The 144,179-nt window shown below is 44.3% G+C and overlaps 7 protein-coding genes and 3 pseudogenes across 9 annotated transcripts; 7 read left to right on the forward strand and 3 right to left on the reverse strand.

Annotated features, from left to right (window-relative positions):
• Positions 1-4,359: 4,359 nt before the first annotated feature.
• On the forward strand, positions 4,360-6,357 carry LOC123403342 (fatty-acid-binding protein 3, chloroplastic). Its single transcript, XM_045097287.1, has 5 exons — positions 4,360-4,583; positions 4,810-4,908; positions 5,009-5,152; positions 5,269-5,483; positions 5,972-6,357. Exons 1-5 carry the CDS (start codon positions 4,415-4,417, stop codon positions 6,131-6,133), a joined length of 789 nt encoding a protein of 262 aa, XP_044953222.1. The 5' UTR covers positions 4,360-4,414; the 3' UTR covers positions 6,134-6,357.
• Positions 6,358-16,488: 10,131 nt separating this feature from the next.
• Positions 16,489-17,684, reverse strand: LOC123453028 (annotated as a pseudogene).
• A 31,042-nt stretch (positions 17,685-48,726) lies between these two features.
• Positions 48,727-49,576, forward strand: LOC123403352 (annotated as a pseudogene).
• Positions 49,577-53,520: 3,944 nt separating this feature from the next.
• On the forward strand, positions 53,521-58,601 carry LOC123403364 (putative wall-associated receptor kinase-like 16). The gene is made up of 3 exons (XM_045097306.1): positions 53,521-54,451; positions 54,628-54,771; positions 57,257-58,601. Exons 1-3 carry the CDS (start codon positions 53,545-53,547, stop codon positions 58,459-58,461), a joined length of 2,256 nt encoding a protein of 751 aa, XP_044953241.1. The 5' UTR covers positions 53,521-53,544; the 3' UTR covers positions 58,462-58,601.
• Positions 58,602-78,608: 20,007 nt separating this feature from the next.
• Positions 78,609-80,452, forward strand: LOC123439871 (probable leucine-rich repeat receptor-like protein kinase At1g35710). The gene has a single exon (XM_045116788.1). The coding sequence runs from the start codon at positions 78,649-78,651 to the stop codon at positions 80,287-80,289; it is 1,641 nt and encodes a 546-aa protein (XP_044972723.1). The 5' UTR covers positions 78,609-78,648; the 3' UTR covers positions 80,290-80,452.
• Positions 80,412-82,130, forward strand: LOC123453037 (annotated as a pseudogene).
• Positions 82,131-89,061: 6,931 nt separating this feature from the next.
• LOC123440918 (MDIS1-interacting receptor like kinase 2-like) lies at positions 89,062-95,928 on the forward strand. The gene is made up of 2 exons (XM_045117763.1): positions 89,062-94,255; positions 94,348-95,928. The coding sequence occupies exons 1-2, from the start codon at positions 91,375-91,377 to the stop codon at positions 94,719-94,721; spliced, it is 3,255 nt and encodes a 1,084-aa protein (XP_044973698.1). The 5' UTR covers positions 89,062-91,374; the 3' UTR covers positions 94,722-95,928.
• LOC123441976 (vacuolar protein sorting-associated protein 60.1-like) lies at positions 95,881-99,092 on the reverse strand. The gene is made up of 7 exons (XM_045118333.1): positions 98,791-99,092; positions 98,526-98,677; positions 97,523-97,616; positions 97,367-97,438; positions 97,143-97,254; positions 96,710-96,858; positions 95,881-96,207 (listed from the first exon to the last, which is right to left on the reverse strand). The coding sequence occupies exons 1-7, from the start codon at positions 98,857-98,859 to the stop codon at positions 96,157-96,159; spliced, it is 699 nt and encodes a 232-aa protein (XP_044974268.1). The 5' UTR covers positions 98,860-99,092; the 3' UTR covers positions 95,881-96,156.
• A 7,779-nt stretch (positions 99,093-106,871) lies between these two features.
• LOC123442905 (protein MEI2-like 3) lies at positions 106,872-114,717 on the forward strand. 3 transcript variants are annotated; one of them, XM_045119464.1, is made up of 15 exons: positions 106,872-107,090; positions 108,718-108,873; positions 109,030-109,075; positions 109,802-110,053; positions 110,148-110,542; positions 110,642-110,797; positions 111,270-111,386; positions 111,463-111,614; positions 111,696-111,775; positions 111,864-112,253; positions 112,644-113,244; positions 113,331-113,415; positions 113,498-113,566; positions 113,802-113,969; positions 114,217-114,717. In XM_045119464.1, the coding sequence occupies exons 2-15, from the start codon at positions 108,766-108,768 to the stop codon at positions 114,355-114,357; spliced, it is 2,760 nt and encodes a 919-aa protein (XP_044975399.1). In that variant the 5' UTR covers positions 106,872-107,090; positions 108,718-108,765; the 3' UTR covers positions 114,358-114,717. The 3 variants fall into 3 exon arrangements, with proteins under 3 accessions (XP_044975399.1, XP_044976115.1, XP_044976814.1); XM_045120180.1 differs by lacking the exon at positions 106,872-107,090 and adding an exon at positions 107,428-107,601; XM_045120879.1 differs by lacking the exon at positions 106,872-107,090 and adding an exon at positions 108,228-108,367.
• Positions 114,718-123,773: 9,056 nt separating this feature from the next.
• Positions 123,774-129,770, reverse strand: LOC123444806 (E3 ubiquitin-protein ligase ORTHRUS 2-like). Its single transcript, XM_045122042.1, has 9 exons — positions 129,217-129,770; positions 126,311-126,843; positions 126,074-126,199; positions 125,769-125,868; positions 125,607-125,671; positions 125,407-125,509; positions 125,179-125,317; positions 124,850-125,064; positions 123,774-124,758 (listed from the first exon to the last, which is right to left on the reverse strand). Exons 1-9 carry the CDS (start codon positions 129,655-129,657, stop codon positions 124,120-124,122), a joined length of 2,361 nt encoding a protein of 786 aa, XP_044977977.1. The 5' UTR covers positions 129,658-129,770; the 3' UTR covers positions 123,774-124,119.
• Positions 129,771-144,179: the final 14,409 nt, after the last annotated feature.

The raw sequence follows: 144,179 nt of genomic DNA on the forward strand, positions 1-144,179 counted from the left end.
CTCTGGATATGGGTATCGGATGAATATTTCATGCAAAGTGATTGCACATCCCTTCTGTACTCCATCATTAGATGGATGACATAGAATCAATCATTATCACTTCTTGCTGGTCGTTGGACGCAACATATATAAGTCAGTCTTATGGCTGAAACACAGCCCAGCCTTATTTGTTTTTTGACTTGGATGTAGCCACCCCGCATGCTGAAGCCCAGGAGAGTTTTGTCCAGAACATACTTTATGTGTGTGTAATCTTTCTTCTCTATGTTTTTCGACGGGTCCAAATATAGAGTGCGGGAGAAACGCGGGTAAATAACAATGAGAACCGATGATAAGATAGAAACGCAAATTTACACTAACAAGTTAGCCTCCATGCGTGCAAAGTAATTATTAAAATGCACGAAAGGATGTATGTGTTATAGTGGCTATCCGTGGATGACTTACTCGGGATGATAAGGTAGGAGAATCATTTGTTTGTCCTTATTGATGACCAATAATTCTTCGATGTACTCCCTCTCATATGGATGGTTGGGTTCGTGGATTGACAAGAAGTCCTCATGCATATAGTATGGGTCCGCGACCGCAAGACCAGTGATTTGCTCTCTCTTGACGAACGTAAATTCGAGTGTCATCATTTGAAAAATCTGGAAGATGTAATCAAATTCCAGGAATAAGAGGTCCATGGCGCATGTGTGGACGTACATGCCGCTGCTCGGCAATCGTATAAAGTGGGTATCGTGGATCATCCGAGGTGAGGAGGCTTCTCTCTATCGACATCACATGGTCATGGAGTCTCCTAAGATCCCTTGTTATGGAAGCTAGCGCATTCGTCAGTACCATTGGCTTTCCAGCGACATGGATTAATGGCGCATGTTTCATAAGTACATTGTCAACCCTTGACTGCTCAGGCGGCTGGCTCCTAGAAGCAACATTGGCAGTTTTATTGCATTTTCTCGACAGTCTCTTCCTCTCCTTCTTCATGGTGGGCTCAGGTGCTAGTGGGTCTGTCAGACCCTCCCTGAACACCGTCCCTAGTAGCTAGATGACTTCTTCTCTCTCTTTGATCTTCAATACCATGTTTTTCATGATCTTCATGGAAATCTATCCGATGTAATACTCTTTTGCGGTGTGTTTCTCGAGATCCAATGAATTGTGAGTTTATGTTCATATTATCTATGAATATTATTTGAATCTCTTCTGAATTCTTATATGCATGATTTCATATCTTAGCAAGTCAGTTATTGGTTTGGTTTGGCCAACTAGATTGGTTATTTTTGCAATGGGAGAAGTGCTTAGTTTTGGATTCAATATTGCGGTGTCCTCACCTAGTGACATAGTAGGGGTAGCGAGGCACGTATTGTATTGTTGCCATCGAGGAAAAAAATATGGGGTTTTCATTATATTGCTTGAGTTTACCCCTCTAGATCATGTCATCTTACTTAATGTGTTACTCTGTTCTTCATGAACTTAATACTCTAGATGCAGGCAGGAGTCGGTCGACATGTGGAGTAATAGTAGTAGATGCAAAATCGTTTCGGTCTACTTGACATGGAGGTGATGCCTATATGCATAATCATTGCCTTAGATATCTTCATAATTATTTGCTTTTCTATCAATTGTTCGACGGTAATTTGTTCCCCCACCGTATTATTTTCCTTTATGAGAGAAGCCTATAGTGAAACCTATAGCCCCGGGGACTATTTTCCATATTATACATTCAGATCTATAAACCAAAAACACCAAAAATATCTTGCTTCAATTTATTTACTTTTGTTTCCGCAATCTTTTATATCTATCTCTATCAGATCTCATCCTTGCAAATAACTCTGAATGGATTGACAACCCATTTTTAGCGTTGGGTGCAAGAGTTTGATTATTTGTGTAGGTACTACGATTGGGGCCTTGCTTGTTCCTCCTACTGGATTGATACCTTGGTTCTTAATAAACCGAGGTAAATACTTATCTACTTTGCTGCATCACCCTTTTTTCTTTAAGGAAAAACCAACACAAGGTCAAGAGGTAGCAGCGCGTTGGCAAGACGAGGTGTTATAAATCTGGCATTAACAGTAGCGCTGGGTGGACGACCGGCGCTGGTAATATCTCTTGATCTGGCGGTGTGGTGTCGTACAGTTACGAGTAGCGTGTCCTATAAAAACAAATGCTACTGCTAAGTGATACCAGTAGCATGTTTTAAACACAACACTACTAGTACTTACAAGTTGTGTGGGGACCCAAACAGACGCTATTGGTAAAGTTCTACGTGTAAGAATTTTCTTAGTAGTTAACACAAGTATTGTATCTATGATACTCTCCACGCTATCCTCCCCCCTTACAATCCTGAGCAGTCCATCAGTTACCTGTGTACCACATAGCTTCCAATGCCTCTGGTAAAAATTAGCCGGAAAGTCGTCCGGACCAGGTGGTTTAGTCGGGTACATTTGAAACGGTACGATCTTGACCTCCTCACTGGAATACAGGGCGCACAACATATCGTTCATCTCCGGCGTCACCTTCCTCGGTACACACTCCAGGACATCATCCATATTGCTAACACCTTTGGTGGTATATAGGGTCTTGTAGAAGTCTTGTACCTATGCCCGCAGCTCCCCACGATCTGCAGTTAACACCCCCAGCGAGCTTTGCAACGCCTTGATCATGTTTTTCTTCCGATGAATACTAGCTCTCAGGTGAAAAAAAATTAGTGTTCTTGTCCCCCGAGGTGAGACACTCCACCCTGGACCTCTGCTGCCACATGATCTCTTCCTGGTGTAGGAGTTCCACCATCTTCTCTTTTATCTTTAGTTCAACATGTGTGGGTGTAGAACGGCTGGAATCAGCCCGTAGTTTTTCCAATTCTAGGTTTAGGGTTTTATCTCTTTGCGAACACTGTCAAAGGTGTCAGTATTCCATCGTCATAAATCATGAGCTACTACCCGAAGCTTTTCATGCAGTTCCTCCACCCTATTTGAAGATCCTCGGGATGACCATGTATCTGTTTCGGTGTTATTCCATGTTGAATGCCCTTCCCACATAACCTCGTACTTGAAAGAACGAGGCCATAAGAGCAACTCTAGCAGACCCCGCAAAACGCCCGGCCCGCAAAAAATCTGGCGAGTATGCGGGTTTGGGCTGTTTTTCCTGCCAGAGCAGATACTGCAAACGCAGCCCGACCCGCAAAACTTTTTGCGGTGGCCCGTAAACGCGAGCGCTGGACCGGTATATCTGCGGGTTCGACCGCTGGATGCGGGTCGAAACCCTATCCCTCCGCCGCCGCGAAAAGTCCCCCCAACTCACCGCCGACGCCTCCAATCCGCCGCCGCGCGCCTCCATTCCGCGCGTAGCCGCTCCATTCCACCGCCTGTAATGACCAACTCCGGTAGCCGTACGAACGACGACCCTGAGAGGGCTCTTTGCGTCAGATCTGACGCCGCCCGTAAGCGCGCCGCCCGCTGGTACACGCAGTGGGGCCAGACGCCGCCGCCGTCGCTCCTCCGTCGCGAGACAGAGGAGTAAGAACGCGCGCGCGGCCGCCTCTTCTCCGGCAACTCCTTCGAGGCGTCGAGCTCGCGCTCGTGCTCCTCTCTCCCCCCGGTGAATAGGGAGCTCGAAGAGCTCCCGTCGGTGAAGATGGAGCCGGGGGCCGAGGCGGTGCCGGAGCGACGTCCCGGGGCCACCGTCGGACTGGAGTATTTCCTCCCTCCGGCGGAGGCGGATAGCCTTTTGCCCGTGCTGCTGGCGCGGAGTGCACGAGAGGCGGAAGAGGACCAGCAGCGCCGTCGGAGGGAGGAGTAGATCGACACCATGCTCTACGAGCAGGGTGTCGCATCGGCCCTCGCCTTCGGCCACAAGGTGGAGGAGTGGCGCCGCGAAGCGAGTGCGCAGGAGCCCATCTACATCGAGCTCTCCTCCTCCGACGACGACGACTGAGCGCACTGCGCATCTACTACCGCACGAGCTCGACTCCGGTGAGCTCAATTTTGCGTAGTGCGGTAGGATAGCTAGTAGCTCTGGTGAGCTCCGATGAGCTCCGGTAAGTGTGCTCCCCCCCTCTAGTAAGTGATGCAGGCTGTGAATGTAGTTTGTATGATCATGTTCTATGTAGACTGTGGTTCCAATTTCGCCCGCGAGTGTTTTATTTTAAATTATGCAGTTTGATTATACGGGTTCCGTTCTGCAGCGCAACATTTCGTCCCGCAAAACCCCGCTTCGTCGAACTGTAAAACGCGTTTGCAGGTCACAATTATACAGGGTCTGCTAGAGTTGCTCTAAGGATTGGTCTCAACCCATCTGGGCAGAGCAGAGGGTCTCAACCCATCTGGGCCAGGCTCTTTGGGGCCGAGCCCCCCGAGGGCCAATTTACGGATAAGATGGATTGGATAAGGGACTCGCGCGTTCACCCAACCAGCGCTGCTCCGCCATGATCGTCGCTTCCGTCGTGCCCTCTCCGCTGGCCGGCCCTGCACCCGCCAGGCCGCTCCGCCGCACGCGTCTCCTTCCACCCTGCGACCTGCCGGCCGGCCGATGCCGCGGCGGCGCACGGCGCCCGCAGCACATGCACATCTCGTTCGCGGCCGGAGGAGGCCCAGGTGAGGCACCCCAACATCGCCACACCATACATATTAGCTGCATCCAGAACCCGTAACTCCGATCTATTAATTCCGGTGTCAAACTTCAGAGAACGTGAAATTCTCCAGAGTTGTGTGAAATTTACTTCCATGCTTTCCCTTTTGAGCAACTTCCGTGCTATTATCGTTCAAAGATTAGCCTTCTAAACCCGTATTATTGTACTTTTGCACTTGCTTTCGCCGGTAGCGGGTGACGCTTATGTCGTAGAAGGCGCGACGAACGTGAAGTTCTCCAGGGAGCTGACTGTTCCGGGCCACGCAGAGCCTCTCATCATCCTCGGCACAGGTACGTACATTACATAGGATCTCCTTCTTTCGAGATAGTTGACATGCATAAATGCGTAGCGTTTTTTACAGTTTGCGACTTGAATTTTAGCTCACTCTAGGTTACAGAGACAAGTTCTTCGTCAAGGTATACGCCGCGGCATTCTACGTCGACATCTCCATCGGGCTAGACACCGAGCAATGGAGGAGAAAGGTTGGCCTCGACACTTTCGATGCGTCCTCGGGTTTCGACTCCATTTTTAAAGGTAAGGACGAGCCAGGCTCGATCCAAGTAGCAAATAGCCCGAGGAGTGGGTTCGTGGATCTGTGATTAATAATACATGCTGATCAAACTGCGTACTGTGCATGCAATGCATTGCAGCACCGGTTGTGAAATCTCTGAGCATAACTCTGGTTAGAGACGTTGATGGCAAGACCTTTGTCAAGGCTTTGGATGCCGTTATTGCTCGCCGGATCCAGAAACCGACCGCTGAGGAAGAATCTTCACTGTCGACCTTCCGGAATAGCTTTCTGGGGCGCAATCTCAAACAGGGGACACGCATCTATTTAACTTGGTTGGAACCCTCAAGAATGCTGGTGAGTTCTTTAACAACCAGCCCCTCTGTATTCAAAATTTTAATCAAATTCGTCTAGAGTTGTTGGTAGGAAACAATACTCTTGTGCGGCCACAGCAAGAAAGCACAAGGCATATCTTGTTGTGAAATTAAGATGCTGCTTTTTTTGTCCAGGCTTAGTAGTAGATTGAATTAATTCACTGCAACGACATCGCATTTTTCCTATTGACTGAAAGATTGAAAGGGAATTTAATCATAGCATCTCCTTTGCGAATAACTCTGAATAATCTGAATGCCGGTCTTCTCAAGCTGTGTCTCACCTCTGAAGTCTTTGATTCCCAAAATCAGCTTGTTAATTAGGATTTGTTATTTCCTCGGTAAATTAGTAATGCCGATTCAGGTAAATTACTTTCTTGTATTTCCAAACCAGGGAGACAGATTGTTTGTTGAATTTGATCGCCAACGGTGCTGCATACATCATATTTCATCCTCTAACTCGTGCTTCTGTAGGTCTCGGTTTCGACGGACCAATGTCCATCCCAAATCGACGCTGAGGTCAAATCAGCCACTGTCAGTTATGCTCTGTATGATGGCTTCTTCGGTAGCTCTCCCGTATCCCCCACTTTGAGATCTTCCACTGCTCAGCTGCTAGAAGCTATCCTTACAGAGTGACGTGCAGAGCAGGATCATGTATGGTCCCTCAAGATTGCAGAGTGGTGAATAAATACTATAGCGGTTTTCTTGGATAATTGCATCTCATATATTCGGAAGTGGTGGTGCATATCTGTGTTACACTTCGGGGATTTGTTTTTTTTTTTTTACTAGGGGGATGTCTCATGTAACTCAAATTAATACATTTGAAATATGAGTATCCGTACCATGTCATGTGTTTCTAACTGTCTGATCACCAACAAATTTTATCGTTAAGGTTACTGCCATGTCTAGAGGTGAATTTAGTTTTTCCAAAATAAAAGGGAATGTTAATATTGGTATCTACCTTGTGTAACTTCCCTCTGTATATTTCCATCACTGATTACTATAAATGAAAATGACATAGCAGAGTTCTTCCCTACTGTTTTTGGTCAAGAAAAGATGTATCTACCTTGCGGTGAATCATAGCCTAGAGTGCACCATGATGCAATTTCTCGTCTAGATGGTCGAAATGGACATATGCATTCCCATATTTAGAGCCCATGTGAGAAAGTTATGACAATAGGAGTAGGAGGTGTCCATGAAAATGTGTCCCGAAGCAGTTCGAATCAAGAATCAGAGTTTGCCGCCGGTTTAGGGTTCCGGTCTATTAAAGAAAGACCAATCTTTTTACCAGGGGTTTTCCCACTTGACACTGCTTCTATTTGCAACCATATACAGTTACAGTTCTTACTGTGTTTTGCCACGTTCTAGCTTCACCACATACCGTAGATGTGGTACTATATATATATAGCTTAACTGAATTACCTCTCGGTGATGGATTCTTTCCACCAATATAGCATTTTTTGACACCTCGAACAATTATTGAAAAAAGTGAAAACTTTTTAAAAAATTCTTGATATTGTGAACAAATTTTGAAATTTCAAACATATTTTGATAAAACACCAAATGATTTGAAAACATGAAGAATTTAAAAAAGTTGAACATTTATTTCAAATTTTGAAATTAGAAAAAAATAAAAAAGAAGAAAAGGTAAAAAAAGTAAGGAAAACAATTAATAAGCAAGCAGAAACGTGACGTAGGTTTCGACGACGATACCGGTTCAGCCATCTCTGATACCTCCTTTGGTGTCTTTCCTGACGGCGATGATGGGCCTCTTCGTCCAGAAAGGCGACGCCAGCGTTAGGAATCCGACATCATTCCAGAACGCTTGGACTATTTCCACCTCGGTCTTCTTCCTCCTCCAGCGAACCACCGAACTCCATTCTCCGCCTCCGACTTCCTCCCTCGGCACTTCTAGGGCTAGCTAGACGCCCACCGCCGGTGCTTCCTCCGTCCGAAGACCTGACATCTGACCCCAGGCAGGAATACCTGGATCCAGTGGAGCCCCGCATTGCCGGCGAGGTCGCGTGGTGTTAAGCCTATAGTATGTTGCCTCACTGCTATTTTTTTTACTAGTACACCTCATATACCAACGTTCCAGCCATTCTAAATACCTAACCAACAACCTAAACTAATATCCAAAAAGAGCAAGGGTACATATTATGTGCTCCGAAGCTAAACTTATTCACAACCTTAATCATCCCACAGCAATTCCCTGTGCTCAAGCATTTTACCCCTCTCCCCTTCATCAGAACTTACCTACAGAAACAAAAGTGCTCATAGATCCACAGATTACCCACATTCCAATTATTAATCCTCAAGACCGGCAGCTATGGAGCACGCGAGGAATGGTGGCAGCATGGACCGGACGGGAGGGGACAAGACGGCCTCGCTGCGGTATGTAGTGGGTGGGCGGCATTTCGTTGAACTGGTAGTGTGCGGGGACTAATCTTTATTGCCCTACTCCAAATTCTCTTGGTGTGACTAAAATCAATGCTCAAACAACCAAAACCAATTAATAAGAAAGCAACCATGGGCAGAGAAGATCCTAAAATTTGCGAAGAGAGCTGTCAATTAATAAGAAAGCGGCACGGGCAGAGAAGATCCTAAAATTCATGAAGAGAGTAGTTGATTAATAAGAAAGCAGCCATGGGCTGAGAAGATTTTAAAATTCGTGAAGAGAAGATCCTAAAATTCATGAAGAGAGTAGTCGATTAATAAGAAAGCAGCCATGGGCAGAGAAGATCCTAAAATTCGTGAAGAGAGCAGTCGATTAATAAGAAAGCAGCCATGGGCTGAGAAGATCCTAAAATTCGTGAAGAGAGCAGCCGATTAATAAGAAAGAAGCCATGGGCATAGAAGATGTACCCTCCCTTTTTACGATACTTGACACCTGAAGCTTCATGTATCTCATGCTAGGCAACTAACCAAATATGTACAGGAAAGGCTCATGTTTACCTATAGTTATTAGGCCTTTAGTCTTTTCCCTCGCTGCTAATTTATTTTAGTTAGTACATCTTATAAACGAACATTCCAGCCGTGCTAAGTACGTAACCAACAAATTAAAGCCTCTCTTGTTGTCATATCACAATATCATCCTGAAATTGCAAACAACAGGAATGTAATATTCTCCAGTTGAGCTATTTAAGCTTCCAGATCAATTAAAAACATGTTATATGAGCCAGAGAAAACTAGATCCCGGTAAATTATAGCCAAACAGAGGAAGGATGCACCTTATGTGCTCCGAAGGTAAACTTATTCCCATCCTTAATCGTCCCACTTATTTAGGAACAAAGGGAGTAACACTTACTAGACAGAAATACAAACCGACTCAAATCATAACAGCCACACACGATACGAGCGACTAGAGTAGTGCTTATTACCGGAAAGAACAAACGGTTCTCATATATGCTACATAGTTGGAATGGATACGGACAATTTGGTTGTTTCCATTATTTCCAATAACAAACAAGTGCATCATCATGGTTCAGCGAGTCGCATAATTAACGCTCACCACGCGATGAAAAATGGCATCCGTGTTGGGCGGCCGTGCTAGAGACTTGCGCATCAGAGTGGGCTGGTCGGTCGCGCGAGCTTACATCGTGGAATCTTCTGCGGAAGATACACGATGACCGTTGCGTTGGACTGCGGTGGTTGAGATTTTTGCATCGTGTCCTCCTCCATGGCCGTTGCGTTGGGCTGCGGTGCTTGAGATTTCTGCACCGCGGCTTCCTCCATGGCCGTTGCGTTGGGCTGCGGTGCTTGAGATTTCTGCACCGCGGCTTCCTCCATGGCCGTTGTGTTGGGCTGCGGTGCTTGAGATTTCTGCACCGCGGCTTCCTCCATGACCGTTGTGTTGGGCTGCGGTGCTTGAGATTTCTGCACCGCGGCTTCCTCCATGGCCGTTGTGTTGGGCTGCGGTGCTTGAGGTTTCTGCACCGCGGCTTCCTCCATGACCGTTGCGTTGGGCTGCGGTGTTTGAGATTTTTGCATCGTGTCCTCCTCCATGGCCGTTGCGTTGGGCTGCGGTGCTTGAGATTTCTGCACCGTGTCTTCCTCCATGACCGTTGCGTTGGGCTGCGGTGCTTGAGATTTCTGCACCGCGGCTTTCTCCATGGCCGTTGTGTTGGGCTGCGGTGCTTGAGATTTCTGCACCGCGGCTTCCTCCATGACCGTTGTGTTGGGCTGCGGTGCTTGAGATTTTTGCACCGTGTCTTCCTTCATGACCGTTGCGTTGGGCTGCGGTGCTTGAGATTTCTGCACCGCGGCTTCCTCCATGGCCGTTGTGTTGGGCTGCGGTGCTTGAGATTTCTGCACCGCGGCTTCCTCCATGACCGTTGCGTTGGGTTGCGGTGCTTGAGATTTTTGCACCGTGTCTTCCTCCATGACCGTTGCGTTGGGCTGCGGTGCTTGAGATTTCTGCACCGCGGCTTCCTCCATGGCCGTTGTGTTGGGCTGCGGTGCTTGAGATTTCTGCACCGCGGCTTCCTCCATGACCGTTGCGTTGGGTTGCGGTGCTTGAGATTTCTGCACCGTGTCTTCCTCCATGGCCGTTGCGTTGGGCTGCGGTGCTTGAGATTTCTGCACCGCGGCTTCCTCCATGACCGTTGTGTTGGGCTGCGGTGCTTGAGATTTCTGCACCGCGGCTTCCTCCATGACCGTTGCGTTGGGCTGCGGTGCTTGAGATTTCTGCACCGCGGCTTCCTCCATGACCGTTGCGTTGGGCTGCGGTGTTTGAGATTTTTGCATCATGTCCTCCTCCATGGCCGTTGCGTTGGGCTGCGGTGATTGAGATTTCTACACCGCGGCTTCCTCCATGGCCGTCGCGTTGGGCTGCGGTGCTTGAAATTTCTGCACCGCGGCTTCCTCCATGGCCGTCGCGTTGGGCTGCGGTGCTTGAGATTCCTGCACCGCGGCTTCCTCCATGACCGTCGCGTTGGGCTGCGGTGCTTGAGATTCTTGCACCGCGGCTTCCTCCATAACCGTTACGTTGGGCGGCGGTGCTTGAGATTTCTACTCTGCGGCTTCCTCCTTGGGGTGCGCAGGTGAGCTGCGATGAGCTTTTGGCGTGGGCCATTTGTTTATCGACGACTAGCGTGTCCTCTCGACGTCCTCGAGTACGTCAAATATACACTGCTCCGGGACGCTGAGGGGGCGCGGTAGTCGTTGCTTGTCTAGCTTATAAGCAGTACACCACATGTGTATGTATAAATGAAGGAAAAAAGGTTTAAGCGGCCTACGTTTATACCTTGTATACCACATGCATAAATGGAGGAAAAGTCTGTCCAAGTGGATCGGAGTGAGAATACAAGACTTGTAGAAGGATACCAACTGTGCATGCCTGCCTACCTAATGTTGACCCGGCGGTGTACAAAAAAATATCAAATGCATGTCGGCATGGAGGCATAGCTAGAAAATATCTAGCTATGTGCAGACTGACGTAGCTTGCTAGTTAAGCTAGCAAGCCCGTAGAAAACACTCCCTGCCACACAAAGTATTATTCTAGTGGAATCTCTACTAATAAAAGCACGAGAGGGCAGATCCAACTCTTAATTTAAACCGTTTAATTACCTTATCAAGGGTCTACAAACGTTGTTAACAAAATTGACAGTTTTCGTTAGCCCTAATTGCCACCCCACGTCCTCCTGCCTCGCTCGGCCCGCCCGCACTCTCCGCCGCTGCCAACCTTCGCTATGATGCCCCCAACCTCCGCCCCTGACGGCGGCTACACCCGACGCCGCCACCCTCCGCCCCCGATGGCGGCCGCCCCTGACGCCGCCATCCTCCACCCCCGACGGCGGCCGCGCCCGACGCCTTCAACCTCCCCCCTCGACGGCGGCCGCCCCTGACGCCGCCATCCTCCACCCCCGATGACAGCCGCCCCGACGCCGCCACCCTCCGCCCCCGACGCAGTCATAGACGTCCCCAACATCCAATTTCTTTGTCTATGTAATGGTTGGTCTGCCCCCTCCATTCTTGATTGACAGTGGCGGGCGGCGGAGGAGGAGTGCGCGGGGCCTCTTCTCTGCTCACTTTTCAATAGCATGTAGAAGAGAGACCCTTATAAAGGGGTCCAATTTCTTCTCCACTAACGGTGTGAGACTAAACTTCCGACCACAACCTTGTCATGCCACCATCTACATGAAACCTTAAAGATTTTTGAAATTCTTTTATGGGCCTAAAACCCACTACTAATGTCAACAGAAACGAAGGCATGCGCTTCGTTGGGCCGTCAGCGAGCCCTTTACACGGCTTGGCCAAAATAGTTCCTCCTCCATCACAAATTTTTTTTCCATCCAGTCCCGGACTTCTGCCCTCATAAAACTACAAAAAAAACCCAGTCCCGGACTCCAGATGCGGGGAGCAGATAGCAGCGGTTTGGTTCCATCCCGGACTCTCGACGCCAGGCGGCCGGTGTAACCTCGATTGGATCCGTGCGGGATCGAGGCAGGTCGATGCGTGCGCTGGGAAGCTGGGATCGACCGGAGGAGCGGGATCGACGCAGTCCAGTCCAGCGCGCGAGGGGATGAGCTGAAGAACGGCGGGGGCGAGGGCGATAACGGCAGGCAGACGCCCCGTCTGCTTGAAACTTCCTCGGCTGCGGCCGGTGGGAGAGGCGCCAGGCGGAGGCGGAGCATCAGCAGACTGTTTGTTCGGCGATGAAGGCGAGGCAATCAATCACCGGTTTCCGGAGTCATTCATCGTGGATCAGTTCGTCATGTGTGAAGGAACGCTAAACAGGGGTATGTGTTTCTTCCTGCATCAAATCTATCTACCACGTGCGCCTCCATATACACTTATTCTCCTCCTGCATGCTCTCCTATCACCCTTCTTCCTCTCGCAGTGGTCATGTTTCTTATGGCAACAGCCTAACATGTTGGTCAATTATAAAAATAAGAAACACTATTTGCAAAAAAAAAAAAAAAAAAAAATAAGAAACACTGCAGTGTTTCTGGTCCCTATTTTATGTAGTATTTAACACTGCAGGGTTTGACAAGGTGCTAGGTAGATCGTGTTGTGTGCTGATTAACCTGATGGCCTTTTAGACTTTTAAGCTTTTACCGTGACTCAAGGTTATCTTTCAACTTTCTGCTTTCACATGAATTTAAGCCTTTGCTTAAGGCTACTCCCATCGATGAATTAATGGGAATACTGGTTTATCTGGCATTCCGAAAATGTCCTAAAATTGTACCATGTTTTGTAAATTTTATCTTTCGAGCGGGCAATTGCTATGTCGATATACATACATTCTTTTTAACTAATGAATTCATTTTTGTCCATTCCCACACTCTGTACAATTATGTAAGTTTTTCTGTATTCCCAAAAATATTTTAATTTTCTCTACAATTTATTTACTTGTATGATTGAACTGTTCATGACTGTTAGGCTATATCCATAGTATCATAGCTAGTAACATAGTCTTGGGACTAGCAAACATGATGATGTGGCAAGTAATTAAAGAAGAGAGAGATGATTAGAGTAACATAGGTAGATACCGTAACATGTTAAATGCTATGCTACTATGTGTCATGCATGTTAATAAATGAGATCACCTATGATACTAGTTTATGTTACTATGCACTATGAAGATAGTATCATACAATAGTAACATATGCATGATACTACTATATGTTACTCTCCACTATGAGCAGCCTGATGCTACTATGGATGGAAGCAATGTTATTACTCAAAACTACAACTAACCACTTTCACATATCCTTGGTCAAATTATAACAGAGTATCCTACCAGTATCTCCAATAATAAGGGTGAACACTAGCAATAACGACAAAGAGGGCGAGGACAAGGAAATCACTAGAGAAAGTGATAATAGTAGAATGCATATCTCTCCTACGGTTGCAGCACAATTTTCACTCTTACCTTTTTAATATCAAAGTATATTTCTTACACTATGCATCCCTTATGATCGACAGTGACGGCCCTTGTGTATGACCGGCGAGGCGACGGCCTAGGACCCACGCCAGGAGGGGGCCCATGATGTAGGATACATATATAGTATAGCCAAAAAAATTATTTTGAAAAAAATTATACATGAGAAAAGAAATGAGATGAGCCTGCCCTGAGATAGCTAGCTAGCTAGCAATGCGAAGCCTCACCTCTGGCCAGACGCAAGGCATGGCGCTCGTTCCGCTTCTGAAACAGATCAATGAAAGATCTCGTCTTGTGTCTTTGTTACTGACTCGGTGTCTGTTCGTCTTTGTAACATCGGCAACTGATCGACCGTCGACGTTTCACTCGATGCCTCGACCACCGCTGCTGCGTGCGCCGTGGGGCCATTCGACATCCGGCAAGGTGGCAATACGTATATGTATGTGAGCCGTGAGTGCACCGCGGTATGTATCCATGATTCCATCGATGTACTTTTTGAATCCTGGTCCATCTCCGATTCCCCCAAAGCCCGGTTTGAGTAGCTTTTTATTCTGTAGCTTGTATCCTAATGTTTTGTCATTCTATGTACTACACATTTAGGATTCCAATCATCCGATGTATAGAAATCATCCTATGTATAGATTTCTAATTCTTTGTATCCTCTTCTCTTCTTAATTTTAGGATATTAAACCTAAAAGCAAATCATTTTAAGTGATTTGAAAATTTAACCATTGAAGGTTTTTTTTTGACATACATATATACATAGTCTTAGGATATAGGGGCACATGTCGTCAAGTTCTCCTTGGGCCTCCCGAAACACAGGGCCGGCCCTGATGATCGATGTTGATGGGAAGAATGAAAGACCACCAAGGATCATCAGAGATAGGTGTTAAAGGGTCCTGAGAAAGCTGTACTAGTTTATCTTCTTTTCATCGTATTCGAAGAGTCTCAACATTTAAATGTTCTTCCAAAAAATAAATTAACCACTAACCAATATGCAAGTTAAATTTAATATTCCTATAATTACATAAATTCATACCATTCTAGATTAAAACAGATGGATGCAATAACACGTGTCATCGATGATCTGGTCTTAAATAAGAGTGGATGCCATCGACACTGTCATTCTTACTCGAATTAGAATCAGAATGATCATCACTGCCAACCTCCTTCATGTTTTCCCCATGGCCTTTAATTTTGAAGCCATAACCTCAATATTAACTTGAAGTTTCGGGTTCTTGCCATTGGCTTCAGGTTTTCGCCCCAGAACTCCAATGACCTCTTTCGTTTAGGAACAACCAAAAAATCTTCACTAGCTACTGGCTCCATACACCCGAGACATGAATCTTTCCTGTCGGGTATCGCCAAAATATCTTCACTAGATGTTGCCTCCATATGCTTGAGACGCAATATAGCATGATTTTTCAGTTTCGGAAATAGGCTTTCGCCGCACTATATAGATAAAGCAACGGGACATACAAACCACACACATTCACTCTCATAAAAGCTTGGGCACCGACACATTCTCGCCCAATTAAAATAAAAGAAATAAGAAAAAAAGCCACCTGGTGGCGGGGGCACATCATCCCTCCTGGGAAGCCAGCCAACGTGTCGTAGCCTGCACCGCATCCAGCATGCCATCCAGACAATCCCGGTCTCGCTGCCTAGAAAGTGGATGTCTGTACTGCGGGAACGCAAGGAGTTTAAAGAAAGAGTCAGGCGTCTGCCTCAAGAAGATCCTCTCAATCACCATCTTATTGTGAGTGGTCCAAAGGGTCCACGACATAGCAGCAAAAATCAGCCAAAATAAGATGTGTCGTTGTCCAGATTGGCTGGCCCTGGCTTGGAGGAACTCTGCGAGGTCTTGGGCTTCCCAATCATGCCGAAGAGCTCGCGTATGAACTCCCAAATGTCCCTTGCCGCTGTACATGTGAAGACGATGTGGGCTGCGGTCTCCAAGACCGAGCATAAGGGGCACATGCCGTCCCTAGGGCCGTGCTATTTACGTACTTCTGTCCCTGAAGGTAGCCGATTACGAAGTAATTGCCATACAAAAGATTTTGATCTTATGGGGTAGGGGTGCCTTCCATAGCCGTCCGAGCCAAGGGATGATGGGGAAGCGACATAGAGCCATATATACCAAGCTCACCGAGAATTCCCTAGACGGGAAAGGCTCTAGGCCATTGTGTTCAGATGGTCCGGAAGAGCCTAAGGCAAGGTATCAAGCAGGCGGTTTCACTCCACCGTTTCTACCTGGCCGAAAGCACCCCTGAACCTAATGTCCCATTGTCCTAGGCAGACAACCATAGAGACGAGAAGGGAAGGGTCGGCGCAGATGGAGAACAAGGCGGGAATCCCACCATGAGCGATACATCTCCATCCCATGAATCCAACCAGAACTGGGTCCCGTCCCCATTACCTGTAGAGAAGGAAATTCCTAGTCGAATTTCCTCCTTGACCTTTTGGATCGCCCGTCAGAATTGAGATCTATCGACGCAAGAACAAGCTAGGAGCGGTTCACCTCTCAGGTATTTCGCTTGAAGGAGTATTAACCACAATCCACTGTCACTACGAAGGATCCGCCATACACACCGAAGCACGAGAGGGTCGTATTCATAATACGGGAGACCGTGATCCCCAACCCCCTCAGTCCTTGGGCAGGCAAACATCTGCCCACTTGACCATGTGGTATATTTGGCGGCCATTCGAAGCCTGCCAGAAGAACCTGGCGAGTTCTTTCTCGAATGAGCTATGAACGCTCTTCGAAAGCATGTACATCCCCATCATATACATGGGAGACTCGTCAGATTCACACTAATGAGCACCGTTTTACTCCCTTTGGAGGTAAACAACCCTCGCCGCGGCTCGGCACGAGACACAACCCGACCCACTAGGGGATCAAATCAGCTCGCCAGGATCTTCGACTCGGCCAACGGCATCCCCAGATAAATTCTGGGGAACGCCGACAACTTGCAGTTTAGGCTATCTGCAATCCGGTGTTGATCCTTAGGGGGGTATCCGAGGATGAAAACCTCGCTTTTACCAAAATTTATTTTCAGGCCATGATTTTTCAGTTCAGGAGCTGCCAAAATAAAATTGGTGAACCTCATATTGTCCGAGATGAATGGAGATCATCTGCAATGGCTTTCGCAAACTCGAGGTCAGACATGCGAGACTCCCAGGAAAGCGGTGGGCAAATATATGACGCAAGGACAATGAAAGACTTTCCAAATTAACTTCTGTGATGTACTTCTGTGATGTACAAGTGGCCAGCGGTGCTTATGAACTCCATGTCAATCATTCGTGGCGAGACATTGAATCCATAAGCTCTTATCTTCTTCCAGCTCCTGGCTTAGTGGGAGATTGCATTCGTCAGTCAGGTTGTCCCTTTCTTCAGGTATGAATTCATTTAGGACATAATTTAGTCCCCACATCAACTCATGAACAATAGGTGCATGGAAAAAACAACCGACCTTGAGTTTCTTCTCGACCATCCGTGCATGTGTATGTGTAGTGATGGATCATAGAGTGAATTTTGCCAGGACCTTGCCATCAGCATCCCAGGCAAGAGATTTGTTATCAAGCTTGATGAAACCGAGGGTAGAGACTGCGGCGCGTGCAATCGCTGAGATGAGCAAACCACGGCCACATCTCATAGGGGTACTAAAGAAACCGCGCGTCGACACTGAACATGGTGAAACTCGACGGAGTTTCGAGAAGCATCGTCCTAACCGACCGACGCCTACCATGCGTGTCCGTGCCTCCTCCTTCTTTTTCATGAAGCGTCACATTCTCACCTGAGTCGGCAGCAGATTGGCTCGGGTGACAGAGAAAACATCCATTGTGGTGGTGGACAAACATCCTACTCCTGTCTGGGTCTAGAAACTTAAGTGTGCAGTTTGATTTGACAAAGATGGGTCGAGCAGCGTGCAGCACACGATCATAGAGAGTCACATGGAGATATATCTGTGATGAGAGAGATGATATTCTACGAAGGAGATAGAAAACTCTTCTTCTTGTTTTTCCGTTAGCATTGTCCATCAAGACCTTGTAGATTTCATGGGTGCCGGTCCTTCTTCCCCTTTTTCTATTGGAAGGCGGGGCGGCTGGTTGCCGAGCCGGGATGTCGAGGCTGTCGACGATCCCCGCAGTCGGCCCGCGCTGTGTGCCGACGACGCACCCAAGGACCATCGAAGCGTCTATCGGCTTGGAGAAGCGTACGGCCTGGTACTTGGCGCGATTCTGGTGGCGGAAGAAGTTGATGAAGAAATCAGGATGGAGGCTGAAGGTGGAGGAGGCCATGGCTGCGTCAGGCGCCGGCATCGCCATGATGCTGATGAGCAGGTGAGGTCGGATTGAGTTTTCTTTCCTTTTTCTAATAGTTAATTCAAAAGGTTTTATATCTATCTTTCATAAAATTGAAAAAGGAAAAGAAATGTGCTGGCTAAGAGCATCTATGGTGGGACACCCTAAACCGGCCTCAAACACCCGGACGAATCAATCCACACGAGCGCCTCAAACACCTGGGCTGATCGACACCCCTCATATTCAGTTTAAATATGGGGTGGATATTGGGCATCTGCGAACGTCCGCCACGTCAGACTCATCGGACTGACAATCAGGTCACATGCGGAATCGCCTGAAAGCCCGACGGTCCGATGGGCGTCTCCTCTGGTGTGTCTAGGGGGAGGGGGGGTGAACCACGCGTGATGAAGCTTCGACTCTCCACCCGAGGTCAAATCCGGTTATTTAAGCCACTCGACGTCCCCCAACCCTAGCCCATCCACCTCCTTCTATGCACCATCAGCCCAAGCGCATCCACCTCCCTCTATGCACCATCAGCCCAAGCGCATCCACCTCCTCTCTCTTCACTCCGCCGCTCTTTCCACGTTCTCCGGCTACGTCATGCTCCGATAGAAGATAACCACATATGCCATGCTCATGCCAAAGCATCGGTAACAGATCGAGCAGGAGATTCGGGCGAGGCGCGTCGTTCGCATCGCTACCGGGCTTCCTCCGGACTCGTTGGAGCTGGAGGAGGAGAAGGAGCAGGCAGAGCAGGAGGAGGGAGAGGAGCAACATCCGACTTCGATGGAGATGGCGGATCTGGAGGAGGACAAGGCCGAGAAGCCGGAGGATGAGCTGGCACCGGCTCCGTGCTTCAACATGGATGATGCGGAGGCCGACTTCGGCGTAGGCAATCTAGGAGGAGGCCTATGTAGAGGCCAACCGATGCTTCATCCGGCACGAGCGGCCGGGGACCGTCACTCTTTTCGCAGAACTCGACGCAGAGATGGATGCGGAGGCCGACATGGAGAAGTTGCAGGAGCCACAAGAGTCGGAGCTGCAGCTACCGTCCATATACCGGAGCCAGGCAGGACGCCCATGACCCGGAGCAGGACATGGAGATAGTGGACATCTCCGACAAGGATTAGGATAGTTAATCTATGTAGTATGTGATTTTTTCTTTGCATACTTTTATATAGATTTAAGATTTTAATATACATCTTGATGTATATGAAGAAATTGGAGGATTGAGTGCCTGGATTTTTCTAGTGCCGCTGTAGATGCTCTAAAGAAACAACTCCCCTCTTCCCCTGCAGGCGCAGCGTCCACCCGTGATTGCAGGACAAAGGGCAGAGGCAGCCTCTCGACCGCCTCCAGCTCTACATCATGCCAGAGCAGGCTGGCCGGCGACGGAGGCGAGGTACTGCCATGATTCTCTCCTGGTTCACACGCATTGTCGCATGCAACTTCCATTCCATCCATGAATAACCAGCCGCCACCCTACGCGCATCACCTTTTGTTAAAATTCCTCCAGAGAGGATTGGAACTACCCATCTCCGTTTCCTTTTCACTCTTGTTATTTGGATGCACATCACTCGTCTGTTGGATACAGGAATTGGCAGTTGGAGGCTTAGCTTAGCTTATGTGCCAGTGTGCATCCATCTTACTCAAACCACAACTAACTAATTCAATCAACCTTTGCCTTTCATATACTCCATCGTGAGCAATGCTACGTCATTGACAACGCCGCTCATGATCACCAAGTGCAGAACCTAGCTGTATGTAGAAAAAAAAATCGATCATGATTTCAGAAGCTATTAGTACACATGATTTTTTGATACAACAAAAAGGATAGGAAAGTTCAGTATATATATTTTCCAGCCAGATTCCTAGATTCGATGCACATACATTAGTTAGTTTAACTACTGGCATACTTAGGCAGACTAGTAGTTCATACGTTCGAGGTGTTAGAGTTATAATACAACTCATGTACCCTTTTGTATTTATCCCAATATATAAGGGGTTTTCCTGCATATAGTCCATAACCTGTACATGTATATATATTGGCCTATGGCCTCATGAGAATACTAAGTTGCTTATTCCTAACATGGTATTAGAGCCTTAGGTTATTTTTTCGCACGCGCAACTCATGCTGATCCAATCCCACGCCGCCGCTCAGATCGAGCTCCTCCCTCCTGCTCGGTTCATCCTGCCCTCTGCAGGCTCCGCTCGATCTCCAGCCTGCCCCCCTCGCTGCGTCGGCTTCTCCCCATCGTTCTTCCTCACCTCAGCCGCGCAGGTCGTGCCGCCTCGTCTCCCGTCGTTGGTCAGGGTGCGCCCCGTCGTTCTTCCTCCCCTCAGCCGCGCAGGTCACGCCGCCTTGTCTCCCGTCGCTGGTCAGGGCGCCCCGGCCCGCCCCGATCCCAGCGGCTCCAGGCGACGTCCCGACTCGAGGCCGCCGCCCCCTCCTGACGCGACCCGCCACGATCCCGTTGCGGTGCTGGATCTTGCCGCCTCGGCCTGTCCCGATCCCAGCGGTTCCAGGCTGTTAGAGGCACAGGCGGCTTCCACCAGCAGAGACGGCCGCGTCCCATCTCCTCAGATTGCGCCGCCCCTGGCCCTCGACTCCATCCGCGCCAGATCGCGTCCTGTTGTCTGACGCGTTTCGTTGACCAAAAAAAAAAAGTCTGCTGCATCCGGCTACGTTGTTGTTCCTCGTTGTCCAGTGATTTTTGATGGCACTAACTACACCGAGTTCACTGGCTTCATGCGCATTCACATGCGTGGCATCCGCCTATGGGCCTTTCTTTCCGGCGAGGTCTCTTGTCCGCCATGTCCGGTTCCTCCCATGGCTCCCACCCCGCCGATCCCACCGGCTCTTCCTGCGGATGCTTCTCAGGCCGCAAAGGATACGACTCAGCTTGCTGATGAGGCCGCTGTGAGTGCTTATGATGAGAAGGTCTTGGCTTATGAGGAGGCTCTTCAGGTGTATCGTGATGCTCTGTCCGGTTACACCCAGTGGCTTGATGATGATGCTCGTGCTGCCGCTGTTCTCACTGCTAGTGTTCTGCCTCAGTTTGCTTCTGAGTTTCTGGGCCTTCCTACTGTCTTTGAGATGTGGACCCGCCTTCGTCAGCGCTATGAGCCCTCTGGTGATGCCTTATACCTCTCCGTGGTCCGTCAGGAGCATGCTCTTCATCAGGGTGACTCTACTGTGGATGACTTCTATGCACAGAGTTCTGCTATCTGGCGCCAGCTTGATTCTCTCCGCAGTGTTGGTTGTCGTACTTGCCCCTGTTGCCAGGCTGTACAGGCCGACTTGGAGTTTCATCGCGTCTACGAGTTCCTGTCTCGGCTCCGTAAGGAGTTTGAGCCCCGGCGTGCTCAGTTGTTTGCTCGTGGCCGTATTTCTCTCATGGAGGCGCTTTCTGAGATTCGTGCTGAGGAGACTCACTTACGTGGTGCTGGTTTGCTGGAGGTTCCCTCGGTGCTCGCTGTTCGGACTTTTTCTACACCACCTGCTGCACCGACCCCTTCTCGCTCGACTGCTCCGCCGCTCTTGCCTACTCCTTCTGGCGGCTCAGGTCGCCCCCGTCCACATTGTAACTACTGCAACAATGATGGTCATATTGAGCTGAACTGCTACACGAAGAAGAAACACTTGCGCAAGGCGCGATCACCATCTCCAGCGACTTCGTCATCTACCTCGACAGCTTCAGCCATCGCTTTGACTTAGCAGGATATTCTGAGACTTAAGCGTCTGCTCGCTGCTTCAGGTTCTTCCTCAACGGGTACTGCTGGTTCTGTGGCTGAGGCTTCCCGCACTGAGCAACCACCTTCTACACAGTCAAGTACATCCCCATGGGTTCTGGACTCTGGAGCTTCCTTTCATATGACTTCTAATTCTTCCACTCTGTCCTCTCTTCGTTCGCTTGATTCTCCTGTTCATGTCCTCACCGCTGATGGTACTCCCCTTCCTGTCGTTAGTAGAGGCACTCTTATGACTCCTTCTTATTCTGTTCCTGATGTTGCTCATGTTCCTCGACTTACCATGAATTTGTTTTCCGCTGCTCAACTTGCTGATTCTGGTTGTCGTGTCATCCTTGATCTTGACTCTTGTTCTATCCAGGACCGTCGCACGCACACTCTGGTTGGGGCTGGCCCTCGCCGCCGTGATTCTGAGGGCCTTTGGGAGGTGGACTGGCTTCATGTTCCTTCCTCCGCCCATTCTCTCGCCAGTTCTTCCGCTTTGGTCGCCTCGGCTACTGGCTCTTTCCAGCAGTGGCATCATCGCCTTGGTCATCTGTGTGGTTCTCGTTTGTCGTCGTTAGTTCGTCGAGGTCTTCTGGGGTCTGTCTCAGGAGATGCCTCCTTAGAGTGTCAGGGTTGTCGTCTTGGCAAGCAGATTCAGTTACCATATCCACATAGTGAGTCAGTGTCTAAGCGTCCTTTTGATTTAGTCCATTCCGATGTATGGGGTCCGGCTCCCTTCGATTCGAAAGGGGGTCATAAATACTATATTATTTTTATAGATGACTTCTCTCGTTACACATGGCTTTATTTCATGACTTCTCGTAGTGAGGTGTTGTCCATTTATAAGCGTTTTGCTGCCATGATTCATACTCAGTTCTCTTCTCCCATTCGTGTGTTTCGTGCTGACTCTGCTGGCGAGTATATCTCTAAGATGTTGCGTGGTGTTCTTGCTGAGCAAGGGACTCTCTCTCAATTCTCTTGTCCTGGTGCTCATGCTCAGAATGGCGTGGCTGAGCGCAAGCATCATCATCTTCTTGAGACGGCTCGTGCATTGATGATTGCTGCCTCTCTCCCGCCGCATTTTTGGGCTGAGGCCGTCTCCACCTCCACCTATCTCATCAATTTCCAGCCTTCCGCTGCTCTACAGGGTGGTGTTCCTTTCGAGTGTCTTTTTGATCGGTCCCTCGATTATTCGACGCTTCGCTTGTTTGGTTGTGTTTGCTATGTTCTTCTTGCCCCCCCGCGAACGCACCAAACTGACCGCTCAGTCTGTTGAGTGTGTCTTCTTAGGCTATAGTGATGAGCATAAGGGCTATCGTTGTTGGGATCCTATCGGTCGTCGGATACGTATCTCTCGGGATGTGACTTTTGATGAGTCTCGTCCCTTCTACCCACGCTCATCTTCCTCGACTTTTTCAGTCGAGGATATCTCTTTTCTCACTTTTCCTGACACGCGTATCACACTCGTCGAGCCTTTGCCTACTCATTCTGCTCCCTCTGCTTCTCCACCTTCAGTCGATTTGTCGCCACCATCTTCCACGGTCTCCTCGTCTAGCATGTCACCGGATTCTACACCTTCATCTCCGGTGACTTCTTCGTCGCCACTCTCTGATTCTACTTTAGCGATTCCTCCTTCCATTGTTCCATCTTTTCCTCAGTGTTACACTCGTCGTTCACGTTCTGTGGATGCTTCTCTGGATGTGCCGTCATCCTCGTCTCAGCCTACTTATGGCTTGCGTTCTCGTCCTCGTCCGCCTGTTGATCGCTTAGGCTTTTCCACAGCTGGAGCTGCTGTTCTTGAGCCGACTACTTATCATCAGGCTGTTGCTCATCCTGAATGGCAGTTTGCGATGGCTGAGGAGATTGCTGCTCTTGAACGCACAGGTACGTGGGATCTTGTTTCCCTGCCTCCTGGAGTCCGTCCCATCACTTGTAAGTGGGTCTACAAGGTAAAGACTCGCTCCGATGGTTCTCTTGAGCGTCACAAAGCTCGTCTTGTGGCTCGTGGTTTTCAGCAGGAGCATGGTCGTGATTATGACGAGACTTTTGCTCCTGTGGCTCATATGACCACTGTTCGTACACTTCTTGCCGTGGCCTCTACACGCCATTGGTCTATCTCTCAGCTTGATGTTAAGAACGCTTTTCTTAATGGTGAGCTGCGTGACGAGGTGTACATGCAACCTCCACCTGGGTATTCTGTTCCTGATGGCATGGTATGCCGTCTTCGTCGCTCTCTCTATGGCCTTAAGAAAGCCCCCCGAGCCTGGTTTGAGCGTTTTGCCTCTGTGGTGACTGCCGCTGGTTTTTCACCCAGTGTTCATGATCCAGCATTATTTATTCACCTTTCTCCTCGTGGTCGGACTCTTCTTCTTCTTTATGTTGATGACATGGTCATCACTGGGGATGACCCTGAGTATATTGCCTTTGTCAAGGCTTGTCTTAGTGAGCAGTTCCTTATGTCTGATCTTGGACCTCTTCGCTATTTTCTTGGGATTGAAGTCTCTTCTACCTCTGATGGCTTTTTTATATCCCAGGAAAAGTATATCCAGGATCTTCTTGCTCGTGCTGCTCTTACTGATGAGCGCATTGTTGAGACTCCTATGGAGCTCAATGTTCACCTCTCTGCTACTGATGGTGATCCCCTGCCTGACCCGACGCGCTATCGTCATCTTGTTGGCAGTCTTGTTTATCTAGCTGTCACTCGTCCGGATATTTCTTATCCGGTTCATATTCTGAGTCAGTTTGTCTCTACTCCCACATCGGTTCACTATAGTCATCTCCTCCGTGTTCTCCGATATCTTCGGGGCACGATCTCTCATCGTTTATTCTTTCCTCGCTCCAGTTCTTTACAGCTTCAGGCCTATTCGGATGCTACGTGGGCTAGTGATCCTTCCGATCGCCGTTCACTTTCTGCTTACTGTGTTTTTCTTGGTGGTTCTCTCATTGCCTGGAAGACGAAGAAACAGATTGCAGTTTCCCGTTCGAGTGCAGAGGCTGAGTTGCGAGCGATGGCTCTTTTGACGGCAGAGGTGACTTGGTTACGGTGGTTACTTCAGGATTTTGGTGTTTCTGTCACTACACCGACTCTGCTTTTATCTGACAGTACAGGTGCTATTAGCATTGCGCGCGATCCTGTGAAGCATGGGCTCACCAAGCATATTGGTGTTGATGCTTTCTATGTGCGTGCTGCTGTGCAGGATCAGGTTGTTGCTCTTCAGTATGTGCCTTCCGAGTTACAATTGGCGGATTTCCTGACGAAGGCCCAGACTAGAGCACAACATGGCTTTTATCTCTCCAAACTCAGTGCTGTTCATCCACCATGAGTTTGAGGGGGGTGTTAGAGTTATAATACAACTCATGTACCCTTTTGTATTTATCCCAATATATAAGAGGTTTTCCTGCATATAGTCCATAACCTGTACATGTATATATATTGGCCTATGGCCTCATGGGAATACTAAGTTGCTTATTCCTAACACGAGGAATCCCACCTTTCCACTTTCGATTAACGTGCTTGCATGTGCTTTCACCCGTCGGTGAAGGCAAGCCATGCATGTTTCCTTGCAAATCACACATCTTTATGTAAACATAGTATTACTCATCTGTTGGCTTGTCAAGTAGTGAATCAAGCTAGCTAGTTGACCAATTGTGTTGCTGTATCACTGAGCATCCGTCGACCCCAATGTTATGTCACTTTATGTGATTCGTTCAACGGTTCGATGCATCCGGCTGCTCCCATGTTCGGGTAACGTGAGGGAGGGGCTCCATTCATCAACCAGATTATTAACGAGTATCATAGGACTTAGCTCCGTCCAAGTACTTTTATGAGTCTGATCGACTAGGCCAGCATGTTTAGGGTCCCCCCTATGATTTAAAGGAGTCTAAAGAGAATTTTGGAACTCTTTCTTCTTAACTGGGTTGTTTGAGAAGATTATGAATCTTAGAATTCTCTTTTGGACTCATCTGTACTAGATTCCATAGAAATATTTGACATTCACTTCAAACTAAACAGCAGGGCCATCAAATCCTTTTTGCCCAAGGTACAAAAACTTCTGATAAAAGAGGAAGGATAAACTATCAGGACCATGGGGCCGCCGTAGTAGCATAATGAGTGATGCTACCCAAATTTCCTCTTCAGTGAAATCCTCTCCAAGAAAGCATTTCTGGATCATTATAACCATGTAAGCATGTATAAAAAAGTAAAAACTGGCCATATGTTAAACGAAAAACAAGAAGGATTTATATATGAGAATGAAAACTGATGAGAGTACTCATTATTTTCTCAAATGAGTATGTTTCACGCTGGATCAATGTGCTTGCATGTGCTCCATCCAATGGCTGAGTCAAGTCAACTTGGATCGATGGAGGTCCCAAGATGTTCATGCACAACTTGGTGCTGATTCCTCGGACCATCACGTTAACTGAACGTGGAGCTGATTCCTCGGACCAACCGGGGGAGTAGCTAGATAATTAAGTCTTGTCACAACCAAGCTGCTGGATACTGTACCAGCTAGACTTGTTTGCTTAGTATATATTTGAATCTCATGTAGATATAGACTAGAGGCATCTTTGAATCTCACTCGTACATGTTCATCTTGTAGCGCGATGAAATGGAGGCTCCTGGATAGATATTAGAAATCGTAAAACTGAAGTAGAGGGAAGGAGGTAGGTTTTTATTTTGTCAAAACTGTTTTATACTCCCACGCAGTTCGGAAATATAGTGGATATAGTTTTTTTTCCTATGCCTAACTTTGTAAAGTTTGACCAAGTTATAGAGAAAAATATCAGTATCTGCAATATCAAATAAATATCATTTGATACATGCATCATGAAACATATTTTGACGTTGTATTTATTTGGTATTATAGGTGTTGATATTTTCGTCTATAAACTTGTTCAATCAAACTTTTTAAACAAGGGACAGCTAAATATGCATGCATATTTTTGGAACAGATAGAGTATAATTGATGGAAACTCAAGATTAGAACAATAATTAATTAGGTAATCAGCATAAGCAACAATGCACATAGATAATTAAACCACTGGGAAAATTAAGTGCAGATAAGTTCATTCATTCGAGGAATCTCTTTGTTCGATGTTTGATCAACGTGCTTGCATGTGTTTTTTCTGTTGCCTGTCGGTTAAGTCAAGCCATATGTTTGCTTGCAAATCACAGATCTCTAGGTGCCATATACTATATACATACCCCAGTAAACGCTCATTTGTTACCTTGTCAAGTACTCCATCCGTCCCAAAATAAATGTTTTAAGCTTAGTATGACTTTGTACTAGGCCTAGTACAAAGTTGAGACAGTTATTTTGTGGAGGGAGTAGTAAATCTAGCTAGCTACTTGACCAATTGAGTTGTTGTATCACGGATGTGGATCTCCATGAGACAGCTGGGGCATTGATTCGTTCAAACAGTTTGATGCATCCTGCTGCCCTATGTTGGGGTAACGTGAGCGACAGGCCTCCAGTGATCGGCAGATTACTAATGAGTACCATAGGACCTTCGTCTGAGTCTTCTCATTAGCCTGACAGCCTAGACATGTTTAGAGTCTCATTGATTTAAAGGATTAAAACAATTGAACACAAGTTGCTGATGCCTAGACGCCATCAGATTAACCGAACGTGCCGCTGATTCCTAGGTTAGCCAGTTCATTAAGACCTATATCCAAGTCTTGTCACAGCCGAGCTGGATACTGTACTAGACTTGTTTGTTTAGCAATAGATCTGCTGCCTCAAGCCAGTTTTCGAAATACTATTTGATTATCATAAAAAATGTTATTTATTTTTAAGAGATACTAGCAGGAAAATCATCTTTGTGTAAACATTTAGTAACGATGAGACAAGTAACTCTGGATCAATTCAAAGAGAGCTAAGTGGGAACTTGATTTGTGGTGGACATGCACATCTTCTAGGGGATGACCAGAGGCAGCTTGGTAGACGTTTGAAACGGTAACTTTGAAGTGGTGGAAAAAATATATAGATTAGCTATTATTTTGCCAGACTCCCACTATTGGAAAAATATAGTGGATATAGATTTTGTCCGAACTCAAACTTTATAGTATAGCTTAACCAAGTTATAGAGAAAGATGGATGTAAATATTCACAGTACAAATCAATACCATTTTATACATCATGAAACATATATTTATTTGGTGTTATATGTGTTGATTATTTTTCTATAAGCTTGGTCAAACTGTACAAAGTTGGACTGAAAAAATTTGTATGCACTATATTTTGAAATAGACACAGTACTCCCTCCATTTACTTGTACAAAGACACAAACCCAGATTACCGGTATCAAGATAAAATTTAATGTCTTGCTTTGTAAATGAATTTTCTTTTCGTTTACTGGGATCATTAAGACATCACATGCATGCAACGAAGGAATAGAAAACTAATTGGTCTATCATTATGTTTGCATGCGTTATCACTCTATTTTGAAATAGACACAGTATAATTGTTGGAAACATTTGGTTCAGAGTTACCAAACATACTTTCATGTGGTTGAAATGTCTAAATTGAGTACATTTTTCGAAGGAAAACAAATAATGTAATCACCGATTATTTTTCAACTAATTTATGTAGCAAATAACTCTCGAGTTGTGCTTCCATACAAGGAGATTTCGAACTTATTTCGAATACAAGTGTTTTAGCAGCTAATGGCACTCTGAGTGCCTGCTAATTTATAATTTCTGAGTAAAATAATATTGAGCCAGTTGTAGTATGATATTGATACTACGGGTCTTGACGGGGCGAGTCAGCTGGCTCACTAAAATAATTCTAGGCAGGCAATTAATGCACGTACTGGCGTACATATAGTAATATTTCAGTATTTGTTTGAGCTCTACCAATTGATAGCTAGATCTCTCCTTAATAAACCCCCTCCAGAAGCTGGTGAACGCACAATGCAAATCTCAGATCCAGCGCATATCACTTGCGCGGCTACCTAACTTGCAAGCTTCTGCTACACCACACCAGAAACCATGGCGGAGCTTGCGCTTGGTCTGACCAAGACGGCGGTGCAAGGGACGCTGAGTAGGGTGCAGTTGGCCATCGAGGAGGAGGGGCAGCTGAGGGTGCGCGTGCAGGAAGACCTGGTGTTCATCTCCGGCGAGTTCCAGGTCATGCAGTCCTTCCTAAAAGAGAAAGCTTCCAATGCGAGAGGACCTGCATCCCAGGACGAGGTGATGCAGACGTGGGTGAGGCAGCTCCGTGACCTCGCCTTCGATGTGGAAGACTGTGTCGAGTTTGTGATCCACCTCGACAAGCCATCGCCTTGGGACTGGGTGCGGCGTCTCACCTCGCCCCTCATCATCTGCATGGGAGGGCGGCCGCTGCCCCTGGATGAAGCGGTGTCGGACATAAAGCAGCTCAAGGATAAGGTGGAGAACCTAAGCCAGAGGAACACACGCTACAACATCTTTAGTAGCAACGGTAGCGGCGACGGCTCCTCCTCCTCAAATCAGCAGCAACTGATGCACCCTGCGGGTCGTGCTACTAGTAGTAGTACAACGGCAACAACGGAGGTATTCCACCTCCTAAGGGAGGTGTGGGAGTCCGTGGGGAAGCTGATCAACACCAACGGCCAGCTCAAAAGGTTGATCGACTGTGAAGGTAGTCAGCTCAAAGTGATCTCGCTATGGCGAAGTCAACAGGCTGATGTTGTTGGTGAAATTGGGTGGGTGACTATTGCCAAGAAGGCATATGATGACCCAGAAATCTGCCAAGAATTCAAGAAGCGCGCCTGGGTAAAGCTGAGTACACATCATCCTTTTAACCCGCTAGAATTTCTCAACAATTTACTGAGTCATTTCACTGCATCCCACCGCCACACCCATCACCACCGCCATGACGATATATCCGAGCTCATGCTGCAAGTCAGCCGACACAGGTATCTCATTGTCCTAGAGACAGAGTTATCTAGTGTCGCAGAGTGGGATGCCATCAAAATGTGCCTTCTGGACGGCAAAAATGGCAGCCGAATCGTCATCTGCACCAAGCATTTGGGAGTTGCCCTTGCCTGCACGGGGGACCCGTACCAAGTATCGGAGCTTAAACGCTTCTCTTATGATCGATCACTTTGCGCTATTATACCCAAGGTAAGAATGCAGTTAGTTAGATAATTAGTTCTTTTTTGTTAAGGAGTATTAATATTCGGTTAGTTGTCCATATTATTTGGATTTCCGTTCTTATATTCCAAGTTCCTTGTACTATATATACCAGATGATGCCCCGTATGTTGTGGGATTGTTTTGCAATATATTTCGGTGAGATTTTGGTTATATAGAACATGAATATTTGAAATAATAATATATACTAGATGATGCCCCTCATGTTGTTGCGGCAATGTTTTGCAACATATTTCAGTGACATTTTGGCTACATTGAACATGAATATTCGAAATAATAATTTTGACAAATATAGGAATCAAATATAAATAGCATAATAGAATGGATATTCATATGCATGAATGTTTGCGTATTGAGGTGGATTTTTATTATGCTCAGTTGCATGTTAAGGTGAGCCTTTTTCCATGCATGTTAAATGATGAGGTGATAGCATGCTTGCATGTTGAGAGAAATATGTAAGTGAAGGCTAGCTATTTAGATATAGAAGATGCCCCATGACCTGTGCAATAGGATTAGTTGCTCCTTCAACAGTTTGTACTATGATTTTCACTTATAATATAATTACAGATTTAGTGAAAGGGTGTGTGACATAAAAGTGTAAATGCCCAATCAGTATACTTCTATACATATTTGTGGTAAAAGTTTTGAAATGTTGAATGCATGTACATCTATGCACCTTATATGTTGGAATAGGGAGAATATCTAACTATCCGTCGTATATGTACAAATAATATTGACTCGACTAGTAGTAATAAAATATATAAGGGGGCTATTTTTTTTGGTTAACACAAGTGTAACTTAACCAACTATACATATGTATCAATGTATGGCTAACACACCTTCATTCAATGGAAGACCCGAGTAGTATATTAGCTTTTATTTATTATACTTGTTATTTTATCTTTCTATGTAGTGGGCATATGCTACTTAATATTACCACTGATTTAAAAGGTTTGGAGATGATTCTTGCATGCAGTAAGTAAAATAGAAAGAACTAAGGTACACAAAAAGCATTCAGCTAGCTAGTCCTACTTAATTAAGGTGCATGCACCATGATTTCCCAAAAAGTAATCACCCGGCCTCTGAATGATTGATGTTCCCAGCCATCTTTTGGCGATGGTGTTCGTATATTATGGCTAGCTTTAGTTAAACAGGTACCGCGGCTTTTGGCTCCACTTGGCAGCAAGTAGGTTTGTTTAGTTTCTCATTCATATATTTTAGTACTATGTATATGGTGAAATCAATTTAGTCCGAAGATTAATTTCATGATCAGTTTACTTAATTGCTGCAGGGTTACGGGCATCGCATCGGCATGGGTGAATTATTTTGGCAATTAAGACGACAGTGTGGTGTTATCTCCTTGTTGGGGCGGACCTATCGAGACATATCATCATTAATAGTTGAACTGTACTCCTACCGTATCCGCAGGTATGGGGTATTTGACGGAGTGAAATTTGAATTCCTTTACCGCTTCGATGTTACTAAAGATGGGCCGTTCAAACCGATTGACTTGGCTCTGTACATACTTGTGCAACCATATCACGAGGATGAACAAGAAAAGGAATGTAAAAAGCTCACGGAGAAATTTTCTGATCGGTCTATCTTTGAAATGTGCCGTAAGCTTCTGACTGAACACGATTGCCTCCTCTTAATCACGAACCTGGAGTCCAGCACAGACTGGAACTTGATTAAACACAGTCTCTTAGGTGAGCATACTAGAAGTTACATCGTTGTTATTACATGTAAACAAAGTGTGGCCACACACTGTGTAGATCACAAACAACATCTGGTGCTCGACATGGAAGAACTGATGAAGGTATGTGTGTAAGTTAAATTGCAAAAGATAAAGTAAATTAACATGTGACTTTCAGTTATAATATTTACCTCCAGAATTGGCAAAAGGACATGTGACAGAAAAGTTTACATGCTCAATCTGTATACTTTTGTATATAAATTCGTGGTAAAACTTTTTGAAATGCCAATCGCACTTTTTTAAGTAGTATTACTATCAGTCTAGGTCTCTTTGCGTAGTGTTTTAGTCTAGATTTCCTTCATTGTTTCCCATGTATATTCTACTATATATATGCCCCATGCGTTATGCAATACAATTAAGTTGCACCCATAACATGGTACCATGAGCTGGTTTATGATTTCCGCTTGTTGCAACTCACGCTTCGATTGGATTTTTTCTTTCTTTCAGTCTCGACCTCTCTGTACATGTTGACTCGTGCTCTCTTTGATCGATATCGGTCTCTTTCCTCCTCTCGCTTGTGAAGGTCCTAAACCAACTATGCTTCAATTTGAGAATCGTGATTACAACCACCCATGATTGCAGCATCGATCGACCTTGTGACCGCAAGACGCCCCCGTCAAGCTTGATCTTCTTCACCCGTCCCCCACCCCGGCGTGGATACCAATTGGGATTTGATCGATCTGCCTCATGCACGCTCTGGTCAACCTTGTCATGTTATTCCCACATGTCCTGCACTCCATCACCACTGACCTACTGGGACGCTGCTCAAGCCAACTCCTTGCCTCCCCAGCGTTGCCGCTTTGCTTATCGCCTGCAGCCCCAGCACACCACACCTCACATGGTTTGCGTCCGCTCACATCAGATTGATCAATTGCACGATTTCACCGGTCTCGGCAGTTTCTACATCCATCGTCCTATGTGGCCAACCCATGCAACTCCAAGTGGCTGCTCACCTGCTACGGCTGGCTCTTCTCCGTGTTGTTTGCCCGGATGCTCCCTACAGCTAAGCTGTTGTGGATACCCCCACCTGTTCAGTTGATTTAGAAAGTATTGAAAATGATTCTTTCCCATGCTAAGTAAAAAAGAAAGAAATAAGGTAAACATATAGCATTATAGCAAGCTAGCTAGTAATAATTAATTAAGGTGCATGCTCTAGACTGTTTTAAAAAAGGACTCATTCGGCCTCTACATCTATTGATGCACCCAACATCCTTTTGACTATGTTATTTGTATATTATTATTCCTACTATTGTATGTTTATATAGTTTACAAGTTTGGTAATATATACAACTAGCTTTATTTTAAACATGTAGCTAGTTTGTATGTTTAATTTATGATTGATCTCTTTTAGTATTGTGTATTTAGTGGAAGCAATTTAATTGGGTGATTAAATTTTTGATCAGTTTACTTAATTGTTGTAGGGTTGTGGACATCAAATCGGCATGAGTGAGTTATTTTGGAATTTAAAACAACATGATGATGTTGTATCCTTGTTCTGTAAGACTGATAAAGAGAGATCGCAATTAATGGATACACTATACTCATGCAAGTATAGGGTATTCGACGGAGTGAAACATGGATTGTTCAACCTGGTTGAGTTGGCTCTGTTCATACTTGTGCAATCACACCCAGAAGAAAAACAAGAAACAGAATGTCAAAAGCTCAGGGAGATGAATAATGGCATGGATATAATTCGAATGGGTCATGAGTTTCTGACGAACCACGATTGCCTCCTCTTTATCACAAACCTGGACTCCACCAGTGATTGGGACTCAATTAAAAAAGGCCTCTTATATGGTCATACTAGAGGTTATATTGTTGTTATTACAAGTGAACAAAGTGTGGCCACACAATGTGTCAATCAAAAACATGATCGTGTGATCGATGTAGAAGACCTAATGAAGGTATGTGCGTAATTTTAATATAAAAATAAAGTAAATTAACATATAGTTTTCACTTATAATATATAGCTATCGATTTATTAGAAGGACATGTGACATAAAAGTATACGCCCAATTAGTACTTTTGTATATATTTTTTGTAAAAATTTGAAAATGCTGGCTGCACCTTATTATTTGTAATATGGATAGTATCACCTAGACCCGTTGGAGAATATACTAGGCCTATTTTGTGATGGGATCAATTCTTATTTAAGAACCTATAAATATATTCAGCTAATTTGTACTCTATACAACTACTTCACAATTATAAGTAAGCATCTTAATCCTAATTTAGAAAGTGGCTAATACACCTTCATTTGATGGAAGGCAAGAGTAGTATATTAGTTTTGTTATTACTTGATTTTTCAATATTTCTATGTTTGCTACTTAATATTACAAGTAATAAGGTGCACTAGATCAATTAAAAAGAGCTAGAAAGTGGATTAGAAGAAATAAGGTACACACATTGCATTGAACGGTAATTAATTGATTAAGGTGGATGTTTGGAATTGTTTACAAAAGGAAGTCACCATGCCTCTACAACAACTAATGCATCCAACAATCTTTTGACAATTAATGCATCCAACCCTCTAAAATGTCGTATTACCCTGGTATTCAGATACCTATGGATGTTATAATTCACGTAGTAGGGGTATATATGCAGCCATATTTAACTTTATATGTGTTGACAGGATACCTACAATAGTTTCTACCCTTTTTCATATAGCTGGGTATATACGTGTGCGGACACATTGGGTATACTGCTTTACTCTGAAGTACATTGGGTATATACTAGGAAATTTATGCGATTATTTCTTATAAAGTATGTGGTTATATTAGGAGTTCATTGGGTATATTTTATATTGTCGGGCTTATATGTAGCCATATTTTACGTAGAATGATATATAGGGTAACTATATTTACCCTTAGACGGGTGGTAGAAACTAGGGTTCTACCGGCCCTCTGCCTTAGGTTATAAGGGTAGGAGGGAGCGGTTGGAGTAGACGAGGACGCCGCGGCCGGCGCGACGGCGCCGTCTCGGTGCAGGGAGGAGGCGGCGGCGAGCAGTGGAGGCGGTGGCTAGGGTTAGGGTTCCGACTCCTCTGGGAGCCGGGCAATAGAATTATCTTATTGTTTAATTCCAAAAGGTGTCTTGCAATTGTTTATATAAGCTCTAAGGTAATAGAAATAAGGAAACTCGGCCTAAGCCCCTAACTTAACTAAGATAACTTGGGCTAAGCCCTTAACTAAACAGGCCCACTGGACCTCCTTCGGCTATAAGTCACGCCGGTCATAACAACGGGTACACGCGTAGCCATATTTTACAAATAAAATTCACATCAAGGTGCGCACTATTTGTTTGTGCGGATTTGAGTATATTCACTTCAAAATATATTAGACTACGTTTGTAGGTATCTGAAGTGTAGAATAAATTATTGGATATATATGTACCTAAGGTGAAGTTACATGAAAAAATTGTCGTTTTTAGTCTGTACATATAATATATCTAAGATACTCCAAAGTCAGTTACATGAAAAATTGCAAGCAGGCACATAGTTTTCTTAGATTTGTAAAATACATATATGTTTTTATATATAAAAGAATGTGCTTGAAACATGGCACATACTATTTAAAAATTAGTATATATATTATCTAAACTTTGTTATATGGTACATACTACGCGTACATTAACTCTGACATAATACATATTACCTAAAATACAGGAAACACAACTAGGAGTAAGTACACCCGGTAGTAGAAAAAATGTGGCATGTGTATATAATCGTTTATTCTATAGGAACTTGTAGAATAACTACTCTGTAAGCACTTCTGAACCTTCAGTAGAGAGCAAACTGCAAGCAATTTTTTGGTGCTATTTTCTAGATAATATTAAAACAGTTTGTTGGAAGGACGCGTATGACACTATGTTGCAAGCTATGTATTGAGAGCAATTTTTTTATATATATCACTTTCTAGACTCATTACAGTAAAGATCAGGTTCGAATATGTTGCAACACCCATCAAGTTGCATATATCTTATTGTCGCTAAAAGTTCCACACAACTTTTTGTAATGACGCAAATCATACACCGTTTAAAACATCTCAATGAGTTGAGACAATTTAATATGGAATACTCTTCCTAATTCCTTATGGTCTAAGATCAATTTAAAAAAAAGTTAATACTGTGTTGCAATTTTTGCTCTTTTTGTCAGACCCCATTTGACCCTCATCTGCTAAGCAACCAAACTGCGGGTGTCTAGTTCACTGATTCCTAAATAGAAAAAAAAACAGCATGGGAAGTAAAAGTGAACTGCATCAGTAGTATGCATTTCACATAGGAGGGAAGTGAACTTTGACATGAAATCGAAGTGAATTACATGGCTTTTTTGTATTTTTTAAATAAATAAAATATCATGTGGGGACTTCCGAGACAAAATTAGTGAATTGCACGCCTTTAAGGTCTTTTTTAAAGCTACGCATAATAAGAGTGTGGAATGTGTGTACAAGAATAGTGAAATGCATTTTTTTTCTAGAGCGAGGGAGTAACATTTTGGACTACAAAAGTAATACCATTTGTTAGTTTTCCTCCTCAGCAACAAACTTGTTTTTCTTTTTCGAATGCGGACTGCCCTTGCTCGTGAAGTGAACATCTTTTAATTGTAAGTAATATAATTTCCTTACAACAGGACCCCCTCGAATTAGCAATGAAAAACTTGATTCAAAAAAATAAATAGCAATCTGACCCCTAGGTGTTGATGCGAGTAGAGCCATGCAGTAGCATGCGCAAGTGAATAGCATAACACATGACGTTGTCATCGTCCTCCTCGCGTCATGTCACATGTCATTGTCGTGTCGCCAGAGCAGTGGATCAAGAAGCATGTCTCCTTGGATCCTGCCAAATGTGAAGCAGGGCAGAAGTCATAGCATCAGGCGGGGCAGGTGAGTAGTGGCCCTCGCTCAGAATAAGTGCATGTGTTGGGGGCGAGCAGTGCACATCGCAAGCGAACGTGTAGGTGGTACTCACACGTCGGTTGTCCTTGCCGACAAGGAGAAGATGTGCACACGTTTTTCTTGATTCTGTCCAAGCTGAGGGTGAAAGGAGGAGGTTGGATTTGGGCAGGCAGCTACTCTCCTTCGGGGAAGCTAGAGAGAAGGGAGATACATGCGCTTGGAAGCCAACTGATGTGGCTGGTGGCATCGAGGAAAGAAAGAGAGCTAGAATTTGGACGACAAAGTGCCGGTGGGCACATCTGTGGTGCCAGTGGAGTAGCGCTTATGGGCAACGTGGATCGGTGGCAGACTTCGCCAGAAGGGAAGGCAATGGTGCGGGTTGGGGAGCTGTTGGCCAGAAGGGAAGGTGGGGTCGGATCTGGCATCGGGTGGATGGAGGAAAGACAAGGTTGCGCCGGCCTCGAGGACGAAACTGGCACATGATAAACTCAATTGATGGATCACCTGATCCCACAAATGAGGTGTCCATCATATCCGATGGGGGTCGATGGAAATTTCTCAAGCTTTGTGATCATGTAATCCTAGATTAGGGTGTCCACAAGAAGGGATGACAGCGACAATGGTTGAGGGGTTAGTGATGACATGGGGACATGGAGTGGCGCATGCCACTTATGGGAACAACAACACACAGGGATGAAGGTGGTGACGCGAAGCAGGGCCACCTAGGTGCGATTGGGGCATTGTCGGCGTGATGGATGGTGTAGATGGCTCGTTGGGGAAGAAGGTGACTCGTGGGCGATGATGCCCTAGGCGGAGAGGTGGCACGCATGTGAAGGGTCGGGGAAGGTAGGCGGTGCATGACAATGCGGTACTGGTGGGAATGTTGGAGGAGATTCGGGGTGGCCGTGGGATTTCGGGTAGGTGGGTCGTTGGCCGCATAACTTTTTCTTACCTGCAGTTAGATTTTGGTACACGGGTTTGGTTTGGTGATTTTTTACATTCAAAAATGCCTCCAGAAGAAACCTAGTTCTTGCATTATTAAGTTAAGCAGTCAAAGGTGGTTTATGTGGCCAAATTTATAACCATGAGTTTGTATTTGAAAGATGTTTTCAGTGGTATAGTTTTTGAGTCACATAACATATTTATTTATGTGTCTAATTTGTTCTCAAATTTGAATTTTAAAATACATGAGCATCCTATTCATTGGAATGGAGTAGATAGCTTTACCTACAGCGTGTGCTGCTGTTTTGGGCTCCACTTGGTAGCAAGTAGGTTCGTTCAATTTATCATTGACAACTTCTAGTACTACATATGTAGTGGAACCAATTTAGTTGGTGGCTTAACTTCTTCATCACTTTACTCAATTGTTGCAGGGTTGTGGGCATCGCATCATTATGAGTAAATTATTTTGGCAATTGAGAGGAGAACCCGGTGTTATCTCCTTGTTCTGCCAGACCGATAAAGAGAGATCACAATTAAGGGATGAGTTGATCTCCTATCAGAAACACAAGTACAGGATATTTGACGGGAAGAAAATTGAGCAGTGTTTCAACCTCATTGATACTGAAGATGGGCAGTTCAAATTGGTTGACTTGGCTCGATTCATGCTTGTGCAAGTGTACCCCAAAAGACATGAAGAGTTTGGTGGGGAGACTAGTGAACTGGATATAATTGAAAAGACTCGTCAGTATCTGAATGAACACAATTGCCTCCTCTTGATCGCAAACCTGAAGTCCGCAGATTGGGACTTGATTAAGCAACACCTCTTATCCGAGTCCACTAGGTGTTACATTGTTGTTATTACAAAAAACTTAAGTCTGGCCAATCATTGTGTAGATTACAACCAAGATCAGGTGCTCGATGTTGAAGTTCTGAAGAAGGTATGTGCATAATTCTAATACGAAAAATTAAGTAAATTAACATGCGATATTCACTTATAATATGTACCTATAGATTTATTATAAGGACATGTGACATACATGTATACATGCCCACTTGGTACTTCTGTATATATTTTTTGTAAAAATTTAAAATGTTGACCGCACATATATTTATGCACCTTACATGTTGAAATAGGGAGAGTATCTAACTGTGCATCATATATATATGTAACTACCTTGACCCGTAGGTAAATATATACGCCCTATTTTTCTTGGCACAGTTCAAATATAAGTCTTTCTAGTGATTTTTATATGGACTATATACGGATGTATATAGATATATTTTAGAGTGTAGATTCATTCATTTTGTTTCATCTGTAGTCTGTAGTAGAATCTATAGAAAGACTTATATTTAAGAATGGAGGGAGTGGTTTTCTTTCCTTACTTGTCGTTTTTTTCCTGTGTATGGTACATAATGGAACTATTAATTTGGACCCCCCCCCCCCCACCCCCGATTAAAAAAAGCTAGAAAGTAAAATACAAAGACTTAAGGTACACACATAACATAGAACTAGCTAATCATAATTAATTGATTAAGGTGCATGTCTTGAAATTTTGGCAAAAAGGGATCACCCTATGTATGTGTGTGTGTGTGTGTCTAGAAATATATGTGGCCAAACAAGTTTTTTATTTTCACCCTTTAGTAAAAATCCAAGAAAAATATATTAATGCAGTTAAATTGGTCATCGGGCTTCAGTGTCCCATGCTCCCCTCCGACTAATCAGTGTTTTTCTTTTGTCCCTAGTAATAACAACCATATTGATCGAATTAAAATGTCTACCTGTTTGCATTCGGGTCCACTACCAACCTCTATAAATGCACGCACACCCAATCCTTATGAGCACATTCGAAAGACTGAACTGGCACATTATCTTGAGATTGACTACCGCCACATGTGCCTTGGTAGTCAACGGAAACGACTTCTTCCACTGAAGATACATCATCGAAATGCCTGAATTAAATCAAAGAAAACACGAGCACCAATGTCAAGTCTGAAACTTAAGCTCTAAAACAGGAGATACCACTGTCCTTCTAACTGTTCAAATATAATTTGTGAACGACTTCAATTGTACTCTGTTAAAGAAAGTTCCACCACCCAACCCAATCAGACCTAGTAAACGAATTTGGACACGACCAAAATGATAACTGTGTTACGGGGTTGAAACTAGCTAATTACAACCAGCTGCTACGTGGTAATTGTATTATCGTATGGTCCCAGTTGCTTAAGTTGTAAATGGAAAAGGCCAACTACTATTGGATTACCGCTAATTAGTTACTACTTCCTCCGTCCTAAAATTCTTGTCATAGATTTGTTTAGATGTGAATGTATCTAGTCAAGTTTTAGTATTTAGATACATCCATTTCTAGAAAAAGCTAAGACAAGAATTTTGAAACGGAGGGAGTAGTTTACTCCTAAATATAAGTCTTTTAATAGATTTTACTAGGGGTCTACATACGAAGCAAAATGAGTGAATCTATATTTTAAAATATGTTTATATACATCTGTATGTAGTTCATTAGTGAAATTTGTAGAAAGACTCAGCGTACCAGAACAACAACCATCGTCAATGAAGAGAAACATAGTTTAGAAGGATCCAATCTTTTGACACACGAATTCAAATGTACTAAGACCGGATCCAAACAGATCTACTAAAGACAAGCGCCGACCAAATGCCTTTGAGATTCGCGAGACATAAATATCCACGCGCCTTCTGACGAGCCTGGCCAGGAGAACCATACTCCATTTTTAGAGAGTCGACACCGCCTCACCTCTCTGAGCAGGACACAAACCCTACCAAAACTAAAAAAATCCAAAAACAGAGCACTCTACCGGCCGGCAAGGGTTGAGGTCTGCCGAGCTGAGGTCCACCGCACCTCCATGGCCCTACGGCTATTGGAGGCGATACAGACCAGCGGCGGGCCAGGGGGAGACAGAGGAAACCCTAATTGTCTATGTTCTCATGAGCTTTGAATAGGTAAGTGGGCATGGGCTTGCGTAGCTGTGCCAACATATGTCATTCCTTTCATCGTTCTATGATCTGTTGGGAGGATCTATCTTCCTGAGCTCGTCAAATGTAGTAACAATCTACCCAAATGATAAATGCCACATGTCAGGTCCGTGACACCCTCGTCCTGACATATTTCGATGGCAATTTCAGTCACATACGAAGGGCAAATTCTAGTGACAAAAGCAAGTTTCTATCAAAAATAAACTGAAGCACGAAAGTTGCCATTCTTGCCAAATAAAATTGCCATCCTCATATAACTAAATGTGCCGTCAAAAACGTTCGGAGTCGCAGATGTGACACATATCCGGGTCCATAATCTGTAGGTAGTTACATGGCTGATGCACATGATAAGAAATTGATGGTAAACCTAATGAATACAGTAGTAAACTACAAGTAGGATCTTTTACTAACAATTGTGTATGCACGTTAGTCAGTACACAACAACAACAACAACAACAACAACAACAAAGCCTTTAGTCCCAAACAAGTTCTGGTAGGCTAGAGGTGAAACCCATAAGATCTTGCGGCCAACTCATGGTTCTAGCACATGGATAGCAAGCTTCCACGCATCCCTGTCCATGGCTAGTTCTTTGGTGATGCTCCAATCCTTTAAATCTCTCTTTACAGACTCTTCCCATGTCAAGCTCGGTCTACCCCGAACTCTCTTGACATTATCAGCATGATTTAGCCGTCCGCTATGCACTGGGGCTTCTGGAGGCCTATGTTGAATATGCCCAAACCATCTCAGACGATGTTGGACAAGCTTCTCTTCAATTGGCGCTACCCCAACTCTATCTCGTATATCATCATTCCGAATTCGATCCTTCCTTGTGTGGCCACACATCCATCTCAGCATGCGCATCTCCGCCACACCTAGCTGTTGCACATGTCGCCTTTTAGTCGGCCAACACTCAGTGTCATACAACATAGCGGGTGGAACTGCCGTCCTATAGAACTTGTCTTTTAGCTTTTGTGGCACCCTCTTGTCATAGAGAATGTCAGAAGCTTGGCGCCACTTCATCCATCTGGCTTTAATTCGATGGTTAACATCTTCATCGATATCCCCATCCTTCTGCAACATTGTCCCCAAATAACGAAAGGTGTCCTTCTGAGGTAACACCTGCCCATCAAGGCTAACATCCCCCTTCTCCTCGTGCTTAGTAGTGCTGAAAGCACACCTCATGTACTCGGTCTTAGTCCTACTAAGTCTAAAACCTTTCGATTCCAAGGTTTGCCTCCATAACTCCAACTTTCTGTTGACCCCCGTCCGACTATCATCGACTAGAACCACATCGTCTGCAAAGAGCATACACCATGCACGTTAGTGAGTAATGGTGTAAATTTTAATTAGCTCCCTTAGTATTAAAATATAATATATTTTGACATTATGATAGTATCAAAATGTCTTATATTTTAACCGGGGGAGTAATAGTGAGACTTTCCATAGTAAGTAATATTACCATAAAATGTGGAAATCTTATATTAATTATGCATAGCCCTTTACGGTTTCTAGTTGATATATTTGTAGTAATATTTTAGGAAAAAATCGATGAGAATTTTTTTTGGCAATTCTAATAGCTCTGTACTAGCATATTGGTTTCTAGTTGGTATATTTGTAGTAGTCGTATACATGGCATAGAATGGTAGCAAAAAATTAGAGTATATTTTTTTTCTATTTACCGTGACCCTTTTACTATATAGACATAACTATTTACTATCAACCTACCATATTGGTTTCTAGTTGATTTTTTTCTTGGGTGCAGAATAAAGTATTAAGGGATGCTTGTAGAAAGACACTCTATCTATATATAATTCCTCTGTTTCAATGAATAAAGCACACACACACACACACATTTCAAATTTTAACTAGAACCATCAATTTAACCAATCAAAGGTGGGTTATGTGGCTGAATTTATACTGTTGAATTCATATTAGAAAGAGGTTTCTTTAACATATATATTATTGTTTTATTTTATAATAAGAATGGAATTTTAAAATACATGAGCGCCCTATTCGTCGGAATAGAGTAGCTGGCCTTAGTTGAAACACGTACTGGTGTTTTGGGTTCCACTTGGGAGCCCATAGCAGGTTTTGTTCAATTTATGACTGACAGATTTTAGTACTACATATATAGTGGATTCAATTTGGCTGGGGGCTTAATTCTTGATCTGTTTACTTAATTATTGCTGCAGGGTTCTGGGCATCGCATCGGCATGGGTGAATTATTTTGGCAACTCAGAGGACATCACGGTGTTATCTCCTTGTTCGGGCGGACTGATGAAGAGATATCACAATTAGTGGATAATAAACTGTTATCTTATGAGGTCTGCAAGTGTGGGATATATGACAGAGCCAAATTTGAACAGTGTTACCGCTACTATGTTCCTGTAGATGAGCCATTCAAAGTGGCTGACTTTGCTCTGTCCATAATTTTAAAATGGGCGGCAACAGATGAACAAGGAAATTCATATCAAAAGAAAAAAGATGAACTGGACAATGAATATAGAATGCTCATGGAGATGGATAATAGTGACCACGACACAACAATAATTGAATTGGGTCGTAAGTTTCTGACTGAACACCATTGCCTCTTCCTTATCATAAACCTGAAGTCCACCACGGACTGGAACTCTATTAAACAACACCTCTTATGTGATTCTACTAGAGGTTACATTGTTGTTGTTACAAGTAATCAAAGTGTGGCCACACACTGTGTAGATGGCAGACAAGATCGGATGCTCAGTGTTGAAGATCTGATGAAGGTAGACGTGTAATTTTAATAGGAATTTAAATTAACTACTCCCTCCGTCCCAAAATAACTGTCTTAAGCTTAATACAATTTTGTATTAGAGCTAGTACAAAGTCAAGACAGTTATTTTGGGACGGAGAGAGTACAAGTTAATCAGTTACGTATATAAATTCTCTATTTATTCTCATGCATATATGTACTTTGATGAATCTGATCAGCAGGACCAGAGCGGACTTGCAGATGGAAAAGGAAACATAAAGGAAGAGGGGGAATCTGAACCTTATACCATTTCTGGGGATGTAGATAGAGATAGGGTCTTTTATGACCTCCATGCTGGTAAGAAGTTGTCTGTGTGGGGAATTGCTGGTCTTGGGAAATCATCTCTTGTCAAACACCATTACAATAAGATAAAATCTATGCAATTGTATGCCATGTATGGCTGGGTGGAGGTCCCCCAGCCGTTCAATTTGATGGACTTGTGTCAGAGATTGCTTTTGGATCTTTTATCTGATGATGTTCATGACAAGGAAGCTGTAGCAATTGGTTTGTTCGGAGGTCAAGACCCGATTGAAGTGTGTATCAAAATTCTACTTGAACACAAATGCATCGTTGTTTTTGATGGTCTAGGGTCCACGGATGACTGGGACGTGATAAACAAAACCTTGTTTTCCCAGCCTATCAGTGGGGGAACTATCGTCATTACGCGTCAAGAAAAAGTTGCCAGACATTGTTCTCAAGACAACGTTTACAACACCTATGGTCTAGAACCTGATGTAGCCCTTGATCTCTTCACAACGGTATGCCAACTTGTGTGCATGCATGCATGCATACTCTCTCTCTCCCTCCCGTGTAGTAGTGATGATATTTCTGATTCAATTAGTTTATTTCTGAATTGTGTAGATAATATTGAACGGCAAGCGACTGTTCCCCGATGCAGAGGAGGCTTCGAGACTTATGCTCTCCAAGTGTGGTGGGCTTCCAGAAGTAATAATTGCTATTGGAAAACAAATCCACCCAAAGGCACAACAGAAAGATTCTTTGTTGCGGATCCTGAATGAAATAAATGTTGACTTCATAGGATACTTACAGTTGCACCTTCCTAGTTTAAGGGGTTTATTTTGTTGGATGAAATCCTACTTTGATACTTGCTCAGATGATCACAAACCATGCATCTTCTATATGTCAATATTCCCTGCAGATGAACGAATTAGATGGAGGCGGTTGCTCAGGCGGTGGATCGCCGAAGGTTACTCATGTAATGAGGAGACGGCAGGAGACCTCGCAATGGAGCTCAATAACTCGAGCATAATGTACTATGGGGACGGGAATGAGATATCAATCAGGGTTAAGTTCAAGCTCAATGGTTTCTTCCTTGAATACGTCAAGTCACAACCAATGGAACATAACCGTGTGTTTGCACTAGACGGGAGTTGCAGCCCTAGCTCGCGACTCACTGGACAACACCTAACCATAACAAGCAGTTGGGACAGAGATAAGATTGTATTTCAGAGCCTGGACATGTCAAAGCTACGGTCTTTCACAGTGTTTGGGGAGTGGAAGTCATTCCTCATCTGTAAGAAGATGAAGCTTCTGCGGGTGCTTGATCTGGAGGGAACTACTACATCAGATAGTACTTCTAGTGTAAGTGATGATGATCTGGAGAAGATCGCGGAGCTGTTTCCGCGCCTCAAGGTCATTTCCATACGAGGATGCAAGGGCATCACTCGCCTACCAGATTCAATGGGTGACATGAAACAACTGAATACTCTGGATGCCAAGAACACCTCTATTGTCGAGCTGCCACCTGCTATCATCACCAAGCTACACAAGCTGCAGTACATTCGTGTTGGCAGTGGCACTTCTGACTCAGAAGAGTCAGAACCAGAGGTATTAGCTGGAACATTATTTCCACATGCACCACCACAAGAAGATGGTCCTTCTGGCACGAGTCCTTTCCTCCGAGCCAAAAAAGCTTTGTCAGGAGTGGTCCAAGGGGCGTCAACAGGAGCGCGGAAGATGGCACACCAATCCTGCAGTAAACTTCGGATCTTCAAGAATGATGTCATACGCCAGCATGTTACTGAGAATGGTGGCGGTGTTGAGGTTATTCCTGCTGCTGCAGAGCGGATTGGGGAGCTGACGGAATTGCGTACACTTGGTGTCGTGAATGTTGCATATGTGCCAGGTGCCCTCCGTTTCTTCAAGGAGCTCAAGAAGCTTACCCAATTGCGCAAGCTCGCCTTGTCTGGCATCACCCGTGAAAACTGGAAAATGTTGTGCTGTGCCATCTCAGGTCACCGCCATCTCGAGATCCTGTGGCTGCAGCTTCTGCTGCTGAAGGAGGACAACGCCAGCTATGACTTTGCCCGTTTCGATGACATCTCGAAGCCTCCCATGACCATACAGCGCCTTAAGGTATTGTACACTAGCAAAGCAGTTGCAGGCGCAGGTTATGCGTGGATAACGCCAACCTGGATTAAGCAGCTCGGGAAGATAAGGTTTGGCCATGAGTTGACGGTATCTAGTCAAGAGGACATTGACCTCCTATATGAATCTCCAGGTCAACTGCCAGGAAGTTATGACCGTCTTCATATCAAGCCAACTGAGGACCTCATTTTTCATAAAGGGCTCTCTTACAACGCCCTCAGCATTACTTGCAATGGCAGAATGTCAACAGTCGCTTTTAGAGGTACGGATACCTCGGAGACCTCGGAAAACTCAGATTTCAAAGCCAAAGAGCTCAAGATTCACAGCTGCCGCTCTTGTGGGTTGAGGTGTTTGCGGATTTCTGGGCTAAAGCATTTTAAAAATCTGGACAATATCCGTGTAACGGGTCAATGCAGCAACGAGTACGAGCAAGACTTGCGTAGGCAATTTGAGGAGCACACAGAAAACCATAAGCTGACGCGGCTATAACTTGTGATCAGTAGTAGATCGTGTATGCTTGTTTGTTATTGTTTCTTGTAAAATTTACTTTTGTAACTTGTGATCTGATCATTCATGCAACCGTTTGCAAATTTCAACGTTTTAGTGAGTTCCGCTCCAACATTGTTAAGCAGTGTGCTAGTGATCTTGTATTCTTGTTGCAATGTTTCAGTTGGCCAGCATATGAAATTATGAATTATTGGACCTATGTTGCAGCCTGAGTAACTTATCAGACTTCTACAGCAGCCCTTCTGGCAAAAGTTATCCAAGCCGCGGCAAGTGTCTCATCGAGTGACAAGATAAGCAACGAGTGACTAGATCGCTGCCCCATTAATTTCAAGGACCACCTCCAGCACCTCTCGAGGTACCAATACTCATCTTTATTAATTCCTCCATTTCTAATTATAAGATGTTTTAGATATTGCAATATGGACTGCATGCCGATTAAAATGAGTGAATATTGATACAGAAAAGGCTACAAGGCACGACTCCAAGACGGGCAGCTAGTTTCTGTGAAGAGGCTTCATCAGACTGAAGAAGAGTTGGATGACGAAAGAAGATTTCACAGTGAAATGGAAATCTTATCACAGATCCGACAGCGAAGCATCGTCAAAATGTATGGATTCTTCTCCCATCCAGCATATAAATTTCTCATCTATGACTACATTCAGCAGGGAAGCCTCCACGAGACGTTGGAGAATGAGGAACTAGCTAAGAAATCGGATTGGTTGAAGAGAATTGTCGTTGCAAATGATGTCGCTCAAGCAATATCTTATTTCACCATGAATGCAGTCCACCTATAATCCATCGAGATACCACGAGCAAGAACATTTTACTTGACATATCTTTCAAGGATTTTGTCTCAGATTTCGGCAAAACAAGGAATCTTAAGCCCGATTCATCAAAGTGGAATGCACTAGCAGGAATGTATGGCTACATAGCCCCTGGTATATGCTAGTATAACTTTTTTTCACACGTCGAAAGCATTTATATTTGTCCATTTTTTACTATTATAACTAGCAGGTTGACCCGTGCATTTGGGCGGCTACATGTAAAATATACTGTCATATTCATTATTGTTTTCCTACAGAATTTGGCCCGAAAGTCAATTATAATTCAAAATATAGCGAAAAAGGACAATGTTGTGTAAACACTATGGCATTTACTATGGCCATGATCACACACGAATTGAACGGATATTAGAACATGAGAATGTTGGGATTAAGGTCTTATATACCAATGCAAAGAAGAAGAAAAACGTGTGTCCACACTTCATGTTTCATTTCCTCCAAAACTTCTCTGAAATGTCGCATTACATTGAAAGTTTAGGAAGATCTAAGATGGCTATTTCTCTGCTCCCAATGGCCCTGGAATTTCTCCTAGGCAAAACTTCTCATGTGTACCCTACATTTCAATGTTCCAAAAGATTGATTGACAAATGATTAATTGTATTTTTGCATGTGGCTTGACATGGAAACCATTAATTTTATGGTGTACTCTCCCTTGTCCTCTCCAGTTTCTCCCCATCCATCGTTTTCTATCTTCCTGCCAATCATTTTCTGAGATTTTTTTACGAATATCGATAATGTATAATTATGTTAACCCAGGGCTCAACCAAGTGACCTCTTAGTCCTCACATTGTAGTACATTCGAGGGTTGTATACGTTTGATAATGTCATGTCTTCATATGCTTTTGTGCCAACCAATCTTAGTCTTATTGTCTATGTTTTCTGAATAGCGCCTCATCAAATGCAATTGTCAGATTATGCAACTGAATATTGCTAAAACGTTATTTTTCACTCACAATCATCAAAGATGGTAGACTGTTCATTCCATCGCAAATTACTTATCCTCTATGGGTATCTTAGATGATATTGAATAGGTGAATAATAAAATTACTCATGTAATTTTGTTTTTAATCCACATGGTTATTTAAGGCTCAACTTCGTATATAAATAAATTTGATGCATTTATATAAAAAATACTAACTAGTTTGCATATATGCTCTGGTTTTTCATATTACTATTACATAGAGCATCTCCAGCCGCTCGGCCCCGAGGGGCGTGAAATAGCGCCGCATGGGGACGCGTCGGCGAAAATATCATCCTTGGGGGCTCGGGTTCCCAGTGCCCCCCCCCCCAAAGGTCGCCCGAAATGTTTTTAAAAGAAAATAAAGTCGGCCAAAATTCGGCCAAGACCGAGTCAAATTCAAACTAAATTCATAGTTTGCCTTAAAATTTGTACAAAAAAGTAAAATAAAAACATAATTAAACATTAAACTAAACTAAAACTAGAGTACTCCGCCGTCGCCCGCCGCTGCCGCCTTCTATATGCCGAGGAGCTTCTAGAAGTTGGTGTAGTCGCCATCGTAGTTGTTGTCGCCCACTCCACCCCCATCCTTGTTGCACCCCTGCCATGGGTCGTCCTGGCGAACGGGGTTCGAAGTCCCCGGCGCCTCCTCGTCGCTCTCATCAAGGATGACGACGTGCCCTCCTTGCGGTCGCGGCGACGGGCGGTGATCCCCTCCAGGGCGCGGCGCTGGCGCTCCATTTCCTCCCGGACGTAGTCATCCCGCGCCCATTTCAGGGTGTCCTCGTCGTCAGCGGCCATGGCGAGGTGCTCCTGCTTGATGAGGAGGTGCCCCGGCTTCGTCTTCGTCTTGACGAGGCAGGAGGATGTGCCGGGCTCGTTGATGACGATGTCGGCGCTGCACGTGCGCCACCCCAGCGGCGTCTCGTGCATCTCCGGACCAGATCGAGCAGCGTCGCGGCCCTGTCTTTAGGGACCGGACCAGCAATGGCCGAGCTCGTGCTGGACCGAGAGGACCGTGAGGACCGGCCAAAACATGGACAGAGCGTGCTCTAGAGCTCCGGCGACGGCTCATCGAAGTCCAGGATGGATGAAGCTCCAGAAGTTTGAGTTTGAGAGCAAAAGAGGAATATATGATTGTGTTACAAGTGATGTGGTCTATGACTCCTCGTATGATGCTCACGGCATGGATATATACGATTTCTGTTGTGAGAGTTTGAAGGATTTACGGCTGGTGCATATTAAAACTTGGCCAGAAGTAGGACTCTGTGTTCTCCTAGGGAATTGTAAAGCATTGGAGAAGCTTTGCCTTGAGTATGTTTGTGCCCTAAATGACAATGACAATGACATGATTGCATTATCTCGGAGCTGCAGCAACCTTAAAAGCATCTCACTTTGGCTCAACCCGCAGCGCTACTCTAGTGATGTCGGCTATTGTGAAACCAGGACGTCATTTACTTACGCTCTAGCCCTCAACTGTCGTATGCTTCAGATGGTAGACCTCAGCTTTACAGGATGTGCTGCTGACTGGCCATCAGAAATAGGATTCACCCAAGAGGGTTTTCTGGTGCTCATTCAGTCCTGCCCAATCCGTGTTCTCGTGCTCAACAACGCCAACTTCTTTGATGACGAGGGGATGAAGGCCCTCTCATCCTCACCTCATCTGGAGACACTCGAGTTTATATCGTGTCATGCGGTAACTGATGCTGGGATGTGCTTCATTGCGCACACCCCATGTTTGAGTAATCTCACACTTCGGATGTGTCATAACGTTACTGATGTCGGAATGGCTGAACTGGGACGTGCACATAAGGTCTTTGGTTGTCTTGTATTGTGGTAAGGTCTCTCAGCAAGCTGCGCAAGGTGTTGCCAAGTCAGTTCACTACTCCAGCAACCATTCAAATGCCCTTAAAAAGAAAATTGGTCTTGGCGCCTATTGATGAAGTGGTCTCCAAAATTTTCAGTGTGAATTTGCTGCTGAAGCCATTAAGCTATTCAGTGTGCATCATTGGACAAGGTTGTGCATCATCCGACCCAGATTCACCTCTCTGAACTTTTTGTTGCCTTCTACCTTTACTGCAATGATTTTCCTTTATTACAGTCTAGTGACGATCTTTGGGCAGCATCTGGTGAATGAAATTTAATACGTAGTAGGCACCACTTGTGTATTACTATCAATCGTACGTAATTCTGGTTGCCTAATTAATTTCCACTGTCTGTAGCTGTTTCGAAACCGGCATAAGTAGGTCCCAAGATTCCCTGTTTTGCGATGGAGGCACTATATGACCGTTTGGTGTTATTTGTATTATTTAAAAAAATGTCATGAACCCTTGTTTTATTGTGCAAGTGTTTTTGAATACATATATATATATATATGTCTGCTATGTTTCCGTGTCAATTTTGGTATGGATAGTTGTAGTTATAATATTATGTCCAAGTTTCGATGGACATGTACAAAGGCGGCATGCTTGTTTTGTTGATATCAACTCTACTGGAAGATGTCTTTGATTGCTTCTCAAAAGTATAGTGCTAGTTACTAGTAGTATAATTGTATTCCATCTGTTCCTAAATATAAGTCTTTTTAAAGATTTCACTACGGACTACATATGAAGCAAAATGACTGAATCTACATTTTAAAGTATGTCTATATACATCCATATATAGTCCGTAGTGAAATATCTAGAAAGACGTATACTCCCTCTGTACCTAAATAATTGTAGTTGGGAAGAACTAGACTAGTTATTCTCAATTATAATTATTTAGGTACAGAGGGAGTATTTAGGAACGGAGGAAGTAGATGTTTAGAATCTAAAATTGCCTGAAGTTGAGGAACAAGTGAAATCACTGAAGACCTATAACATAGCTGTGTCCTAATTACAGGTAGGTAGTCGCATCATGTCTTTGCTCTGGACGTCCAGCATTCAATGAAAGATTTTGAGGGGTTCTGATTTTTTTAATCCTTTTATTTTAGTAACAAGACAGCTCTACGAAGTTTTTCTGAGAGCGTCGATTCATAAAATGTTTACAGTATATACTCCATCTGTCCCAAATTACTTGTCGCAGAAATGGATGTATCTAGATGTATTTTAGTTCATCTAGATACATCAATTTCTATTCATTTTCATGACAAGTAATTCCGAACGGAAGGAGTACTTGCTAAATTTTCCGAGATTTTAGTGGAGCTGAATGCATATGCTTAGTAAGTTTCCAGAGATTTTTAGTGGAACTGAATGCATATGCTTAGTTTGTAGTGTGTGCACTTCCTGTAAAGCACAAGCTGAGCAATCTTCCTTCAGCCAAACCACCAGCCTTGTGAATTCAGTGCTTGCTTTCTCTAGTCTGTCATGTGTATAAGAGAAGTTGATACCAATTCAACCTAAGAATTTCATCAAAGTTCAACTCAGCTTGTGCCTTCACAGACATGCTAACAACAGTGTGTCCAGCGAACGGCTCCATCGTTCGGCGAATCGTAGTGGTATATGAGGAAAGACACAACGAATCTGTCCATGCAGAAAACGAAGGTGCTGAACATTTATACCGACATCGAACCAACGCGGTAGTACTTAAATTTGAATCCATGTCTGTGCTACTGTGCTGTACATAGTCCCAGTTCTCCCTCATGTCCTGCACAAGCAGAAAAAATCAAGCACCAGGTCAAACAAGCATGATGCATCTGAGATGCTGAGCATGCACAGGTTTCAAACCTCAAGATGATGTCTGTCCATCCATCATATAACAAGATGATAGGCAACAGATGCTCAACAAAAGGCAGTTGTTTCCAAAGCTCACGACCTGATCCATCACATATCATGGCATTGAGCCTCAAATACACAATTTATCAGTTCAGATATACATTCATAATGATCTCATGTATCTCACTACAGGAAAAAACTTATAAGCCGAGTGCCCGAAACTTATAAGCCTATCAACTAGATCATACAACATTTTTCGGCTATGAGCTACCAAATTATGTATGCAAGCGACAGTAAGAATTTAACACTTTTGATTACAAAGGGCATACCTGGGAATATTAATTGGTGTGTTGAATGTTATACGGCAATCAACACGTACAAAAGTGGTAGTGGAAGTTTACCAAGTCAACCACTTGAGCTTGGAACTTTTCTTCAGTCAGTGTCGTCATGAGGCTGCTTGGTTGTATAGGCTTTAAATAAAAATTCCAGAAGTAGCAGCCACTGCCTCATTTTACAAAAGACTTCCAGCAAAACCTCTCTGCCCTGCCCAGGGTTGCTCAAACGCCCAAGGAAGCCCTCCCAGTGAAGGTTGAAAAGGGCCTGGCAATGCCGACGCCGTCCGGGCTATGCGCTCTGGAGGCGGCGGAGACAGGAGATCGAGGGGGGGGGGGGGTTCGCCCCCTCCGCCCCGACTCGCGGGAGCAGGTCGGGCGAGAAGCCAGAAAAGTTATAATGATTCATTCACATCAACCAACGTCGCCAAGTAAAAAATACAGTTTACTGCAACGCATGTGCACCAATGGCTGAAGAAGCAAAGTCAGCTGCTGTCCTGAAAATCCATGGTATATTACACTACAAGTTGATGGAGCGAGAGTCAACTCTGTTTGTTTTGGCCTTGGAAAGACAAAGCCTTCCATGCCACCATGTCCCTAGATAAGATACAAAATGTGTGTAGTAGGTATGCTCGACCGCTCGAACAGCATATATATGTATGTAAGCGCCGCATTGGCTCTTCTTCACAACACACAACTAGACACTGAAGCAATCTTTTAGAGAAGACCTAAAAACAATTTGTCTGTTAGAAGGAGAACTGAAGCCCTTCCCATCTTCTTTTCAGGTGAGCTATGTTAACATGCATGTGTTACCAGCTGGCCTGGATATGCCTTTTATTGTCATCTTTCAGTTTATCCTTCTGTTCTATTACACGACGGCTAATTCGAAAAACTAGGTGAATTTGACCCCTCTCAAAGAATCTCTTCGAGTAATTTTTCCGAGGCCGGGAGAGGGCCGTGGCCCCTGCTGGAATCAACATAGCTCCTCTCCCAAGACTCTGAATTCCTGAGGCTAACTAACAGTAAGCAGGAATGGTTTTGTTCACAGAACAAGTTGTTCACTGTGAATAAAAGTTGTTCACATAACAACCTTTAATTAACTAGGAATGGTTGATATAGTTTCAATTGTCTCTCTCGACCCTACCTTTCTTTGTCCAATTGTGAACTTATGTCGTAAAGTATATGCTATAGATAGGGAAATAAATTTTGTAAAATGTATAGCTGATGTTGAAGGAGCAAAATATTTGCATACAATTACAAATAAATCTCATAATTTGCCACTTGGAAACATAAACATTTGGTTATTGGAATGGATGTACAACACAACCAATGCACGTGGATTCAAATCATCATCACGGACATGAATTTAGGTCTGAAAAAAAAACAATTTCCCTTTCTAGTCCTTTGAAACCAAAGTATTAGTTATCTTTGTAAGGTTGACAAATCATGTATCATAATTAATGGATGTCTTGCACGCTCAAGGTTAAGTAACTCCTTTGAGCACACCAGCCACTGCTATAAGTTCACCAACTTTCATAACCTCCCGACGCTAAGGTGGGGATGCTTTTCCCCGTCCCCTATTAATCATGAAAAGAACAAAGTTGAGTTTGTGGGAATCTTATGAACTTCTTCTGCAGTGGCTAAATTCTAGAGATTTTAAAGGATTTTAATGTAAATCTGGACCTCACCAAAAGTTTCCTTTTTCGACTTATTCACAAAAACAAAACTTCCATGCCTTGGTCGAAGCACTCTTTACGAGTCATGGACAGTAATATGAGTATTGTCTCCATATTTGTTTTATGCTACCGATTGCCTTTTTAAACAAAGGTGTCAATTTAGTTTTGACCATGTCATGTTTACTTATATATTCTCCAGCCAAAGAATATGCAACCATTATTGCGCCTTGGCCTCGGTCTCGCACTGCTTGCAGTTGCAGCACAATACGCCACTGGAACTGTGGCTCCAGGTTCAGAGTGCCGAAGGTGGTGTGGCGATGTTGAGATACCATACCCATTTGGTATTGATCCAGGGTGCTCGTTGGGAGAAGACTTTGACATCAGTTGCAAGGTCCAAGATGGCATTAGGAAGCCATTCAAGTACACCTTGGAGGTGCTCAGCATCTCCTTGACTAACAGCACAGCCCGGGTGTTAAATAACATCATGGGGTACTGCTACAACAACTCCACCACGAGCATGGAGGAATTCGGCAATTCCATGGATGTCGGCGAAATCAGTCCTTCTCCTTCTTTTCCCTACCGTCTCTCTGATGTCCACAACAAGTTCACCGTCATTGGGTGCAATGCCCTCGCCTTCATGAGCGACACTGATGACACGGGAACAGGCTACCAAGCCTATGGCGTCGCATCGTGCCGTGGTCTGACAGACTTAGTGGACGGATCCTGCTCCGGTATCGGCTGCTCCCAGACTACGATACCGAAGAAGATGCGCAACTACTATACAGATTTCTTGAAGTCAGTCAACACAAGTAAAATTTGGGAGTTCAACCCGTGCAGCTATGCGGTGCTGATGGAGACAACAAGATTCAACTTTAGCACTTCGTACATAAGCAATACCGTGTTCAATGACACATACCTTGGTCGGGTGCCTATGGTGGTTGATTGGGCTATAAGAAATGTGAGTTCATGTGAAGCTGCCCAACGAAATAACACGAGTACTTATGCATGTCTGAGCAGCAGCAGCAAGTGTGTGAATTCCACCAACGATCTAGGGTACACATGCAGTTGTATCCCTGGGTATGACGGCAACCCTTATCTTCTAGATGGATGCACAGGTATGCTACTAATTAAGTTTCTATGGATGCCATTAAATTGTGTCCTTAAATTTTATACAAACCAAATTCTATCTGTACCTAAATAATTGTTGTTGAGAAGAACTAGTTTAGTTCTCCCCAACAACAATTATTTAGGTACGGAGGGAGTAATATTAATTTTTGCTAATTTAATGTAGATGTCAACGAATGCAAGGATCATCCATGTCCTTCGGATGGTTTTTGCCACAATACTGATGGAGGGTACTGGTGTTCTTGCGGACAAGGGAAAGTTTTTGCGTACAAAAGCAATACATGCAACCCTGACACCAGATTTATAATAGGTAACACCCAAATACACGAGATCACCATCTAAACTATTTAACTTTGTATGCATTTAGTTCAGAGTAAAAATCTTTTGATACAAAGCAATTGTTGCCTGATAGTGTACTTTGCACCTCCAATCTAAAAATTGTTTAGTTGGTACCCTCAAGTGAATAATGTTAAAACAGCTGGCATACTTACGTGAGAAAGTGCAGAACCAAGCCTAGATTTATCATATAAACACACATTGACATATTGATTCAATACCCACTATATTTTGTATGCATTTAGTTCAGAGTAAAAATCTTTTGATACAAAGAAATTGTTGCCTGATAGTGTACTTTGCACCTCCAATCTAAAAATTGTTTAGTTGGTACCCTCAAGTGAATAATGTTAAAACAGCTGGCATACTTACGTGAGAAAGTGCAGAACCAAGCCTAGATTTATCATATAAACACACATTGACATATTGATTCAATACGCACTATATTTTGTATGCATTTAGTTCAGAGTAAAAATCTTTTGATACAAAGAAATTGTTGCCTGATAGTGTACTTTGCACCTCCAATCCAAAAATTGTTTAGTTGGTACCCTCAAGTGAATAATGTTAAAACAGCTGGCATACTTACGTGAGAAAGTGCAGAACCAAGCCTAGATTTATCATATAAACACACATTGACATATTGATTTAATACGCACTATATTTGGGTCAGTTGTGAAAAACCACTCCAACAAGGTCTCTACCCAAGCTCCTATTGCAGAGTGGGCCAAACCCCTATTGTAGTGAGGTCGAAGGCCCCTAGAGACCCTATCGTAGCCCCACAACTAAGGCCTTTTCCCCCGAGCTCCTACTGACATGAACAAGAGGCGGGAAGGTGCGGGAAGCCCTTAATGGCAACGCTTGGATTCTCAACATCAAACCCTCCATCGTTATCTCCATCAAGCACATCTGTCAGTTCTTCACCCTTTGGACTATGCTCAGCGACGTCCATCTGGATGACCTTGCCTAAGATATCATTGTTTGGAAACACACAAACGGAGGGGGGGGGGGACTGCTCTACAGCCTTGGCCTACAAAGCCCAATTCCTTGGCTTGGTCTTCTCCCCCATGGAGAAGATGATATGGAGGGTTCGCGCGGCCACCAAAAGCCAAGTTCTTTGCGTGGCTGGCTATCCAGGATCATATTTGGACCGCGGACAGACTGGAGAAAAGAGGTTGGCCAAACTGTGGCATCTGCCCCCTTTGCAAGCGTGAGCAAGAAAGTGGACCTCACATAATCTTCAAATATCGCTACACGCTCACGCTTTGGAACTTGGTCAGGGAGAAATTTGGCCTCCATCATCTTGATACCTTGAGTTGGCACCTCGAGGATTCCGTGCTGAACTGGTGGGTTCGCAAGACTGACTCGGGGGGTCCCCAATTGGAAGGCAATCTCTTCCCTCGCCATGCTTATCTCATGGACGGTGTGGAAGGAGAGAAATACTCGGGTCTTCCGGCACAAGAGTGCCCCACCTCTCATCCTTTTAAACAACATGGATCAAGAGGCAAACCTCTCGATCACCAGAGGGGCAAAGAAATTGGGTATCCTTGTCACACACGAGTAGTCCCGCGTGCCATGCACGGATGATCCGCTTGTAAATCTTTTGCCTCTGTTCAAAAAAAAAAGAGGCGGGAAGGAATTTTCCTTCGTCATCCACTGCTCCTCTCATGCATCAAAAAAAATTGGGAGAAGACTTTGTAAATTCAAACTTCCATGTTTCAAAAAAATCTGAAAAAAATATGGAAGTATACAAGGATGAAATGTATTTGTGTGCAAAAATTCAGGATGAAATACTTTAAGATGCGACCTGTGCAAAAAGAATAAATTCATGACTTTTGAGATGAATAGTATCATGTGTTAATAAGCCAAAGATTTGTCTTTCTTACACAGCCCTCGTTTCAATGTATTTCATCCTGAAAATTTACACACACGTGTGTTATGCCTCCATCTATATCTGTAACTTTTTTTCAGAACTTTTTGAAATGTAAAAATATGATTTTTGATGAATTTTGGATTTTTTTTAAAAACCGACCTCCAGGCCGAGCTCCGAACAGCATTTTCGTGAAAAATGGCTATTTCCGAAGTTGGAGGCTTTTTTGGTGCTGAAAACGTATGGGCCATTGCTAGTTGGCCTTTGCCGGCTGTTTTTGGGGCTATTGCAGGAGTTGCTCGAGAGGGAATCCCATGCATTGACTTTTACTTTTGCGACATAAGCATGCCACTTGTGGGCCCATGGTTGACCAAACCAAACCTTACCCAAAGGGGTTCAGTGATATGGTATTTGGGCTTGAAGGCACGAACTAGACGATTTTCAATGAGGGTGTGCAAAGTAGACTCAAGCAAATAACACAAGAAATAGAGTTATCAAAAAATAAAACAAATAGACCAACATATATCACGTATGTTTTACTATTTCTCCATCTTCGTCTAACAAAAATGCTATCTCATATGATATTATTGTGCAGGAGTTACAATAGGATTATTTGGCCTGATGGTTATTATCATGGCAACTATCTTCTGGGGACAAATGATATGTCAAAAGAGGAAATTGAGTAAAGTCAAGCAGGAGTATTTTCGCCAGCATGGAGGTGTGCTTCTGTTTGATAAGATGAAATCAGAGAAAGGTCTTGCCTTCACGGTATTTTCAGAAGACGAGCTTATACATGCCACTAACAACTTTGACAATAGCAGAATACTTGGAAGAGGAGGGCATGGAACAGTTTATAAAGGGATAATGAAGGACAAGATGCCGGTTGCAATTAAAAGATGTGGATTAGTTGACGAAAGGCAAAAGAAAGAATTTGGACAAGAGATCATTATTTTGTCCCAAATCAATCACAAGAACATAGTGAAACTCTTGGGTTGTTGCCTTGAGGTTGAAGTTCCAATTCTAGTATATGAGTTTGTCCTAAACGGTACACTATTCGAGCTTATCCATGGAGAGAACCGCCTGCTGAAAATCTCCTTCAGCACTCTCTTAAGAATTGCTCATGAAGCAGCCGAAGGACTCAGCTTCCTGCATTCGTACGCGTCTCCTCCAATAATTCATGGTGATGTGAAAAGTTCCAACATCCTGCTTGACAATAACTATATGGCCAAAGTGTCAGACTTTGGAACCTCCATACTAGCCCCATCTGACAAAGAGCAGTTTGTCACAATAGTTCAAGGTACTTGTGGTTACCTTGATCCTGAATACATGCAAACATGTCAGCTAACAGACAGAAGTGATGTGTACAGTTTCGGAGTTATCCTTTTAGAGATCCTGACAGGCCAGTTGCCACTAAAGCTCGAGGGGTCTGAGACGCAAAGAAGCTTGTCATCAGTTTTCTTGTCTGCTATGAAGAAGAATAATCTAGATGATGTGTTGGCCAGCCATGTGAAAGGCCAAGAGAGCATGGAATTGCTGACCGGACTTGCAGACCTGGCAAAGAAATGCCTAGATATGCATGGCATCAATAGACCCTCCATGAAAGAGGTTGCCGATGAGCTCAACAAACTGAGGAAGCTTTCACTGCATCCTTGGTTACAGCTTGACATGGAGACGGATGCAGAAAGCCTTCTTGGTGGAGAGTCAACAAGTGGTCATGAAATAGAATTAAGTGGGTATACTATTATAGGAGAAAACGAGAACCAACCTATAAACACAAAAGGTTCTTGTTATGCTAAGTGATTAACACCTGCGAAATATCCATTAAAGGATGTGCAAAGTTCTTCACAAACATTCCTTTCTAAACATTTTTCTCCTAGCATTTGCAACAGGATCTTGTTAAAGTTTGCACTTTATTTTCTAGTTAGTACTGTTGCATCAGTGTGTATTTAATTCGATCCATGTAGTTCTCACGAACTGCTATCTATAAAAATATTTAAAATATATCCAGGGAAGGAGCCAGGATTTATCCATAGGGGGCAAAGACATTGACACAAAATATATTTTTTCCTTAGGTTAACCCGCTTTTCACTAACTTTTTAATAGAATTAACCTGCATGGTACTGTGATAAGAGGAAAGAGAGATAACAAATCTGAGCACTGATAGAAAGACAACGACACAAGACATGTAGATTAATGAAATTTTATTTTTGCCATATATAATTTATTGATTAGGAGCTTGCATGTCAACTAAAATAATTATGGTCAGGCTATTACCTTGGCTCTTGGAATAATTATTATCAGATATCATGTATTAAGAAATTTTAAATGTCTGAAATTAAATAATCTCGCTTACCTCATGGCATCAATGGAAGTCTTTAGCCTTAGTTAGGATTAGGCTTGTTCGCTTCATCAGATTGCACGGTAGTGTCATTTTAGAGAACTTGAACCAACTGGTTTGAAAAAATAATGAATCGATCCATCTCTCTTCATCTCTACACAAGCACAAATAAATAACTAAGAATGTTATAATTGTTCATTAATGCCTATAGTTTGTATGATTATACTTCTATATATAGTTTTTAAAGGCACAAAGTAATCTGATGTGAAAACAAATTACCTTGTTTTCCTTTGTGTTGTTGTCGCTCAACCGTTGTGGTCCAGGCTGCCGACAACTTTTTCCCTGGTAGTGGTAAGGTACCGCTTGATCCCATGTGCTTCGCAAAATTCCGTGAATTCACGAGACTTGGACTCAACCCCCCCCCCCCCCACCCCCACCCCCCCATCGGTGCGGAGGGCCTTCAGCTTGGCTTCGGATTCTACCTCGGCCGCCATCTTTACTTTCCTGAAATCTTGCAAAGCTTGATCCTTCGTCTTCAACAACACAATCCACATGTATTTGCTGAAGACGTTGACGATGAGCAAGAAGTATTTGTTCCCAACTGGGGTAGCCGGTGTAATGGGTCCACACAAGTCTCCATGGACCAACTCAAGAGATTTACTTGCTCTAAAGTTTCCCTCTCTCGGGAACGAGGCCCGCCTTTGTTTCCCAACAAGGCAACCGTCGCACACTTGCTCAACATGATCAATGCACGGTAGGCCACGTACCATCTCCTTCTATCCAAGTTGCCGAAGAGCCTGGAAATTTAGATGACCGTAGCGCTCGTGCCACTTCCATGCCGAATCCTCCATGCTTGACAAGAGACATACTCGATCCACACGATCCAAGTTGAGGATGTAGTCGATCCACACGATCCAAGTTGAGGATGTAGAGTCTGTTTGGCGACCTCTGCACCTTCATGATCAGCATCCTCTGACGGTCATACCCCCATAGATAGCCATCTTCAAGCACAATCTTGCAACAACGCTCCTCGAGCTGGCCAAGACTAATGCCGTTGCTCTTTAACTTGGGAATATATTACACATCTGTGAGAACCTTGTCACCGACGTCATCAGCTCAAATAGGACAATGCCTCGCCCTATTATGTCAACGGTCCGCCCGTCATCGAACCGAACCGTGCCTCCAACCGAGAGATTTAGCTCAAAAATTGGTCCTTGTCGCCGGTCATGTGTTGCTTGCTCCCGTGTCGAGGTACCACACGTGCCTTGCCGTGTTCATCCTCTTCTTGTCATGAAGGTAAACCTTCTCTTCGTCGAGCGTGACAACCTCGGTAGTCGGCGCCTCCGGAGCTGGACCATCCTCGTCCATAAGTTCACATACTTCGACCATGAGCATCATATCGCTATCATCGCCTCCCTTGGCCATGAGAGCTCTTTCCTTCGGTGGATTCTTGCAATCAGACTTGAAGTGATCGAGGATTCCACAATTGTGACACCTTACTTTTTTATGTCAAAATTTCTCCTTGGTTTTCTAGCCTTATCTTCCTGTCCAACGAGGTCCGTTTTTGCTGGGTTTTGCTTCTCCTTTGCTTTACTCTTGCTCGTGGATCCACCTTGCTTTCCTTTCGATAGGGCCATCCATTGCGCCATTGTAAGCATGAGATGCTCACTCTCTTTCGAATTGCCAAAGCTGAGACGAATTCTCTCGTCGTGGGCCTTGAACCTTCCGACGAGATCCTCGTCCGTGAGAGTGTTCAGGTCGAGACATTGCTCGATCGACGTGACAATCTGGATGTAGCGTGCCGGTGCGGCATGCAAAAATCATCGGACGATCGCAACTTCTTCTAGGGTTAAGCCATAGGCGTGTATGCCGTTGACGAGGGTCTTGAGATAGGCGGCAAACTGATCAACCGTCTCGCTTTCCTCCATCTTCAGGAACTCGTAGCTTCTCATCAGGGACTGAAGGTGTGCTTCCTTGACACAGTCATGACCCTGGTGCAGGATCTTGATGGTCTCTCATGCCTCCTTCGCCGTTTTCTTTCCGACGAGGTGCTGCAGCACATCCTTCGGCATGGCGGAGTAGATCGCCGTTAACGCCTGACGATCTGTCCGGTACTTCGTCGCGCCCTTCGCGTACTCGGCGCCGCCGAGATCGACAGCTTCACAGAACTCCGCTCCCTCCATCGCGACCTCCATGTTCATCGCCCATAGTGCGTAGTCCTCTTGATCCAGACGGGGGAACTGTGACCCCCAACCATCGGCATCGGTGCTTTAGCTCCCACCACAACGATATCCTTGCTCAGGTTCGACATGATCCTTCGATTACTTTCCGAAGAACACGTCAATAAACCAAGCTCTAGATACCAATTGTTGGATACAGGCCCAACTCGACGAGTACTTTCCGTCGAGACGATCTGGTACGATGCAGCCACAAGGAGCAAGCAAGCACACTGCACACTAGCTGGATACTCACGTAATTGTTGGATACTCACGTAACGCTAGCTAGCTAGCTTAATCGATCTAGACTTGCATAACTCGACTAAACACAAAAGATTTGATGGCTAAACCAAGTACGTGTCGCACCTGTTTGTGTATTGCTTTGATCAGCATGTATGCGTACGCATATCAATAGCCAATGCACACACATGTGCATGTTTCCAGCCAAGTATGCCCGCATAGACATATCAGCAGGCAGTGTATGGGCACATGCATATCCAAAGATTGTAATATTCCTGAAGATTAAAGTCCAAGACAAAATCATGACGAAGAAGAAAATCAAAAAAGAAGACAATGCCACCTCTATTGGCAGCCAAGACACGGTGTGCAAACCTCTCCAACATGCACTCAATACCCTAGAAAGAAGGGCTATAATGGCTACAAAGCCTATAAAGCCTAAAAGGCCTAAAAACTAGGTGCATGATGGACAAGAAGAAAGAAGCAAGAAATAATAGAGGAGCCTTCTCCCGGAAGCCATCCAAAAGGTGCTCTCTTGCCTATAAAAGGAGGAGCCTTGCTGCGAAGACAGACACGAGACGGAGAAGAACCAGCCACAGATAGAGCACAGAGTTGCAACTCAGCTAGCAAGCTCTTTGCTCAGTAGTAGTAGTAGTAGTAGTAGTAGTACTTCCTCATCGTATAATAAAGAGCTACAATATTTAAAGCATTTGTAAGCTCGCGAAGGTAGTTAGAAGGTAATTTCTTTACCCTTGTGTAAACCCTTCGGGGGTTCCCGAAAGGGAAAACCATATGTAAATTATGTTGTGGAAATGATGTAGTTTCGTGTTTTCACTTGGTATTTTATTTTTGAATTTATGGAACGAGTTCTTATGCTAGGGATCCTATAGGAGAAAACTCTGCCGGTAGTTCTCTGTGTAGCCTTTTATGGCATATGAATGAGAACCTTATGGCCGTAGAGAAGTGTTCCCTTTGGGTGGAACTGCCTGGGAAGACGATAGGAATTTACTCCATCAATTTGCAACTAAAACATCAAGTGAACGAACTTAGCTACATCTGAAACAACATAATGATAAATATGGTGAGTACTGAGTAGGATATTACACCACTGCGTACACCTCAGTCGTCTTGTTGGCCTCGACAGCCCCTCAAAGATCATGTAATATAAGCGAAATAATTTAAAAACACTTCGTATTAAAAATAATATAAAATAAATAAATAAGTTTGTATTTACTCGTATACGTAATCACATATATCAACATTAAAACTTGAATTTATAACTTTATATTGTTTTTAATACGAAGTGTTTTTAAATTATTTCGCTTATATTTCATGATCTTTGAGGGCTGTCGAGGCCAACAAGACGACTGAGGTGTACGCAGTGGTGTAATATCCTACTCAGTACTCACCATATTTATCATTATATTGTTTCAGATGTAGCTAAGTTCGTTCACTTGATGTTTTAGTTGCAAATTTATGGAGTAAATTCCTATCGTCTTCCCAGGCAGTTCCACCCAAAGGGAACACTTCTCTACGGTCATAAGGTTCTCATTCAAATGCCATAAAAGGCTACACAGAGAACTACCGGCAGAGTTTTCTCCTATAGGATCCCTAGCATAAGAACTCGTTCCATAAATTTAAAAATAAAATACCAAGTGAAAACACGAAACTACATCATTTCCACAACATAATTTACATATGGTTTTCCCTTTCGGGAATCCCCGAAGGGTTTACACAAGGGTAAAGAAATTACCTTCTAACTACCTTCGCGAGCTTACAAATGCTCTAAATATTGTAGCTCTTTATTACACGATGAGGAAGTACTACTACTACTACTACTACTACTACTACTACTACTACTGCTGAGCAAAGAGCTTGCTAGCTGAGTTGCAACTTTGTGCTCTATCTGTGGCTGGTTCTTTTCTGTCTGGTGTCTCTCTTCGCAGCAAGGCTCCTCATTTTATAGGCAAGAGAGCACCTCTTGGATGGCTTCCGGGAGAAGGATCCTCTATTATTTCTTCCTTCTTTCTCCTTGTCCATCATGCACCTAGTTTTTAGGCCTTCTAGGCTTTATAGGCTTTGTAGCCATTATAGCCCTTCTTTCTAGGGTATTGAGTGCATGTTGGAGAGGTTTGCACACCGTGTCTTGGCTGCCAATGGAGGTGGCATTGTCTTCTTTTTTGATTTTCTTCTTCGTCATGATTTTGTCTTGGACTTTAATCTTCAGGAATATTACAATCTTTGGATATGCATGTGCCCGTACACTGCCTGCTGATATGTCTATGCGGGCATACTTGGCTGAAAACAAGCACATGTATGTGCATTGGCTATTGATATGCGTACGCATACATGCTGCATTTTTTTTAATCTTAGTGTATATTGATATGAAATATCAATTATATGGGCAGGGAAGACCCCCCTCAAAAAAAATGAAGCATGTATGCGTACGCATATCAATAGCCAATGCACACACATGTGAATGTTTCCAGCCAAGTATGCCCGCATAGACATATCAGCAGGCAGTGTACGGGCACATGCATAACCAAAGATTGTAATATTCCTGAAGATTAAAGTCCAAGGCAAAATCATGACGAAGAAGAAAATCAAAAAATAAGACAATGCCACCTCCATTGGCAGCCAAGACACAGTGTGCAAACCTCTCCAACATGCACTCAATACCCTAGAAAGAAGGGCTATAATGGCTACAAAGCCTATAAAGCCTAGAAGGCCTAAAAACTAGGTGCGTGATGGACAAGGAGAAAGAAGGAGGAAATAATAGAGGAGCCTTCTCCCAGAAGCCATCCAAGAGGTGCTCTCTTGCCTATAAAAGGAGGAGCCTTGCTGCGAAGAGAGACACCAGACGGAGAAGAACCAGCCACAGATAGAGCACAGAGTTGCAACTCAGCTAGCAAGCTCTTTGCTCAGTAGTAGTAGTAGTAGTAGTAGTAGTAGTAGTAGTAGTAGTAGTAGTAGTAGTAGTAGTAGTACTTCCTCATCGTGTAATAAGAGCTACAATATTTAGAGCATTTGTAAGCTCGCGAAGGTAGTTAGAAGGTAATTTCTTTACCCTTGTGTAAACCCTTCGGGGGTTCCCGAAAGGGAAAACCATATGTAAATTATGTTGTGGAAATGATGTAGTTTCGTGTTTTCACTTGGTATTTTATTTTTGAATTTATGGAACGAGTTCTTATGCTAGGGATCCTATAGGAGAAAACTCTGCCGGTATTTCTTTGTGTAGCCTTTTATGGCATTTGAATGAGAACCTTATGGCCGTAGAGAAGTGTTCCCTTTGGATGGAACTGCCTGGGAAGACAATAGGAATTTACTCCATAAATTTGCAACTAAAACATCAAGTGAACGAACTTAGCTACATCTGAAACAACATAATGATAAATATGGTGAGTACTGAGTAGGATATTACACCACTGCGTACACCTCAGTCGTCTTGTTGGCCTCGACAGCCCCTCAAAGATCCTGTAATATAAGCGAAATAATTTAAATACGAATCAGATGTAAGCGAAGTGTTTTTAAATTATTTCGCTTATATTACAGGATCTTTGAGGGGCTGTCGAGGCCAACAAGACGACTGAGGTGTACGCAGTGGTGTAATATCCTACTCAGTACTCACCATATTTATCATTATGTTGTTTCAGATGTAGCTAAGTTCGTTCACTTGATGTTTTCGTTGCAAATTTATGGAGTAAATTCCTATCGTCTTCCCACGCAGTTCCACCCAAAGGGAACACTTCTCTACGGCCATAAGGTTCTCATTCAAATGCCATAAAAGGCTACACAGAGAACTACCGGCAGAGTTTTCTCCTATAGGATCCGTAGCATAAGAACTCGTTCCATAAATTCAAAAATAAAATACCAAGTGAAAACACGAAACTACATCCTTTCCACAACATAATTTACATATGGTTTTCCCTTTCGGGAACCCCCGAAGGGTTTACACAAGGGTAAATAAATTACCTTCTAACTACCTTCGCGAGCTTAGAAATGCTCTAAATATTGTAGCTCTTTATTACACGATGAGGAAGTACTACTACTACTACTACTACTACTACTGAGCAAAGAGCTTGCTAGCTGAGTTGCAACTCTGTACTCTATCTATGGCTGGTTCTTCTCCGTCTGGTGTCTCTCTTCGCAGCAAGGCTCCTCCTTTTATAGGCAAGAGAGCACCTCTTGGATGGCTTCCGGGAGAAGGCTCCTCTATTATTTCTTCCTTCTTTCTCCTTGTCCATCATGCACCTAGTTTTTAGGCCTTCTAGGCTTTATAGGCTTTGTAGCCATTATAGCCCTTCTTTCTAGTGTATTGAGTGCATGTTGGAGAGGTTTGCACACCGTGTCTTGGCTGCCAATGGAGGTGGCATTGTCTTCTTTTTTGATTTTCTTCTTCGTCATGATTTTGTCTTGGACTTTAATCTTCAGGAATATTACAATCTTTGGATATGCATGTGCCCGTACACTGCCTGCTCATATGTCTATGCGGGCATACTTGGCTAGAAACATGCACATGTGTGTGCATTGGCTATTGATATGCGTACGCATACATGCTGCATTTTTTGAGGGGGGTCTTCCCTGCCCATATAATTGATATTTCATATCAATATACACTAAGATTCTAGATTACTATCAGCATTCAGTCGGAGTATATGTCCTCCGCGCCCGAATAATTGATAGTAATATCAATTCAAATTCAGTGACATTTGAAGTTGGGTTTTATTCAGGTGGCTGCCCATGCCCTGCGATATCCATATGATCGTCATCTAAGAGATGGAAATCATACTCCGTATCACATTCTTTCTTTATATCTTCAAATCTTATTTTCATTTCAACCCTTATTTCTTCTAATATCTCTTTCTTTAATTCTTTCTTCATTATTTTTGACAATTCTTCAAATCTTTTGTCCATTTCTTGATCTATATATTCACTATCCAAAGGGTCTAGGCCCTTCAGAAGGCATTCTTTATATGTATAATTTTTTGGAGAACCTTCTTCCTTTATATTCTTTCCTGATGATTCTCCCTTGGTAATTTTAAATATTGGCATATTAGATGCGTTGTTATCTGCATTCTTTCTCTTATGGATATAATCTTTAGCCTTGGGGTCAATATAATAGTTTTCCCCTATCATTTTTCTTGCCCAAAACAAGGCCTCATCAATACTTTCATATTTTTTGAATGTTAGGTCTTGTCCCATTCGTTTTGCATCTAGTTTCTCTATCATGATGTCTTCCCATGTCAAATATATTCCGGGTTTATTTCCGTCAAACAAAACATATAATATTTCTCCTTTTTGTATTTCAGCCCTTTCTAGTTTTGTCGCCTTCATATTCATTTGGTTAAAATATTCTGCCAAGCTATTTAGAAATAGCATATATCCTTTTTCATCTCTCTTATTGGTATATTGGAACCAGAAATTATCCAGTATGCACCTCTGAATTTCATCAAGCTTGATATGGGCCTTTGGCTTGAAATTGAAGGTATTTGGCTGAAATATCTTCAGCCTGTTCTCCTCCCCAAAGAAGAAGAATTCGTCCCTGGTGGGGAATAATCCTTTCTTCATTTCTGCAAATTTGATGCACGAGAAAATATGTCAGGTAAAGTATTATCTTTTCCCTTAATATGCTCAAAAATAACTTTATAACCATTCCCAGCTATGGTGTCTTCAAATAAGACCCATCTTCTGGTTGAACTTTTCTTACTATTAATTTTATTATAATATCGACATATGGCTTCACAATCAGTTCGCACTGTAAATTCTTTGAATCCTAGATATAACCTAAAAGCATTTATTGCATTTACAACTGCAAGGATTTCTCTATCAATATTATTTACCGTTTTTAACTTGTAACTTCCTGAAGCATATCTACATATTTTTTTCATCTGCTTTTGGGGAATATTTATTAGGTTTTTGTTTTAATATAGCACCCCATCCTACTTTAGATGCATCTGTTTCAATAATAAAATAATTATCTTCTAGAGGCAATTCTAGGGGCTTTAAATTCTTGACTTTTTTTTTGATGGCCTTTACTAATTTTATATCTTCAGAATTAAAATATCTCTGACCATTCTTTCTTAATTTAGCATATAAAGGTCCGGCTAGCTTTGCTAGGTTATCTATGTAATTTCTTGCATAGTTTACAATTCCTAAGAATTGTTGTAGAACTTTTTTATCACTCATATTATCAGGAAACTCTAAAATTTTCTTTGCAATGTGTTCTTGCAAATATATTTTTCCTTCTCCTATTTCATGACCAAGGAAATTTATTCTTTCTTTACAAATTTCCATCTTCTTTTTTGATAATATGAGCCCATTTTGTTCTACCTTGCGAAAGAACACTTCGAGATGGGCTATATGCTCTTTATATGATTTTGAGAATACTAACAAATCATCTACGTATACTAATATAAAGGCCTGGTTCTCATTAAATATATTTTGCATTTTCCTTTGAAATAGTGCAGGTGCATTCTTTAGACCCAATGGCATTATTAGCCATTCATAATGGCCTTGTGGACAAGTAAAGGCAGTCCATGGAATGGATTCTTCGGCCATTTTCACTTGCCAAAACCCTGCTTTTAAGTCAAATTTAGAGAAAAATTTGCTTCCTTGTATTCTATTGATCCATTCCTGTTTATTAGGTATGTTGTATGCATCATCTACCGTATTATCATTAAGCTTTTTAAAGTTAATTACCATTCTGGATTTACCTCTCACCTCTTCAGCATGATTTCTCACTATAAAAGCAGCAGACCTATGAGGACTTCTACTTTCTCTAATTGCTTTTAATTTTAATAATTCCTCAATATGCATTTTGAACTCTTCAATATCTTTAGGAGTAGCTTCTATTGGCCCTGACTTAATGATATAGTCTGGATTTATAATATTTATTTTTCAAACTACAGAGTTCCTTTCCCAATGTTTCATCGGTATTTCCCCTATAATTTGTATGTTTTCTAATCTTTGCACTATCTTATCTATATCTTTTTTGGATTTTATGTCTCTGTACCAATTTGGTGAAAATGATTGTAATGCTATGCATTCTGTACTTGTATTTTCTATATGATATTCTTCTATGGTCTCACTAAGTTCTTCATCTTTACAGAATTCAAGGGCTACCTCTGGACTTGTACTATATTCTCCATCCAAATTAGATATCTCTACATTTTGCAAAGCTTTTCTTTGCTTTCTTACTTCAGATATGTATGGGAGATTATCTTGATAAGGGATAAATGTAACCCCTTCTTCATGTATAATTGTAGTTTGTAAAGACTGTTGTAAAAACCTTAACCCTATTATCATGTCATCGTTTATTACTGATAAATCTCTTATTGTAATTTCATCTACTATATATTTCGTGCCATTTATGTATGCTTCAATATTATATGCTAACTGGTTGTGGATTTTCTTTATTCCTGACATATCGGTAGATACTTCAGCTTTATTATTATCTATAGTTTCAACTATTTCTGGACATCTCATGAAATATTTATCATGTATGATGTTCTTTGTGCAACCCGTATCTAGTAGCGCTAACACTTTATAAGAAATGTTTGGCTTTAGAACTATTCTAACTGGGATTCTTATCCCTAACACTTCTTTGAATGGTAATCGAACAATATATTTGTTTCCAAAACTAGTTATTGCATCTTTTAATTGTATTAATTTATCTCCTTTTTTATCCCTTATTGTTATCATTTGTTCTTTCATCTCTGTGATTTTTGCAACCTTATTATCTTGCTCTTTATTATCTTCTAATTCATCCTTTAGCTTTTCTAATTCTACTTCTAGCTTATTTATTCTATTTTCTAAGTTTCTAACCCTGCTGGATAATATTCTTTCTTCTGGTTCCCATTCTATTTCCTGTCTCCATTTTTGATTACTGACTTTTAGACAGGAGGTACATGCTTGCTTTAAGCATAAACTACATGTGAATCTATTATCTTGGCTAGGATAATATATACAGAAAGCACATTTTATGTTATAATCCCCTTTTCCTTTAATCCAGTCATGTTCACAATCTACTTGATTCATCATTTCGATCATTAAACCGGCTAATTCATCAATTAGGTCTATTTCATCATCGCTTGATTCATATTCTGGAGTCTCATTTTCTACTTCATCTGTCTCTATGATTGAATATATTGACTCGTCGTCTTTTATTTCATCATCACATACCAATATATTCTCATTAACACTATCTACTATTAATACTCTCTCTTGCTCCTCATATTTGCTAGAGTACCTTTTCTGGTCTTTATTAGGGCAAGTTCTACTTAAGTGATCGGGAGAGTTACATATGAAACACCTGCATGTTTTATCATATGATTTCTTAGGATTATATCTTCTTACATTTCTTTTATGCAAGAATGGGGCTCTATTATCGGACCTTCTCAAGAAATATCTTTTCTTTGTTCTAAAAATTCTATTATCTCTCCTTTGTGGTTTATAATATTTGTTTTTCCGATGCCTTTCTTCTCCATACATAAGGTGTATTTGGACAATGTTATTGCAGAAATTGTAATCTGACTTCTTCATAGACCTTTGGGCTTGTATGCCTGTACATACCTTTCTTAATTGTTTAAAAACAAATGTTATGGCTTGAGATATATTTACCACATTTCCGCCTGTTTCTTTTTTATATTCTTCAAATATTATGGATCCTAGAGGGTCTGGCAACTTATTAAAATATCTTTCTACAACACCTACATTAAACCCTTGCTTCGCAGTGGTAGCATTATATAAATAATGTTGAGAGAATTCTTTTATTCCTTTCCAGCTATTTAATGTTAGTTTTTCTATTTCTCTCAACCTTTCGTTTTGTAGTGAGGTATATCCTAATTCCGGGTCTTCTGCGATGATCATATTTGAAATAACATTTGCAAAGTTATTAGGGTTACTTCCGACCCTTTTTAATTCTTCATACTGATTAGGATATGTCTCTACCCATTGTTCCCATAGAACTTTTACAGATTCTCCTAAAAATGTTTCAAGATATGTTAACATATCTTCTACCTTAGTTCCTATATTATACTGGTTTTGTATATATTTTTGAACTATTAAACCTTTCCATATGCTGATTATATTCGGCCAATCTATCGGGTCATGAGCTGCTAGGTTTAAAATAGCGCCATCATTCTTATAATTTTGAAATTGCACTGGCTTTTCAAAATCTCTTCTTTTAGCACCCATATATCTATATTGTCCAGGGATATATGTAGGTTGATAATCATCCTTTTCTGGAGGCCATTGTCCAGCTGATCTGGTAGGTCTCTCTCTCTCTCTCCTTCTCTTTTTACCGAAGACTCGCCATATCCCTTTCTTCTTTTATTACTACTTTCTACTTCCATAGCTTCCATTGCATTGTCTAAATTTTGTAGTCCCACATCATCTAGTGAGTTATAAAAATCACTATTCTGCTCCGAATCATTATAATTTTCATCTTCTAACCACATATCTTTTACTAATTCCTCTTCCTCTTCATAACTTTCTAGTAATAACTTATTATTTATATCACATTGCTCTTCTTCACTAACAACTTCTTCTTCCTGAACAATATTCTTATCTCTATTAGTGATAGCATCATTATTACTACCAGCATGTTCTCCCCTTTCAATTGATGATGTATTTGGCATAATTGAACCACTAGTTACCAACTTTTTCTCATTTTTTAGTTTTTTTAACCTTGCAATTTCTCTAATTATAAACAATTCTCTTTCTCTTATCTTAGGCCAATCTTTTGTCATAGAATTTTTATATTCCCAATCTATATGCTTTAGCTTATTTTCCCAGTGAATTATTTCATCATCTAAATTAGCCTTTTCCATGCATTCGGTCACATCTTTATTCTTATCGTCAATAGATTCTGTTTCTGACATAAAGGATTCTGCGTCTTCTATTGATGCCGATTTATAGTTCATAAATCTAATGCTACTACTTCCTTCACAATTTTGATAACTTATATAGTTTTCAGGTTGCTTTAATTCTTTTTTCTCTATTAATTCACCAATCTTCCACTCTTCTCCCGCTCTTTCTTCAGAACCAATTTTAAGTGGATTCATAAATTTAATACCCTTTGATTGCATACTATCAATTACATCGCTCACATTAACTCTATATCTAGAGTTACTTCTGTTAGTGAGCCTTCCTATAAATTCTATGCTTACTAACAAATTTGTTCCTTTAAAATCTTCATATCCCTTAGTTTGGAAACCAAAACTCATTTTTTTCAATAAATTCTTTTACAGGCATCATTAGGTCTGGAGCTATATAGGTTATTAATCTATTTTCATTCATGTCTCCTTCCAAAAATCCTAATGCTGCTTTATCTACTGATTCCCACCTTCGGTCTAATAGAGTTATAAGCACCTTTGCTCCTAATTTCTTTCTTGTCATACCTTTAACTCCTATAATATACATACCTTGATGAATATATTTGTAACCACAATATTTTAGTTCATGTTCAATATTTTTGCTTACTATTCTTAAATGAACTGGGTGTGTTAACACTTAGTTCTACTTCTCTTGATATTCGGTATAACCCGCTCTTACTCTCAAACATACCCATGTGATATACCTGTTGCGGTTTTATTTTTCTTAGGGTATCCTTTTGATATCTTTCGAGGTCTCTCTGAATATCTATAACTTCTTAAATACTATCAATATCATCGGCTTTACATGATAATCTATGCTTCATTGCGAGTGGTCTTGAGTCTTGTCTTACTAACTGGAGGGTTTTATCTCTTCTAAGGAAGCCTTTAGATATGTCCATTTTTCTGAATTAATATTTCTTGATGATGTTACGATTCCAGATGACGATAGCACAATTTCTTTATTGTTTTGGACACTTTTTAGCTTGTCTAAAACTTGGATTAATAGCTGAAGAATTGTATTATTTTGTCTTATTATAATTTTAGAGTCTTCTTTTGGTGAGTCGTGATCAGAAAATCCTACAGGAGGTGACAAGTATTTGGCTACTTCGTTTAATGCTTGGCTATATTCAGTCATATAATTATGAGACAATCAAAGTTTTAACTTTTTGCAGCAACTTCTTTATATCGAGTATATCTTGTCTTTCTTCTGTGCGAGGGAGTGAGTCTTTGCCTTTACTTAGGTAACGGCCAATTGACAACACTTCTTCTTTAATATAATCGTTATTCTTGCAAAGTATGTTCTGCCTGGCCTTTGCTTCTTCTAGCTTATGTAAGGCGAGATCAATTTTATTGTTCAGACCAGAATATTTATCCGCAAGCTTTTGGTATTCTTTGGATAAACTCTCAAATTTTTGGTCTAAATTATCTTGTCTTTTCCTCCAAGATATGTAAAAGTTATATATCAAATCGACAATTGTATTTAGCTGGCTATGAGATGTATGCCAGGTATGCTCTTCAAAAGGATTTATTCTGCACCTTATATTAATATTCTCTTTAGTATTTATTACCTTACCTGCGCTAACTTCTAAATTTAAATACTTTAACCTATCAATGTTTAAAACGCTGGACCTGATACCAAATATACAGAATAATTAAAATATTTATAATAAATCTAAACTATATTAAGTTATAAATTCAGGTTTTAATGTTGATATACGTGATTACGTATACGAGTAAATACAAACTTATTTATTTATTTTATATTATTTTTAATACGAAGTGTTTTTAAATTATTTCGCTTATATTGCAGGATCTTTGAGGGGCTGTCGAGGCCAACAAGACGACTGAGGTGTACGCAGTGGTGTAATATCCTACTCAGTACTCACCATATTTATCATTATATTGTTTCAGATGTAGCTAAGTTCGTTCACTTGATGTTTTAGTTGCAAATTTATGGAGTAAATTCCTATCGTCTTCCCACGCAGTTCCACCAGGGAACACTTCTCTACGGCCATAAGGTTCTCATTCAAATGCCATAAAAGGCTACACAGAGAACTACCGGCAGAGTTTTCTCCTATAGGATCCCTAGCATAAGAACTCGTTCCATAAATTCAAAAATAAAATACCAAGTGAAAACACGAAACTACATCATTTCCACAACACAATTTACATATGGTTTTCCCTTTCGGGAATCCCTGAAGGGTTTACACAAGGGTAAAGAAATTACCTTCTAACTACCTTCGCGAGCTTACAAATGCTCTAAATATTGTAGCTCTTTATTACACGATGAGGAAGTACTACTACTACTACTACTACTACTGCTGAGCAAAGAGCTTGCTAGCTGAGTTGCAACTTTGTGCTCTATCTGTGGCTGGTTCTTCTCTGTCTGGTGTCTCTCTTCGCAGCAAGGCTCCTCTTTTTATAGGCAAGAGAGCACCTCTTGGATGGCTTCCGGGAGAAGGCTCCTCTATTATTTCTTCCTTCTTTCTCCTTGTCCGTCATGCACCTAGTTTTTAGGCCTTCTAGGCTTTATAGGCTTTGTAGCCATTATAGCCCCTTCTTTCTAGGGTATTGAGTGCATGTTGGAGAGGTTTGCACAGCGTGTCTTGGCTGCCAATGGAGGTGGCATTGTCTTCTTTTTTGATTTTCTTCTTCGTCATGATTTTGTCTTGGACTTTAATCTTCAGGAATATTACAATCTTTGGATATGTATGTGCCCGTACACTGCCTGCTGATATGTCTATGCGGGCATACTTGGCTGAAAACAAGCACATGTGTGTGCATTCGCTATTGATATGCGTACGCATACATGCTGCATTTTTTTTAATCATAGTGTATATTGATATGAAATATCAATTATATGGGCAGGGAAGACCCCCCTCAAAAAAAAGGAAGCATGTATGCGTACACATATCAATAGCCAATGCACACACATGTGAATGTTTCCAGCCAAGTATGCCCGCATAGACATATCACCAGGCAGTGTACGGGCACATGCATAACCAAAGATTGTAATATTCCTGAAGATTAAAGTCCAAGACAAAATCATGACGAAGAAGAAAATCAAAAAAGAAGATAATGCCACCTCCATTGACAGCCAAGACACGGTGTGCAAACCTCTCCAACATGCACTCAATACCCTAGAAAGAAGGGCTATAATGGCTACAAAGCCTATAAAGCCTAGAAGACCTAAAAACTAGGTGCGTGATGGACAAGGAGAAAGAAGGAGGAAATAATAGAGGAGCCTTCTCCCGGAAGCCATCCAAGAGGTGCTCTCTTGCCTATAAAAGGAGGAGCCTTGCTGCGAAGAGAGACACCAGACGGAGAAGAACGAGCCACAGATAGAGCACAGAGTTGCAACTCAGCTAGCAAGCTCTTTGCTCAGTAGTAGTAGTAGTAGTAGTAGTAGTAGTAGTAGTAGTACTTCCTCATCGTGTAATAAGAGCTACAATATTTAGAGCATTTGTAAGCTCGCGAAGGTAGTTAGAAGGTAATTTCTTTACCCTTGTGTAAACCCTTCGGGGGTTCCCGAAAGGGAAAACCATATGTAAATTATGTTGTGGAAATGATGTAGTTTCGTGTTTTCACTTGGTATTTTATTTTTGAATTTATGGAACGAGTTCTTATGCTAGGGATCCTATAGGAGAAAACTCTGCCGGTAGTTCTCTGTGTAGCCTTTTATGGCATTTGAATGAGAACCTTATGGCCGTAGAGAAGTGTTCCCTTTGGGTGAAACTGCCTGGGAAGACGATAGGAATTTACTCCATCAATTTGCAACTAAAACATCAAGTGAACGAACTTAGCTACATCTGAAACAACATAATGATAAATATGGTGAGTACTGAGTAGGATATTACACCACTGCGTACACCTCAGTCGTCTTGTTGGCCTCGACAGCCCCTCAAAGATCCTGTAATATAAGCGAAATAATTTAAAAACACTTCGTATTAAAAATAATATAAAATAAATAAATAAGTTTGTACTTACTCGTATACATAATCACGTATATCAACATTAAAACCTGAATTTATAACTTTATATTATTTTTAATACGAAGTGTTTTTAAATTATTTCGTTTATATTGCAGGATCTTTGAGGGGCTGTCGAGGCCAACAAGACGAATGAGGTGTACGCAGTGGTGTAATATCCTACTCAGTACTCACCATATTTATCATTATATTGTTTCAGATATAGCTAAGTTCGTTCACTTGATGTTTTAGTTGCAAATTTATGGAGTAAATTCCTATCGTCTTCCCAGGCAGTTCCACCCAAGGGGAACACTTCTCTACGGTCATAAGGTTCTTATTCAAATGCCATAAAAGGCTACACAGAGAACTACCGGCAGAGTTTTCTCCTATAGGATCCCTAGCATAAGAACTCGTTCCATAAATTCAAAAATAAAATACCAAGTGAAAACACGAAACTACATCATTTCCACAACATAATTTACATATGGTTTTCCCTTTCGGGAATCCCGAAGGGTTTACACAAGGGTAAAGAAATTACCTTCTAACTACCTTCGCGAGCTTACAAATGCTCTAAATATTGTAGCTCTTTATTACACGATGAGGAAGTACTACTACTACTACTACTACTACTGAGCAAAGAGCTTGCTAGCTGAGTTGCAACTCTGTGCTCTATCTATGGCTGGTTCTTCTCCGTCTGGTGTCTCTCTTCGCAGCAAGGCTCCTCCTTTTATAGGCAAGAGAGCACCTCTTGGATGGCTTCCGGAAGAAGTCTCCTCTATTATTTCCTCCTTCTTTCTCCTTGTCCGTCATGCACCTAGTTTTTAGGCCTTCTATGCTTTATAGGCTTTGTATCCATTATAGCCCTTCTTTTTAGGGTATTGAGTGCATGTTGGAGAGGTTTGCACACCGTGTCTTGGCTGCCAATGGAGGTGGCATTATCTTTTTTTTTTATTTTCTTCTTCGTCATGATTTTGTTTAGACTTTAATCTTCAGGAATATTACAATCTTTGGTTATGCATGTGCCCGTACACTGCCTGCTGATATGTCTATGCGGGCATACTTGGCTAAAAACATGCACATGTGTAAGATTTGAATCCGTGCCAGACTCAGTTTTGGCTAGTCGTGATTAGTTCCAATAAAGAGTCCAAATGAAGCAACTGAGCTGCATTTGCCGTGATATGGTGTTCTATTTAGCTGAGTCGTGATCTGATTATTTGGATTTTGTGTTCCATGCAGAATTAGCAGAAATTTGCTTCCCTTGGGCATCAACAACACAAGCATCACAGGTAACGGATATTGGAGGATGAGATGTTACAGTCGGGCTTTATAATGAACGCATTGATTTCAAACATTTGCAGCTCAACATGCATTGATTTCGTCCATATAACAGGGTACTACTCACGCATTGGGCTTTCGGAAGCTCTGCTGCTGCAGCGAATACTCATCTGCTCGGAGAAGATGGCGGCGGCTTGCACGGGTGCTGGTGGAGTTCAGCCTCTCCGAACAACGTCAGGGACACCATCTTCAGCCGCCTGTTCACGCCGTCGCCAGCGTCTGCTGAAGCAACCCTCAACGTACTATGTCTTTACCTTTGTAGAAGTGTTTACAGATGCTTCTGCTATACTGTACATCTCTATGCACTGCTATGAGAGCTATGAAATTATGGATGCCATAGTAATAATCTGCAAACTATGGACTACTCGTATATTACAAAGGGGCAAACCTGGGAATATTGTCGTGTTGGATGTTATCAACACGTACAGAAAGCGCGAGTAGTAGAAGTTTACCGAATCAACCCACTTGAGCGTGTTGGAACTTTTCTTCAGTCAAGTGTGATCATGATGCTTCCCGGTTGTACCGGCTATGAATTCCTCATTTTCCTGCGACACATGACTTCCAACAAGACTTGCGGTCCACCAGCCTAAACATAATAATAATGGTCGTGCATGCAAGCAAATATGAGAAAGTTGTCATCTGCTCTGAGGCAAGGTTCCATATATGTGTATACTCATAAGAGATTGAGTTACCTGGAACAACACATTGTCTATAATGATTAATAGATGGAAGTATCCTTCTCAAAAGTTATCAGAGGTGCACTGAAGCAACCCTCGAATTATTGTGCTTATTCGTCGCATGCATAAGTGTCTACTGCCGTTTCTGCTATCTTGTACTCCCTCCGTTCCTAAATATAAGTCTTTTAAGATATTTCACTAGAAGTCTACATACGAAACAAAATAAGTGAATGTACACTTTAAAGTATGTCTATATACATCCGTATGTAGTTCATTAATGAAACATTTTTAAAGACTTATATTTAGGAACCGAGGGAGTACTATACTATACATCTCAATGCACTGCTATGAGCTACCAAAGAAGTATGGAAGCAATAGTAATAATCTGCACACTTTTGACTACTTGTAAATTAAAAAGGGGCATAGCTGGGAATATTGGCGTGTTGGATGTTACACGGCAATGACGTACAGAAAGCACCAGTAGTAGAAATTTACCTAATTGAACCCACTTGAGCCTGGAACTTTTCTTCGGTCAGTGTGGCCATGATGCTGCTTGGTTGTACATCATTTTTTACTTATTAGACACATGACTTCCAACAAGACTTAGGGTCCAGGATTTGTATTGACCGAAATTCAACACATAAACCTTCATTTTTAACATCAATAAAAATCCAGCATGGAAATTTCCCCCCAATTTGCATTGCGTCACAAATCCTTGAGCTAAGTCTTGCGTTCTATGTACCAGCTGAAAAGCGAGTAATAGTTAAACTTTATGGAATAGCTCAAGATAAGCTGGTCAAATGTCTTTATGGAATGGCCATAACTGAAGTAGTAACAAGTTACATGATCAAATAAACAAAGAAATACTGTCAAACCAGTCACCTGAGATACCATCAAATGAAAACTCTACTGAAATGTTATAAGTTGTAGACAGAGGAGAATTCGGAAAGATATTATCAGTACGCGTACGCTGTGGGTACCCCTATATACCTGCCTTCAAATGCTTTCAAAATAAATTCCAGGGGCACGAGGAAAGAAAAAGAGGCGACACTGAAGACGAAAAACAGGTACCCCAGCAACAACTTCCGAAGGAAAGAAAAAAAAGCTTTCACTCGACTCCTTTTTGCGAAAAAAATAGCCTCCGCTCAGCTGTTGTGCAGCTTCCACTCAACTCCTTTTCGAGAAAAAGCTTCCACTAAACTGGTGTGTGTTGACCGAGGAGCTCATAACAATGGGAGACATGCTGGTTAAATACTCATCAACGGAATGAGATTATGTATTAAATCACATCCCCCAACCAAACACATTCTCGAATTCCAGAGGCAAACACTAGGCAGCAAAATGCGACCTACGTTGTACCTCTGCCTAATGCTGATGCCGTGCCTTCCTCTCTTGCTGGGGTGCCATGCTGTGCGCCATGGAGGGATCTCACTGGGGTCCCAACGCATGGCCCTCCTCCACTGGAAAGCTACACTTGCGAGTCCACCGCTGCAGATGAGCTCTTGGCAGGAAAAGACCAGCCCATGCAACTGGACGGGCATCATGTGCATGGCTGTTCGCCATGGCCGCCGCATGCCTTGGGTGGTGACCAACATCTCCCTGCCGGATGCTGGCATCCGTGGCCAGCTTGGTGAGCTCAACTTCTCGGCTCTTCCGTTCCTCACACATATCGACCTTCACAACAACAATCTCCATGGTGCACTACCCGCTAGTATCAGCTCCCTGACAGCACTTTCGGTACTTGTCCTTCATCACAACCAGCTCATAGGAAAAATTCCTTATGAGATTGGTAGCCTAGAAAGTCTAAGGCTTCTTGAACTCTCGTTTAACAGACTCACAGGACATATCCCTCCGTCTCTAGGTAACCTAACAATGTTAACTGATCTTCTCATTAACCAAAACATGGTATCAGGTCTCGTTCCTGAGGAGATTGGAAGGCTTGTCAACCTACATACTTTACAGCTAAGCAACAGCACCTTAAGTGGCATGATACCAAAAACCCTTGGAAATCTAACCCGACTAAATATTTTGTATCTGTTTGGTAATCAGCTTTCAGGGCCTATACCCCAAGAGTTAGGCAGGCTCGTCCGTTTGAAAGTTCTTGGGCTTAATTCAAATGATTTTTCAGGTCCAATTCCAATCTTCATAGCCAATCTCACTAAGATGAACCAACTTTTTCTCTATGATAATCAAATAACAGGCTCGATACCCCCAGAACTAGGAAGCCTGACTATGCTAAACCAACTTGTTCTCCACGAAAATCAAATATCGGGTACAATACCCCCAGAATTAGGGAACCTCACTATGCTCGATACATTTACTCTCTTTACAAATCAAATCTCAGGCCTAATACCTATAGAATTGGGCACCTTGATGAATCTCCGGTTGTTAGACTTCTCCAACAACCAAATAACCGGTATCATCCCTCAAGAGATTGGCAATCTAGTGAACCTCATATATTTACAATTGTCTTTGAACCAAATTTCGGGATCAATACCAATAACTTTTGGGAAGTTGCAAAGCCTCCAAAATCTAGAGCTCTTCAATAACAAGTTATCAGGTTCTCTTCCTCAAGAATTTGGGGACCTCATAAACCTTGTTGAACTTGGGCTAGAAAGAAACTCACTTTCAGGACCTTTACCCGCAAATATATGTTCAGGTGGCAGACTTCGATATTTCAATGTCCATACTAATAAATTCCATGGCCCCATTCCACGGAGTTTAAAGACATGTACCGGTTTGGTTAAACTTTCCCTTGGTAGCAACCAACTAACAGGAAATATATCTCAGGATTTTGGTGTGTATCCACAACTCAAATGGATGGTCTTGTCAGCAAATAGACTCTCGGGACAGATCTCACAAAATCTAGGTGCATCTAACCAGCTAACAATGCTACATCTCCAAAAAATATATGATCACAGGTTCCATACCTCCAATCCTTTCAAAATTGTCCAACCTAGTAGAGCTAACACTCGATTCTAATCATCTCAGCGGTGAGATTCCACCAGAAATCTTCAGTTTAGCAAATCTATATAGCCTCAACTTATCGTCGAACCAATTATCTGGATCCATACCTACACAGATAGAAAAGCTAAGCAATCTAGGATACCTTGATATATTTGCCTGGTGCGATAGGAAATATAGCAGGCCTGCAGATCATGTTAGATGTGAGCAACAATAACCTTAGCGGTGTGTTGCCACAGCAACTTGGGAAGTTGGAGATGCTAGAATTTCTGAATTTATCACATAATCAGTTCAGCGGCAGCATTCCATCCTCCTTTGCAAGCATGGTTAGCCTTTCAACACTTGATGTGTCCTACAACGAGTTGGAAGGACCAGTCCCAACAGCACGGCTACTCCAAAATGCTTCAGCAAGTTGGTTTCTTCCCAACAATGGTATGTGTGGTAACATCTATGGCATGACACCTTGTTATTCAACTCTAGTAGCTGGTCAACATAAACGAAACATACTTGGTTTGCTCTTGCCAATTGTTCTTGTGGTGGTTTTCTGCATTGTTGTTGCAATTGCTGTCATAATAGTTCTTAGTCGTAAGAAGAGAAAACCACAAGAGAGTGTTACCTCTGAAGGAAGGGACCTATTCTCTGTTTGGAATTTCAATGGAAGATTAGCATTTGATGATATTGTAAGGGAAACCGAAAACTTCGATGATAAGTACATCATTGGAATAGGAGGATACGGCAAAGTCTACAAGGCACAGCTCCAAGATGGGCAGCTAGTTGCTGTGAAGAAGCTTCATCACACCGAAGAGGAGTTGGAAGATCCGACAACGAAGCATTGTCAAAATGTATGGATTCTGCTCCCATCCAGCATATAAGTTTCTCGTCTACGACTACATTCAACAGGGAAGCCTCCATGGGACATTGGAAAATGAGGAGCTAGCAAAGGAATTAGATTGGCAAAAGAGAATTGCTCTTGCAACTGATGTGGCTCAAGCAATATCTTATTTGCACCACGAATGCAGTCCACCTATAATCCATCGAGATATCACGAGTAACAACATCTTACTTGATACAATCTTCAAGGCTTCCGTCTCGGATTTCGGCGCTGCAAGGATTCTTAAGCCCGACTCATCAAATTGGAGTGCACTAGCAGGAACGTATGGCTACATGGCTCCTGGTATGTGCTAGTATAACCTTTCTCCTCAACATAGAAGCATTCATCTCTATCAATTTGTTCCTAATCCTAATGTTTTGCTCGATGTTGTGCAGAACTTTCGTACACATCTGTTGTGACAGAGAAATGTGATGTCTATAGCTTTGGCGTTGTTGTGCTAGAGCTACTGATGGGGAAGCATCCAAGGGATCTATTAGACGGTACTTTGTTAAATGGAGAAGAAACTATACTAGTGCAAGATATTCTCGACCAACGGGTGACAACACCAACAACAACAGAAGAGAACAACTTATGTCTCCTCATTAAGCTGGCCTTTTCTTGCTTGGAATCTTCTCCACAAACAAGGCCAACCATGAGGGAGGCATACCGAACACTCATCCAGCGACCCTCTTCTAGTTCATGTCCCGTGCCTTTCAGCGCACTTACATTACAGCAAGCAAGGGATGCATATTAATACATGATCTAAAATCTAGTGAGAAGCCAAGGTCTATCGTAGCGGAGGCCGATTTGGGTTCCTGCTTTTGAGTCGAGTCACTCATATATGCTACCTATATATATATATGTGTTGATGTGTTGATGGCTCATTGTAAGTCTATATGTTTTGTATTCACTCTCCTGATACGGTGAACGATCACCATTGTGTGCCCGTGGTTTTCCCCGCAAGGGTTTTGCACATAAAAATTGGTGTTCCCGTGTTATTGATATCTCTCGGTTTGTCCACTTCCCGATTTCTAACAATGCATAAATACAATTAGTTTTGTGGGTTGCTTGTAAAATGTATGCCGTGTCTATGGTTATATTTGTTTTAAGACACTGAACATGGTATCCACATGTGACACTTTCTTTCGGTTGTTGTCTGCAAGGCTATACTTGAAATGGTGTGCTAATATTTGTCTCTTTTTATCTACTATTTGCTCCCAAGAACCTAAAGATGGAAAAAAATGGAATCGAAACCGGTGTGATATCATGTAGTCCTAACGTATTGTTCTAATTAAAATATCTTGGACCAAGCAGGAACGATCAAATGGTGAACTTGGCAGCAAACTAAAGCTAACCTGGTGAGCATGCATCTTGAATTCCGTCACGGGAAAGCAACTTGGTCGAGATTATAATGTCACATTATCCTTCATAGCTGTAGGGAAAGCATTTGGAGTATAAAGATTAGAGCACCGAACTAATAGGCTGCTCCCACAGAGATTAAGTGAATGATTAGATGCTACAGAATTATCAGCTCCAATTAACTATGGCCAGGAGCATGGAGCAACAATAGCACTCCATTTCTGTCTTGTCCATGTTAAGTGAATGATTAAAGCAGATAAGAACACAACCCCTATATATTAAGGAACTTCTGAGACTACCCAAAAATGACATATACTCCCTCTTTACCTAAATAATTGTACTTGAGAGAACTAGTCTAGGTCTTTTCAGCTACAATTATTTAGATACAGAGGGAATGGGAGTACTATTTTACAAATTCACGTACGATACTCGAGGGCTCCGACTTTGTAGCCAACAAATCAGCCGCCATATGGCCTCCCTAGGACAATGACAGAAACTAACAGAAAGAAAATTACGTCATAAGAAAAAACACTCCTCATAGATGGTTGCAGCTGGTCCTAAAGAATTTCCTCCAGCTTGCATGATCTCGATGACCTCCACGCAGTCCGCCCTGATCTCCACCTTGTTGCACCCTATATTGTTTGCGAGGATCAGCCCGTCTTTGAAGCCCCTAGCCTTCGCCGTCGCTGCATCTTTGACGAATGGGATTGTGACATCCTCGACTTTTGCAACAGTGGTTATTGTAATTAAGCTACAGTGATCAACCGCTAAATGATGCCACGTCATCGAATTTCCATCTCAGACCCGCATTGATTCGAGTCTGTCCGGATCCAAAATTTGAAAACAAAAGAAAAGTATTTTATAAGTTCATTGCAAATAATAAAAGAATATATATAAAAAGGAAAGTATTAAAAATAATAATGATAAAATAAAGTATAATAAAAGAAAGTATTTAAAAAGAGAAATCAGTTAGTAAAATAAATAGGAAAGAAAGAAATAATAAAAAAAGGCAAAACAAAACAAAACAACAACAACAACAAAAAAGCAACCCCACCCCCTGGCCGAGCTTGGCCAAAAGGCCCAACTGGCCAGCCCACCCGCGCCCCCCTCCCTCAAACCCTAGACCCGCCCTGGCGAGGGAGCCAGCCCCTCTCGCTCCCTCCCCTCCTGCCGCCGCCACCTCTCCCTCCCCCTCTCGGTCTCCCTTCCCCCCCCCCCCCCCACGACAGACCCCACCCCACCGAGACCCCCACACTCCCACGTCCCGTAACTCCCTCCCCCCACGAGAGCCCCCACCCCCCCAGATCCCTCCCCACCTCGCCTCCCACCTCTGCTCCCCTCCCGTCGGCCCCCTGCCTCCCGCCGGCGAGCCCTCCTCTCCACCGCCTCCTCCTCCCGCCGGCGAGCCGCTCCCCCACGGCCTCCTCCTCCCGCCGGCGGCCTCTCCCCCGTCGGCCCCTCTCCCGGCCGGCGAGCCCCTCCCCTCTCCCGTCCGGCGAGCCCCCCCCCCTCGGCCTCCACCCCGCCGGCAGGGGCCCCGGCTGCCTCGGCCCTCCACCTCGCCGGCCTACCACCCTGCCCCCGTCGGCCTTCTCCCGCTCGGTCCGGGAGGGACCGGGCAGGGAGACATCTCCACCTCGCCGGATCCGGCCAGCTCCCCCTCGCCGGCGCGTCACCACCATCATCACCGTCCCCTTCACCACCGGAACCACGCCGTCTCCTCCGCCCCTTCCCGCGAACTCCGGCTTCACCGGCCCCTCCCGTCAACGTCGGTGAGCCCCTCCTCGGGCTCCTCCCACCATGTCGATCTCCTCACCGCCCCGGTTCCGTTCCAGCAAACGGGACCTCGATCCGTCGACGGTAGACTCCGGTAGGAAGGATTGAACTTTTGGTTCTTCTAGGTGGAGTTAGCAGAGAACCTCTCTGTTTATTTGTTAACAGAGAGAGGGAGATGAGAGTTTTGAGAGAAAATAAATAAAAACAAATGTTGCATTCCGTATGTATGTATGTATGTATTTGATACCCGTATTTATGTATGTATTTGCGTATATAGGCATGTGGAGAGATACGACATTTTTATGGTTATGTATTTGTGATTAATAAAATGAGTAAATGGCCTTAGGCCACTTACCGGTGGGGCCAACGCACCCGCTGTCTATGACAGGGAGACCCCACGCGATAGTTAAAATAAAAATAAAAAATAATGTTTATTAAATAAATAAATAAATAGATATATTAGTTAAATTAATTAATTAGAATAATTAGAGTATGACACGTGGGTCCCCCACTAAATTAATCGGATTAATTAATATTTAATCTTAAATAAAACTTGTGCCTATGACGTTCGGGACCCGCTGGTCAGTTGACCAGTCAACTGCTGATGCCAGCCTGACATCGCCATGATGTCATAATGGGATTTTATTAAAATAGCTAAATCTGTTTTTAATTCCTAAATAATTAATAAAACTTTAAAAATTAATATAAAATAATCCGTAAGTCAGATCAAAATGATTTCAACATGAAAGTTGATCAGCAAAACGAGACGAACCCGGATACACGGCACGTTCGTCTGTCACGCGTCCCTAGCATAGCAAACATGGAACTTTTCCATCGTTTCCAGTATAACCGGTAGTAGCCCGAGACCCGGAAAATATCGTCAGGTATTCTTCCGACCCGTCTATGACGGATGTTGCTGCGTTAGCTCATATCTAGCCTGCATCTTTCCATGTCATGCTTTGTGTTGCATCGGTGCTATTATTTATTGTTTCTCCCCCCTCTTCTTACCGGTAGACCCCGAGACTGACGCTGCTGCCGGGTACATCTCCGACCCTGCCGATCAGTCCTTTGCCGCCGAGCAGCAAGGCAAGCAAACTCCCCTTGATCATTCCTATATCGCCTATGTCTTTCTTCCTACTGCTTGCATTAGTATTTTGCTACTGTTGTAGTTATCTCCTATATCTGATGCATAGCCTATTTTTTATGAACTGCTATTTTCAGTCCTGTACCTTTAATCTGCTTAGTATAGGTGGAGCAGTCATCCCCTCTGACCCCGTAGTTCAGTTGCCCCGCTTGTTTTCAATCTCGATCTCTGATCGACGAGCCAGACCCGACACAGCACGTTCACCCCCCTTCGTTGTACGACGCTACAGGGATACTATCGGGTACCGAGGGTGACACCTCGCTAAGTACTCCTGATGATATCTCTATAGTATAGCTAGTCGGTCGTGGTTATCGAGGGTGATTCCTCTTTCACCATTCCCGATGACGCCTCTGTCGTGCAACCCCGCGAGTGTGGACCCTCGAGGGTGATTCCTCTAAGCCCACCTTGACGGGTACATCGTTCGGAATCCAACGAGGGTGATACCTCGGATTCCCCCCGATGTTACAACCACACAGTTACTCGACCATGTTACTGGGATCATTGGTGCTTAGTTGTAAGACGGGTGGATTCCCGTGATACTGTGTTGTTGGCCTAATTAAAATGCTAATGGATTTGGGTATTTGATCTGGGTTGGTCGGAGACCTTTTCGCACTAACCGGCTACGCGGGAAGAATTATGGGTACTCGACGTCGCGGTATCAGCCGAAGCTTTTCAGATGCCAGCAGTGTAGCGGCGCGCGCCCGAGTGGTCCCGAGATGCATCGCGCTTGTGATTAAGGGATGCTAGGACTGACGTCGGCCGCCCACGCCACGTGCAGGAGCGTGAAGGGGAACTGGGCCCACGAACCCTTTGTGCTTAGGATTTAGACCGGCGGGCTGGCCTCTCTGATTAGTCTTAGGTGGGGCTGCGACGTGTCGATATTCCGAGGCCGGGCAGGACCCAGAAAAGTATGTCCGGCCAGAGTTATCGAGCGTGACGGGACATGTGGTGCACCCCTGCAGGGATGAAAATTAACTATTCGGATAGCCATGTCCACGGTTACAGGACGACTTGGAGTTGTGCCCCGATCTTTTACAACTACAATTGTTACTTAACTGGAATTAGTTTGCCTCGGGATTGCTTCCTTGCAGGGAGTCGAGGGAGGATCTTTAGGCGTGACCTCACTTTAATATTGCTGCAACAATATGACTATTAATGTTTTACCCCTGTTCTACTCTCGTCTATTGCTGCAAGACCCTGAAGATGCTAGTCTTCGATAGGACTAGGCCTTCTCTCTCTATTCTCGCATTGCTGCAGTCAGCCCACATATACACCCCCCCTTCTTTGATACTGATGCATAATTAGAATAGTTCTAATGTAAGACTTGCGAGTACTTTGGATGAGTACTCACCGCTGCTTTGCTCCCCCCTTGTCCCCTTGATCCGTTTGCTGCGACCAGATGATGGAGCCCAGGAGATGGAGGTCCCCGCCGCCGACGACTGCTACCCCGACGGTGCCTACTACTACGTGGAGGCCGCTGATGATCAGGAGTAGTTAGGAGGTTCCCAGGCAGGAGGCCTCGCCTCGTTCGATCGTTGTATCTTTTGTGCTAGCCTTCTCTAAGGCACCCCATGTTTTATGTCTGTACTCAGATATTTGTTGCTTCCGCTGACTCGTGTGTTTATCGAGCTTTCGTATTCTAGCCCTCGAGGCCCCTGGCTTGTAATATGAAGCTGATGTTATTTTATTTGTGTCTAGAGTTGTGTTGTGATATCTTCCCGTGAGTCCTTGGGTTTGATCGTACGCATTTGCGTATATGTTTAGCGTACGATTAAATCGAGGGCGTCACAGGGATGTTACTCGCGGATGCCGCAATGAAGGATCCCGTGGAGTCTCGTATAATGCTCTTTTTTGTTTTCATATTATATACATAAACTATTAGAAATAATCAAGTGTTAGCAATTCATCAATCATTTCAATCTAAGGGCATTTGAGACATTTCAACAGACAACTCATACAACAATTATATGCTAGAATCACAGAAAAGAACTGGACACGTAATTCTGTGGCCAGACAATATCTGTGGGCAGTTTCCAGAATTATGATTCTGGAGAATATTACAACATGAAAAGAACTGGCCCTATACCTTCTGGGATAACCTTTTAGATGGTGACTTTTCAAGATTGATGGGTGACGGCATGGGTCGGGTCGCCTCCTTGCTCGGTGTTTCATCGAACATGTGGTGTGCGGGAACTTGCCCTCATGGGCCAGCTCGTCTCCCTTCCCTGAAATCGGTGTAAAATCAGCAGCAACCACCCGGTTCTCTTCATCTGTGGCGTCAATCGCCAGAAGTTGCAGCATTCATCATATTGGGAGAGCACGAGCGAAGCAGCACATACTAACCTGAGGCACGGTGAGCACTAGAGGTCGAGGGAGTTGGCGGTTGTGTGGCTACCCTCGAACCTCGATCATGTAGAGCAACGGGGAGGTTGGTCGACGTGGCTTGGACGAGGGCGCCGATGGGGACGCGTCGGTGGTAGGAGCGGGAGCTCCTATGCAGCCCTGCAGGCATCCGTTAATGATCCGGCGCCTGCAGTGTTGCTAGCATGGGCCAGCCCACTAGAGAGTTGTCTAGTTTTCTTTTCCTTTTTTGCATTTATTTTGTTACGAAAAAATATATAATCAAAAAAGGTTTACAGATTTAAAGGAAAAAGGTTCATCCATTTAAAAAGAAGTTCTTATCTTTTAAAAAGGTTCATCAATTTGAAAAAAAATCATTGAAAATGAAAAATGTTCATCCAATTTAGAAAATGTTCAATAAATTTGAAAAAAGTTCATAAAAATTCAACAAAAGTTCATGTATTTTTTTTAAAAGTTCATTCAACTTAAAAAAAAGTTCATCGATCTTAAAAGGTTTTCGTTGAATTTTTTAAAAAAATTATCGATATTCAAATAAGTTCATACTAATTAAAAAAACATCACAAGCGCCTAAATGGACCGGTCGAGTTAAAACGCCACATGCGCCAGTTAACAAAATTGCAAGTTAACTAACGCATGTGGCGCCAGTTAAGAAATATTAACAAAATTGCAAGTTAACTAACGCCTAATATTGCTCACTCATAGACCCGACCCAAAAGGATAGAGGTCACCCAACCCTATAACCAATCTTGTATCCCACTTTGTGTGGAATTTGATTGAATAAAGTTTGGTTATCCCTTAAAAAGGGGGGCTGCTACGCATCCATCATCGATGGATGTTTACTAAACATCCACCACCTGGGCAGCCGTCCGATCTACGTGCGCAGCCGTCCGATCCGCTCCGGTCAGGCACCTAGTAATTGTGCAGAAAAGTGCTAGTTGCTACTCCCTCGGTAAACTAATGTAAGACAATTTTGCAGTTTAAATTGGACTGTTAAAATGTCTTATATCTGTGTACAAAGGTAGCAGCATAATTGTGTATGTTAAGATTCCAAAATGACCTGAAGTTGAGGAACAATTGAAACTACTGAAGGCATATAACATAGTCGTGTGGTAATTACAGGTAGGTAGTCACATCAATAGTATATATGGTGAATGTACGAAAATAGCAGAAATAAGGCAGCATTTGAGGGATGAGATATCGACATTCATGTGTTTGCTTGGTACAAAGATCCTGAAATTGTAAATCTAACACATCGCCCAAAGGTGTTGATTTTCTGAATCCTTTTATTTATATGAAAAAATATCAGCATCTACAATACTTAAGTCGTACGGTACGAAAATTAAATACACTCCTTGAAGTAACCCTCAACCAGAATGCAAGGGAACCCTAGCCACCAATCCCTCCTCCACGCAGACAAGTCGGAGTGCCACAAGCACAAGCAGCACGAGGTCATGTGTTATGTGCTTTCACTTTTAACAAGGTACTAGAAGCAGCCACGCGCTTTGCTGTGCCGACAATTGTCAATTCTATGTTGCATATTCAGCAAACCCATTGGTATAAGAAGCAACCGCGTCCCCCTACGTTAACCATCATACGTCGCACTTGGGATCCACTCAAAGACCATCCATCAAATATGATGATATATAATGATGAGGATGATTGTCTTTCTTTACATAATACTCTTGATTTGCTTTACATAATATAGTCTATGGATTATTGTGTGAGTTCAGACAACCACCCCCTCTAACACTTTCTAATAAGCATTGTCATTCCATGTTTGCTTTCTCCGGTATGTGTATACGGGGCCTGTTTTGTTTAGAGCACTGACACGCCCCACCAAATTTCTGGTCGTTGACCAAAGCGATGCTTGCGTTTGATTGAGATCCAATAATTTGGCTCGCGCCAGACCCATCGGTCCTTCCCGTGTGCTGCAGGCGCAATCCAAATGCACCAATACTCACAAGAGAATTCAACCTGAAAAGACAATCGAGCCAGTGCAGGATGTATTGAGAACAGCTCCCTATCAACTGTTATTCCAAGAGAAAAAAATATAGTGAGATAGATATTCAATACTTTAACGAATTGAAATGGCATACGAGGAAACATATATACACCAAATCTCTGTCCATGCACAAACCAAGGATTCGATCATCGATCAACGTCAAGATTCAGATCAGGTACGGAACGATGTGTGCGGCACTGTACTGTAGGCATGCAGTCCCAGTTCATCCTCCTCCTGCACAAGCATAAAAAAAGTAGAGCAAGCCCCAGATCAGATACTCCCTCCGTCCCAAAATAAATGTCTTAACTTTGTACTAGCTTTAGAACAAAGTTGTACTAATTTCAAGACACCTTATTTTGGGACAGAGGGAGTACAATATTCCACTGGCTGAAAGACAAGCTCAAGCTGGTTAGGTGCTGTCTTGGCAGAGGTTTCAAAGCTCAAGAACGAGAGGCCAGAGGCGCGCAACAAAGGTAGTGTAATTGTTTCCATGCTCATGACCTGATCTATCATATGGCTCATGTTTTGCATGAAAAAAGATTTGCATGTTCCCCTCCTATCCTATGTGGTTTCTTTTACTGGCAAGAGGAAGCTAGGATAAGCTCGTTATTCACAGCAATAATATAAGCTAACAAATATACTCAGAATCATTATACAGCCATTTTTGCTTCTTCATGCCAGAAGCAAACTCAACTCGGCTAGTGCAATCGCAGACATACTAAGAAGAGGATGTTCAACCGTGTAGAGAATAACTCCTCCCATGCATGTCCTGACCGGCAGAACAATCAACACCTACATAAAGCAGAATGCAGGTATATAGTAGGTACAAGTTTACCGAATCAACCCACTTTAGAATGGAACTTTTCTTCAGTCAGTGTGCTAATGATGCTGCTTGGTTGTACATACAGGCTTTGAATTCCAAAAGTTGCAACCACTACCTCATTTTCCCTGACTTCAAACAGGACTTGTGATCCAAGATTTGTATTGACCAAAACTCAACACATGAAGCTTTATTTCTACCATCGACAGAATTCCAGCAAGTGAATTTTCCTGCAATGAATTGTTGCCTTGCGCAACCAGTAACAAGTCCTTGAGGTAAATCTTTTGTTCGACGTACCAGCTCAAAAGTGAATTGCCAACTGAAGAAGTTACATGGCCCAATAAACATTTCAAATGCTATGAAACAGGAGATACCATCAAATGAAAACTATATACTGCGCAATGTTACCTCAATTCTGTTCAGTGCATAAGTAGGAAAACTGCAAATTTTGCCGGAATTCTGTCCCTGCCTTTTTAGGGATTCCTGGGTCGTTTTTCCACAGGCATGAGTAAAGAAAGAAAGGAGAAGGAATAGCTGGCCGCAGACACTGAAGAAAAGCCATCCACCAGCAGCTTCCACTCAACTCCTTTTCGAAGAAAAAAAAAAACTTTGAGCCAACTCCTTTTTGAAAGAATAAAGCATCCATTCAACTGCTGCGTGTTGACCGAGGACCTCATAACAGTGGATGACACACTGGTTAAATACTCATCAACAGGGTTGCACTGTGTATTGAATCAGATCCCCTAGCCAAACACATTATCGAATTCCAGATGCAAACACTAGGCAGCCAAATGCGACATCTGTTCTACCTTTGCCTACTGCTAGTGCCATGTCTTCTTCTCTTGGAAGAAGCACATGCAGAGCACCACCGAGGAATCTCGCCGAGGTCTCAACACACGGCACTCCTCCACTGGAAAGCTACACTAGCAGGCCCAGCGCTGCAGATGAGCTCTTGGCAGGAAAACACCAGCCCCTGCAACTGGACGGGCATCATGTGCACGGCTGTTCGCCATGGCCGCCGCATGCCCTGGGTGGTGACCAACATTTCGCTGCCCGGTGCTGGCATCCGTGGCCAGCTTGGTGAGCTCAACTTCTCCGCTCTTCCATTCCTCGCATATATTGACCTCAACAACAACAGTCTTCATGGTCCAATACCAGCTAATATCAGCTATCTATCATCACTTTCTTATCTTGACCTATACATGAACGATCTCAAAGGACAAATTCCATTTGAGTTTGGTCTCTTGCAAAGTCTCACCCAGCTTGATCTCTCATTTAACAGACTCACGGGACATATCCCTGCGTCTCTCGGTAACCTAACAATGTTAACTGGTTTCTCCATTCACCAAAACATGGTATCAGGTTCCATTCCTGAGGAGATTGGAAGGCTTGTCAACCTTCAAGATCTAAAGCTAAGCAACAACACCTTAACCGGCATGGTACCAAAGACCCTTGGAAATCTGACCCAACTAAATACATTTTACCTCTATGATAATCAACTTTCAGGGCCTATACCCCAAGAACTTGGCAGGCTAGTCCATTTGCAAAATCTTCAGATTCATTCAAATGATTTTTCAGGCCCAATCCCAATCTCCATAACCAATCTCACTAAGATGAACATACTTTCTCTCTACAACAATCAAATCACAGGTCCAATACCTTCAGAATTCGGCATCTTGCTGAATCTCCGGTTTTTAGACTTGTCCGACAACCAAATATCTGGCACTATTCCTGACATCTTCGGAAATACAACCAAGCTAGTACTACTATCCCTCTATAAAAATCAGATAACCGGTTCCATCCCCCAGGAAATTGGCAATCTGATGAAACTTGAATATTTAGGATTGCAACTGAACCAAATTTCAGGATCAATACCAAAAACTTTTGGGAAGTTGCAAAGCCTCCAAAAACTGGAAATCTTTAGTAACAAATTGTCAGGGTTTCTTCCTCAAGAATTCGGAGATCTCATAAACCTTGTTCAACTTGCGCTCTCGTACAACTCATTTTCAGGACCTTTACCCGCAAATATATGTTCAGGTGGCAGACTTAAATCTCTCAGTGTCTCTTCCAATATGTTCAATGGCCCCATCCCAAGGAGTTTAAAAACATGTACGAGTTTGGTTCATCTTGAGCTTCAGGATAACCAACTTACAGGAGATATATCGCAGCATTTTGGTGTGTATCCACAACTCATAAGGATGAGCTTGGCATCAAATAGATTCTCTGGTCAGATCCCACCAAATCTAGGTGCATCTACCAAACTAACGGTATTACATCTAGCACAAAATATGATTACAGGTTCCATACCTACAATCCTTTCAAAATTGTCCAACCTAGTAGAACTAAAACTCGATTATAACTATCTCAGCGGTGAGGTTCCACCAGAAATCTGCAGTTTAGCAAATCTATATGAACTGACCCTATCATCGAACCAATTATCTGGATCCATACCTACAATGATAGGAAATCTGAGCAATTTAGGATACCTTGATATATCTAGGAACAGACTGAGTGGATTGATACCTGAGGAACTAGGGGGGTGGACAAAACTGCAATCATTGAAGATCAACAACAACAACTTCAGTGGAAGTTTGCCCGGTGCCATTGGAAATTTAGCAAGCTTGCAAATCATGTTAGATGTGAGCAACAATAACCTCAGTGGTGTGTTGCCGCAACAACTCGGCAAGTTGCAGATGCTAGAAGTTCTGAATTTATCACACAATCAGTTCAATGGCAGCATTCCATCCTCCTTTGCAGGCATGGTGAGCATTTCAACACTCGATGTGTCCTACAACATCTTGGAAGGACCGGTCCCGCCAACACGCCTACTCCAAAATGCTTCAGCAAGTTGCTTTCTTCCCAATAAAGGTCTGTGTGGTAACATCTCTGGCCTGCCACCTTGTTATTCAACCCCAGTAGCTGCTCGCCAAAAAGGAAAGATACTTGGTTTGCTTTTGCCAATTGTTCTTGTGGTGGGTTTCGGAATTATTGATGTAATTGTTGTCATAATGATACTTACTCATAAGAAGAGAAAACAACAAGAGGGTGTTACCGCTGAAGGAAGGGACTTATTCTCTGTTTGGAACTTCCATGGAAGATTAGCATTTGATGATATTGTAAGGGCCACCCAAAACTTCGATGATAAGTACATCACTGGAACAGGAGGATACGGCAAAGTCTACAAGGCACAACTCCAAGACGGGCAGCTGGTTGCTGTGAAGAAGCTTCATCACACCGAAGAGGAGTTGGACGACGAAAGAAGATTTCGCAGTGAAATGGAAATCTTATCACAGATACGACAACGAAGCATTGTCAAAATGTATGGATTCTGCTCCCATCCAGCATATAAGTTTCTTGTCTACGACTACATTCAACAGGGAAGCCTCCATGGGACATTGGAAAACGAGGAGCTAGCAAAGGAATTAGATTGGCAGAAAAGAATTGCTCTTGCAACTGATGTTGCTCAAGCCATATCGTATTTGCACCACGAATGCAGTCCACCTATAATACATCGAGATATCACGAGCAACAACATCTTGCTTGATACATCCTTCAAGGCTTTTGTCTCGGATTTCGGCACAGCAAGGATTCTTAAGCCCGATTCATCAAACTGGAGTGCACTAGCAGGAACGTATGGCTACATAGCTCCTGGTATGTACTAGTATAACCTTGTTTCTTGCATCAGAAGAATTTGTCTCTATCCATTTATTCCTAATTCTAATATTCTCGGCGCTTTTGTGCAGAACTGTCGTACACATCTGTTGTGACAGAGAAAGGTGATGTCTATAGCTTTGGGGTGGTTGTGTTAGAGCTAGTGATGGGCAAGCATCCAAGGAATCTATTAGATGGTAGTCTTTCTAACGGCGAACAATCAATGATGGTGAAAGATATTCTGGACCAACGGCCGACAACACCAATAACAACAGAAGAGAGTAGCTTAGCTCTGCTCATCAAGCTGGCCTTATCTTGTCTGGAATCTTCTCCCCAAGCAAGGCCAACCATGCAGGAGGCATACCAAATACTCATCCAGAAACCATCTTCTAGTTCTCGTTCCGTGCCTTTCAGCACGCTTATATTACATCAAGGGATGCATGTTGACATAAGGTCTGAATCCTAGTGAGAAACCAGGGTCTACCGAAGCAGAGTCCTATTCAGATTTCTGAATTTTTACTCAAGTCACTCATACACCACCTATATATACCTCTTGTATGCCATGACATGCCACACAGGATGAGTTGACGACTCAATTGCAAGTCTATGTATTTGTGGGTTCTCCTGATACAGCAAAAGATCACCGTTGTGTGCCCGTGGTTTTTCCGGCAAGGGTTTTCCATGTAAAAATGTGTGCCCCATCCCATGTTCTTGATATTTCTCTGTTTGTTTGCTTGCTGATTTCTAACAATGCATAAGTATAATTTGGTTTGCAGGTTGCTTATATTTGTTAGATGTTGTACTTTAGACATAGTAACCAGTATCCACATGTGACAATTTCTTTCGGCTATTGTCTGCAGGGTACTTGAAATGTGTCCTAATTTTTGTCTCTTTTAATCTACTATTGTTCCCATGAACCTAAAGATTGAAAAAAATGGAATCCAAAACTGGTGTGGTACCATGTAGTCCTACTTTAATTATTCCATATATGGGAATCAAGATCAAATATCTTGGACCAAGCAGGAACAATCACAATGCATAAACGGGACGAAATGAATGTAGGCACATTGGAGATAGGTGCATAAAGAAAGAGAAGTACCACAATATAAGTACCAAGTAAAAGGACTTACAGAGGGTTGTAGGGCAGGAGTATGTAGTCATTTGCCTTATTATTGCTCCCATGAACCTGAAGGTGAAAAAATGGAATCCAAAACTGGCACGTTATCATGTCACCACCCTTTATTGTTCTCTGGGTATCAAAGTAAAATACCTTGTATCAAGCAGGAACAATCACAATGATCAATTGTTCGATGTGTAAACGGAACAAATGAATGTGAACACACGGATATAGGTGCATAAAACAAGAAAAGTATAACAGTACTAGGTAAAGGAGCTTACGGGGGATTGTAGGGCATGCATACAGTCCTTGTCCTTAGGATGGAGCATATGTAGTCCTTGTCCTTAGGATGGAGCAATAGATAATTTACTAGTACACTTAATTTCAAACACTCGTAACGGGATTTTCATGGAACAAAGATACAGCCTTCTTTTTCTTGATGCCTAATACAACTTAACGAAGGATGAGATGAGATGATAGGAAAAGCCATGACAGACAACACCAGAGCTAGCAACGTCCCATAATTTAATTATCAGAAAAGCAGATACCAATTCACCTCAAAATTCAACTCAGCAGAGACATACTAACAACAGGATGTACAACCATACAGAGAACACTCCCTTTATCACTCACTATTACTCCAACACAATGCGGAGGAGACATTCCATCGTTCAACGAATTGCAGTGGTATATGAGGCAAGATACAATGAATTTGTCCATGCATAAACAAAGTGCGGACCATTTACAACGAGATCAAACCTACACCATAGCTTTTTTGTTAATTTCAGGTACGAATTGACGCGTGCGGCACAGTAGGCAGTCCCATTTCATCCTCCTGCACCAACAGACAAAAGTAAGTAGAGCAAATTAGTCTACTGGTTGACAAGTGTTGACATTGCAATCAAGGGAATCAAGCAAATTAAAGTATGTGCCATCTGAGGTGTTCAATGGAGACTTCGAAGTTCATGATTAAATCCATCCCACACCACATGTTTGGCATGAAAATGGCTTGCATGATCCCCTTCTGTGTGTTTCTTTACTTTATTATAAAGATCAAGCTGTTATAAGCTCAAGTTGTTCAAACCAACGACATATGCATGCACCATGAATTTGAGCCCAAAACACATGAGTTATGAGTTCAGTAATACATTGATAATGATCTCAAGCATTTATCCTGTCAACTTAGATCATGTCACAAGATAAAAGAAACCCGTTTACAACTTCAAACACTGTGATTGCATCGAAAATGGCATGAACCATTGATTTCTTTCAAGGGATATCAGCATGAGAATCAATGTGAACAGAAACTGAAGTAGTCAGTCTTGCAATTGACATACCTGCTGCCGGTTCGCCGGGACTGCTGCATGACCACTTGGTGCAGCAGGTAAGTTAAGCTCAGAATCAAGATCAGTCTCCTTGTCTGGTTGGAGGTACGATGGGACTGAATTCGATTCAAAGTCCATATCGGCTTCCAAAGCATCAAGCTCTGCATTTTCCAACATACAAAATGAGAACAGCAGAAGGAGAAACGTCTTGTCTGTAAATTAACACATGCATGACACAAAACCAGTCTTACAACGAAAGGGCCAAAGAAATGTTTCAGATGAAACCTAAGACCGATATAAACTGGAGAGTGTACTGAATCAAATTCAACTACAAAACTTTGAACTGAAGAGTGGTTCCTAGCTGGTAACCACTGTAAGGAAAAATAGTTGACTCGGTAAGCGTTTGAAATATTCAAGAATAGCCAACAAGAAATAAGAGCCATACCGCCCATAAGTTCCTCCTCGTCGATGTCATCTGGGACATTGTAGCTTCTACCAAGAGTTTCTTGTATTTCATTGCTCACATCCATAAGATCCATCATCTCGTCTTGCATGCTCTGCGGATTATAAAAAAAAGGTATGGATTGAAATGTAACTCAAACAAAATTAGACAGGAAAAATAAGCAAGCAAATAATAATGAATCTGGTACAAAACAGGATGCTGCATACATCTATATCTTCAATCCTGACAGTCTTCATCATCCCTTTCAGCTCTTTATTGGCAGCCTTCATTGCAGTCATCTGTTAAATGGAAGACACATGAACATAAGTTTGAGCGCCAGAACCAGAATATATCACAAACTTGATAGTAAGAAGGCAGCATACAGTCTGTTGAGCATCTTTAATTCCCTCCGACGCAAAAGCAACTTGGTCAAGATTATAAGTTTGGTTGTACAGCATGTCGCGCTGTCCTTCATACCTGTAGGGAAAGCGCATACGGAATACAAAGATTAGAGCACTAGGCTAATATAGGCTACTGCCACAAAAGGAATGATTAAATGCTACAGGATAATCTTGGAGAACCAGAGCATTTCATTTTTATCTTATCCATGTCAAGAACTTGCTAGCTTTGCTTTCCAAATCAGCAGTTTCTGCAAGGACACAACCTTTACCTACAAGGAAATTTTGAAACTACACAAAGATGGTCTATTGTAATGAAGGAAAAGAAATGTAAAGGTGTGTCAAAGCACGCCAACCAGACTCGGGATTCAGCTATGCTACCTTCTCACGTGACCATTTTATTTGACGACTCGTCAACACTCGTACTAGCTCCTGGATGACCAAAAGAGAGTAGGTCTGGCTAACCACATATTCTAGTTGACATTTTAGGCGAGCATTGGTAGTGCAGTCTCATTATTAATTAATGGAATATTCCTTTTAGTTGTCCCTGGCCCAATAACAAACGCTTATATCCCCACTGGCTACCAGTGCAACTCTTACAGCAGAGCATACTGGAGATTCGATTCCCTCGACAACTTTCGGCGCTGTTTGGCAACGGATGATGATTGTTCATGGAGCCCCTAGATGCAGAGTAGAAAGAAGCTACCGACTAGTACGATAAGAGAATGTGAAGCAATCTAAAATCGTTTTATACAACTAGTTTGGCATATGTTTTAGGTGTGCCCTGTTAGGTAAGAAGAAGAAGAAGAAAATCCTAACAAACTGTCATGTGAATGCAGCTAGCTTGCCGTCTCATCTAGTAGACCTCTGATGGGCATCTCTCGGGAAAATTTGCATCTCCCCAATTAGTTAAGCAGCAGCAGCAGCAGGTAGTACTCGTACTCATTATCACTGTCTAGCAATTGCAAGGCTAGTTGAGCATACGTACATCTTGCGCTGCTTGAGGATCCTCATGGCGCGGGCCTTGACGGCCTCCTGCGCGGGGCCCGGCCTGGTCTTCTTGATCTGCTCCTTGTAGCGCGCCAGCTCCGCGTCCAGCTTCTTGATCTTCTCGTCCACCGTGTCCCCCCGCTTGTATATCTGCCCAGCCATCCAGCCATGGATGAGATGGGATGAGATGATGAGGTGGGGATCGAATCGGACCCCGGCTAGCATACAATCGAAGGTAGGATGAGGACGAGACGCGCGCGTACCCGGTCGGTGGCGTCCTGGATGGACGGCGGCGGGTCCTGGCTCTTCTTGGCCCCAAAGATCTTCTTCATCGCTCCTCCTCCTCCTCCGCGCCGCGCGAGGTCGAATCAGATCGAATCGAATCGAATCGCCTCTCTCTCTCTCTCTCTCGAGGTTGATGGTAATCGAGGCTGCTTCGATTGCTTGCGAGGGCGGATTTGGTGCAGGATTGGGGATGAAATCGGGAGGGAGCAAAGGCGGAGTCTTTGGTCCGGTCCTGCTGTGCGGTTCCCGGAAACCTCCGTGGCGTTTCGGTTAAACTTCCCTTCCCTTCACAGGTCCACACGGTTTTCCTCCCCCTTCACGTCCAAGGTTTTTTGCTACACACACACACAAAAAAAAAAAAAAAAAAAAAAAAAGTTTGCAAAGATTTTGTCCAAGAGTTGAATTAACTCATGGAAAAAAAGGAAAGATGCATCTACTCATGTTAGGAGATCTCAAAATAATGTTAATCATGCTTTAGCTTTTGTATTATTGAAGAATGGAAGCTGCAACCGTTGTGTGGCTCTCCGGACCTGTAAACAACATACATCCCTATGTTGCGTAGCGAAGAACTGGCTCCTGATTCAGTAACGCAAGCAATTCATGATAAAGAAAACTATGCGGGCCAAGGCGACGTCACTCGTGTCCTACGTTCATGTTGATGATATATCTGGTACAAATATAATCCCAACTTGCCTCGTCTTATACAGCTTAACAAGGGGGGCGAGGGCGTGGAGTGGTGTCTTTTCTATTTAAAAAAATGAAAAGGTGTTTGAATTTTTAGAAAGCATTGGAACTGAAAAATATTTGATTTTCTATTAGTTCAAATTTTTCAAACATATCAAGAATCTGAAAAAATTAAAAACATATCATGCTTTCAAAAAAATTGATTTTCAAATATTTATTGCTCGTACCAGAATTATGTTTGAAATTTCAACAATTGCCCAATTTTTTCAAATATTTTTCTGAATTTTGAAACCTGATTCATTTTTAAAAATGATAGAATTTTGTAAGAAAATGGAATAAATATTTGCTACAGAAGACGTTCCCTGAAGTAGGAGAGTGGGGTGAGATTCAAACTCCAAACCTCATGGTCTTCTTCGAAACCGAGTAACCATCTGGGACAACTTACATTTTGTGACAACTTACATTTTGTGCCGACTTACTTATTTTCTTCTTGTTGCGCTTCCATTGCAAAGCTAAAAAATTCAACTCCATTTGTGTCTGTTTTTTCCGGTTTTGTTTGGCTGGTTTATCATCAGGTTTTTGTTTTTCTTTTTTCTTTTTGTTGTTCTACATTTTTTCCTTTTTTCTTTCTACTTCCTTTTCCTTTTTTACTTTTTTCAAATGCATGGAGATTTTTTTCAAATCCGTGCAGCTTTTCCAATTTCGTGAAGTTTTCTAAAAGTAAGAAATGTAAAAAAAAATGATGATTTTTTCCAAAATCGTGAACTTCATTAGTTTTGCAAAGTTTATTCAAACTGAAAAAAAAACACCAACTCCTGATTTTTTTCCAAATTCTTAACCCTTTTTGAACTCAAAAACTCTCTCCAAGTTGGTGAGCGTTTCTTGAATCATGAACTTTTCTCAAAAGTCATAAAGTCTTCCAAATTTGTTAATTTCCGAAATTCAGTCCTCGATTGTTTATAAAATTACCCAATGTTTTGTAGTTCACAAATTTTTTAAAAATATCTGTCCATTTTTTTATAAAACCCGTGATTTATTTTTTTAATTCATGAGGTCTAAGAAACACCCAAGGAGCACGTTAGCGGTCGACGATAGCGTCGGCTGTCAACTCCCAGTGCAAGCAAGGCAAGAGAAGCGCAACTACTCTAAGATGCCGCGCGAGCGCCACATTCCTAGCTAGCGCTAAAGGCATTAATTAGGAGCTCTCAGTCAATGTAAAAGCGACCAAACACCCAGGTTAAAAATAAATAAAAATTCGGCTATTCCAAAAAATTAAGGATAAATATGAATTTTAAAAAATATTGCATGGCTTTCTAAAATGTTCACGATGATAAAACATTTATGGATTTGGAAACAAAATTGATAAAGTTCACGAGTTAAAAAAAAGGTTCAGGGCTTTGAAAAAAAGGTGGGGAATAGAAAAATAGAAAATGATTAAAATTGGAATGATACGAAAAAAACAGAACTAAAACAAAGGAAAACGGTGGAAGTAGTTCGGGAACGATCTAGAACTTTCTCAAACTCGTGGGAAAATAAAATCCGAAATAGACCGGCCCATACAGATTACAAGACGTGCGGGGCATACCTGGCCAAACGGGCCGGCCCGGTATGGCACGGCCCGGCCCGCCACAATCGTGCCAGGCACGACACGGCACGCTTTGGCCGATTCTTAAACGGGTCATGCCATCCCGGCCCACGTGCCACGCAACCAGGCCCAAGCACGGCACGCCCTCTAATCGGGCCGACCCGTCGGCATGACAGGCCCGCTGGTCTGCTAGGATTTTAATATTTTAGACCGTTATTTGGACCGATTTCGGCCTGTTCGGCTATTATTTGGACAGATTTTGATATTTTAAGCTGTTTTTTGAGTTAATATTAATATATTAAGCTTTATTTTTATCTTAAAAAATAAAAATAAAAAACGTTAAACAAACCGTGTCGTGCCAGCCCACGTGCCCAGCCTCCAGGCCCAGACACGGTCCGAGGCGTGCCGCGTGCCTTACACGACCCGTTTAAGTCGTGTCGGGTCCGACCCGTTTTGTGCCTGGCCTGCGGGCAGTCGGGCCGGCCCATCAGTCACAGTCCGTTTGGCCACGTATGGTGCGGGGTTGCTTCACTGTCTTAGATCGTCAGGATTCGTTCGCCGCCCTCCCAACACTTGGGCACCGCATAAGTCCAGCTCAGGTTACAAATCTTGCACACGGAATATGGTTGTAAAATAGATCTAATCGTATCAGTAGAAATGGCCACGACATTTATTTTACATGGTAAAAAAGTACTGACGATCATCGGTGAGTGGTGTGAAAAAAAAATACTCCAGCACGATCTTTGGGGATATGTTGCAACCCAAGCTGGCAATCCGTGTGATCAATCGTTGTAAATTTCAGATTACGCATGCTTTGGGTTTGGTAATAATTAATCAAAGGCCCAAACTGTTCAGTTAATTACCCAAATTACTCAGGCCCCGTTTGGTTCCACCTTTTGAGGCCCAATACGCCTGTGAAATATACCCTGTAAAATAAAACCGAATAGACCTCGCGTTGCTGGTTGGCATGTTGCTTTTGGGCTGTAAACTTTACATCGGTTTTCTTGTTTACACTTGTATTAAGCCGGTATTCGATACGTATCAGCGTTCATCGTTTTTCCCCACCTCGCCTCTCGCTCGAGACCAGATGTGAGGCGTCGGCGCCGGTGAAGCGACAGTGTTCCACCACACAGGTGAAGGGATGCATCTGTCTCACCCTCTCACACACATCCTTCTTCTTGAACCTTCAACTTGGCCGGCCCGAGCAGCTGCCGACCCCATTTCTCTTCAGATCCGGGCGAATAAGCGCTGCTCTCCGTGGATCTGCTCAAAAGAGCGAACCGTTGCCTCGGCTCTCCCCCTCCTCACAGATCCACGCACACCTGGTAAGAGCTTGACGCCAGCCGCGATGCAAAGTTGTCCCCCACACGGAGACAAAAAAAATGATTTTACAAGCGGATTGAAACCTGGAGCCAATCACACTTTACGATGGATTGAAAATACCATCCTACAGAATGTTGGCAAGTTCTTTTTGGTCAATTCCACGAAATTACTGGTCTAGGAATGAGAATGACAAAAGAACTCAAATCTACCAAGGAATAATCCAGAATTATCTCGGAATTATACTGCAATCTAGAATTGCAGATATTTGGCAATTGTGGCAATTCTGCCAAGTCCCTAAAAAAAGGTTTGGCTTAGACTATTCCCCTGTTGTAAACGCGTATTACACCCAGGATGCCACTCCCACCTTACCTGCGCACTGCTCGCTCCCTCCCATCGTGCTAGCCCCTCCCCTCGCACACTTCTGTCGCTCCCGATAGCGCCGCCACTGGCCTCGTCAGATCCGGCAACGGTTCGTCCCCAGACCGGCCGCCCCTTCCCGCCGGGCCGCCGTACGTGTCGTCCACTCCTTCCCGCCGGCCTGCCGTTGGCTCCCTTCACCCGTCCGCCCCGCCCTCCCTCCCGCCCACAGTCCGCTCCGTCGCCCGGGCCGCCGTCCGCCCGTCGAGCCTCCCTTCTGCATCAGGTGAGCTCCAAACAAAGAAGATGTGGAATTTGAGACATGAATCATTTCAATCTAGGAGCATTTGAGACATTTCAACACACAACTCATACAACAATTACATGCTAGAATCACAGGAAAAAACTGGACAGATAATTATTTGGCCACACAATTTTGCGGACAGTATCCAAAATTATGATTCTGGATAATTACAAGGCGAAAAGAACTAGCCCCGTATCTGGTCGAAGGCTGGTATAATAAAAATGCAAAAAAATACAGAGTGGTGGCAGAAAAACTACGTTCCAAGTATAGATTGATGCTTTGGGGACAGGATTATGTGGGTCCATCAATCCATCCATACCCCAAAATTCGTTCGAATCTGAGGTTACCGCGCGCATGCTCCGAGCGTCATGCCTCGTTTGGTGGGCCGTTTCAAGCCAGATCTAACCAAACGGGCCGGATAAATGGGCCGGCCCAACAGCCCGTGTGCCTGACACGACACGGACCCGGCTCGACACGCGCTAATCGTGCGCGGGCACGGCACGAAGCATGTCTCGGGCCATGTCTGGGTCGGAAGGCTGGACACGCGAACCGACACGGCACGACCAGACTATTAAACGTGCTTGGGCGGGTCATGCCGTGCCAGACGCGATTACCACGGGCCGTGCCGGGCCAGCCCGTTTGGCGTTCGAGCGACCGGCCTCGGTGTCGTCTGCTAGTGGTGTGGCGGTGATGATGACCGTCAGCTGTTAAAGATCGTGTGGCGTTGACAGGCAGACGGTGACATGGAACGCTGTTCGGCCGCACGCGCCACACACGTCGCCATGCGTCGGAGCTCCGAGCGGCGCGCGGACGGCGATGCGCTGGAGGTGGACGACGCGTCCGTCCACATCCATCGTTTCCTCGTTGAAAACCAGATTCACGAGATGACCAACACGACCACCGTCCCGGCTCGAGACGCACGGCGATGGAAGCCTGACACGTAGGGGCAATTCCGTCTTTCACCCGGTGGAAAATGCCACCTTTGCGCGTTCACGCAGGGGAAATTTACCGCCTGCGTCACGTAGATCTGCGCCCATTCCTGAATTTCACCACTATATACCATCACTAGCTGCATCAAGTGGCCATTAACAAACAAACGAACGAACGAATGAATGGCTGCATCAAGTGACCAGCCGGTTGCTTGCTGGCTTGCTTGCCGGCGCAAGTAAGCTCAACGCGTTTGCAACAGGGATGGGATCCCGTGGAGGATTACATTCATAATTCCTTGCTGATAGAGTAATCAACGGGCGTTGTAGGCTTAAGGCTCAAAGACATGTTGCCCGTTAATTAATCACACACATGCTATGAGCGAGCCGATCAAACGTTGTACTACGAGGAGCATGATTCCTTTTTCCACTGTGCACGCTGACGGCAGGAGCGGCACAAGGTATGGAGCAACAAAATAAAATATTATCATATGGCAAACGGCAGGAGCAGTACAAAGTATGGAGCAAGGAGGTAAAGACAGTCATGTCAGGATGCTTGACTACTACGTGCCATGACCGCAGCCCGGGCCTGAGCTACATGCACCATGTGTGCAACTCGGAATTTTCTTGGCCTCCAAGTATCAACAGATCATGAGATAATATGTACGTACCACTAGTTGTTCGTCTACGATTGTGTGATATAATCTAACCAGACATCGGGGGGTAATGATGGAACGAGTGAAACACCGTAAAGGTTTACGCGTGATGCGTAGGCTGATCGTGCGAACTATCTCGACCGTGCCGCACGCTTGCAGCTGTTTCGTAAAATGGCGCGGCTCCTGAGTCTACTACAATCAGGTTTGCTTACTTTTCATAGTTACGGCGTGAAATTTATATTCTGCCCATGGCATTTGTGGCCTTTCGACGCGCACAATCACAAGGCGGATGTGTTCCTTGAACGTGTTTTGTTTCCGTAACGAGATTTTTTTTACGTTTTGTTTCCTTCTTTTTGTGTCGTATGTAATTTATTTTTTAGTGTTCCAAGCCACATAAGCTGGAGGGACACTGATTCGCGGTCGATGACAGGTGTCTAGGCCGATTATGTCAGGCGTCGACGACACATGATCTTCTTTCCACTCTCACGGTCGATTTTTCGACAAGCAAATGCTCTTGATTGCCGTTTCGTGCATACAATCGAAAGCCGGCCGACGTCGAACCAGAAGGGTAAGGGGTGGCACGATGGGGTCGGCACGGTTTAGGTGGACACGTGGCATGCTCATCAAATATTAGTCGGACCGGCGAAGAGTGAAATAGCGGAGATTTGTCATGTATACAAATCCATGTGCACTAAAATTTAGCTCGGTGTTAACCAAGCATTGTTAAGATCATAAGCAGAGCGGTTTTACCTGATCATTTATCATGTTATTCTCCAATTATTGTTCGGCCCACTTGTCGAATACAATATCAGCTCGTACCACAAGTACCCAAAGATATCCACAAGGAGCAGTTTTTTAATGATAATGATTAAAATATAGAGGAATGGTTCTACCACGAAACTGCTACGCGCACAAACACCCTACACGCGTTTTTGCGACCACGGATCCCGTGAGGATTTTTATTCCTTTCTAATTATTTGATTTGATTCGAGCGATCAGCATCGTAGACTAAGCTCAAAGACATCTTCCACCTTAATTAATCACATAAACAAAAAATAATCACTGCGCAAAAAATACTATAAGTAAAACGAGGAGTAAGTATACTAAGGATGGTGTTGTCAGAAAGATGCCTTGTGAGTAGTAAATGTTGACTGCCTTTCCATCTTGGGCTACACGGTGAGGAAACAAAGGCTGGTTGGAGCCAGCAAGGGGCAGTTTCGTCATTTTCTTGGCCTCACTGCCCCATACCAGAGAGAACTGCTAGGGGCACCCCACTTGGCCACGCATCATGGCCACAACAATTGGGACGTTTCTTGGCCACCACGGATTAGAAGAAAAATCAAGCCATATTTGTGCATGGAATTGCATATCTATCATCATTGTGTGCTAGTAGTACAATCCAATCTACTAACAAGGATAGGGTTAGGGAGCGATTGATACAAGTAATAAATGTTGAGAAGTTTTATGCGTGGGGTTACTTATCGTCTGATGATCCGAGGTGACGTCGAGACGAATGGATAAGGAGGGGGGAAGCCGATGGATTTGGAGGACGCGTGACGTGGTTATGTTCAGAAGGTATGATATCGCGGACGACCGTGGACCTGGTCTGTAGAGGTTGACGTGACGCAACACGATGCAATAAAGCATCTAACACACGGATACTAAAGTTTAGCTGAACGTCACGGGCCAGCCGATGTGTGGCGTGCTCATATCCAGCCGTAAGATCGATTGTGTTGGAGATAACGAGTCCCCTTGTCCGTTCCCTTCCCTCATCCCCTCTTGCACCATATCTACATTTTCCTTTGTCTTACTCTAGGCCGACGATGCATGCTAGGTGCCGACGATAGACCCCTCCCCCTCTCACGACCGATTTCGAACCAGCAAAAGCGCTTTTAACTGTCGTTTCGTGCTCGTAACCGATGCCGAACAGAAAGGATAAGGGGGGAGGTGCGGGATCGACACGTTGTACGTGGGCACGCGGCGTGCCCGTGTTCAGCCTGCCCGATACGGCGTCATCCGCGCAAGCTGAACCGACAAAGCGCCAAGTAACGGGGAATTTTCTGTCATCCATGCCAATCCATATGTAGTACTGCTAAATTTTAGCCCATTGTTGACCTAGGCATCGTTACAAGATTTTAGAGTTAGAAAATTTTCGCCAAGCCATTTCCCAATTATTGTGTGCCCCCTTGAAGTTGAAGTTGGACTTGGGCATAAGCATCGGTTGTTTGTTGGGAGGGAACTGCTACGCGCACACCGAGGCAGAGGCAGAGAGCCGTCCGTCCGCCCGTCCCAAAGTTGCGGGCTTTTGTGGGAGAGGAGCGCGCAATCCACACACAGTGTAGAGAGGGAGAGAGAAAGCGTCCTTCTTCCTCCTCCCCGACTCCGGCCGGCGAGGTCGGGACGGAGCTCCGCCGCTCCACCGAGCCGCGGATCGGTGGCGTAGGTGAGCGCCGCACTCCTCCCCCGATTCGCGCCTCGTCCCTGCCTTGAAGCCAAGATCAGTTTTTTATTTACTTGCTTGGCATAAGCAACTTCCCCCTCTCCTCTCCTCTCTTGCGTGCGGCCGCGGGTTGCTTGCAGTGCGGGGGAAGGAGGATGGAGAGGAAGGAGAAGTGGTGGGATGGGGATGTGGATTTCTTTGTTTGTTTGCTTGCTTTCTGCAGTGAAGGTCGGGATTGGAATCGCGGCCGCGGCGCTGGCTTTGCCTTGCTCCTCAGCTTATGCTTCTCCCTCTTCCTTCCCTTCCGCCGGGGGAGAAGCAACCGGCACGGCTGCTCTCCCCTCCCCTGCTTAGCCGCCTATTTCAACCCAGTTCATGGCCTAGTCACCACCACCACAACACAAGCTGCTGCTGCTGCTGCTGCTCCCACATTACTCCTCCACCAACCCCCACAAACCCTAGCTTCTTCTTCCTCCTCCTCTGCTCCCTCTTCTTCTTGTTCTTGCTGCTGCTGGTGAGTCGCTGCTCTCAACCGATCTCCCCCTCCCCCTCCCCCAACCCGTCGCTTTCGCTTCGATTGCCCCCCAAATGCAGCCCCCTCTCTTCCAATTCCACTCCGCAGCGAGCAAAGGGTGGGGTTCGATTTGTTCCTCTTCTTGGTCGAGCTTCCTTCCCCTCCTCCGTTTTCGATCTGCGGTTTCCGCCAGTACTATTATTCTACTACTTACCCTCCGCCTCTGGCCACGGGCATAGATTTGGGCTCCCATCCTCTTCTACTTACTACAGTACCACTCAATGGGTCATGGCCTCGCACCGCCGCTTAATCAAATCCCACACACACACGCGGCTTCCCCAATAAATTACTCTCCTTGTTGTTGATGCAGTACTACTACTACTGGTTGCATAATAAAATAGGCCCGTCGAGTTCCAACAACAAGATCGACAGATTGTCTGGCGTCCTTATCTTGTTTCTACCCCCTGAAAGCCCTAGAAAGCACCCAGCTTTTCCATTTTACTATCATCCTTCTTATTATCATACCATTGTTCCGGGAGGAACAGCTTTAGATTTATTTTTTCCCGGTCCGCACCGCCCCGCCCTCCTCCGCTGACCAACTTTTTCGGTCGTCTCCTTCTCCTTCTTCTTCCCCTTCCCCACCGCACCATTCCGACGGGCCTTTTCCTCCCCGGAATCCATCCGGCCAGAAACGGAAGTGGGCTCCCATTTCTTGAGGGGGGAGCCGTTTCATCCCCTTCTGCCTCCCTCGGCACCCTTCCCATCCGTGAGATTCTCCTGCCCGTTTTTCCGTTGGAAAAAAAAACCCTGCTAGGCCACGGCGTTGCAATGCTTCCTAAAATTAGCACGTAATCTATCAGGGGGGGTTTCACCTTAAATCAGGGTTTATTGAATTTTACTTTTGTTATTGTTAGCGCATTGCGTTTGTTTGCCCATCTCATCGAATTTAGGGGGCGGCACGCATGCGTGCGGTTGCTGGGGCACTAGGGCTTTCTGTTTCGGGCCGGCGACGTCCCGGGACAGCAAGGCAGTTGCATTATCTGCTTGTTTGTTTGGTTGGTTCTTTCTTTCTTTCACCTTGTTGTCCAGTAATTGAATTGATTCTTGACCTGGCAGGCAGTTGAGGGGCTGAGGAGGTGAAAGAAAGAGGCAACGAAAGCACCCATGGTGATAGCTTCCGGAGTGATTGACAGGGGACACCTGTCCTCGTTCGGCGGCCCACCGCCAGACTCGTCGTCGTCGTTCTTCTCCGAAGACCTTGTCCCCACAGAGGTTAGCAAAAAAAAGAAGATAATAATAATACATAGAGATAGAGCCTGGGTTTGGCTTCTGTTGGCAAATAATGCGGAATAGCAGTAGCGGCGGTTGCGCCCCACATGATTCGTTTTCTTATAAATATATATATACATGTATGCTTTGATAATGCAGAGGCAGGTTGGGTTCTGGAAATCGGAGTCAATGGTGGATCAGAGAGGTGCGTATCATGCTTGTATTTGAAAAACGCGTGATCATTGTTTCGTGGCTGTTGCTTCTTGCATGGTTGGAGGTGTTCAGTTGGGTGTCCCCTTCTCAATTCATGCCGCGGCCTAAATAAATTGTCCTGGTTTTCCTTCGTGCTCTGTCTTGGTAGTTGGTACAGTGCTGGAATTATTGATGCTCCAATAAAAATCCACTAAAAAAGACAGGGATGCGTACCTAACTTGCCTCATCCAGCTCGTACCTCGGGGGGCAGTTTGAAACTTGCGTTTCATGTTTTTCAGGAGGTATTCCGGCTGGTATTTATTCTGGTCATTTCCAGCCAGTGTTTTGTAGCTGATCCAACCAACTGGCTGGAACCAGAAATTAGGCTGTTGCATCAGTTTGGTTCATTCTTTTTCCTTGCCGAGAAACTCCCAACTGGATTAGTTATCTATTACCTAATAATATACGCATCCGATTTTAGTAGCATTTCGGTTTGGTAGGTAAAGATATCAGCGGTGCAATTCGGCAGGGGATGAGTGCGGGCGTTTTCTTTCAGTGGGAATGGTTATGGAATGTTGGCTGAAGACAGTTTGGTAGGAATTAGTTGGGGGGTTAACTAAACATGGTTAGCAATTAAATGCCATGATCAACTTGTCATTTAACACATGCTTTCCAAGCTTTGCTGCATGGTGATAGATTGGGTGGCCCTTCAGGAACTGACAGTTTCCATTAATGGCAGGGAGCAAGCCAGTTTTTGCTTCTCCACTTGAGAAGATCCATCCGACGGGAGCAAATCCTGAAGGCAGTCTGGAACAAACAGGGGGCCAAGTCTTCAAGGGCCTAGATGCCCTTCGCGTCAGTAAAGCGATGGGGCAAGGAAATGCGTCAAGTTCGCCATCAACATCCTGGGGTGATATGCTCACGACCCCTGGATCTAGATTTGGCTTGTCTGATAGAGAGACGGCTATTGCCGAAACAGCTGGTGGCAACCGTGAGTTTCTTTGCTCTCGGCTATTTCTTCTTCCCTTTTCCGGCGTTTCTTTTTTCTTTTTACCTTGATGATCATTTGCCTTACGTTTTTGCAGCGAGGATAATGGCCACTGGTGTTTGTGGCCAGTCTGCTAGCTTCATCTGTGAGGGAGATGAACCTCTAGGGTCCATGGAGGAAATTGAAGCTCAAACCATTGGAGATCTTCTACCAACCGATGATGATTTGATATCAGGCGTTATCGATGGCTTTGAACTCTCTGGCCTGTCTATCAACCAGGATGATGCTGATGAAGATATATTTTGCACTGGAGGAGGGTTGGAGCTTGAGAATGACGATTCCATCTCCATTAAAGGTGCAAGAAATGTGGAAGGATCCTCAAAGTGCCATTTTCCTGGGGAGCACCACATTAGCAGATGTCCTTCCAGATCACTTTTTGTCACAAACATCAACACCAACATTGTTGATTCTGATCTGAGAGTTCTGTTTCAGGTTCTTAACTCTTTCCTTCTTATACTTATTCTTGAAAGCTCGTTTATTTTGTTAAACGCCACGCCACCCTTTCGAACTCATATTATATCTTCACTACAGCAATATGGGGACGTGCATAAGCTTTTCACCTGCAAGGAACATGGGTATGTAAGAGTGTCGTACTATGACATACGAGTTGCCCAAAACGCAATGAGAGCACTCCATGGCAAGCCTCTGGGGCCCGTGAAGCTTGATGTACAATTTTGCATTCCTAAGGTAAACATACTATCAGTTGCTTTGTAGTGTAGACATATCATGTGTTCTCTAATGTCAATTTTCGTCTTGGGTGTTACGTGCTAAATATGCGATGCCGTTCCCTCAAACTAACTTGTCACCAAATCATGCGGACTGCCTGTGTGTCCCTCAATTTATCTGTAAAATTAGCCTGCTAGTATGCAAGAATATATCTAATGCCATGCCATGCGCTGAAGGTTACATGAGCATTCCACTCTCTTCACCTGGTAACATGTTCCCCATGCCCTTGTAGGTTATGTTGCAATGCTTATTTGTAACTCTAGAAGATTGTATATATTTCCACATTTTTGCAATTAAGTTGTTTGCAATTTCTGCACCTGTGATTCTAGAAACAAGTGCTGCTATCATGCAAGAATAATAATCTGTAAAGTTCTCTTCATTCCACAGATCTATACAAATGTTTTGATGCGGTTACAATCTGCTACTTCTGTAGGGAAATGCTTCAGATAAGGGTATGAACGAGGGGATTTTGGCGGTGTCTAACATCGACCCATCTGTTTCCAATGATGATCTTCTCCAAGCACTTACTGTTTATGGTGATGTGAAGGAGGTAATGGTACTTCCAAACTTCGCTTTGTAAAATTATGAGCCCCAGCCTGTAATGACCCTTTTTGCTGGTTATATAGATTTCCAGGGCTTCTACAAGCTGCAATAAGAAACTCGTTGAGTTCTACGATGTCAGAGCGGCAGAAGCAGCACTATATGACCTTAATAAGGGTGCTATCTCAGGCCCAAAAATCAAGGCTGAAGTTAGCAATCCCGGAGGGGCAAATTTTGGGTAACTTGTGGTGTATACTGCGTCCTTTATTCATAAGGGATTGCTAGTCTGGGGATCTAATATTCTGTCAATTTGTAACAGCTTGAGACAACAGTATCCGAGAGAGTGGAAGCTTGATGGTTCCCCTCACCAGCCTAGAAACTCTCCGCCTGGGATCATTGGTATGATATATGACTGAACGTATTCATCAGATTCTACATTTCATTTTGTCTAAACATTTCGCAACATTACCTTGGACATGTCAAACAGGAGGCCCTAGAAGTCATGAGAACAGCAGTCTGCATAATTTATTTTCTCCAGTTAGTCCGCAGTTGGATAGATCACCCCATGGCATCGCTTCAAGTGGCCCTCAGAAGCTGTCGTCGCCTATCAGAATTGAACCTGCACGTCAGTACAATAATCAAGCTGCTATTAGTGAACTTGGCGGATCGCTTGGTCAAGGAAACTTTGGACATGGAATGCAGATGTTCCAGCCACACTCACTGCCGGAGTGTCAGAACGGTATGTGTAATATCTCCAAGTCCATGACATCAAGTGGCAGGAGTGCTGGCTTCAGAGTAGATGGAGTGGATTACAGTCATCTCCAGAAAGTGGGCTCTGGTAGCCTTCATGGTCATTCCTTCGATCAAAATAATGAAGGTAAAGTTCCTCGGCTTGCGCTGCTTTTCATTGTCTCATGTAAACCTTTGTTTTTTTACCTGTTCAGCATGGATTTATAAAATCGCTGCTTTCTGTAGTTTTGTTACTAGTGTAAGGAATTATAACTCGACCGACTCCATAGGCTTCTAGACCAATATATGTGCATGTACATGATGAGAGATAAGGTAGGAATCCAAACACAAAAATAAATAAATAGGAGAGTCCTACAATACTACTATCTCTAACAACGAGGACAATATCAGTTACTGATCAGTACTGTTGGAATGCTCAGTACCTTGATAGAAATATGTTGAAGCATGTTATATACTTCATTGAGATTGTTCTTTTCTTTCTGGAACTTCCATCATCATAAAACAATTCCATCTGCAGCATTTGGGCCTACCGGCGTTGGAAGTTTTCCCCTCAATGGACACCACTACAGTTGGAATAGCTCAAATGCTTTCCCTCAAAGTCCCTCCTCTCCAATGCTGTGGTCGAACATGCAGCACCCAGGGCACATGCATGGTTATCCTGGTGTCGTGCCACCTCACACACTGAATAACGGTGCTTATCCTATGGATCAACACCACATGGGTTCAGCTCCAAACAATGGAGGCGGTTTCAGAAATGCGCGCTCTGTTCACCCAGGGTCTCTTGGGAGTGTAGGGTTTCCTGGTAGCCCTCAGATGTATCCATCAGATGTCCCTGTCTTCACACCTGCCAGGGGAAGTTACAGGGACACCATGTTCTCCCCAGTTGGTGCCGGATTCCCATCGCTGCAACAGATGTGCAATGTAATGAACCGAAGGAACCCTATGGTCCAGGTTTCCGCTTCCTATGATGCTACGAATGATCGGATGAGGAGAAGCAGACATGATGGAAACGCTGCTGTCCAGCCAGAAAATAAGAGGCTGTTTGAGCTTGACATCGAGCGGATAGCGCAGCATGAAGACCCACGCACCACATTAATGATTAAAAACATTCCTAACAAGTATGTTTGCACTGCCTTCCAGCTTTGTCTTCCATATTAACGAGGGGTCCTTTCTTCTGTGGACTCACACTTGATGTGCCCAACAGGTACAACTGTAAACTGCTTCTGGGCGTCATTGATGAGAATCATCGTGGAACTTATGATTTCGTCTACCTTCCGATCGACTTCAAGGTAAGTTCTTTCTCCTGGTGTGATGGTTGGAATTTGCAGCAGAATTTCTAGGCACTGACGCTGAAAACTATGCTTTCCTCAGAACAAATGCAACGTGGGCTATGCTTTCATCAACATGACCGATCCACAGCACATAATTCCGTTTTACAAGGTATATATGTACACCCTGACCTTACTAGCTGACAGTAACTTGTAAGAGCTGTATCCTGTTATCTCGCCAAAAAAAAGAGCTATATCCTGTTTACCAATTCAGTATACATTTGAAGAGAAGAACTTAAACATCTTGTAGATTTCAACAAGATTCTTAAAACATTGCATTGTATTTTGCTTGGTATGCATTTGTTAATTTTGCTTGACAACTAACTGGAGCCACAAACTTTCTGCAGACATTTAATGGCAAGAGATGGGAAAAATTCAACAGCGAGAAGGTGGCAACACTCGCATATGCTAGAATCCAGGGCAGAAAGCAATTAGTTGCCCATTTTCAGAATTCTAGCCTGATGAATGAAGACAAAGGGTGTCGCCCTATACTCTTCGGCGAGGATGGGGTGCAGGTACGAGTTTACATCGACCTCTCGGTTTCATTTCTGTAGACCAGGTCAGGTTAGCTAGTAGAGAGTAGAGACCATACTGGTTTTCGAGTCGCTAACTCACCGAGTCTGCCCTATTTCAACGATCTGTTTATACGCGTGATACATCACAGAAATCGGTTAACACCTGCATACTCCATGCCAGCAAAACCATGTGATGCTATGAAGTGATTAACATGGAGTTCTATTCATGTTTTTTTTTTTTTGCCAGGAACCTTTCCCTGTTGGGAACAACATCCGGCCTAGGTCCGGGAGGAACAGGCCGCTCCACAGCTCGGACACCAGAGGAGACGCGAGCCTGTCGACCTCGCCTAACCTGGAGAACTCTAGCCGCAGGGCTAACGCGGTCTAGGGCGATGACTCGATCTTGGCTCACTAACTGGAGGACGAAGAAGCTGCAATAAATTACCCCCAGTTTTGCTATTTATTTTTCTCTCCGGCAAGGCTGGGGCATGTAGCGAGTTCGGACGGTCTGCTGGCGATTCGCCGTGAGTAAGTTGCGCAAGGGCGCCCTCGTTTTTGCCCCGCCGACGAACTCTAGAGTTCGGACGGTTGCAAGGTGGGCGAAATGCGCAGGAGGTGATGTGTGTTTTGTGTGTGTGTGTGTGTCAAGAAGAGGGATGGGGAGCTGTACAGTTGAGTTGGAGGGGTGTTGGATGCTAATCTGACTTGAATGCTTTTAATTTAAACTCGGTTCATTTTGCTTGGATTATCTCCTCATCTTGTTGTTTTGCTGTCTATGAAATGCCATGCATTTCCTGCAATGATTGGGTGTCTGGAAAGCTTATCATGACAATGTGATGGCGTGGCATGCACACTGTTGCAGCCCTAAAATATTTGAACTTCTATGTTTTTCCCAATTCAAACATCTTCAAGTGAAGGTGCTTGAGTTAGAGCATAGAAAAAGTAGGAGCTTAGCGAGCGAAACTATTGACAATTAAATTTAAGTGATTAAGTTATTACAATATATTGAAGATACTTCATGCGTTGTTAACCAGAACGATCTGATGGGCTAAATTATCATCAATAAAATTAGGTGATCTTGCTAGTACAGTAAATAAAAGAAAACATTGTGTATCGTTATGGTTTCCGCCAAAGAAAAGAGATCCGATGGGTTAAATTTTTAGCGGTTAAATCTAAGTGGGCTTGTCAATTATTAATTCTCCATGTCTTCTAACCCTTCGCAAATTGTTTTTTCTAAATACTTAATCGAATGGCAGAATCGCAATCTTTCTGACTAATAAGATAAAAAAGTTAACTATGATTAGAAAATAAAAAAAATTAACCTCACGATTGAATAATTAAAAATAGTTAATCTATACTACTCCCTTCACTCCAACTTAAATGATTCAACTTTATACTAACTTAATATTAAAATTAGTATAAAGTTTGATCATTCAATTTAATACGTAGGGAGTACTTAAGATTGGCCAACAATTAAATAGGAAAGATTTTAAAATAGTCAATCAGTACTATTTACTGCACGCGGATGTATAAATCTCCGCTGTCTTTTGCGTCAAAATTTGTCATAGATTTTACTAAAAAAATACTCTCTCGGTTCCAAAATAAGTGTCATAATTTTATACTAACTTTAGTACAAAATTGTATTAAAATTAAGACACTTATTTTAAGACGAAGGGAATATAAGTTATAACACATCACAAAATTTATATCAGTGGATTCGTATTGGAAAGGAGTTTCAAATGGTGTTTTGTTTAATACATAAAACATAAATTTTATTAGCTAAATTTGTGACCAAATTCGACACAAACATGAAGGGGCTGAAAAACCCAAACACTGATAGTACTTAAGAGTGAACAACAATTAAAATGAACGATTTATTTTGTTCCTAAAATCAGACCCCCGTCTAAGTTACCACCCTAACCATTTTTACTGTAAATCGCATGCCGTAATCACAATTTGCAAATGCACAATTACCCACAGATTATGTCCCTGCACAAACCATGCACAGAATCTGCAGAGGATGGACAGATTATAAAGCTACTGCGTCTCATCGCGTGAGAACATGTAAACCTTGCTTATAATTCGCACCGGTTAGCGAGTCCTTAATCCCTTTATCTGATTAGAGCGGAAAGGACCCGCGAAATTTTTACTCTAATAACGCGAGTTGAATCTATTCGATTCACTCTTATGAAGCAACAAGAAAAAAAGATCACTTGATCTGGGCAGGCCATCCGATGAGTGACCGGTCATGAAATTTCGATCCAAACGGACTTCTTAAATGAGTCTCAAACGTCCAAGATGATCAACATCCCTCGTATCTAGTCCAAATATGAGACAAATATGGGGAAGCTCGGGCACGTTTCACCCGACACCCGACCCTACCGCAAATTGCCGCAAATTCTCCAAACCCTTCCTCTTCCCGCCGCCCTCCAATATTTCCCGCACCCGAGCACTCGTCGTTCGGCAGCCTTGCTCCCCATCCTCACCACCGGCCCCGATACCCTCCATGACGTCTTTCAGCCCGTCCCCGACCGCCGCGATGAAGACACAGTCTGCCGGAGAACGTCGCGTGGAAGATGCAACTAGGACCGGATGAGGGCAGAGAGGAGGCTTGAAATTGAAAGGGAGAAGATCGAGTTGGAGAAGCAAGAGGCGGCGATCAAATGGTAACTCGCGAAGGCCAGGATATTTGAAGAGATTGAGCTCGAGAATGAGAGGTTGCAACTCGCGCGGACTTAGAGGATACGAAGATCATGTTAGCGGATGAAACCGTCTTGGATGAGCATGTCAAGAAATCGCTTGCGGAGAAGAAGGAGATCAACATGTAGGGCATCGAAGGCGGCGAGGGCGGCTGTGTGTGGCACCCCGGCTCAGAGGAAACCGGAATGCCCCGTATTCCAGCCCATGGACAAGTCTTCTGGAATACGGCACCGTTGGCATAGAACAAATAAGCTCTTTATTACTATGGAAAAGGTTACAAGGGTACTTGGATTACATCGCCACAACGATACTACGCATGCCTAGGGTAATTTTACGCTAGCAACGGAACAACGACGGTGATGATGGACTCCACTCCACAGGGACTCTGGCTCGAACGCGTATCCTAACTCGCAACTTGGGATCCTCGACAAGCACGCAATCATGGCATGACCTGCAAACTGGCATGACACGCCAGGTGAGTACTTTGAATGTACTTGCAAGTCACAACAAACATCATCATTAAGACAACATCATATCAATCAAGATTAGGTAAAGATTCATCATCACCGAAGGGATAGTTGAAAATAACTATACCAGGCTACTCTCACCATACCCTGGTGACCAATTCGTGATCTCACCAAGAACCTTCAGCGAATATCCTCAAGGCAGACACCAAGACTTGTCACCGACATGATGCCCAACTGCTACCATACTCAGATGAGTTCTTCCATCATTATTATCACTACTATGGTTATGGTTGACCACCTACTGAGGTCTGGACGGGCTGTCCAATACCGTGGACGCGACTATTCGAGTAGATTTTTCACTCTGCAGAGGTTGTACACTTTACCCACACCATGGAGCATCTAACCTCGTGATCCCATTCGGGTGGACCAACGTTGCTCCAACGAAACCTGCCTGACCCGTGACTCTCCCATCGTACCATCGGTATTCATCCTTCCGCGGAGTCCTGCCCTGGGTGGCCCCTGTGTCCTCATGACACCTGCCACCGTCGTGGTCAAACTAAACTGTCCCAAATGGGGACGGGCCCATACAACTCAACTAGGCTCACAAGGTTACCGTCGCCTACCAGGCCAGTGCAGCGTGCGCGCATAACCTTCCCTCTTTGGTGGTACCGATAAAAGAACACGCGATCAGACCAAGTTAAGGTTGTCCCATACCGGCAAATGTGGCTGCACGGATAAGCCCGGGCAGGTGACTCTTGATCAACCAACTAATTATCTTATCCCCGAATAATATTTCTGTCATGGTTGATACTCCGATATCATAGTAATCCAATAACCAATAAGCTCAAGCCACTGCTATTGATTCATATCCACCAACTGTCGGATGAAACCCAAAATAATCATAACAGTGATCTTCAATGTCATGGCATCAACTAGTGGGTAAAATACTAGTTACTAACAATCCCGTACTCAACATGGTAGTCACCTATTCAAGAATTTATTCAAACATTGCATAACCTAATCCATACTACAAACAATTAGACTGGTGATTAAGGTAACTGGTTAAACTATAATATTGCAATGCAATTATGCAAATTAGGGTTGTCGCTCGCCTGGGGGTGATGGAACCATCGGGAAGAAGTGGGGAGAGTCCGTAGAAGGATCGCCGGAAATATTTTTCACTCGGAGGGGCTGTTTACGGGCAAGGGAAAAATGGTTATTTTCACTCTGGGACACATAGTGAAAATGACACCAACATGACGGGCTCGACGAGACGAAGATGTGGGCTTTGGAATCACCTCGATCGGAGTGACGGATGAAAAGATATAAGAGTTTTGGTGTCCGGGACTTATCTGTAATAAAAATATTCACAATCAGGTCCCTGAGCACTCCAGCTGGTTGCGCAGCGGCTGAAAATATGTTTTCCAGCAGGAGAAACATATTTGCGACGGCGTGCTTCCACTTAATCCTGTTGGACCGGGCCACCCTCACTGACTGGAGGGGTCGGGCTCACCCGTCAAGGCTCCCTCTCTCTTCCCCGCTCCTTCTGATGGGTAATGTAGCATAAATTCAAAAAAAAAATCCTACGCATATTCAGATCTTCCTATGGAGAGACCAGCAACGAGAGAGGGGTGAGTGCATCTTCATACCTTTGAAGATCGCTAAGCGGAAGCGTTGCTAGAACACGGTTGATGGAGTCGTACTCGCGGTGATTCAAATCGCGGTATGATTCTGATCTAGTGCCGAACCACATCACCTCCGCGTTCAACACACGTGCAGCCCGGTGACGTCTCCCGCACCTTGATCCAGCAAGGAGGAGGGAGAGGTTGGGGAAGATCTCCGGCAGCACGACGGCGTGGTGTCGATGGAGAGACGAGGTCTCCCGGCAGGGCTTCGCCAAGCACCGTGGGAGGAGGAGGAAGGAGGGGAGCATGCCTGCGCCAAGGGGAGAAGAAACCGTGTGCAAAACAGCCCCAAACCCCTCTCTATTTATAGGAGGAGGGAAGGGGGGTGCCACCCCTAGGGTTCCCCCCCCCCTGGGTGGTGCAGTAGCCCCCAAGATGGGAGGTGCGGCGGCCACAGCAGGGGAAGGGGGTGGTGCACCCCTTAGGTGGGCCTTAGGCCCACCAGCGCCTAGGGTCCCCCCCCCCTTCTCTCCCTCCTGCGCCTTGGGCCTCTTGTGGGATACGCACCGGCCCACTTTGGGCTGGTTTCCCTCCCCATTTGGCCCATGCTACCTCTTGGGCCTGGTGGCCCCTCCCGGTGGACCCCCGGGACCATTTCCGGTGGTCCCGGTACGCTAACGGTGACGCCCGAAACATTTCCGGTGTCCAAAAACATCCATCCTATATATCAATCTTTACCTCCGGACCATTCCGGAGCTCCTCGTGACGTCAGGGATCTCATTCGGGACTCCGAACAACTTTCGGTAACCTCGTATAACATTTCCCTATAACCCTAGCGTCATCGAACCTTAAGTGTGTAGACCCTACGGGTTCGGGAAGCATGCAGACATGATCGAGACGTTCTCCGACCAATAACCATCAGCGGGATCTGGATACCCATGGTGGCTCCCACACATTCCACGATGATCTCATCGGATGAACCACGATGTCAAGGATTCAATCAATCCCGTATACAATTCCCTTTGTCTGTCGATATAGAACTTGCCCGAGATTCGATCGTCGGCATACCTATACCTTGTTCAATCTTGTTACCGGTAAGTCTCTTTACTCGTTCTGTAGCACGTCATCGTGTGACTAACTCCTTAGTCACATTGAGTTCATGATGATGTTCTACCGAGTGGGCCCAGAGATACCTCTCCGTCACACGGAGTGACAAATCCCGATCTCAATTCGTACCAACCCAACAGACACTTTCAGAGGTACCCGTAGTGCACCTTTATAGTCAACCAGTTACGTTGTGACGTTTGATACATCCAAAGCACTCCTAAGATATCCGGGAGTTGCACAATCTCACGGTCGAAGGAAAAGACACTTGACATTAGAAAAGCTTCAGCATACGAACAATACGATCTAGTGCTATGCTTAGGATTGGGTCTTGTCCATCACATCATTCTCCCAATGATGTGATCCTGTTATCAATGACATATAATGTCCATGATCAGGAAACCATGATCATCTATTGATCAACGAGCTAGCCAACTAGAGGCTTGCTAGGGACACATTGTGATATATTTATTCACACATGTATTATTGTTTCATGTTAATACAATTATAGCATGAACAATAGACGATTATCATGAACAAGGGAATATGATAATAACCATTTTATTATTGCCTCTAGGGCATATTTCCAACACCTTCTTCTTCCTTCTCTCGACGAGTAGAACAGAGGCGAGCCAGGGACGTGTCCGGCATTGGCCTCGGCGGCTCCGGCCACCTCCGGCTGAGGGGAAGGCGCCGACGGGATCGGGATGGAGCGCCGCGTCCATCATGCCCGGGTGTGGATACCGCGGTGGACTGGAACGGAGGCGGCTTTGGACGCCTGCGGCGATGGGTTCGGCCGGCGATGGAGCTCATCGCTACGGGGCACCAGAGGGCAAGGAGAAGGGCATGGAAGCTCCTCCGGCTCGAGAGGGTCCTCTGGGAAGGAATGTCGAGGGGAGGGGCTCGGCATTAGGCAAATTTAGGAGGAGACCGAGGTGTCCATGGCAGCAATGGGCGGCGGAGAGAGCTTCTCCGGCTCGGGCAAGAGGCTGGGGAGGGGTTCTGGGAGAGATAGGAGGATGTTGTGGGTGCTGGGGATGCTTGGGGAGGTCGAGGCCATGGCTATATATAGCCGGACGATGGGAGGAGATGAGGACGGCCGTCGTGGCAATCTTAGCCACGCATTGGAGCTCCGGTGCGACGTGGCTGGCAGCTTGCAGCGAAGAGAGGCTTCTCGGGAAGAGGAGAGGCATCGGGAGCGCTCTGGAGAGCCCGGGGAAGAAGAGGACAGAGAGGAAGGCGACGTCTGTCACGGGCAGAACAGGGGCGGAGCTCATCGCGACGCAGCGAGGAAGAAACCAGAGGGGGATAGAGGTCCACGAAAAGGAAGACGACGCGGTGAAGCTCCTAGACATGGCTAGGTGTCGAGGGAGCGAGGAAACCGAAGAGGCCGAGGGCTCCACTGCAAGAGCGCGCATATGGCATGCCAAAGGCGTGGTCACCGTGTGAACTGGCGCACGCGGTGCACCCTGACCGGCCTAATCATGTCAGTAGGATAGGTCATTCATTATAGAAGGTCAAGGAAGAGAGAAACAAGCACAGGGACGAAGGAGGTGACTAGAGGGAGCTTGGAGCCAAAGCAACAGCAAGCTGTTTGTACTGAGGTGGGGGAGATCCAGCTGGGGAGAGGCTCTGGTTTAGGTTGAGGGTGATCAAATGCCACGATGATCATCTCTGCAAATTTTCAGCTCATTTGACTGAAGATAAATAGCACTTGCAGTTCAATGAGCTCTACTGGACAGAATTGCAAAGTATGAAGTGGCACTCACATACTTGCTTGGATGGAGCTCAAATTAGGAGGAGGCTAGTTATTTTGGCATATGAAGACACTATATAAATTGCATACCATCTGGATAAACCAAAGTGGTACTTCCTTCACACAACATCCCACTGGACATAATCTTAGGAAAATTACTGAGGAAAAATGGCTAGATAAAATAATCTCAAATTTGGTGGAGAGATGTTTTATAGGTAGGAGAATGTCCTGGTAAAATTTCATAAATTATGGAGCAACATAAAGTACAGTTGCTTCACAATCCAAAATAATGACCAGAGACAAAGATTTGATGTTGTGGTCACATAGTTGATGAGGTGATGCTCAAATTTGGTGGAGAGGCTTGATTTGAGCATGTTGAGATCATGGCAAAATTTCAACTCATTTGAATACTCTTAGCTAGCACTTGCTTCACAAAGCTTCCTGTGGATCAGGAACTTTGGAAATTTGCCAAGAAATATTTACTAGTCAAATGAGGTTTAATTTTGGCATGAGGCAATGATATGGATAGGAAAGAGTGCCCAAAAAGTTTGAGAACAAGCAAGAACATATAAAGGGTTCTTGCTTCACAACTTGACAGCTAGGACAGAATCAGAAAAGGAATATTGGTAAAATATTTTTGAACATGACAAGGAAGGATTTTGTCATATGTGAGGAAGATATGGCCCAAGAGATTTATAAGAATATTTGAGAATTTTTGGAATGATAGAAATGTGGGTTGCTTCACAACCCAGAGCAACAGAGTTATTCCTTTAATAGAAAAAGGAATATTCACACGGAAAAGATTATTGGGATTGGCTCAAGATGGAAATGACAAGGTGTTGGTATGGTTTGGAGGTTAGCAAAGGGAAGAGAAACCAAGGGTAATCTCTTTAGGTTTCAAAACTACCAAGCCACAAAAGCAAATCCAGACCAAAATCAAAAGAAAAAAATGGGCAAAATCCAGGGTGCTACAGTGTGAAAAGCGGATCAGGCGACCTGGATGCAGGTGGAGCAGCCAGTCCGGATGCAAGCCGAGATGGTTACTCACAGGACAAAGTGGACAAGCTAGACGCATGGATTAACTCATCCGGCGAGTGATCGGACAAGCATCCCTTGTCGCTCGGACATTTATTTTATTTTGGCATGTCCAGCTTGTTGAACTATATTCATTTGCTTTTGTTTTGAACTGTTGAATCCATATAATTTGTATCAAATGATCAACGTGTACGGATTGCATGGATTTACATATTACATTTGAGGTATGCGGATTGCGACGCAACATATGAGAGGCTGGCGGATGCATTAAAGTTCATGCGGGCCAGGCTGAGGAGTGTTTTAAGGTTCATGCAGGTCAAGAATCATATGTGGGCCATGCCGAGGAGTGCTTTAAAGCTGATGCAGGCCAAAAAATCATACTCCCTCCGTCCCAAAATAAGTGTCTTAACTTTGTATTAGCTCTAGTACAAAGTGATACTAAGCTCGAGACACTTATTTTGGGACCGAGGGAGTATGTGAACCAGGCTAGCAAGTGCTTTGAAGTTGGTGCGGGCAAGAATCATCTGCGGGCCATGTGAATAAACAGTTAGTTTTCTTTTCGTACGGGTCTGGTTGGGTTTGATGTGAACAACCAAACACATCCTAAAATCCATCCATTTGCCAAGAAGAGAAGCCTCTTTCTAGTGCTCCCTCCGGTCCTTTAGTCTGGATATAAATTTTGTTTAAAGTCAAAGTTATCTCTACTTTGATCATGCTTGTAAAAAGAACGTCAGCGTCGACTCTGTCTAAAGGGATTAGTTTAGAAGAGATGCCTCGCAAACAGCCACATCTTGCAGCACTCCCGCAGCCTCGCCCCAAGTCAAACTCTGTAAACCATGACCAGGTTCATTATGAGGAAAACATCATTGATATTTCGCATCATATAAACCTGGCCCAAATTTACTAAGTTTGGCTTCTGAACAAAACCACGTAAAATGCAAACGCAACTTTGAAATCGAAGGAATGCGAAAGCACCGCCACCCAGCAAAATCCAAAATTGCAGCTGGAAGAAACCAAATGGAAGGAAACATGACCGAATGGCCAAATATCCATCAAAAGCAAATGCACCAGAAAGAAACCAGCAAAATCTAACCACTGTCACAATAGTAACAACAAGTTAAAGCAGCAGCATCATCATCACCATTACTTCAAAATAACATCCAGGATCCATAATTCCATATAGCGGGGGGGGGGGGGGGGGGGGGGGGGGGGGGTACGGTGCGGTATTAGCTTTAACTACAAGGTTCCGACCGAAAACAACTGCCATCATCATCACCGGCAGCAGCACCAAATCAAGTTCCACTTCCAATCTCCGGGCAAACAGTCTGCCAAATATAAACTTAAAATATATATATATGATACGCGAATATTACACGACCAGCCAAAAATCGGAGCACCTTCTTCGATGGTGGGCATCAGCCTCAGCGCCGCTCCTCCTCCTCCTCCGCTCCCGGCGACGGCCTTCAGTTGTCGGCCTTGGTGTTGCTCCTGGTCCTGGAAGCAGGGCTCCCACCAGCCACCACGCCGCCGCCGCTCCTGGTCGATCGGCGAGGGGTGCTCACAGCAGCAGGGCTGCCTCCAGGGGTCCCTTCAGCTGCAGCAGGGCTGGCCTTCTTCCTCTTGCCGCCACCAGCGGCCGCAGGGCTGGCCTTCTTCCTCTTACCACCACCAGCTGCGGCAGTAGTGGCTGCCTCGGCACGCCCCTTGCGCTTCTTCTGAACCTTCTGGGCACCTTCATCCTCCTTGTTTTCAACCATCTCAGCGTCCTCTTCAGCTGCATTCTGCACATCAGGAGCAGCAGCAGCAGGGGTCTTGATCTCCTTCTCATCTTTGGCTTCCTCCTCGCCTCCCTTGCGCTTCAGATGCTTCTTCAGCTCATCATCCTTGGCCTCAACCACAATCTTGACGACGGCTTCCTCTTCCTCAGTCTTCTTCTCGGCAGCATCACCATTCTCTTCCTCGTTCAAGCTGCTGTCATCCTCCTCTTCCTTCTCCAAAGCATCCTCGTCACCATTTTCCTCTGCAGATCCCTCCGCGTCTTGTTTATCCTTGGCAGCCTTGGCAAGCAGATTGTCAATCAGATCCTTCATCTCTATGTTAATCTGCAAGACAAGTAGCAAAAGGCATCAGGAAAACATGCTTTAGAAGCTGCGTCATGCTTTAGTTTCGGCGGAAGCATGTTTAATTGCATACATGTGGGATCTTCAGGAAGTCACAGATGTCGGTTGGGCAGGACGGGCACTTCTTTACAATCTGCTGGGCACGCAGAGTGCGGCCGTTCCTGCTTCTTTCCCTCGTAGATTCCCTCTCGTCGTATTGATCCAACAAACAGGTTTTGCAGAAGTTATGACCGCACGGAGTACTGACTGGTTCTGTCATCACATTCTTGCAAATGGAACACCCAAACTCTGCATAACCAGGTAAACACAAGCACGTGTTAAGAGAATGAATGCTTGGAATAGATTCCAGCTCCTCAAGACAAACAGAGTCTAGCAATCAAAACGGACGACATAAATACTAACCCTTCAACAGCCTATCATTCATAGACATATGAGCACGCTTCCGGTGTTTCCTGAATTGCTTGTCAGCCTCAGGATCGCCTGACTGGGCAGGCTTCTTGCTGATCGGTGCAGGCTTCACCCACTTCCAGCCTTCCTTTGCCTATAGCAAACAGATGCAGATCAGCTGTGGTGTTGTGTATGCTAGCAAGTGACAAACATCAGAAGAAGAAGAAAAACGCACGGACATACATCATAGTCCCACGAGGGGGATCCTTTCCTTTCATGTATGTCAGTTGCACCTTGCAGCTCCTTAATCTTGGGCAGGGGTCTTGGCCGGTCACCATGAAGATCACTACAAACCAGACACCACAAACATTGGTGTAAGTAATGCCTGTGGTTTTCAAGACAAAGGCATATTGCCAAAACAAAAGAGGAGCATTGTGTCAAACCTGGTCCAAGGAGCTGGTTCATTGTCACAACGGACAAAGAGATACCGGCACACCTTGTAGGTACCCTGAGACAGAAATCAAAAGAATATACATTCATCTTCTAATCAGTGGCACAAAGTAGAGAGCAGCAATGTGGAACCTCTGTACAGGAAGTAAAATTACCTGAACACCAATCTTCCTCCAGCATTTCTCAATCCTGTAGACCCCATCATACCGCACACCAGATTCAGGAGCATATGAAGAACGCTTCTCTTTGTGAGACCTTTTTAAGATAAGTGTGGTCAAGCATAAGTTCACGAACAAGATGACATAAATAACAAATATCAGCAGAACAGTGGATGGTCCATATATCCAGCAACATGTAACAATGATAAACAAATCAAGGTAAGGCAATACTGAACAGCATCATATCAACTACGTACTTATTAAATAATTTGAGGAAATATTTATGGTATGAAAAAACATACCGCACAACCCTGACAGGGTAGCCCTTCTGGCAACTAAGACGCAGAGCAGCATTCATCTTATCGAATTTCTGGTCAGAAGATTGCTCCTTGTTTGTTCGCTTGTTCCCACTTAGATCTCTTCCTCCACTGTCAGTACAAATTAATTACATGAATAAGTGCTCATATGTAGGATCAGCCACAAAAGTACAAAGATACCAAGTGGATATACAGGAAACTTCCAAGTATACAGCATCATACCTTCCAGTATACAGGAACCACTCCCCATGGTCCTCATCATCTATGTAACCACCTGAGAGCGCTACTGACTGAGCACCGTGTTCGGACTGGCCAGCAATACCAGCTACATGAGGGAAATGAGCGCCCCATTGCCTGCACTCAAGGCGGTCTTCCCATGTTTCCCCAACTAATACACCAAGATTCCTTCTAGGGTCATTCTCTGGTGGAATGGGGCCAAAATGATCAGGGGCAATGGTTACAAAGATCTGGCCACTGGAAGCATTTGCTTTCCCAGACTTCTTTGCCCTGTCAGTCGTGAATGCCTTGTCGGGTCTAGCCTCATTTCTTATGTAATGAACAGGATTTCCTGAGCCGCCTGCCTTAGCATTCTTTGCAGTCCTGGCCATACGGATGACTGCAACCAATGCTGCATTAATCCTTGGTTGCTCAGCCATTTTGGACGGGATAGGTCCCCTGCATTTTCCACATGTCCTTTTTCCACTGTGAACCCACTTTTCAAAGCATTTCAAACAGAAGTTGTGGCCACATGGTGTCTGCAAAGATTCAAAAGTAAAATGCAGTGATTAGAGACAGCACCAAATGCATAAAAGGGAGGACTATATTATTCTGAGTACAGCATTTAGAACAGAATACGAACATATAAGGAATGCTTGGATATTACTACTCCATACCACAATACTTGCTGTTGGAGAAAACTAGTCTAGATCTTCCCAACAACAAGTATTTAGGAACAGAGGGAGTAAATCATTATAAAGCATAGCATTGCGTGAAAAACAGAAGCAGAAATTGTTGTTGACCGATTAGGCACAGAAGTAATCATACTTTAGGCTTAAAAAGTGTGTGAAGATGACAAGCAACAGTCTCCTTACAAATATAGTGACAGTTAAAAGGCTATGCATATGTCCAGAACCATGCCAAGGAGAGGCTCTGTCGAGCAACCTTTTATACCAACAGAGGAATGTGCACGCAGAAGTGGTGAACCATGAACTGAAATCAAGACTCCAGGGGTGCTATTGCAGGCACATTGTGAACCCAGCCATCTGGGTTCAAGGACTTACCCCAACACAGTAGGCCAGCTGGCTAAGGTGTGTAGCTAGACCTGACTCAAAACTAAAGTAGCATTGGTGATGAAAGGAAACATGAAACATGTTTTCAACTAACTCTCAAAAGAAACCAAAGAGTGGCCAATACCAAGTATCAGTCACTTTAGTTGTAAATTAATACTCTACTAACCAGCATTGAAGGAGTTTGGAGAGTTGTATATAACAGACATTACTTCATTCATATATCATGATGATGTTTTCACCCCTTTAAACTGTAGCACAGACCAAGTATTTAATCACACTGTCACACACACACATATACAAAATACCATAGGCAGTACTAGATAGTATCAAATATAAGGGCAAATCAAACCATTTGTTCTACAGTCAGCACATTAGCAAACAAACCAATAAAGGTGAATAGACTTAACAAACCATCAAAAGGAGCAGGAAAGCAGGGCTATCTACAGTAAGTTGCAATACACAACATATGACCAGCCTATCCAGGTATCATTTTAGACACCACACCACAGGAGCTCTCCTGTGTCCAGTGGCCAGGTTACTACAATTTTTAGCAACTGTTAAAAGTTCACAGGTGATTATCCCACAACAGACAAAGCTGTGATCCTTTACTCCTATTTGACTACAGACAAGCACCAAACTGCCATCATCAGAAAAATACATGGTGCTGTAGCAATAACAACAAATAGACCACGGCTGTAGTAGAGCTATGATCCATATGGGCAGATATAAGCAACGCAGAACAATGCTCCCAGGTAAATGACATTCCTGCTGTTATAAAAGTTCACAGGTGATTAAGCCCACAAACAGACGAGATGGCGATCCTTTACTCATATCTATCCACAGACAAACAGAAAACACGCAAGCCATCAACAGAAAATAAATAGACCACAGCTGTTCTAGAGCTAGGATTCATGTGTGCAGATGGAAGCAATGCTGAACAATACTTGCAGCCAAAGGCCATCCTTGCTGTTGATGTTTGCAGGTGATTAGCCATGAACAGACAAGTCTGTCATGCTTTACACCTTCTAAACTACACACAAGCACCAAACATGCATATCATCAGAAAATAAATGATGGCATGGTGATAACAACAAACAGACCACGGCTGTCCTACAGATAGATCATTACATGTGCAGATGTAAGCAATGCTGAACAATGCTCCCAGGTTGACACCATTCACGCTGTTATAAAAGGTAACAGGTGATTAAGCCTACAAACAGACAAGCTTGTGACCCTTTACTCCTATCTAACTACAGACAAGCACCGAACACACAAGCCATCATCAGAGATAAATGATGATGTGAAAATAACAACAAATAGAGCACAGCTGTTCCAGAGCTAGGATTCATGCGTGAAGATGGATCATTATCATTACTAGTGGACGCGTCTCATTATCAGGGGATTCGCTCACGGCACGCAAGGATCCTATCTGAGCACAGGCAAGCACAGAGCACGCAAATCAAAATAAAATGGACGAAAATCAGCAGATATGCACTACAGATTACATTAAAGCTACAGGAGAAAAACAGAGGAGCATCTTTGGAGCGCATCTGAACAAACTGAAACCAGTGGGTATCAGCGCAGAGACGGAGCGGCGGCATGATGGTGAGTGATGATTATGCTGGGAGAAATTATTAAAACAAGCACGCACGCACAAGCCTGTGATTATACGGCGAGCGACGGGAGATCCGGGCGCCAGACACAGTAAATAATCGCGAGATGGTGGAGCTACTGTACTACTACTGGCAGCAGCGGCAGAGCGAGGATGGATTCAGTCATGGGCATTTATTAATTTGATGAAAACTGACGGCGGAGAAGGCGGGAGGGGGTGGTGCTCACAGTGACGGGGCGCTCGGGGAGCTTCATGCAGAAGACGCAGCTGAAGTTCTTGCCGACGATCTCGAGCGCGTTGTCCTCGTCGTCGTCGTCGTCGTCCTGCTCGTCCTCGTCGGCGGCGCCCTTCCCGCCGAGCAGCTCCTGGCGGCGGCGTGCCTTGTCCTGCTCGGAGAGCGTGGCGTCGGCCTCGATCTGGCGGATGGCGGCGAGCAGGCCGCTGCCGCCGCCGGCGCCCGCGGCGGGGGCGGGCGCCGGGGACGCGCCCTCGCCGCCGCAGTCGGGGCAGGCCCACCCGGCCGCGTCGGCCAGCGCGGGGGGCCGGGAGAGGCACGGCGAGTGCCACGGCGTCGCGCACGTCCCGCACCGCAGCAGCTCCACCTCCGCCGGCCCCGCCGCCCCGCACACCATGCACACCCCGTCCCCGTCGCACGGCAGGTCCGGCATCCTCCCCCGTCGCCGCCGCCGGCGCGCTAGGGTTTGCGGCTGGCGCTGCGCGGAGCGGGTGGGAGGGTTTGAAATTTTGATTTGGGGACGGGGTTCGGGATGGGGATGGTCGCCTGCCTTTCTTCCTCCCTCCCTCCTATTTCTAGGCGTGATGGGTGCTGGGGTGGGGCCGTCGTCGCACCTGTTTCCACGTGGGGTGGACGGGCGGGGGGAGGCTGAGGGGTGGGGCAGGCGGGAGCTGGGCCCGGGACGTCGGTGGGGGTGGGGGTGGAGGATAGTGGGCGGGGTGGGGGTTGGGGTTTCAGCGGGAAGAAGGGGGGAGGGAGCGCGGCAAGGCGAAAGTGGGGAGGGGGTGCGGCGGGGCGAAATGACGGTGCTGCCCTTGGGACTGGGCCTGCTGTGGAAATTTTTTTACTGCTGTGTGACTGATGGGTGATGGGGTCGGACGGGACGCGAAATGACGGTGTTGCCATGCGGAGTGGACTGGACGCCTGCTGTAAAAAAAAAATTTAAGTTTTGTTTACTGCTGCATGGTTGGTTGATGGTGATGTGATGGGTTTGATGGGTTAGATGGGATGTGAAGTGACCGGACGGAAGATCTGACAAAGGGGATGGATGGACCAGCACGAGTGGATGGGAACCCGCGAAGACCTTCGGGGCATCTTGGCGCGTCTGGTTTTTTTTACCCTGAATTCTCTCTCGCACGTTAAGGCCTCGTTTGGCACGGGGGATTCAGGGAGGTTTCGAGAGGAAAATTCCCGGAAGGATCAAAAATCTCATAGAACCTTGGGCGCTCATTTGGTAAGAGGTGTTTGCTTAGCCGAATCCCCTTCGCTTCCCTTCAATCCCTTCCTATCCATGTGTTTCACGACCCTTCTCGGGGGACTGGTGGAAGCAAAGATCCAGGGATTTGAGAGGATTGGGTGGAAGGAAGAGATTCATCAAATCCCCTCCTCTCCACACCTCCCAAATCCACTTCTCTACCAATCAAAGCCTGAAAGAGAATTGGAGGGGTTAAAAAAAACAGGAGAAATTACAGATGCTTTTATGTGTGTTTTCATTTACTGTGTATGAGGAAAACATTTCGAAAAAAAACTGTTTCGGATAAATGCCCCGTGATTTTTGCGTGCCCGTGCTAATGCGGTTGCGTAAATAATGCTTCCCAGATGGGACTGTGCCCGTGATTTGTACGCGTGGTCAAACGCTGGTATCTTGTTTACCTTGGTGAGCGTTTTCTCGCTTCGCCGGAGAGAAAACGTGGTTTTGTTTGCCGGGTCGATAAAGGCGGGCCGGGCAAATTTTGTTTACTGCTGCCTGCTTGATGGTGATGGATGGATGGATGGATGGGTCAGATGGGATGTGAAGTGACCAGACGGGAGATCTGGCAGAGCGGACGGATGCCCTTGGGACTGGGCCTACCTCTCTGCCTGCTGTGTGAAATTTTTTTACTGTTGTGTGACTGATGGGTGATGGGGTCGGACGGGACGCGAAATGACGGTGCTGCCATCCGGCGTGGACTGGACGCCTGCTGTGAAATTTTTTGAGTTTTGTTTACTGCTGCATGGTTGGTTGATGGTGATGGGATGGGTTTGATGGGTTAGATGGGATGTGAAGTGACCGGATGGGAGATCTGGCAAAGGGGATGGATGGCCCAGCACCAGTGTTGGCGCCGTGGATGGGAACCCGCGAAAACCTTCCGGCATCTTGGCGCGTCTGGTTTTTTTACCCTGGATCCTCTCCGGCACGGTAAGAGAATAATTGGACGGGTTAAGAAAAATCAGAGAAATTATGAATGCTTTTTCTTGTGTGTGCTTTCGTTTGCTATGTATGAGAAAAGTATTTCAAAAAAAAAAACGGTTTCATATAACAGCCCGTGCTGATGCGGTTCCGTAAACAATGCTTGCCGGATGAGACCGTGCCCGTGATTTGTACGTGTGGTCAAACGGTGGTATCTTGTTTACCTTGGTGAGCATTTTCTCGCTTTGCAAGAGAGAAAAGGTGGTTTTGTTTGTCGAGTCGATGAAGGCGGGCCGGACACATTTTGTTTGCTGCTGCCTGCTTGATGGTGATGGATGGATGGGTGAGATGGATGGGTGAAATGGGATGTGAAGTGATCGGACGGGCGATCTGGCAGAGGGATGGATGCCCGAGCACAAAAGAAACGAGGAGAAATTACAAATGTTTTTTTGTGTGTGATTTCGTTTGCTATGTATGAGAAAACCATTAAAAAAACTGTTTTAGATAACTGCCCGTGATTTTGCGTGTTCATGCTGATGCGGTCGCGTAAATAATGCTTGTGGGATGAGACAGTGCCCGTGATTTGTCCGCCTGGATAAACGGTGGTATCTTGTTTACCTTGATGAGCGTTTTCTCCCTTTGCAAGAGAGAAAAGGTGGTTTTGTTTGTCGAGTCGATAAAGGCGGACCGGGCAAGTTTTGTTTACTCTTGCCTGCTTGATGATGAAGGATGGATGGGTGAGGTGGGATGTGAAGTGACCGGACGGGCGATCTGGCGAAGGGATGGATGGATCAGCACCAATCTTGGCACCTTGGATGGAAACCCGCGAAAACCATCTGGGCATCTTGGCGCGCCTGGTTTGACCCCAAATCCTCTCCGGTAGACCGATACGGTAAAAAATTGCCCGTAAATTGCATGCTCGTGTTGATGCGGTTGCGTAAATAATGCTTGTCGAATGAGATAGTGCCCATGATTTGTCCGCCTGGACAAACGGTAGTATCTTGTTTACCTTGATGAGTGTTTTCTCGCTTTCTCGGATAGGAAACGTGGCTTTGTTTGCCGAGTCGATAAAGGCCAGCCGGGCAAAATTTGTTTACTCTTGCCTGCTTGATGGTGATGGATGGATGGATGCATGGATGAGATGGGATGTGAAGTGATCGGACGGGAGATCTGGCAGAGGGGATGGATGGTCGAGCACTAACCTTGGCGCCTTGGATTGAAACCCGCGAAAGCCATCCGGGCATCTTGGCGCGCGTGGTTTGACCCCAAATCCTCTCCGGCACGGTAAAAGAAGAATTGAGCTGGTTAAAAAAACGGAGAAATTACAAATGCTTTTTTTGTGTGTTTTCGTTTGCTATGTATGAGAAAATTATTTCAAAAAAAACTATTTCAGATAATTGCCCGTGATTTGCGTGCCCGTGCTGATGTGGTTGCGTAAACAATGCTTACCGATTCAGACCGTGCCCGTGATTTGTCCGCGTGGACAAACGGTGGTATCTTGTTTACCTTGATGAGCGTTTTCTTGCTTTGCCGGAGAGAAAAGGTGGTTTCGTTTGCCGAGTCGATAAAGGCGGGCCGGACAAGTTTTGATTACTCTTGCCTGCTTGATGGTGATGGATGGATGGGTGAGATGGGATGTGAAGTGATCGGACGGGCGATCTGGCGGAGGGATGGATGGGTCAGCACCAATCTTGGTGCCATGGACGAAAACCCGTGAAAACCATCCGGGAATCTTGGCGTGCGTGGTTTAACCCCAAATCCTCTCCGGTAGACCAATACGTTCAAAAGTGAACATGTTAAAAATAAGGACAAATTACAAATGATTTTGTGTGTGTGTTTTCATTTGCTATGTATGAGAAAAACATTTAAAAACTGTTTCAAATAATTGCCCCGTGATTTGTGTGTCCGTGTTGATGCGGTTGCATAAATAATGCTTGTCGAATGAGACCGTGCCCGTGATTTCAAACGGTGATTTTTTAAAAATTTTGTTAACGCTGCCTGCTTGATGGTGATGGGATGGGTCAGATGGGATGTGAAGTGACCGGACGGGAGATCTGGCACACGGACAGATGGCCCGACACAAGTGTTGACACCGTGGATTGGGAACCCGCGAAAACCTTCACGCATCTTTATTAACCATGCCCGTGATTTGTCCGCTTGAAAAACGGTGAAATTTTTTAAGTTTTGTTTACCATTGCCTGCTTGATGGTGATGGGATGGGTCAGATAGGGTATGAAGTGACCGGACGGGAGATCTGGCACAGGGGACAGATGGGCTAGCACTAGTGTTGACACCGTGGATTGGGAACCCACGAAAACCCTTCACGCATCTTTGGCGCGTCTGGTTTGACCCCAAATCCTCTCCGGACGGTAAAAAAGTATTGGACAGGTTAAAAAAATCCGGATAAATTACAAAAAAACCATGTGTGTGTGTTTTCGTTTGCGACGTATGAAAAAACATTTTAAAAAACTGCTTCAAATAATTGCCCGTGTTTCGCCTACCCGTGCTGATGCGGTTGTGTAAATAACGCTCACCGGATGAGATCGTGCTTGTGATTTATTTATCCTCCCGGACAAACGGTAGTAGTATCTTGTTTACTGCTACCCATGCTCATGCGGTTGCGTAAACAATGCTTGTCGAATGAGATCGTGCTCGTGGTTTATTTATCCGCCCGGACAAACGATCGTCTCCATCTCCGTCTTTGTCTGGGAAATTTTGTTTAATGCTGCCTGCTTGTTGGATGATGGGTCAGATGGGATGTGAAATGTCGGTGCTGCCCTTCGGATTGGACGCGTGCTGTGAAGTTTTTGAAATTTTGTTTGTTGCTGCCTGCTTGATGGTGATTGATGGATTAAATGGGTGAGATGGGATGTGAAGTGACCGGACGGGCGATCTGGCACAGGGATGGATGAGCCAACACCAATTTTGGGGTCGTGGATGGAAACCCGCAAAAACCCTCCGGCCATCTTGGCGCGCCTGGTTCGACCCCATGCCCTCTTCAGTAAAAAAAACTTTGGACAGGTAAAACTTCCGGAGAAATTACAAATGGTTTTTGTGTGTTTTCGTTTGCGATGTATGAAAAAAACATTAAAAAAAATTAAACTGTTTCAAACAATTGACCGTCATTTGCCTGCCCGTGCTGATGCGGTTGCATAAACAATGCTCATCGGATGAGATCGTTCTCGTGATTTATCATCCGCCCAGACAAATGGTAATATCTTGTTTACTTAGGTGAGCGTTTTCTCGCTTTGCCGGAGAGAAAACATGGTTTTATTTGCCGAGTCAATAAAGGCGGGCCAGTTGAGGCAGATATGTGAGGGGGTATCGATTATAGGAGCCGCGAACCTAGGCTCAAAGACAGGATGGAGGAGCGATGACGGAGACATGAATTTTGTGAGGGGGTGGAGGGGCGATCAGGGAGGCAGGAACTCTGTGAGGGGGTGAGGGTGTAACATGTACTCCGTTTGTCCCGAATTAGTTGTCCCGGATATTTTGTATGCATGTATGCACACGTGTTTTAGTGTTAGGCTCCTCCGTATCTAGACGAATCTAAAACAATTAATTTGGATACAAGATAATATATCGTTGAAGGGGGCAGATATGAGAATATACATGTTAAATTCAGTAACTTTACATGTTATTAATATAGGATAGTTTGAGTGAAAAACCAATATGAAAAGAGCCATGCCCCCAGATCGTCCCTACTAGGGCGGTCCCTGGGGAGGCAGGATCCAGGGGAGGCGGCATACTCAACCCTACTAGGACGGTCCTTGGGGAGGGAGGATCCAGGGGAGGCGATGGGCAACGAGTGCACATCTAATCCCCAACTCTCATTTAATGGTAGGCTTTAATAGCAACGATATGCAAACAAAAATAAATAGATAAAACATGATTTTTTTTTACAAAAGTAGGACTCTTCGCAGGAAAAAAAGACTAATGTGAATTTATGGTAAAAAAAATACAAAGGAAAAGGTGCAAATAAGACTAGGGTCGAAACAGAACATGCGGTGAAGTTAAGATGGTAAAAAAGCATGGTACGTACATTTTGTTGTCAAGGAGGAGAGGATCAGACGGTGAACATGTGGTTGTCACTGGGATCGCTTCCTTCAACCTAACCATGACTCCCTTCCTCGATCAGAACTGACTCTGCGACGAGGATGTTGACCTTGTTAGTGTTTTCTTTTGACCCGATATATATTTCTAGGCAACTCGTCGATCTGGCTCGACAATGGATGGCTTGAGTTTAGTTTCCTTCCAAGCTAACCATGAGATTTGCGGAAGAAAAATAACATGCTAAAAATAAGGGGAACAAGAAATGAAATTAGGAGGTAAAGCTTGGGAAAAAGTAAGCCACATATGCATCACCATCAAGAATGCGAGGAACAAATTGCGGACATTCTCATGGTTGTCGTTAGGACGGTATGAATGTTCTCCTTTCAGCCCGACCATAAGATTTCTGTGCAAATGAACAACCTTCCACGATTGGATCTAGCTGAGCATATAGGAACTTGCCCTTTGGCGGAGCATAAATGATCAACCTTCCTTGATTGGCTTCGACTCGGCGAATGAGGAGCTTTCCCTTTGGCAGAGCACAAACGATCAACCTTCCAGAATTGGATCCGACTCGGCGACTTAGGAGCTTTCCCTCTCGTGGAGCACAATCGATCAACCTGCGAGGATTGGATCCGACTCGGCGACTAAGGAGCTTTCCCTCTGGTGGAGCACAAACGATCAACCTTCTACGATTGGATCGGACTCGGCGACGAAAGACCTTGTCATTTGGTGGAGAGAGATTTTCTGCACAAACAGGCAACCTTCCTCAATTGGATCTGGTTCAATGATGGAGGGGCTTGCCCTTTGGCGGAGCCACATTTTTTTGCGCAAACGACCAACCTTCAACGAACGGAATTGGCTCGGCGGTGGAGGAACTTTCCCTTCGTCCGGACGAGATTTTCTGCACAAACAACACAAATTCCCTCATTGGTTTTGGCTCAGAACGAAGGAGCTTGCCCTTTGAGAGAGAGATACTTCTTGTGCAAATAACCAATCACCTCAATAGGCCCCGGCTCGGTGATGGAAGAGCTTTCCCTTTGGTGGACTGAGATTTACCATGCAAACGACCAACCTTTCTCAAATTGAATTTGGATCTCACTCGGCGATGGAGGAGCTTGTACTTTGGTAGAGCGAGATTTCTTGTGCAAATGACCAATCACCTCGATGGATACGACTCGGTGATGGAAGAACTTTCCCTTGGGCAGAGTGAGATTTTCTACGCAAACAACCAACCTTTCTCGATTGGATTTTGGATCTTACTAGGCAACGGAGAACCTTGCCCTTTGGCGGATCAAGATTTTCTGTGCAAATGACCAACCTTCCTCAATTTGGTGAAGCGAGACTTTATGCACGAACGACCAAACTTCCTCAATTGGATCTGCCTCAATGACGGAGGAGCTTGTGCTTTGCTTGAGTTTAGTTTCCTTCCAACCTAACCGTGAGATTTGCGGAAACAAAAATAACATGTTAAAAATAAGGGGAAAACGAAACGAAATTAGGAGGTAAAGCTTGGGAAAAAGTAAGCTACATATACATCACCATCAAGAATGCGAGGAACAAATTGCGGACATTCTCATGGTTGTCGTTAGGACGGTATGAATGTTCTCCTTTCAGCCCGACCATAAGATTTCTGTGCAAATGAACAACCTTCCACGATTGGATCTAGCTGAGCATATAGGAACTTGCCCTTTGGCGGAGCATAAATGATCAACCTTCCTTGATTGGCTTCGACTCGGCGAATGAGGAGCTTTCCCTTTGGCAGAGCACAAACGATCAACCTTCCAGAATTGGATCCGACTCGGCGACTTAGGAGCTTTCCCTCTCGTGGAGCACAATCGATCAACCTGCGAGGATTGGATCCGACTCGGCGACTAAGGAGCTTTCCCTCTGGTGGAGCACAAACGATCAACCTTCTACGATTGGATCGGACTCGGCGACGAAAGACCTTGTCATTTGGTGGAGAGAGATTTTCTGCACAAACAGGCAACCTTCCTCAATTGGATCTGGTTCAATGATGGAGGGGCTTGCCCTTTGGCGGAGCCACATTTTTTTGCGCAAACGACCAACCTTCAACGAACGGAATTGGCTCGGCGGTGGAGGAACTTTCCCTTCGTCCGGACGAGATTTTCTGCACAAACAACACAAATTCCCTCATTGGTTTTGGCTCAGAACGAAGGAGCTTGCCCTTTGAGAGAGAGATACTTCTTGTGCAAATAACCAATCACCTCAATAGGCCCCGGCTCGGTGATGGAAGAGCTTTCCCTTTGGTGGACTGAGATTTACCATGCAAACGACCAACCTTTCTCAAATTGAATTTGGATCTCACTCGGCGATGGAGGAGCTTGTACTTTGGTAGAGCGAGATTTCTTGTGCAAATGACCAATCACCTCGATGGATACGACTCGGTGATGGAAGAACTTTCCCTTGGGCAGAGTGAGATTTTCTACGCAAACAACCAACCTTTCTCGATTGGATTTTGGATCTTACTAGGCAACGGAGAACCTTGCCCTTTGGCGGATCAAGATTTTCTGTGCAAATGACCAACCTTCCTCAATTTGGTGAAGCGAGACTTTATGCACGAACGACCAAACTTCCTCAATTGGATCTGCCTCAATGACGGAGGAGCTTGTGCTTTGCTTGAGTTTAGTTTCCTTCCAACCTAACCGTGAGATTTGCGGAAACAAAAATAACATGTTAAAAATAAGGGGAAAACGAAACGAAATTAGGAGGTAAAGCTTGGGAAAAAGTAAGCTACATATACATCACCATCAAGAATGCGAGGAACAAATTGCGGACATTCTCATGGTTGTCGTTAGGACGGTATGAATGTTCTCCTTTCAGCCCGACCATAAGATTTCTGTGCAAATGAACAACCTTCCACGATTGGATCTAGCTGAGCATATAGGAACTTGCCCTTTGGCGGAGCATAAATGATCAACCTTCCTTGATTGGCTTCGACTCGGCGAATGAGGAGCTTTCCCTTTGGCAGAGCACAAACGATCAACCTTCCAGAATTGGATCCGACTCGGCGACTTAGGAGCTTTCCCTCTCGTGGAGCACAATCGATCAACCTGCGAGGATTGGATCCGACTCGGCGACTAAGGAGCTTTCCCTCTGGTGGAGCACAAACGATCAACCTTCTACGATTGGATCGGACTCGGCGACGAAAGACCTTGTCATTTGGTGGAGAGAGATTTTCTGCACAAACAGGCAACCTTCCTCAATTGGATCTGGTTCAATGATGGAGGGGCTTGCCCTTTGGCGGAGCCACATTTTTTTGCGCAAACGACCAACCTTCAACGAACGGAATTGGCTCGGCGGTGGAGGAACTTTCCCTTCGTCCGGACGAGATTTTCTGCACAAACAACACAAATTCCCTCATTGGTTTTGGCTCAGAACGAAGGAGCTTGCCCTTTGAGAGAGAGATACTTCTTGTGCAAATAACCAATCACCTCAATAGGCCCTGGCTCGGTGATGGAAGAGCTTTCCCTTTGGTGGACTGAGATTTACCATGCAAACGACCAACCTTTCTCAAATTGAATTTGGATCTCACTCGGCGATGGAGGAGCTTGTACTTTGGTAGAGCGAGATTTCTTGTGCAAATGACCAATCACCTCGATGGATACGACTCGGTGATGGAAGAACTTTCCCTTGGGCAGAGTGAGATTTTCTACGCAAACAACCAACCTTTCTCGATTGGATTTTGGATCTTACTAGGCAACGGAGAACCTTGCCCTTTGGCGGATCAAGATTTTCTGTGCAAATGACCAACCTTCCTCAATTTGGTGAAGCGAGACTTTATGCACGAACGACCAAACTTCCTCAATTGGATCTGCCTCAATGACGGAGGAGCTTGTGCTTTGCTTGAGTTTAGTTTCCTTCCAACCTAACCGTGAGATTTGCGGAAACAAAAATAACATGTTAAAAATAAGGGGAAAACAAAACGAAATTAGGAGGTAAAGCTTGGGAAAAAGTAAGCTACATATACATCACCATCAAGAATGCGAGGAACAAATTGCGGACATTCTCATGGTTGTCGTTAGGACGGTATGAATGTTCTCCTTTCAGCCCGACCATAAGATTTCTGTGCAAATGAACAACCTTCCACGATTGGATCTAGCTGAGCATATAGGAACTTGCCCTTTGGCGGAGCATAAATGATCAACCTTCCTTGATTGGCTTCGACTCGGCGAATGAGGAGCTTTCCCTTTGGCAGAGCACAAACGATCAACCTTCCAGAATTGGATCCGACTCGGCGACTTAGGAGCTTTCCCTCTCGTGGAGCACAATCGATCAACCTGCGAGGATTGGATCCGACTCGGCGACTAAGGAGCTTTCCCTCTGGTGGAGCACAAACGATCAACCTTCTACGATTGGATCGGACTCGGCGACGAAAGACCTTGTCATTTGGTGGAGAGAGATTTTCTGCACAAACAGGCAACCTTCCTCAATTGGATCTGGTTCAATGATGGAGGGGCTTGCCCTTTGGCGGAGCCACATTTTTTTGCGCAAACGACCAACCTTCAACGAACGGAATTGGCTCGACGGTGGAGGAACTTTCCCTTCGTCCGGACGAGATTTTCTGCACAAACAACACAAATTCCCTCATTGGTTTTGGCTCAGAACGAAGGAGCTTGCCCTTTGAGAGAGAGATACTTCTTGTGCAAATAACCAATCACCTCAATAGGCCCTGGCTCGGTGATGGAAGAGCTTTCCCTTTGGTGGACTGAGATTTACCATGCAAACGACCAACCTTTCTCAAATTGAATTTGGATCTCACTCGGCGATGGAGGAGCTTGTACTTTGGTAGAGCGAGATTTCTTGTGCAAATGACCAATCACCTCGATGGATACGACTCGGTGATGGAAGAACTTTCCCTTGGGCAGAGTGAGATTTTCTACGCAAACAACCAACCTTTCTCGATTGGATTTTGGATCTTACTAGGCAACGGAGAACCTTGCCCTTTGGCGGATCAAGATTTTCTGTGCAAATGACCAACCTTCCTCAATTTGGTGAAGCGAGACTTTATGCACGAACGACCAAACTTCCTCAATTGGATCTGCCTCAATGACGGAGGAGCTTGTGCTTTGCTTGAGTTTAGTTTCCTTCCAACCTAACCGTGAGATTTGCGGAAACAAAAATAACATGTTAAAAATAAGGGGAAAACGAAACGAAATTAGGAGGTAAAGCTTGGGAAAAAGTAAGCTACATATACATCACCATCAAGAATGCGAGGAACAAATTGCGGACATTCTCATGGTTGTCGTTAGGACGGTATGAATGTTCTCCTTTCAGCCCGACCATAAGATTTCTGTGCAAATGAACAACCTTCCACGATTGGATCTAGCTGAGCATATAGGAACTTGCCCTTTGGCGGAGCATAAATGATCAACCTTCCTTGATTGGCTTCGACTCGGCGAATGAGGAGCTTTCCCTTTGGCAGAGCACAAACGATCAACCTTCCAGAATTGGATCCGACTCGGCGACTTAGGAGCTTTCCCTCTCGTGGAGCACAATCGATCAACCTGCGAGGATTGGATCCGACTCGGCGACTAAGGAGCTTTCCCTCTGGTGGAGCACAAACGATCAACCTTCTACGATTGGATCGGACTCGGCGACGAAAGACCTTGTCATTTGGTGGAGAGAGATTTTCTGCACAAACAGGCAACCTTCCTCAATTGGATCTGGTTCAATGATGGAGGGGCTTGCCCTTTGGCGGAGCCACATTTTTTTGCGCAAACGACCAACCTTCAACGAACGGAATTGGCTCGGCGGTGGAGGAACTTTCCCTTCGTCCGGACGAGATTTTCTGCACAAACAACACAAATTCCCTCATTGGTTTTGGCTCAGAACGAAGGAGCTTGCCCTTTGAGAGAGAGATACTTCTTGTGCAAATAACCAATCACCTCAATAGGCCCTGGCTCGGTGATGGAAGAGCTTTCCCTTTGGTGGACTGAGATTTACCATGCAAACGACCAACCTTTCTCAAATTGAATTTGGATCTCACTCGGCGATGGAGGAGCTTGTACTTTGGTAGAGCGAGATTTCTTGTGCAAATGACCAATCACCTCGATGGATACGACTCGGTGATGGAAGAACTTTCCCTTGGGCAGAGTGAGATTTTCTACGCAAACAACCAACCTTTCTCGATTGGATTTTGGATCTTACTAGGCAACGGAGAACCTTGCCCTTTGGCGGATCAAGATTTTCTGTGCAAATGACCAACCTTCCTCAATTTGGTGAAGCGAGACTTTATGCACGAACGACCAAACTTCCTCAATTGGATCTGCCTCAATGACGGAGGAGCTTGTGCTTTGCTTGAGTTTAGTTTCCTTCCAACCTAACCGTGAGATTTGCGGAAACAAAAATAACATGTTAAAAATAAGGGGAAAACGAAACGAAATTAGGAGGTAAAGCTTGGGAAAAAGTAAGCTACATATACATCACCATCAAGAATGCGAGGAACAAATTGCGGACATTCTCATGGTTGTCGTTAGGACGGTATGAATGTTCTCCTTTCAGCCCGACCATAAGATTTCTGTGCAAATGAACAACCTTCCACGATTGGATCTAGCTGAGCATATAGGAACTTGCCCTTTGGCGGAGCATAAATGATCAACCTTCCTTGATTGGCTTCGACTCGGCGAATGAGGAGCTTTCCCTTTGGCAGAGCACAAACGATCAACCTTCCAGAATTGGATCCGACTCGGCGACTTAGGAGCTTTCCCTCTCGTGGAGCACAATCGATCAACCTGCGAGGATTGGATCCGACTCGGCGACTAAGGAGCTTTCCCTCTGGTGGAGCACAAACGATCAACCTTCTACGATTGGATCGGACTCGGCGACGAAAGACCTTGTCATTTGGTGGAGAGAGATTTTCTGCACAAACAGGCAACCTTCCTCAATTGGATCTGGTTCAATGATGGAGGGGCTTGCCCTTTGGCGGAGCCACATTTTTTTGCGCAAACGACCAACCTTCAACGAACGGAATTGGCTCGACGGTGGAGGAACTTTCCCTTCGTCCGGACGAGATTTTCTGCACAAACAACACAAATTCCCTCATTGGTTTTGGCTCAGAACGAAGGAGCTTGCCCTTTGAGAGAGAGATACTTCTTGTGCAAATAACCAATCACCTCAATAGGCCCCGGCTCGGTGATGGAAGAGCTTTCCCTTTGGTGGACTGAGATTTACCATGCAAACGACCAACCTTTCTCAAATTGAATTTGGATCTCACTCGGCGATGGAGGAGCTTGTACTTTGGTAGAGCGAGATTTCTTGTGCAAATGACCAATCACCTCGATGGATACGACTCGGTGATGGAAGAACTTTCCCTTGGGCAGAGTGAGATTTTCTACGCAAACAACCAACCTTTCTCGATTGGATTTTGGATCTTACTAGGCAACGGAGAACCTTGCCCTTTGGCGGATCAAGATTTTCTGTGCAAATGACCAACCTTCCTCAATTTGGTGAAGCGAGACTTTATGCACGAACGACCAAACTTCCTCAATTGGATCTGCCTCAATGACGGAGGAGCTTGTGCTTTGCTTGAGTTTAGTTTCCTTCCAACCTAACCGTGAGATTTGCGGAAACAAAAATAACATGTTAAAAATAAGGGGAAAACGAAACGAAATTAGGAGGTAAAGCTTGGGAAAAAGTAAGCTACATATACATCACCATCAAGAATGCGAGGAACAAATTGCGGACATTCTCATGGTTGTCGTTAGGACGGTATGAATGTTCTCCTTTCAGCCCGACCATAAGATTTCTGTGCAAATGAACAACCTTCCACGATTGGATCTAGCTGAGCATATAGGAACTTGCCCTTTGGCGGAGCATAAATGATCAACCTTCCTTGATTGGCTTCGACTCGGCGAATGAGGAGCTTTCCCTTTGGCAGAGCACAAACGATCAACCTTCCAGAATTGGATCCGACTCGGCGACTTAGGAGCTTTCCCTCTCGTGGAGCACAATCGATCAACCTGCGAGGATTGGATCCGACTCGGCGACTAAGGAGCTTTCCCTCTGGTGGAGCACAAACGATCAACCTTCTACGATTGGATCGGACTCGGCGACGAAAGACCTTGTCATTTGGTGGAGAGAGATTTTCTGCACAAACAGGCAACCTTCCTCAATTGGATCTGGTTCAATGATGGAGGGGCTTGCCCTTTGGCGGAGCCACATTTTTTTGCGCAAACGACCAACCTTCAACGAACGGAATTGGCTCGGCGGTGGAGGAACTTTCCCTTCGTCCGGACGAGATTTTCTGCACAAACAACACAAATTCCCTCATTGGTTTTGGCTCAGAACGAAGGAGCTTGCCCTTTGAGAGAGAGATACTTCTTGTGCAAATAACCAATCACCTCAATAGGCCCTGGCTCGGTGATGGAAGAGCTTTCCCTTTGGTGGACTGAGATTTACCATGCAAACGACCAACCTTTCTCAAATTGAATTTGGATCTCACTCGGCGATGGAGGAGCTTGTACTTTGGTAGAGCGAGATTTCTTGTGCAAATGACCAATCACCTCGATGGATACGACTCGGTGATGGAAGAACTTTCCCTTGGGCAGAGTGAGATTTTCTACGCAAACAACCAACCTTTCTCGATTGGATTTTGGATCTTACTAGGCAACGGAGAACCTTGCCCTTTGGCGGATCAAGATTTTCTGTGCAAATGACCAACCTTCCTCAATTTGGTGAAGCGAGACTTTATGCACGAACGACCAAACTTCCTC

Source organism: Hordeum vulgare, chromosome 1H, assembly GCF_904849725.1.
Source record: "Hordeum vulgare subsp. vulgare chromosome 1H, MorexV3_pseudomolecules_assembly, whole genome shotgun sequence".
Classification (NCBI taxonomy): Eukaryota; Viridiplantae; Streptophyta; class Magnoliopsida; order Poales; family Poaceae; genus Hordeum; species Hordeum vulgare.

What these genes read in the sequence shown, in the direction of transcription:
- LOC123403342 (XM_045097287.1), top strand. Translation starts at nt 4,415, where the DNA reads ATGATCGTCGCTTCCGTCGTGCCCTCTCCGCTGGCCGGCCCTGCACCC. An exon ending in CGCGGCCGGAGGAGGCCCAG is followed by an intron (nt 4,584 to 4,809) that starts GTGAGGCACCCC and finishes TTTCGCCGGTAG; the next exon opens with CGGGTGACGCTTATGTCGTA. An exon ending in TTTCGACTCCATTTTTAAAG is followed by an intron (nt 5,153 to 5,268) that starts GTAAGGACGAGC and finishes AATGCATTGCAG; the next exon opens with CACCGGTTGTGAAATCTCTG.
- LOC123403364 (XM_045097306.1), top strand. Translation starts at nt 53,545, where the DNA reads ATGCAACCATTATTGCGCCTTGGCCTCGGTCTCGCACTGCTTGCAGTT. An exon ending in TCTTCTAGATGGATGCACAG is followed by an intron (nt 54,452 to 54,627) that starts GTATGCTACTAA and finishes AATTTAATGTAG; the next exon opens with ATGTCAACGAATGCAAGGAT. An exon ending in TGACACCAGATTTATAATAG is followed by an intron (nt 54,772 to 57,256) that starts GTAACACCCAAA and finishes ATTATTGTGCAG; the next exon opens with GAGTTACAATAGGATTATTT.
- LOC123439871 (XM_045116788.1), top strand. Translation starts at nt 78,649, where the DNA reads ATGCGACCTACGTTGTACCTCTGCCTAATGCTGATGCCGTGCCTTCCT.
- LOC123440918 (XM_045117763.1), top strand. Translation starts at nt 91,375, where the DNA reads ATGCAAACACTAGGCAGCCAAATGCGACATCTGTTCTACCTTTGCCTA. An exon ending in GTATGGCTACATAGCTCCTG is followed by an intron (nt 94,256 to 94,347) that starts GTATGTACTAGT and finishes GCTTTTGTGCAG; the next exon opens with AACTGTCGTACACATCTGTT.
- LOC123441976 (XM_045118333.1), bottom strand. Translation starts at nt 98,859, where the DNA reads ATGAAGAAGATCTTTGGGGCCAAGAAGAGCCAGGACCCGCCGCCGTCC. An exon ending in TCAGGATTGAAGATATAGAT is followed by an intron (nt 97,255 to 97,366) that starts GTATGCAGCATC and finishes TATAATCCGCAG; the next exon opens with AGCATGCAAGACGAGATGAT. An exon ending in CGAGGAGGAACTTATGGGCG is followed by an intron (nt 96,859 to 97,142) that starts GTATGGCTCTTA and finishes TGGAAAATGCAG; the next exon opens with AGCTTGATGCTTTGGAAGCC.
- LOC123442905 (XM_045119464.1), top strand. Translation starts at nt 108,766, where the DNA reads ATGGTGATAGCTTCCGGAGTGATTGACAGGGGACACCTGTCCTCGTTC. An exon ending in AAGACCTTGTCCCCACAGAG is followed by an intron (nt 108,874 to 109,029) that starts GTTAGCAAAAAA and finishes TTGATAATGCAG; the next exon opens with AGGCAGGTTGGGTTCTGGAA. An exon ending in ACATAATTCCGTTTTACAAG is followed by an intron (nt 113,567 to 113,801) that starts GTATATATGTAC and finishes AACTTTCTGCAG; the next exon opens with ACATTTAATGGCAAGAGATG.
- LOC123444806 (XM_045122042.1), bottom strand. Translation starts at nt 129,657, where the DNA reads ATGCCGGACCTGCCGTGCGACGGGGACGGGGTGTGCATGGTGTGCGGG. An exon ending in GGAGGAAGATTGGTGTTCAG is followed by an intron (nt 125,672 to 125,768) that starts GTAATTTTACTT and finishes TTTCTGTCTCAG; the next exon opens with GGTACCTACAAGGTGTGCCG. An exon ending in ACTTCCTGAAGATCCCACAT is followed by an intron (nt 124,759 to 124,849) that starts GTATGCAATTAA and finishes CTTGTCTTGCAG; the next exon opens with ATTAACATAGAGATGAAGGA.